The sequence below is a fragment of the Panicum virgatum genome, chromosome 1N (genome assembly GCF_016808335.1).
Source record: "Panicum virgatum strain AP13 chromosome 1N, P.virgatum_v5, whole genome shotgun sequence".
Lineage (NCBI taxonomy): Eukaryota > Viridiplantae > Streptophyta > Magnoliopsida > Poales > Poaceae > Panicum > Panicum virgatum.
In genome coordinates this window covers 45,155,264-45,296,717 of record NC_053145.1, presented here as the reverse complement: position 1 = coordinate 45,296,717, position 141,454 = coordinate 45,155,264, and the positions used below count along the sequence as shown (strand labels likewise).

General features: G+C 45.6%; 8 protein-coding genes, 1 long non-coding RNA gene and 1 pseudogene across 16 annotated transcripts; 5 read left to right on the top strand and 5 right to left on the bottom strand.

The window, feature by feature from the left end:
• Nucleotides 1-701: 701 nt before the first annotated feature.
• On the top strand, nt 702-4,322 carry LOC120656056 (protein disulfide isomerase-like 1-3). The gene is made up of 11 exons (XM_039934049.1): nt 702-977; nt 1,176-1,206; nt 1,310-1,597; nt 1,686-1,874; nt 1,993-2,118; nt 2,376-2,513; nt 2,609-2,725; nt 2,856-2,973; nt 3,126-3,238; nt 3,612-3,862; nt 3,973-4,322. The coding sequence occupies exons 1-10, from the start codon at nt 808-810 to the stop codon at nt 3,855-3,857; spliced, it is 1,536 nt and encodes a 511-aa protein (XP_039789983.1). The 5' UTR covers nt 702-807; the 3' UTR covers nt 3,858-3,862; nt 3,973-4,322.
• Nucleotides 4,323-23,081: 18,759 nt separating this feature from the next.
• Nucleotides 23,082-24,825, bottom strand: LOC120654109. Its single transcript, XR_005666989.1, has 2 exons — nt 24,607-24,825; nt 23,082-23,270 (listed from the first exon to the last, which is right to left on the bottom strand). It is a non-coding gene; the product is annotated as an uncharacterized LOC120654109 (long non-coding RNA).
• A 4,951-nt stretch (nt 24,826-29,776) lies between these two features.
• On the top strand, nt 29,777-46,316 carry LOC120656054 (phosphoinositide phosphatase SAC7-like). Of its 4 annotated transcripts, XM_039934043.1 has the most exons (20): nt 29,882-30,087; nt 30,218-30,460; nt 30,755-31,128; nt 31,208-31,299; nt 31,476-31,533; nt 32,054-32,110; nt 32,268-32,301; nt 32,435-32,515; nt 32,672-32,778; nt 32,915-33,001; nt 33,343-33,420; nt 33,794-33,864; nt 33,948-34,046; nt 34,793-34,892; nt 35,446-35,554; nt 35,657-35,729; nt 44,241-44,334; nt 44,702-44,794; nt 45,051-45,117; nt 45,857-46,316. In XM_039934043.1, exons 2-20 carry the CDS (start codon nt 30,289-30,291, stop codon nt 45,985-45,987), a joined length of 1,977 nt encoding a protein of 658 aa, XP_039789977.1. In that variant the 5' UTR covers nt 29,882-30,087; nt 30,218-30,288; the 3' UTR covers nt 45,988-46,316. The 4 variants fall into 4 exon arrangements, with proteins under 4 accessions (XP_039789979.1, XP_039789980.1, XP_039789977.1 ...); XM_039934045.1 differs by lacking the exon at nt 30,218-30,460 and having other exon boundaries at nt 29,777-29,896; XM_039934046.1 differs by lacking the exon at nt 30,218-30,460 and having other exon boundaries at nt 29,864-30,087.
• A 216-nt stretch (nt 46,317-46,532) lies between these two features.
• Nucleotides 46,533-48,107, top strand: LOC120656055. Its single transcript, XM_039934048.1, has one exon. The coding sequence runs from the start codon at nt 46,654-46,656 to the stop codon at nt 47,605-47,607; it is 954 nt and encodes a 317-aa protein (XP_039789982.1). The 5' UTR covers nt 46,533-46,653; the 3' UTR covers nt 47,608-48,107.
• A 22,625-nt stretch (nt 48,108-70,732) lies between these two features.
• LOC120653573 lies at nt 70,733-83,403 on the bottom strand (annotated as a pseudogene).
• Nucleotides 83,404-87,068: 3,665 nt separating this feature from the next.
• Nucleotides 87,069-100,144, bottom strand: LOC120656052. Its single transcript, XM_039934042.1, has 18 exons — nt 99,962-100,144; nt 95,977-99,842; nt 95,690-95,894; nt 94,219-94,358; nt 94,007-94,086; nt 93,525-93,656; nt 93,326-93,442; nt 93,104-93,196; nt 92,644-92,721; nt 92,312-92,368; nt 91,452-92,118; nt 91,312-91,367; nt 90,445-90,521; nt 90,288-90,370; nt 90,128-90,207; nt 89,630-89,709; nt 89,096-89,141; nt 87,069-88,188 (listed from the first exon to the last, which is right to left on the bottom strand). Exons 2-18 carry the CDS (start codon nt 99,719-99,721, stop codon nt 87,388-87,390), a joined length of 6,537 nt encoding a protein of 2,178 aa, XP_039789976.1. The 5' UTR covers nt 99,722-99,842; nt 99,962-100,144; the 3' UTR covers nt 87,069-87,387.
• A 10,365-nt stretch (nt 100,145-110,509) lies between these two features.
• On the bottom strand, nt 110,510-114,653 carry LOC120653572 (RNA polymerase II transcriptional coactivator SUB1-like). Its single transcript, XM_039931288.1, has 5 exons — nt 114,640-114,653; nt 113,568-113,904; nt 113,358-113,463; nt 111,773-111,795; nt 110,510-110,897 (listed from the first exon to the last, which is right to left on the bottom strand). The coding sequence occupies exons 1-5, from the start codon at nt 114,651-114,653 to the stop codon at nt 110,838-110,840; spliced, it is 540 nt and encodes a 179-aa protein (XP_039787222.1). The 3' UTR covers nt 110,510-110,837.
• LOC120656050 (tetratricopeptide repeat protein 33-like) lies at nt 114,184-117,773 on the bottom strand. 5 transcript variants are annotated; one of them, XM_039934038.1, is made up of 7 exons: nt 117,496-117,773; nt 117,194-117,327; nt 116,431-116,641; nt 115,614-115,752; nt 115,256-115,287; nt 115,004-115,090; nt 114,184-114,896 (listed from the first exon to the last, which is right to left on the bottom strand). In XM_039934038.1, exons 3-7 carry the CDS (start codon nt 116,632-116,634, stop codon nt 114,717-114,719), a joined length of 642 nt encoding a protein of 213 aa, XP_039789972.1. In that variant the 5' UTR covers nt 116,635-116,641; nt 117,194-117,327; nt 117,496-117,773; the 3' UTR covers nt 114,184-114,716. The 5 variants fall into 5 exon arrangements, with proteins under 5 accessions (XP_039789972.1, XP_039789973.1, XP_039789971.1 ...); XM_039934039.1 differs by having other exon boundaries at nt 117,554-117,773; XM_039934037.1 differs by lacking the exon at nt 117,194-117,327.
• Nucleotides 117,774-119,901: 2,128 nt separating this feature from the next.
• On the top strand, nt 119,902-122,889 carry LOC120656049 (N-glycosylase/DNA lyase OGG1-like). The gene is made up of 4 exons (XM_039934035.1): nt 119,902-120,779; nt 121,395-121,605; nt 122,191-122,471; nt 122,550-122,889. The coding sequence occupies exons 1-3, from the start codon at nt 119,965-119,967 to the stop codon at nt 122,437-122,439; spliced, it is 1,275 nt and encodes a 424-aa protein (XP_039789969.1). The 5' UTR covers nt 119,902-119,964; the 3' UTR covers nt 122,440-122,471; nt 122,550-122,889.
• A 360-nt stretch (nt 122,890-123,249) lies between these two features.
• On the top strand, nt 123,250-126,472 carry LOC120656051. Its single transcript, XM_039934041.1, has 3 exons — nt 123,250-123,479; nt 123,571-123,721; nt 126,121-126,472. Exons 1-3 carry the CDS (start codon nt 123,380-123,382, stop codon nt 126,146-126,148), a joined length of 279 nt encoding a protein of 92 aa, XP_039789975.1. The 5' UTR covers nt 123,250-123,379; the 3' UTR covers nt 126,149-126,472.
• Nucleotides 126,473-141,454: the final 14,982 nt, after the last annotated feature.

The window sequence follows — 141,454 nt, the reverse complement described above, 5'->3', positions numbered from 1 at the left end:
CATGGACACTACCGTCCGGGGAGCCCGCTGCGGTGAAGTAGGCACGCGTATGAACGTCTAATAAGCCTATAGTAAATATCGTCTAAGCTAACAGTAAACATATGATGAGCCCAAATTAGAAGTCCAAGAGCATCTATACTTATCATGGTATAAACCATGCCTAGTAGATATCTAAAGATTGGTTTTTTTTGAAAAGATCGACACGATATGACTACTAATACTGCAGCGAATATTTTGGAATTTAACGATGTTGTGCATTCAGTAGTAGGCGAGCGAATATTTTGGAATTTAACGATGTTGTGCATTCAGTGGTAGGCGACGTTACCATCTACAGCGAGGCGTCTGGGGTGATTTCTTCAATCTCGAAAATTTACCGGCTCAGTCTTCGAAGATGTTCATAGGGTAAAATTTGCGTATATGTGTTTATAAGGATGTTAGTGTACGTGCATTGTGAGCGTCTGAGTTGTACCGTGTAATCTAAAAAACAATATCACCGCTGGATGACCACCGAAGAACAAAAAGAGATGCCGATATAACAGGAACGCTGGATGAAAAAAAAGATTGTATTAAAATTTATATCGGTTAATAATATTATAATTGCAAAAAATAGGAATGCTGTGTGTATAGCTTGCGCCCGCACCGGATCCTTCCCGCAGGCTGCAGCTCCACTCGCCGGCACGAGCGCCGCGAGCCCGCGCTTCGGGTCGTCCGGCCCCTCATTAAATGCCCGGCTCCTCGTAGTCGTCGGCCTTGAGGCGACCGCAGGGCTCGATCGGGTTTGCGCGTGCCCCCAAAACAGTCGCAGCCATGGCGACCTGCTCGAGAATCCCCTTCGCCTTCCTCGTGGCGCTGCTGCTGCTTCTGTCGTCGTCGACAGCCCGCGCGGAGGAGGAGGCGGTGCTGACGCTGGACGCCGGCAACTTCTCGGAGGTGGTGGCGGCGCACCAGTTCATCGTCGTCGAGTTCTACGCCCCCTGGTACTAGTCCTTGCCTCTCTCGCTCGCCTCGTCGCCTCCGCCGCGTCGGAAATGCTTGAGAAAAGCCTGGATGCTCAGCTTAAAGCTAAGCGTGTAGTAGTTTCCGGCATTCTTACTATTTCGGTTGCATAATTTTCGTTGGTTTCAAATTTGTACCGGCAAATTTGACCCTACTCTCTTCATCTCTGTAACCTGCAGGTGTGGCCACTGCAAGCAACTAGCCCCAGAGGTAATTCTTTCAGAACCACAACAAATCCTCTGAACTCGTGAAGCATCGTAGTGGAATCTTGACACTTCGTGTTGTTTGCTAACTTGTGCGTGTCATGTTACAGTACGAGACGGCCGCGTCTATCCTGAGCAAACATGACCCACCAGTCGTTCTTGCCAAGGTTGATGCCAGTGACAAGACGAATAAGGATCTCAGCAGCAAGTACGATGTGCAGGGGTTCCCCACCATCATGATCTTGAGGAACCAAGGGGACAATGCGCAAGAGTACAATGGCCCCAGGGACGCAGATGGCATAGTGGAGTACCTGAAGAAGCAGGTCGGTCCAGCGTCTGTTGAGATCAAGTCGGTGGAGGATGCCACAAATCTGATCGGTGACAAGGGTGTGGTCATTGTAAGTACCACCACTGTTTTGCAAGGTGCAGCACGTTCTATCTGAGGATGAAAATTGAAATTTACGATTGCCTTGAAATATGTTTCAGGTTGGAGTTTTCCCAGCATTTGGTGGTAGAGAGTTTGAGGACTTCATGGCCGTGGCTGAGAAAATGAGAAATGACTATGACTTCCTCCACACACTGGATGCCAGTATTCTACCACGTGGTGACAGGGCTGTCAAAGGACCTGCTGTTCGGCTCTTTAAGCCATTCGATGAGCTCTTTGTTGATTCCCAGGTACAGTTTGATGCCTCAAGTTTGATACATTGTTGGGCATCATCTGATGCTGATCTATTTGAAAAAGGCTATAACGTTTTCTCTCCTGGTAACACATGGTCCCTTTTTCTTTTTGCAGGATTTTGACAAAGATGCACTACAAAAGTTTATCGAAGTTTCTGGTTTTCCAACTGTAGTTACCTATGACACCCATCCAACAAATCACAAATACCTCCTCAAATACTTCGAGAATGATGGTACCAAAGTAAGTTAATTCTTTACAAATGCTATATCCTATTTCTTGACTGTTTGCCCTGTCTGTCATGATTTGTTCCTTTAACATGTTGTTTGGGTCTTGATGGTCTATGTACTTGTAAAATATATAGTATCTCTGTCTGTTACTTGCTTACTTCTAGTATCTATCATGTTTTATTTGCTTCTTCTGTTCAACATATTAGCTCTTCCTTGCTTCCCTTGTATTTCAATTGTCTCGTGAACTGCTCTCCTAATCTTGTTGAACAGGCTATGCTTTTCCTGAGCTTCGATGATGACAGGATTGAGGCCTTTAAGAGTCAGTTTTATGAAGCTGCAAAACAATATGGTGAGAAGAACATAAGTTTTCTGATCGGTGATGTTACTGACGCACAGGGTGCTTTACAGGTCATCTTTAATCTTTAGAAACTTGAGCTATTTGCCTTTTGACTTTATAGTTTTTACATTATTCATCTGATCACTTTCTGGTACAAACCCTGCAGTATTTTGGGCTCAAAGAAAGTGAAGTGCCCCTCCTCTTCATACAAGTGTCCACTACAAAATATATCAAACCAACTGTGGAACCTGATCAAATCTTACCCTGGCTGAAAGAGTACACGGTAAGACCTCTGCAGTTTATCATGCTCATTTTCGTTTGGAGTTCTCTTGTATCAGTGTATCAGCTTGAAGTCTATCTCCGTTGACCTCTTTGCTGTTTTCTGGAACTGACTTTGGGTCTGGTTCACGTAGGATGGCACCTTATTACCACATGTTAAGTCAGATCCGATTCCGGTGGTCAACGACCAACCTGTTAAAGTTGTCGTCGCTGATAGTATCGACGATGTGGTTTTCAACTCTGGCAAAAATGGTTTGCTCTTTACACTATGACTTGTTGCTTAAGGAAGCTTTTGTTTACATACCATACCAAGTATTTTACTAGATGTGTGGTGCTTATTTTGTTGCCATTTCAATTTTAAGAATTAATGAGTTGGTTACGAATAACTGATATTTTTGTTGCAGTGCTTCTTGAGTTTTATGCACCGTGGTGTGGCCATTGTCAGAAGCTGGCCCCAACCTTGGACGAAGTTGCAGTTTTGTTGCAGAATGATGAAGATGTGATCATTGCAAAGATGGTAATGTCCAATAGGAACCTGATGGAATCGTCTTTCTTCATTGCCTCACTTCCCATTTGATATATTCACGATCAGCATGCTTGATATGCATACTTTATTTAGTGCGTCTTCTGCAACCATTCTGCTAGGCTGGATAATAAGAAGCTAGTGTGCTAATAAATTGTAAGAGGATATATGATTGAAAATGAATTCAAGCGAATTATAATGGTTAGATTTCATTATAGAGTCTAGAATCTTAGATGAAACTGCTGAACGTCACAGGATCAGTCAGGCATATGTTAAATTAGTGCAGTGTCCAAGTCCCAGATTAACACAATGCTTCGTTAAGCAAAAAAGTTATATTCGTCTACCTCAATTCCATTTTGCTTTGCAGGATGCTACCACCAACGACATACCACCAGATTTTGCAGTCGATGGATATCCAACCATGTATTTCTACTCATCCGCGGGAAACCTCCTACCGTACGAAGGTGGAAGGACAGCTGAGGAGATCATCGATTTCATCAAGAAGAACAAGGGCTCCAAACCTGGTGAAGCTGCTGTAGATGATGTGGCAGCTGAGAATGATGTCATGGAGGAGCAAGAACCTGAACCAGAGTCTGTTAAAGATGAACTGTGATCACTGTGAGTATTAATCGAGATCCTATTTCTCAAAGCCTCCACATTTTGCTGTGCATTGGTTGGTACATGATTAATTGAAGCCTTAAAACTAAAATGCATATATGGTTTTGTAGGAGACTGGCGAGCTTTTCACCGTGAAGAACGCTCAGCATTGTTCGTGCTCAAAGTTTGAGTAGGCGTCTTAAGTAACAAGCCACACCGCACAGTTTCATTACGTTCAAAAAGAAACACAGCAGACAGTTTCAGGACACGGTTCAGTAATTCTGTTTTCAGGTTTCAGGCTTGCAGTAGACTGACAAGAAGATCTACTCACTGGCCCTTTGCATCTTTCGATTAATGTTGTTGTAGCATCACTACTTTACATCAAAGTTCAAGTTAGTTAGTCAGGTGGACATTTAAATTCTGTCTCTGTCGTCAGACTCAAAAGTCAAGAAAATTCTACAGGTGTGCTGGTTTATTGAGAGAGTACTGAGTCAGTGAGCAATCCATTTCGCTGGACCTCTAATAACGGGGTCGTTGGGGTCCCAGCTAATGTGCCTCCTGAATAAGCCCCGGGAATTAAACGCTCAGATCTTCGCGTACGTAAATGGAGATGCTCAGGTTCACTCCCCGCTCATATCTTTTTTTTTCTCTATATACTTCAATTCTCCGTACGCAATACATGGAGACGCCCCTAAGATTTTGGCCCAAAGTGACAACCAAGAACCAACCAAGCCTAGGGTCACATTAATACGGCTAAGACAGGGTTGCTCATGCGTGAAAGAGTAAAATTCTTCACAAAAAGGGTTATATGCAACTTACGTGAAGAATCTTGACACAATTTTTTAAAGAGAACTGTTCCAGAAAAGATTTTAAAACAAACTTGTCGCTTTTAACCTGAGTGACCTAGTATGGACAAGTTCAATATCTTAGCAACTTACATACAGACCGTTTCATTTGTGAAGTACTCCAATTTAAAGTAGATGCTATTTAGAAGAACTTTGCTTCGGTACTCCAAAGTAATTATGGACCTAATAATTAGTATCACATACTAGTCTATCAACCCCGGCCCTGCATGGGCTAATTAGAATTAATATAAAAGTAAAACTTATAACTAATAATTATAATTATCTATCTCACGCCCTCTTTCATCTATTAAATATTTTAACACATACTCTAAAATACATCTTCATGTGTGTTTGATATATATTTAATTAAATCATTTGTTTGTGAATGAGTATTCTTATCTCTTCCATCATACATGAATACATGGTGACACATTGTAACACCCAGGTTTTTACCAATCTAGGATGCTACTAAAACACTTTAAACATTTACCCAAGAGGCAAAGATTTTGACAGCATCTTCCCCAAAATAGAGACTTCGTGGAAGCAACAACACAAGAGATACATAAACAGATAAAGCACACTAGCATGAACGAAGAATCCTAGCATATCCAAACGATTAGAGGCAAGGCTTAACAAATCTGAGACAACCTTATGCAACAAACAACTCTCTTAGAGAAGAACTTAATTATTACGTCATAGGATTGGATAGTTTTGATTTAAGAGAAGTGTGTGACGTGCTGCTACTTCCCAATTCCCCAAGCAAAACATCCATCCATCACGGTAAGATGATAAAAAAGGGGTGAGATATAAAATCTCAGCAAGCAAAGCTCTCATATGTAAATAGAACCAATTCATCGCCAAACATTAGGGAAGATTCACTTCTCACTGTAACGAACATGGCCCCATTTAGGCCATTTCAAGTGATTTTAGTGATCGCGTGACAACGCAATCAATAAGACTAATGAGTTTGCAAGATCATATTTGTAGGATTCTTTAGTTCCCTTGGATGGAGTCCAAATCATATCCGAGACGTCCAATTCACTGTCGAGATGTCCAATTCACCGTTGAGACGTCCAATTCATCGTCGAGATGTCCAATTCACCGTTGAGACGTCCAGACCATCGTTGAGACACTCAAGGCGCAGTGAAAAAGCAGGGATATATTTGGAGTATCCAAATGACTGCTGCGACGAGTTGGGCAAGTGCAAGTAAAAAAACAGAGATTGCAGAAAACTCCGAAGGGATCGGAATATCCGGTGGACCGTCGGACTATCCGAAGACCCTCCCGTCGGAATAACCGGTCGCATAGGACCGGGCTAATTCTGACAGGTTCTGGTTGCATCTAAAGAAGCATAGTGAAACCGGATGATCCGACGAGTGCATACAAGTAGCGTCGGACTAAGCATCGGAACAACGTCCAGAGAGCATGTTTCTCAGGTTGGAAAAACTTCTTTAGAACCGGATAGTCCAACGCCCATTGGACTAATCATCGGAGTAATCACCAGAGAGCATGTTTTGGGATTCCAGGAATTTGCCTTCAGCACCGGATGATCCGACGCCCCCGTCAGACTAATTGCGTCAGCATAACACTTTTCAGAGTGTAACGTCTACCGTTTGGTCTGTGAGAGACCGGATGATCCGACGCCTACGCATAAAAGGGCATAACGGCTCCAAATGGCTAGTTCAACTTGGTGGGCTATTTAAGCGCCTCACCCCAGCCATTTTGGAGTTGCTGGAGTTCAAAGAAGTCCCACACACATCCAAGAACACCTCCAAGCCAACCAAAGTGCTTAATGATCAAATTCTTAGGTTTAGCACAAACTTTGTTAGTGAGAGTGCTAGGCTAGCTCAAGTTTGAGTGTGAGAGTAAGGTTGTGTGCCTTGTGTGTTGTGCTAGAGAGCTGCTCAAACTTGTACTCGGTGTGCCGACCATCCTTGGAGTCTTGGTGGCTCGGTGGCAAACGTCAACGACCCTCCGGCTTGGTGTGGAGCGGCGTCGACATCTTTGTGCGTGGGACGTGGAGACCCCCACCCTTCTTGGTGAAGCTCCTTAGTGGAAAGCGGGATCAAGGTGACTGTGATTGTGTTCACAAAAGAGACTTGATTGCCGAAAGCAATACTCTTTGTGAGTTCTTCAACAACGTGGATGTAGGTGTGCCTTTGTGGCTAACCGTACCACGGGATAAATCCTCGTGTCAAAGAGTTTGCATCCTCTCATCCCTCCCTTAAGCTTCTGAATTTACTTATTGCAATTTTTGTGTGCCTTTATTTTCATAGAGTAGTATCTTGATAGGATTGGCTATATGTTGCATAACTCTTTTTTTATGAGGGTTTTCACACTAGAAAAACACTAGTTGCACATCTAGATAGTATGACTTAATTTAATTTATGTGCAAATTAGTTGGAGCTTGAGGTTAAGGTTTTTAGTTTGCCTAATTCACCCCCTCCCCCTCTTAAGCTACGAGCACCCGATTCCTTTCACTCACCACCATAGTGTAAGCATCTAGGCCCTCAATGTATGTTTCGGTGATTAATGACAACCATTATTGTGACTAATGAGTTTGTGCAGCTTAATAGATCATTATCGCTCATTTGGTCATATGTCAAAAGAGGCCCCTCAATTTCGGTCATTCTAAAAGGCGATCTCGGTTTTCAACTTATATATGTCAAAGCTAAGGATCTTTCTAGTCCTAAGTGTCACAAGGTTGAGAAGGACACTTAGGTTAGTATAGGTTTTATAGTTTTGTAGTGATCGCACTATTAAGAGGGGTTAAGGCTTAGTAACTTGAGCATGGACATGGTCATTTGAAAATGGATGTACACTATGGTCACTCAGTGAAGCGTCCCCTCATAAGAGAAGACTTAAATGTGATACAAAACATCAGTCCCAGGAGGCTGATGCCACATTTATTACATCAGATGGTTCAAAACCTTACAAACCTTGGCGGACACTCGATACAGATGATAATAATAATTAACCAGGTTATGACATAACACCAGACCGCAAACCACATAGGGTCTACTACGGGCTCAGAGTACTGCGACAGCGGAGGCATCTCAACAGGGCCGGTTCCACAGGCAAGGTTGGGTGTAGAACGATAACCCTACTCGGCGTCGTCTGGTACGAAGTCCGGGTCTTCTTCTGTAAAAAGTAAGAGTGGGGTGAGTACAAACGTACTCAGCAAGTCCAACCACACCCACGGAGGGGGTTATAACAGAATAATATGCATAGGTAAATCAAGGATAAGGTTACGGTTTAATTTGCAGAAAAACGACATTTTATGCAGGGGTTTATTTTACGAAAAACCTTTTAGAAATCAGTTTTTGCAGTAACACAGAGTTCAGGTTTTAAACTGCTACCGGACTCCCCGTCCGTCGTAGCACACGGCACAACTGCCGGAACCAATTCCAAAACAACTCACACCAGCCCATCCCAAAGAAACACTAGTTATGTGACCACACCATAACTCGCCCAATACCGTGGGCACGGACTATTCGAATAGATTCTTAACTCTGCAGAGGTGTGCAACTTTACCCACAAGTAGGATACCACAACTCGAACACCGTCGTGTCGGTGTAGATCCCAACATAGCCATTACCCACCATAGTTAAACCTGACTAGCCATCACGGGATGCACCAAGGGGTCATCGACCATTCACTTAGGTATAACCGGGCATAAGTCACTCTGGGCTTATCCCTTCTCCTTAGTCACCCGTTGCTCTCAGCTCTCCTGATGGCTATCACACCAACTAGCGGGATTTATGCTACGCCGTTGCCCATACAACAGTCGAGTGGTTTGCACGATAGTGGAGTTAGGTGAGATGACACACCAACTCGGTCCTTAGACGCGACAAGATGGATATCTCCCTTCTTTGCCCAGCCACACAGGCATAAGCACACCAATCGGCAAATCACACAGAAATGCCGTCCATCTCGCCCATACTCATCTTTCGAAAATCCACATTTTATCCCTTCCCACACGCACACATTTTCTTTATAAATCAAATAGTATTATGAGTAAAGTCCTAAGCATTCTAATATCGATTAACGTCCAAACAAAATCAGACATTAATCTAGGTGGTCAAGGAATGGTCATCACAAATCAAGGGGTGGCTATCCAACCGTGTTTTCATGCAAGTAAGACATATGCAATTTATAAAACAGGCCATTGGGTTGTGTTTATAAAAACTAGGACAGAAACATGCATCAAAGGATGGGATTGAACTTGCCGTCTTCAAAGCCTTCGGGGAAGTCCTGTCCTTCGGGCTCGGGGTCGCGGAACTGGTCTTCGTTCTCCTGCTCACAGTACGGCTTGTTGACGGGCTCTCCTTCGGTTACTCCGTGGTCTACAGCGCACACAAACAAGCACACAATCAAAATAAAGATTTGTCGTCGAGCTCGAAATGGGGACACATGAAATATAGGGCATGAAGTGATATTTTTGGGTGTGCTTCTAATGGCATGGTCAAAACTACATTAAGAGAGACGTGGTAAAGTTTTGGGTAGATCCGAGGTCGTTAGGTGCATGAAATGATATGTTAAGGAGGTGTTTAAGGGCTAAACCGGGGTTCAAGAAGAGATGAAAATAGGATGAATGGATAGTATATGATTTTATAGGAATTTAGAACGAAGAATAAGATGAATCGGAGTTAAATTAATTGAGGCATGGCTGTATAAAGTTTGGACGCTAATTAATTCCGAAAATTAACTTAACAAAAAGGAGGAGTGCTTCTCGGCTTAATGCACCAGGGAAGCACGTGGCTTAAGCTTGTTGTTTTTTTTTCTTTGTTTTTCCTGGGCCGGGTGTACAACGGGACAGCAAGGCCCATAGGCCTTAATTAGTTCACGGGAAGGGATATACATGGAGGGAGGGGTCACGGCTTCATGGAACGGAACAGGGACATCGTCCCTGTCCTCAGCGCCGCCATGGGCACGAGCTCTCTGAGCTCCACCTAAACGGCGCTTCCGGCCTCTATTCACAAAGCCGAGGGCATGGGGAGGTAGAGGAGGGTGAGGGGGTTCCACTTTGGTGGCTCCGGTCATGGGTGAGCGGGTGGAAGGTGGTCGGCCACGGGCGGCCATGGATGGCGGCCTGCGAGCTCGTGGGGAGCTCACTGGTGGAATGGAGAAGGGAGGCTGTGGGTTGGGAATGGTCTAGCAGGGTGTGGAGGTGCTTACCTCAAGAGGAATTGAACCAAGGTGGCCTGGTTGGAGAGATCAAGAGATTGACGAAGAGTCTGTGGCTCTGCTCGTGGAGAAAACAGAGGAGCGAGGAAGAAGGTGAGCAGGACGGCTTTGGCGAGCTCGGGATGGCGATGGAGGGCGGTTTGGGGTGCCTTTTATAGGCGAGCTAGGTCGGTTGAGGGCAGGGCGCGCCGGCGAGCGGCGACACGGGCGCTGTGCAGCACTGGCGGCGCGTCAACGGCGGGGCGCGCTTGCGTGCGGGCGACGAGGTGATGCGACGCCTCGGCGCAGGCGTCAACCGTCGCAGGCGGCGCTGTGCGGAGGTCGCCGGTGCTGTGGGCGAGTACGGGCGAGCGGGACCGGCGGCGTGGTTCGGTCGGCGCCGCGGCGTGGCGTGGGCGCGCGCACGGCTCGGGTCGCGGGGCTGCCTTGTAACGCGTGGGAACAGGGAGTAGGGAGGTGGTGGTGTGAGCACTCACGGGCGGCGGCGTGGCTCGTCTCCGCGGCCGGTGTTGTGGTGAGCCCCGGGCCTGCGTGTGCGCGGGCGTTCGCGTGGGCACGCCCCGGGGGCGGTGTGCGCGGTGAGCAGCGGGCGGCCGGGGCGCGGGACTGCCCCTGCGGGCGCGTGCGGCCGGGGCAGCGTCGAGCTGGTGCGGCCGAGCGGAGCGAGCGCGCGTGCGGAGCAGAGCGACCGGGAGCGGGGAGGGGCAGTGCGGCCGGGCGGCGCACGGGAGCAGAGAGGGAGGGGGCCGAGCGCACGGGGTAGGAGGAAGGAGAGAGAGAAAAGAAAAGAGAAAAAGAAAATGGGGAAAAGAAAAGAAAAAGAGAGAGAGGAAGGGCGGGATTCGCGCCGACGCGATGCGCCCCGGCCTGCCACGCGCGACGGTCGCGTGCGTCGAGTGCAGGCGGGATTCGCGGCGTGGTCTACGGCTGGTCGGCCACGCGCGCGTCGCGCGCAGAGGAGGATGGGACAACGGGTGTTCGGGACAGAGAAATGATCTCGGGATTTGGGGTTTAGGGATTTAGAAGGATTTCGAGCTCAACGACGAAACACAACTTTAGCGCATGATTTATTTTAGTCAATTTTCGGGATGTTACAAACCTACCCCACTTAAAATGAATCTCGTCCTCGAGATTCGACTGGTTCCTAAATAGGTGGGGAAATTCCTTCTTCAGAGCGTCTTCGCGTTCCCACGTAGCTTCTTTTACTCCGTGTCTGCTCCACTGAACTCTGCAAATCCGTACTTCGGAGTTTCTGGTCCTTCTAGTGACGGTGTCTAGAATCTTGACAGGTACTTCTTGATACCGCAAGTCTGGCTGTAGATCTATTGTTTCAACCGGCACATGCTCTGCCTCGGGTACCCTCAAACACCTTCTTAATTGCGAGACATGAAAGACGGGGTGGATGTCCGACATTTCCTCCGGTAGCTCTAGGCGATATGCTACTGTCCCAATTTTCTTTAGAACTTGGTATGGTCCAATGTATCGGGGAGCCAACTTTCCTTGTACCTGGAATCTTCGGGTCCCTCGAATGGGTGATACCTTGAGATACACAAAATCTCCTGGGTTGAAACTTATTTCCCGTCTTTTCTTGTCGGCGTAGCTCTTCTGTCGGGACTGGGCCGCTTTTATCTTTTCTCGAATCTCGGCGACTCTTTCTTCGGCTTCTTTTATGAGTGCGGGGCCGACTAGGGCACGTTCTCCAACTTCTGACCACATCAGAGGGGTTCTGCATTTTCTTCCATAGAGAGCTTCAAACGGTGACATGCCCAAGCTTGCTTGGTACCCGTTGTTGTATGAGAACTCGGCATACGGTAAGCTTTGTTCCCAATCTTTGCCATAAGTGAGAACACACGCTCTCAGCATATCTTCCATAATCTGATTCACCCTTTCCGTCTGACCATCCGTCTGCGGATGATAAGCGGAACTAAAGTCCAGCTTGGTGCCCATGGCTTTATGCAAACTCTTCCAAAATCTTGAGGTGAACTGGGTCCCTCTATCTGAAACGATTCGGCTGGGCACACCATGCAATTTCACTATGTTCTCTATATAGAGCTTAGCTAGCTTCTCCCCGTCATAGTTGGTCCGTACGGGTATGAAGTGAGCTGATTTAGTAAGGCGATCCACTATTACCCATATGGAGTCATGTCCTTTCTGGGTTCTGGGCAAGCCCACTACAAAATCCATTCCTACTTCATCCCATTTCCAAACCGGAATGGGTAGGGGTTGCAACAATCCTGCCGGCTTCTGGTGTTCAGCTTTAATTCTTTGGCAAGTATCGCAATGGGCGACGAATCGTGCAATATCTGCCTTCATCCCATTCCACCAATATTTCTGTTTTAAGTCCATATACATTTTGGTGGATCCTGGGTGGATGGAGTAGGCTGAGTTGTGGGCTTCATCCATGATTATCTGCCTGAAATCTCCTTTCTGGGGCACACAAATTCTGTCTTTATACCACAATGTTCCCTTATTATCAACTCGAAAGTCTGGGGCCTTATTTTCTCCGGTTTGCCTCCGGATTTCCATCAGCCCCTTGTCCGATTTTTGGGCTTTCCTGATTCTTTCTTCTAGAGTGGATTGAACGTTCAGCACTTGGCTGGAACCTCGAGGGACAATGTGCACATTTAATCGTGCCATTTCCTCTCGTAAATGGTCATTCTTGGGCCCGTAGGATTTCCGACTTAGGGCATCGGCTACTACATTGGCTTTACCTGGGTGATAATGAATTTCCAAATTATAATCTTTGACTAATTCCAGCCATCTTCTCTGCCTCAGGTTTAGGTCTGGTTGGGTGAAGATATACTTCAGACTTTTATGATCGGTAAAGATTTCGCACTTATTTCCAATCAAATAGTGCCTCCAGATCTTAAGTGCGTGCACTACGGCTGCAAGCTCCAAATCATGAGTCGGGTAATTTTGCTCATGAGTCCTGAGCTGACGGGAAGCATATGCAACGACTTTCCCATCTTGCATCAGCACACAACCCAATCCTTGTCGGGACGCATCACAATAGATGACAAAATCCCGATGAATATCCGGCAGGGTTAGCACTGGGGCTGTCGTCAATCTTCGCTTCAACTCCTGGAAACTTCTTTCACACGACTCCGTCCAGGTGAATTTCTTCTCTTTCTTGAGCAGCTCTGTCATGGGCCGGGCTATCTTAGAAAATCCCTCAATAAATCTCCGATAGTACCCAGCTAATCCGAGGAAACTCCTGATCTCACTGACATTGGTTGGTTGCTGCCAGTTGGATACTGCTTCGACCTTCTCGGGGTCTACTGCCACTCCTTCTGCGGTCAAAGTATGACCAAGGAAGGCTACTTTCTCCAGCCAGAACTCGCACTTGCTGAATTTGGCGTATAACCTATGCATTCTCAGCTTCTCTAGAACTACCCTCAGGTGTTGCTCGTGCTCCTGAATACTCTTTGAGTAAATAAGTATGTCGTCAATGAAGACTACGACAAACTTATCTAGCTCGTCCATAAACACTTTGTTCATGAGGTTCATGAAATAGGCCGGTGCATTTGTCAGTTCGAAAGACATCACTGTGAACTCAAACTGTCCGTATCGGGTGACAAAGGCTGTCTTCGGGATGTCGCTTTCCCTAATCTTGAGCTGAAAATATCCGGACCTTAGGTCAATCTTGGAAAAGTACTTGGCTCCTTTTAACTGATCAAAGAGATCATCGATCCTGGGAAGGGGGTACTTATTTTTGATAGTGACTTCGTTTAGTGCCCGGTAGTCTACACACAACCTCATACTTCCGTCCTTCTTCTTGACGAATAGAACCGGGGCTCCCCAAGGAGACGAACTTGGCCTGATGAAGCCATTCCGTTGCAACTCCTCTGGTTGTTTCTTTAACTCTGCCAACTCAGAGGCTGTCATCCTATAGGGTCTCTTGGCTATGGGGGCGGTTCCAGGAACAAGATCAATGACAAATTCTATGTCCCTATCTGGTGGCATACCGGGAAGTTCTTCGGGAAAGACATCGGGGTACTCGTTCACTACTGGGACTTCTTCCAAGGACTTGGCTTCCATGCTAAACACCATCGGGTTTGCTCCACTTTCCCGGGTATGGCAGGTCACTCGGACTCCCTCTGGGTTTGTTAGATGGACTACCTTGTCCGTACAACCTATGAGGCCATTATGTTTGCTTAGCCAGTCCATTCCGAGGATCACATCTATCCCTTCTGACTTAAGTACTACTAGGTCTGCTAAAAACTCTACCCCACTTAAATTGATCCTTACCCGTAGACAACCCAGTTGACACCTGATGTCTCCTCCGGGCGTCCGGGTTAATAGGGGTGTTTTTAGTAGTACCATAGGTATTTTATGTTTCTCCACAAAACTCGAAGATATGAATGAGTGTGATGCTCCAGAATCAAACAGTACTGTTGCAAGAGTTGAGCTGACTAGGTACTCACCGAGTACTACGCCCTGGGCTCCTTGAGCTTCCTGTGCGTCGATGTGGTTGACACGGGCTCGTCCAAAAGACTGCTGAGGTTGCCTCTGCTGGTTGTTGTTGTTGTTGCTGTTGCCGCGGAGGGGTACTCGGTTGGCACCGGTCAGCACTGGCTTGGGTCCGTTCACTGTGTTGGAGAAAGCTGAAGTAGCTGGCTTGTTCTTGGCATAAGGGCAGTCGGCGATGAAATGCCCTGTCTCTCGGCAGTTGAAACAGGCCCTCACATTGCTGTTGTTATTGGTGACCTGGCTTGCATTACTCTGAGGGGCCCTCATGGTGTTCTGGCTCCTGGGCTGGGTGTTCGAGGCCCGTGGTCCTATCACTTGAGACTGAGTTTTGTACTGCATTGACGCTTGGGACCTTGGTGCGTTGTAGCTGTAGCTTCTGGGCTTCTGAAAACGATCCTGCTGGCGTGACTTACTCTCCAGAAACTTGCGCTTGTTCTCTTTCCTTTCATCAATCTTAGCCTTCTCGGTGAGGATTGCCTTGTTCATCAAGGTGTTGAAATCAGGATAGATCTGAGGAGTGAGCAGGGTCCTGAGTTCTGGGTTTAGTCCCTTCTTGAACATGTCCTGCTTCTTCTCGTCGTCGTTCACTTCATCTGGCGCATATCGAGACAGCTCCATAAACTGGTGTGTATACTCTTCCACCGTCATATTCCCCTGCTGAAGTGTGCGGAATTCATCCGCCTTGCGCTTCATGGTGGCCGAGGGGATGTGGTAACGGCGGAATTCCCTCACGAATTCATTCCAGGTGATGGTGGAGGCATCTCTGGCGGCAGCGCAGTAATTCTCCCACCAGGCTATGGCAGTCCCGGTGAGTTGATGTGCTGCCAGAAGAACTTTATCACGATCCTGGCACCCAAATGGCTCGAGCTTCCTCTGGATCACGCGGAGCCAGTCATCTGCATCCAAGGGGTTGCTGGATCCGGCAAAAGTGGGTGGTTTGGCCCTCAGAAAAGCTGTCAGCTTGTCATTAAAGGTCTGCTCTCGTGGCTGCCTGTTCACTAGAGCATTGGCCAGTGTCTCCAGTATGAGAGTCTGGTTATGGATTACTTGTGCCAGGTCCACGAAAGGTGGTGGTGGTGGTGGTGGCAGCTGTGCACCATGGTTTTCTCCTCTGCCCTGACTCACTTCTTGTTCCTCCTGGGGATGGTTTTGCCTGTCAGGGTGTATTCCTGCATCAGCGGCTGCAGGGTCCCTGACTCGGGAGGCCCTTGTGATGCTCCGGGAAACCATCTGCAGAACGAGTGGATTGGGACTAAGATTAGGTGATGTTTAAGTTGGTTAAGTCGTATTTTTGAAAAGGCAGTATCTATTTACTGCCGGCAAGCACACAGTCAACAAGCAATCAACACAAACAACAAGCACAAGCAACTTTATTACAGCAAGGGTGGTACAACAAGGGGCAAGGTCAAACGCGTACTACACGACCGGGTACACAACTACAAAAGAAAAGGGGCACTGATCTTCTTCGGACCACACGGCTTCATCCCTTGACGGTCGCTAGCACTTTAGGCTGACTCATTGGCTTGTGTGGGTTCCTCCCTCGGAAAGGAACTCACGTCCTCCGGGGAAAGGAGTGGTCCTGGCTCTCCGTCCTCTAGACCTCCGTTTTCCCGGGGTTGCGTTGCGGCTTCTCTTGCGGCGGTGGCCGTAGACCTTCCAGGGTTCTCGGGTGGGGCTAGTGGGTTTCCAACGAGTGGTCCCCATCCTATGACGGGCGTTCCGAGCAGAACATGGTCTTCTCCTATTGCCGGGACTGGGGTTCCACTACTAGTCCATTCTTGCATATGCCGGTCTCGGGCTTGCCTGAGGCTCTCCTGAGCAACTGCTTCACTGCTGACCGCTGCTGCGGCTCTTGCCTCGGCTTGGACTGCTCGGATCTGCTGCAGTCTTAGTGCGAGCTCTGCTTGCTCGGCTCGATGGGTCTGTTCCCTCAGCAAGTTGGCTTGCTCGTCGAAGAGCTGATCCAAGGAGGCTAGGTAGGTAGCTACTTGGTACAGGAGGACTTCTTCATGGCGGCGCCGTTCCAGGCTTCTCATTCGAGCTTCCCAAACTGGTGTCCTGATGGCTGGTGGGAAGAACCTCATTGGTGTGGGGGTGAGGTGTCCTTCGAAAATCCGGCACAGATAACGAAGTGCTTTCCTGACGGCTAGGGGATAGGTGTCCTGGTGCCTAAACCCTGTAGCAGTCACTCGCCATGACAGGATGTCGGGGTAGCGGTCACTTCTGGCGACGACTAGGATCACCCTGCAGCGGAGAGTGCCATGACGCTCGTACTCTCTGCTGTAGTACCTTGGGCGTTCCGTGACGCCAAGGCTCTCCAGGGCGTTGATCAAGAGGCTGGGGAAGCCAGGTGCAGCTTGGCAGTCGCCCTGGGTCCATCCTTCCTCAGCCATCTGAAAACAAAGATATGGTGAAAAACTTGCACAATTATTTGAGGTACACAAAGGGGTAGATGATTTTTATTTATGGCGTCATGGGGGGGTACAACTTCATGGGTACATGATTGTTATTAGAGCAAAGGTTCTAGCTTGGAGACAACTCCTATCATGGAGACTCTTCCTCGATCCTAAGAGGGCGTTTCTTCAGTGGGAGATGCTGATCCATCATGTCATCCTCGATCTGAGTTCCTTTATCCCAGTGGGTCTCTTCAGGTTCTTCTTCTTCAGTTTGAGTTCCAACATCCCAATGGGTTTCCATGGGCTCTTCCTCTTCGGCCTGAATGCCTACATCCCATTGAGCCTCTTCGGGTTCTTCTTCTGCGTCTTCTTCTATCCATCCGCCTATTCCCCAGCGATCCTCGTACCTCCGCATACGAGCTTGGAGAGCGGCTAGCGAGTCCTCGGCGCGTGTGGCTCTTGCCCGCTGTTCTTCCAGTTCTTCCTCTTTTTCATCCATTTGGACTTGGAGGGCGGCTAGGGAATACTCGGCATGGAAAGTCCTCGACCGTTGTTCCTCCATCCCCTGGGTTGCTTTTTCTGCTCTGTGGACCTGCTGTTTCAGTTGTGCTGCTTGCTCGCGATAGAGGTCATCCAGGCCGGTGAGATAGATGGACAGGTGAGAGACCGTGTCTTCCAGGTCTTCTTCTTCTCTTCCAAGTCTTCTCATCCTGGCAATCCATGTGTGTCCTCTTCCTTCAGTCGGCGGGAAAAATCCCATAGGAGTACGCTGGAGGTGATGCCTGTAGATCACACGCAGACGCCTCAGGGCTTTGCGGGCGGCTTTCCGATAGGTGTCCGGGAAACGAAAACCAGTGGTGGAGATGAACCAAGGGTCCACATCTGGGTAGCGGGTACTCCTTGCCATGAAGATCATCAGGTCACACCGAAGAGTGCCCTTGGAGTCGTACTCCCGGTAAAGAAACTCTGGCGGATCCACAACTCCAATGCGTTCTAGGCTGAGTATCAACAACTTAGGAAGGCCGGGCTCTGCGAAACAGATTCCGCCGATCCATCCATCGTCAGCCATCTGGAACATGGCAAGAACCAAAGGTAAGTGTTTGTGTGAGGAAAGGATTAAGGATAGAAAAGCCCTAAGGTGATAGGTCCTGAAAACGAGTTTCGCTCCTAGGGTCACGTCCTACGGCCAACCTACGGCTCTGATACCACCTGAAGCGTCCCCTCATAAGAGAAGACTTAAATGTGATACAAAACATCAGTCCCAGGAGGCTGATGCCACATTTATTACATCAGATGGTTCAAAACCTTACAAACCTTGGCGGACACTCGATACAGATGATAATAATAATTAACCAGGTTATGACATAACACCAGACCGCGAACCACATAGGGTCTACTACGGGCTCAGAGTACTGCGACAGCGGAGGCATCTCAACAGGGCCGGTTCCACAGGCAAGGTTGGGTGTAGAACGATAACCCTACTCGGCGTCGTCTGGTACGAAGTCCGGGTCTTCTTCTGTAAAAAGTAAGAGTGGGGTGAGTACAAACGTACTCAGCAAGTCCAACCACACCCACGGAGGGGGTTATAACAGAATAATATGCATAGGTAAATCAAGGATAAGGTTACGGTTTAATTTGCAGAAAAACGACATTTTATGCAGGGGTTTATTTTACGAAAAACCTTTTAGAAATCAGTTTTTGCAGTAACACAGAGTTCAGGTTTTAAACTGCTACCGGACTCCCCGTCCGTCGTAGCACACGGCACAACTGCCGGAACCAATTCCAAAACAACTCACACCAGCCCATCCCAAAGAAACACTAGTTATGTGACCACACCATAACTCGCCCAATACCGTGGGCACGGACTATTCGAATAGATTCTTAACTCTGCAGAGGTGTGCAACTTTACCCACAAGTAGGATACCACAACTCGAACACCGTCGTGTCGGTGTAGATCCCAACATAGCCATTACCCACCATAGCTAAACCTGACTAGCCATCACGGGATGCACCAAGGGGTCATCGACCATTCACTTAGGTATAACCGGGCATAAGTCACTCTGGGCTTATCCCTTCTCCTTAGTCACCCGTTGCTCTCAGCTCTCCTGATGGCTATCACACCAACTAGCGGGATTTATGCTACGCCGTTGCCCATACAACGGTCGAGTGGTTTGCACGATAGTGGAGTTAGGTGAGATGACACACCAACTCGGTCCTTAGACGCGACAAGATGGATATCTCCCTTCTTTGCCCAGCCACACAGGCATAAGCACACCAATCGGCAAAACACACAGAAATGCCGTCCATCTCGCCCATACTCATCTTTCGAAAATCCACATTTTATCCCTTCCCACACGCACACATTTTCTTTATAAATCAAATAGTATTATGAGTAAAGTCCTAAGCATTCTAATATCGATTAACGTCCAAACAAAATCAGACATTAATCTAGGTGGTCAAGGAATGGTCATCACAAATCAAGGGGTGGCTATCCAACCGTGTTTTCATGCAAGTAAGACATATGCAATTTATAAAACAGGCCATTGGGTTGTGTTCATAAAAACTAGGACAGAAACATGCATCAAAGGATGGGATTGAACTTGCCGTCTTCAAAGCCTTCGGGGAAGTCCTGTCCTTCGGGCTCGGGGTCGCGGAACTGGTCTTCGTTCTCCTACTCACAGTACGGCTTGTTGACGGGCTCTCCTTCGGTCACTCCGTGGTCTACAGCGCACACAAACAAGCACACAATCAAAATAAAGATTTGTCGTCGAGCTCGAAACGGGGACACATGAAATATAGGGCATGAAGTGATATTTTTGGGTGTGCTTCTAATGGCATGGTCAAAACTACATTAAGAGAGACGTGGTAAAGTTTTGGGTAGATCCGAGGTCGTTAGGTGCATGAAATGATATGTTAAGGAGGTGTTTAAGGGCTAAACCGGGGTTCAAGAAGAGATGAAAATAGGATGAATGGATAGTATATGATTTTATAGGAATTTAGAACGAAGAATAAGATGAATCGGAGTTAAATTAATTGAGGCATGGCTGTATAAAGTTTGGACGCTAATTAATTCCGAAAATTAACTTAACAAAAAGGAGGAGTGCTTCTCGGCTTAATGCACCAGGGAAGCACGTGGCTTAAGCTTGTTGTTTTTTTTTCTTTGTTTTTCCTGGGCCGGGTGTACAACGGGACAGCAAGGCCCATAGGCCTTAATTAGTTCACGGGAAGGGATATACATGGAGGGAGGGGTCACGGCTTCATGGAACGGAACAGGGACATCGTCCCTGTCCTCAGCGCCGCCATGGGCACGAGCTCTCTGAGCTCCACCTAAACGGCGCTTCCGGCCTCTATTCACAAAGCCGAGGGCATGGGGAGGTAGAGGAGGGTGAGGGGGTTCCACTTTGGTGGCTCCGGTCATGGGTGAGCGGGTGGAAGGTGGTCGGCCACGGGCGGCCATGGATGGCGGCCTGCGAGCTCGTGGGGAGCTCACTGGTGGAATGGAGAAGGGAGGCTGTGGGTTGGGGATGGTCTAGCAGGGTGTGGAGGTGCTTACCTCAAGAGGAATTGAACCAAGGTGGCCTGGTTGGAGAGATCAAGAGATCGACGAAGAGTCTGTGGCTCTGCTCGTGGAGAAAACAGAGGAGCGAGGAAGAAGGTGAGCAGGACGGCTTTGGCGAGCTCGGGATGGCGATGGAGGGCGGTTTGGGGTGCCTTTTATAGGCGAGCTAGGTCGGTTGAGGGCAGGGCGCGCCGGCGAGCGGCGACACGGGCGCTGTGCAGCACTGGCGGCGCGTCAACGGCGGGGCGCGCTTGCGTGCGGGCGACGAGGTGATGCGACGCCTCGGCGCAGGCGTCAACCGTCGCAGGCGGCGCTGTGCGGAGGTCGCCGGTGCTGTGGGCGAGTACGGGCGAGCGGGACCGGCGGCGTGGTTCGGTCGGCGCCGCGGCGTGGCGTGGGCGCGCGCACGGCTCGGGTCGCGGGGCTGCCTTGTAACGCGTGGGAACAGGGAGTAGGGAGGTGGTGGTGTGAGCACTCACGGGCGGCGGCGTGGCTCGTCTCCGCGGCCGGTGTTGTGGTGAGCCCCGGGCCTGCGTGTGCGCGGGCGTTCGCGTGGGCACGCCCCGGGGGCGGTGTGCGCGGTGAGCAGCGGGCGGCCGGGGCGCGGGACTGCCCCTGCGGGCGCGTGCGGCCGGGGCAGCGTCGAGCTGGTGCGGCCGAGCGGAGCGAGCGCGCGTGCGGAGCAGAGCGACCGGGAGCGGGGAGGGGCAGTGCGGCCGGGCGGCGCACGGGAGCAGAGAGGGAGGGGGCCGAGCGCACGGGGTAGGAGGAAGGAGAGAGAGAAAAGAGAAGAGAAAAAGAAAATAGGAAAAAGAAAAGAAAAAGAGAGAGAGGAAGGGCGGGATTCGCGCCGACGCGATGCGCCCCGGCCTGCCACGCGCGACGGTCGCGTGCGTCGAGTGCAGGCGGGATTCGCGGCGTGGTCTACGGCTGGTCGGCCACGCGCGCGTCGCGCGCAGAGGAGGATGGGACAACGGGTGTTCGGGACAGAGAAATGATCTCGGGATTTGGGGTTTAGGGATTTAGAAGGATCTCGAGCTCAACGACGAAACACAACTTTAGCGCATGATTTATTTTAGTCAATTTTCGGGATGTTACACTCAGGTTTCTAGAAGTTCAAATAAGTGGTTCTCAAACTATATCTCAAGAATATTTGGATTTCATTCAAGACTCAAATCAGAAAAGACAAAATCAGAAAAAGTCTATACACCGGTTTAATCGACGCTCTCAATTTTCTATACGTCGGTTAAACGAAGTCAGCAGAATCTGGACAAATTCAATACACCGGTTAAACCGACGTGTTTGAATTTAACGTCGGTGCATTAGTCCAGAGTTGGTTTTTCCAGGGCAATTCAAGTTCTATTCACCGGATTAACCGACGCTGTTTGAATCAAGACGTCGGTGCAATTGACCAGTGAGATGGTTTTTCAGTGGATTTCAAAAGTTGTACTCACCGGTTAAACCGACGATAGGTTTGAGTTAACGTCGGTGCAGTTGTCCAGAGACTTGGTTTTTCAGTTGATCAGTGGACAACTACACTCACCGGTTAAACCGATGATACGTCGGTCAATCTGCCCAAGTTGTAACGGCTAGTTTTCAGAAGAGGCAGTTTACATTCACCGGTTAAACCGACGATGACAAATGGAGGGACGTCGGATTAACCGGCGCTACGCAGTTTTCTGGCAGCTTTTCTCCAACGGCTCTATTTGTGTGAGCTGCCTATATATACCCCTCCAATGTGTCATTTCACCTACTCTTGACACCAGGCAACATCCATACACTCATACTATAGTCAAGAGCCACATTGAGCTTCATCATTCACATACTTGTGTTTTCAATCGATCAAGAAGCAAGATTAAGGACTTGAGTAGAGAGAAGCTAGTGTGCATCCGTTCTTGGTGATCGGTTCTTGCTCAAGTGAAGGCCTTAGCTTGTTACTCTTGGTGATTGGCATCACCTAGGCGATCTTGGTGATCGGGGTGTTTCTCGCGGAGCTTGCCAAGGATTGTGGGAGCCCGGAGAAGAAGATTGTACGTGGCTTGAGCTCCACCACGCCGGGATGGTGAACGGAGACTCTTAGTGAGCGCCCAAGTCTCGGTGACATGGGAGGTGACAAGACTCTTAGTGAGTGTCACAACGTGGACTAGGGGTGTGTGCCAACACATCGACACCACGGGAAAAAAATCCGGTCGTCTCTTGTCCACTCTCTTTATTCAAGCATTTTCTTTCATGCAATTTACTCATGTGCTTGACTTAGAGATCATAACTTAGCTCTACCTTGCTAGGCTTTACTTTGTTTTTATCTCTCTTAGCTTGTGTAGGTAGCTTAGTTATCCGGTTGGTGAATTGGTGCCCTACTAGTATTGCATAGGTTAAGGTTGCTTTACCTTGTTTTAGAAATTGAAAAAGGCCCAATTCACCCCCCTCTTGGTCCATCGATCCTTACACATAGCCAATGAATGCCATAGAAAATCCAATAGCACCATAAATGCAAATGCAATGCAAATGTCATGTCTCTTGGCTTTATACTCAACAAAGTATGAAGCTGCGTCATTATGCCCAATAAACGATGTTGTACCCATATGGTTGCGGCTATCAAGCGGCGACATAACTCTGTATGCTATGTATTGTGATGCAATGAAATGCAATGCCAAGACATATTGCATAGAGAGAATATACACCACATATACTAGAGATAAGTATCTGCTCATTTGACAACACAAGCCTCATCCTAATCATGCCAACAAGATCCATTACCAAATTATAGCAAAAAGAACAAGACATTTGTATTAACAACAGTAAGATGTTCATAAATTTATATTGGAGCGAACCATATTTGACAAATTGTCATTCTGAAATTTAAGGTCGAGGTAGAATAAATAGCAAATTAAAGTGTGTAGCAACCGCCGCTACGTTACTTGCCTCCCAATGAAGGAGACAACTGCTCTAGGCATGTTTCAAAATGTTACCACCTGTTTGACACAACAAGATCAGAACACACACTCATTTAACCACATACATACAGTAGGTACCATATTTCCATAAACCAAACAGTCAGACGAGCGATAACGTTGAACATTGACTAGGATAACTGCAGCATTGCTTCTTCACCATTTTGTTTCTTTTAAATTACACGTGGTATGACTGAAAACAAATCCACTTCAGAAAGCCAAGGGAAGGGCCTACAACTCTGTACAGATCCGACTGGTGAGGGTGTGGGGGTACCCAATGGGTACCCGAAATATAATAAATAATCTAGTGAACTCATATAATTTGTAAATTTTATATCCCATTTTCTTGTGATTGTTTGAACTACATAAATGGATAAAATTGTTTGAACTAATAGATGTGAAACTAACATTGACATTTTGCTTATTATTTGTAGTGATATGTATGATCATTGTCACATTTTTTGATAAAATACTTAACAAGAATTGAACACATCTACTTACATACAACTACAAAATAGGTGCTGAATATAAGAAAAAAATGGTGCAAGATGATCCATTTAGTTTTTTTATTTTACTAATGCTTTGTGTTTGGTTGTATGGGCAAAAATTCAAAATATGTTATTCTATACGACCAAATGATAGGTTATTTATGCTATTATTAATAAACTTGATGGATATCCGAAACTGGTGGGTACGGGTACGGGTATAAAATTTTACCCACTAGACTTCGCGGGTACGGGTATGCCTTATAGTCTCGGGTATTGTTGCGGATGGGTATTTACTCTATCCGGACCTTTACCCGACCAGTTGCCATCCCTAGATCTTACATTTTTAACATGACACCAAGAGGGGTAAAAACCGCACTTGAATGTGAAGTACAGAAGCTGTCTGAAATTCCAGGCAGCAGCATACAAAAATCCATGTCTCCCAAATCCGTTGTCCAAATATTCTCAATTTTTTACACATGTACATCGTTGGGAAATCTACAACTTTGTTATTATGTGTTTCCTCGATTTCCATGGTTAAGGTCAGCTAACACATGTCGCTACTATCCAAATCTGGACATCAAAATCAGCGCCCAAACAATATTCAATAACTGACGATATACTCCACCAAAACATGTGAAATGACAGCAGCTAGATCCCATAAACCTCTACAACTTTTGTATTATCCAGCTTTGAGGAAAAAGTGTTTAGGTTGCCAACTATAAGGACAGCAGCACTGCCCGAGCTACAAGGCAGCAGACTGCAGATCATCCTTCAAACCGTATCCCCCCCACACCCCCCCCCCCAAAATCCACTTGACCAAGAGCCATATAAAAATATTAATTAGCAGGACTAAAATGGATTCACCTCACCTTGGTCATTCCCAAAATCTAGGGCAGTGGGATTGAGGTGGGGAGGAGCAAGTCTACTCCAAAGATGCACCACATCTTGATCCTCTCTCCTCCTCAATCCATTTTTCTCCTTTTCCCTTGCTTATTGCTGTTGTGGATGAGGTTATAGAGAGGGGAAGAATGTTGTGGAGAGGAGGAGAGATGTTCAACGGAGAGGGGCTCGAACAGAAGAGGAGGGACAGTGATGGAAAGTGGGGCTCGGTTCCCTTAGGGTTTAGACTTGGGTCAAGGAATGGGTTGGTTGGATGGCTCTTGGCCCACTTTGGCTTGGACATCTACTAAAGTTTTTTTCTCAACTATAAAATTATTTTGGTATTACACACATATCGTAGGTAGTATTTTCATATAGTGACCCAAAAAATAGTATTTTCATATAAAAAATAATATAAATAATATATTAGTAATGATAAATAGTAATTTAAAATTTTATACTGATGCACTTTAATATTTTTGTTATAATTATGTAATTCAGATTTATGGGTTACTTTAACTTTTAATAATAATATAATTGGGTAATTTATATGCAAATTTAGAGGGTTATTTGTATCATTTTTGTAATGGCATAGGCGGGCAGTTTACATGAAGATTAAGGGTTGCTTTAGATTTTTTTGATAATAGCAGATGTGCGTAATTTAGATGTATGTTTAAAGAGTTACTTTAGTCTATTTTCATAATGACAGATGTGAGTAATTTATTAGAAAAATAACAGATTCAATGATTATTATGATTAGAGTTGTTGGATTGATGGTAGGATTTTTCTGAATTTTGTAAAAATAACAATTTTCTATTTATTTTTAAAATATCCACCTACAATTCTACGTGGCATCCCCTCTCCCCCGTTGCGTACGACGTCTGTAATGACTGTGTATACTGGTAGCTTGGGTGTGTATTTGATTGTTAGGTCTAGCTTAATGGTCGTACATGTATAAGATGTAGGTGGGTGTCGTGTTTGTGGGTGAGTTCAGAATATTTTTTTTCATAAAAATGCCAAGGCTAAGATTTATTTTAAATCTCACCTCACAAAATCCCCTCAATTCATTCCAATTCCAACCTCCTTTGGAGGGGATTGACCGAATAAGATCTATTTGGGATTTGTGGATTAACGATAAAACGCGCTTATAAGGCACTAGATGCTAGTCCCATGTTGCTCCAATACAAGACGCTTGAAGGGCCTAAAGATGAAAAGAAAGACGGCCCCTAATTGGGATGTGTTGATTCTTGATTGGATGCTCAATTGCTTTCCAAAGTACGTACTGTATCTTATGAGAGACAGGCCAGCCTAAACGTATACAAAATAGGTTTCAGAGCATCTTTCGGGCGCTCTCTCTCCATGCATGTATCTGAACTTTCCGCCTGTGGTAACTCTTCTGGAAATTTACTGGCGAATTTTACCGGCACTGATGAATTTCATAGCGGTAATAGATATACAGTAGTAGTAGTAGTAGACGACTACCACTCCGATCCGTACACGGTAACTCTACTGTCTCCCCCAACATCTGGTCGTATCGTACGTCCGCTCCCACGACACGTACGGCGTGGATAAACCATTCACTCGTCAAGCTGTCCTCAGCTAGCTAGCTGCTTCCATGTTAGTAATTATGTAGCAATGTAGCACACCACTTTGACTGGCCGCAGCAAAGCCGCCATCGCCGATCCCACTAGCTAATCAACGCGCGCTGGCTGGCCCCGCGCGGCGCGTCTCGTCGCCGGCCGGCCGGCCGGGCGGCGCGGCCCACCGGCTTGGCGGCTTTGCCGGGAAGGAGATCGAATCATTCGGACGCTTTGGCTGGCGGGTGAAGGTGAAGCCGCCGCCGCCCGTAGGATCAAAACGTGCAGCTCCGCCGTCGCGATCAGGCCGGTCGTTGGCTGTCGCCGTCGTTCCACTACTCTCCAGTGCATGGGAATCATTCACACTAGCTAGCTAGCTAGGTGACACACAGGACGCATTGTTTTTTTTGGCTTTTTGAGAATGTGGATCTCTTTCTTGGTCCTTAGTTGAGCTACCACTACTTGTTGCGCTGCCAGGGACGAAATTCAGTTGAAAAAAGGAGGCATGCACTTTGTAGTTATTAATTACTAGCTCCGTTCTAAGATGGCAGATCAATAACGCTATTAGCTTTTGTTTTGGGCCATGCATGACAAAGAACAATTAGCGATGTGATGATGCTCTCTTTCCCTTTAATCACATAGCATGCTGGCACACACATGCATGTGCCTTGCCAGCACCTCAAAAAACAGGAGGATCGGACAAAAGGATCTTGATCTTCATTCCCCTGCAGATTCTCTGTAGATATATATTTACTCAAATCTAGTTGTTCATGGCTACATGGACTCGTGCAAGTACTTACTTGGTTAACTCGTGACCTAGCTAGCGAATTTAATTTCCAGCTTTTTCTTGACCAAGAAAAGAAACCTGTAATTGCCGTACGTAAAATTCTCTGCAAATTGGATGGTACCATATGCATCAGTACACACAGTAGGAGCATCATGGTCATGGCACTAGATAGTGGCGCGGGTGCGGGGCGCCGTGGTGGCCTTGTCGACGGCGAAGAGCCTCCGGAAGAGCCTGAGCAGCAGCGCCCACCCGGCCGCGCCCCCGCGGCGCCGCCCGCCGCGGGGGCTGCCGCAGAACTGGCCCGCCCCGCCGGCGCGCGATGCCGCGCGCAGCATCGTGGGCGCGCACGCGAACCCGCGCCGCTCCGCGGGGGACGACGCCGACGTGTCCTCGGAGTCCCCGGCGTCGTCGTCCGACGGCGGGTAGCTGCAGAGGTACCAGTCCTTGTTACCGCCGGGGCGATCGGCGGCGGACTTGGTGCGGCCGCGCCGCAGCAGGAGGAGCTCCTCGTTGAAGCTCTCCCACAGCTTGTCCATCCTTTCCGCGTCGGCCACGGCCGCGGCGCGCTGCTTGTCGTCCCCGTCCGCCGCCCCGGCCCGGCGCGGCTCCGGAGTCGGCACCATCGGCTTCGGCGGCTGTGGCTCTGCATGCCCGGCGCAGCTCCCAGCTGGCTGTGGCGCCGGCGCTGTGGCGTCGGTGGTGGCGGCGCCCTCCCAAAGCAGGTCCATCCTCTCCTCGTCATCGGCGGCACCGCGCTCCTCCCGGTCGACGCCACGAGCCGCGGCACGGCGGCCGTCTCCGTCCGCGGTCACCGTCCCCTTCGGAGAGCCCGCGAACGGCCAGAGCGGGGACGACGCCGCGGCGAGCTCGCGGAGCGGGACCACGTGCGCCGCGGCCCGTTCGCCGTCCCCGCCGCCGACGCCGAGCCCCCCGCCCGGCGCGGGCGCCGCGGCGGCGACGGTGGGGAAGGTGAAGTCGTCGTCGTCGTCCTCCATCATCGCCTCGCTGCGCTCTCGCGGTGTCGCTGGCGCGACGCGACGCGTCCTTAGCTTTCCCCGCTCTGACGATAAGGCTACCGATCAGCCGAGTGAGGCAGCGGCGATCGCGACCGGGGGCGTGGTGGCGACACCAGCGCCGTTGCGCTTGCGCTGCACTGCTGAGGCCGGGGTTGGGTCGGTAGTTATCAGGATGGATGGATGGACGGACGCACAGCGTACGGCGGCGGTGCGTCATGCGGGCCGACGGCCGGGACCCAGGTGGAGGGAGGGAGCCGTGCGCCTGTGCGCGACACGCACGGCGGCCCGCGCGTGTCGCGGCGTGCGCGCTCGTGTGGGCGACGGCGCGAGCGCTCCGGAGGTTTGCTTTGCAGCTGCCGCGTAGCCAGCTCACGGAAGCTTCGATCTCCTCTATGGCTCTATCCACCTGGCAGGACCGGGTATCGTCAGCCGCTGATGCAGCAGAGACTGACAGGCGCATCCTGATGCCAGGCCACCGGGGCCCACCAGGCTGAGAAGTTGGGCCTTGGGAAATCTGTTCGGCACGGTGGATTTCCAGCCCTTCGGCCTAAATCTCACTTCCACACAAGGCAAAAATGAAGGCATCAGACTAACTTCAACAATGCGTCGGTACAGTATTTTTTGGGCATTTTTGCCTTGGAGGCCAACCACGGCGAAAAAATGCTTCTCCTCTTTCCTCCGACACAAATTTCTAGTGGACCCGCGAACAACGACGGCTCCTGCTATCCAATTTGCGTTAGCTTGTTGGAGACGATCAAAAATGCGTGGGCAATGCATCTATTGTGGAGGATGCAAACGAAGGAATGCATGTCCCATTTTGGCTTGGCTTGTTGAAGTCAGTCTGACAAGCGTTGACTTGGGTTCGTCGAGGGGAGACAAGGGCCGAATACAAAAAGGTGGAGTTGAATCCTACGGCAGAAGAGCTATTCTAGAGAAAAACGAAAGCGAGCGGAAGAGAATTAAACTTGCTTTGAACTTTACTTTGTCGCTGGAGTTAAAGGAATAGTGGACGCAGAGTCGAGAAGGGGAACGATGAACATACTTTGTCGTCACTTGGGCCAGCTGAGAAAGAATGAGGCCGTCCCATTACCAGAGAGGATGCTGGGTTGCTACATCGGGTTATTTGGCATATTTGGTTTTAAAGTACAATACAACTTACTGAAATAAAAGAGTATATAACAGTATTTGATTGACTAAAGCGATTTTTTACCCAAATTTTTGGGTGTATGTCTATGCGTCCGCACCTCATTCCTAGGGGTAGGCACAAGACTCGAATCCCGAATCCAAAAATTTTGACCCTGAATCTAAAATATCCAAAAAATTTAGAACCCGAAACTATCTTGAGTTCCGATCTCGGAACATAAATATTAAGATTCACACATGTGATTGGCAGTCAAACCATCACATAAGGCGGAACATTTCTTCGTATCCAACTTTTTTAAAAAATTATTCCATGTTCAAAAAATTGTTCCGTACAAAAAATCAATCCAACTGTGATCTTGCTTTGAAAATTTCATCGGAAGTAACACAGTAGTGCAGTCAAATTTTGATTTGGATAACGGTTTTAGAGAATATGACTGTGTGAAATCTTGACTGCCAGTGATATGTGTGACTCGCACCTCAGAACACGGATTTTTTATAGGAAATTCGGATACTAAATCCCGTTAGCCGAATTACCCCCCTCCCCCAAAAAAAAAAACCCGAATTAAGCCAAGCCCAGCTACAATTACCCAGGTTCTTGCAATTCAGCCCAACACACCATCTCTTTACAGGCCAAGCCCACCACCGTAGCTATGTATGCAGCCCAATACCTCTTCCAGCATCTCTCTCCTCTATCTCAATTCTCACGTACCTTCTCTCCCGTGGAGACCGAGACCCAACGGCCGGCCAGACTTTCGGGGTGATCTCCTCTCTCCCGTTCCGATCTGCATCCCTTCTCTGTTCTCTCTCGCCTTGACGCGTACACAGGCTTGGGGTGAGGATGGCCCCGCGCCCCCGCCCGTGGCCGCCGGCTTGCTGTTGCTGATGTGCGCGAGAAGGTCGATGCGGCGTAGGTCCGGCTCCGGCGAGGCGAGCGACGTGCGGCCTGAGGTGAGGCGGCCATTGGGACCGGGGACCACTACCCTGCTGCTGCGACAGACCGCCAGCAGCTCGGCATCTAGCGATACCTTTATTCTCAGCTCAGCGGACTCTGATCTGTCTCCTCCAACAACCTATATAGGATATAAGACAAGCATTCAGATTCCTCGTGGCTCGAGATCTCCCCGATGCTAGATATCTGGCTATGGGCCAATGGCCAGCGGTGCTGCTCTAGTTACAGGATGCGTTCTTCCAGCCAGCCCGCCTCGCGCGAATCATGTCCATAGCAGGACACGGGGCTGTAGATCTCTTCGATTTCATCACACACGCCGCTTGTTCGGCTGTGCGCCTGCTCGTGGCCATCTTAAACTTGCCCGTGCTGAAGGTTCGAGTTGTCCATTTATTTTTCCGTTGCGGGTGGTGGTTGGAGCCATAATACTCATGTTTGTGTCGCAAAATTCCGGTAGGCCTTTGCTCGGATGATTGACAGCACAGCACTGGCATTTCAGTTGTTACTGTTTAATTAAGAGGAATTCCAGTTCATAGTCTCCCTGGCAACCTGCTCTGTGCTAATTACCTCCCCACAAGTGTTTTTTCAAATAAATTTGACTAGTACTCTGAATGAAAATCTGCATGTGATTGTTACTCTTACCACCATCAGTAACACCAATTGTTTCAGGTTATCCCGCCATGGATGGGACAAATGATGGAAGCCCTTCATCTAAACTTCATACAAGACTGAGGCTTTGGGAGTTTCCTGACTGTTATATATTGGAACCAATTGATGGCCTTGCTGACTTGTTCTTGTCAGTTAGCCGAGCCAATGGAACAATGAATCTGGTTGAAGCGCTGCCACCATGTGGATCATCAACACCTAAAGTTCAAACAGTTTATGGTGTGATAGGAGTGCTCAAGCTTGCAGTTGGATCATTTTTTCTGGTGATCACAGATCGTGATTGTGTGGGATCCTACTTGGGACACGCTATTTTTAAAGTCACAGGACTAAAAGTTCTTCCCTGCAACAATGCACTTAACACAACTTCTGCTGAACAGGTGCAAAATTGCTTCTTCTGTACCCTGTTAAGTTGTCGCTATCAATATTCCCTTTGACATTCAAATATTTTGTTGGCAGAAAAAAATGGAAAGTGAATTCTCGGAACTCCTGGATGCTGCAGAGAGGACTATCGGCCTTCACTTCTCCTATGATATCAACCTTACACTCTCGTGAGTTCTTATTAAACATTTCAGTTACATTCAAGAGTTCCATCCTTGAAGCATTTAGATTTTGAATGCAGAGAGAAAGTTATTGTGGAATAGGCATGGTTGATAATTTAGTACTATGAACTTCCCTGTATTATTTGTTGTAACCCACAGGCTTATCTTTGTCTGTTCGAATCCAGTGCACAGAGGCTACATGATCTTGGTGATGAGTATAAATCACTTCCCCTTTGGAGACAGGTTTTGCTTCCTTCTCCATTTCTAACTCCACATTTTGCTTATAGATGGGGAGTCATTATCTATGTCCACTATATCTTGTCATATGCTAGCCTCTGCTGCTAACCCTTACTGGTACATGTAGTACCAGGTTGCCTTTGCTAGTTGCTACTTTTAGTATTACATAGTATGCCATATAATCTGACCATTTTATGCAACAGTGTTTGCACTGTCTGTTTGCACTTAGTCTCAAAGTTTGCCATTCTGCTGTTGGTAATGGCTAGTGACTTCTGTTGCACGCTGCAAATTTACAAGATAATTCTAAGTAATCGCATCCTTCAACATGGAAAATGTGCAAGTTAATGTTTGGTAGAACTTTTATAGTGTGAGAACAGAAAAAACAGTCTTGCTTGAGTTAAACTTGGTAAAATAAGTTTTAAGCATTTTCACAGTAGCTTTTCAGCACCAGAGCTTAGTAGTACTATCTTGTGCAGTTGTGCTTTGCTAACTACTATTACTGATTGAATGACATAACTCTTTTCAGGCTGAACCAAGATTTCTATGGAACAGTTACTTGTTGGAACCTCTAATTGAGAACAAGGTAAGATTAATATATGTTTAGGTGGACTTTTTGGATAGCAGGGATTGGTAAAATTCCTAAATTATCTTCCCTTTCCAAACAGGCCCTTAGTTCATTTCAATTTGGATTTCAAGGCAGCTGAACCAGTATTCTGATTGCTTCCTTTCTCCCTTAACAGCTGAACCAGTACTTATTGCCAGTAATTCAAGGCAGTATCCTTCGCATATCATGACATTTCAACTAGGGCACTACTAGAGATATAAGATGTGTTCTATTAAATTGTTGATTCAACTTTCCTTTGGGTCATGTTTTATTGTGAATTTATGGAACTTAACTAAATATCAGGTTTTCAAAACATGCATGCAGAAGTTGGGTCAGAAAAGTTAAATGTGACCCTGATTGCACGTAGGTGCACGCGGAGGATAGGTGAGTGTTCTTAGGCATCAAAATAAGTTTTTCACATTTCTTACTTTCATTTAGTTAAATATGTTATTACTGTGCATGGTCAGTTTTAACTGCACCATGTCTTCTCATTTTTGTGAAACTCAATGTTTTATGATTTCTTCATGAATTTTTCTAAAGGTACGCGGATGTGGAGACGAGGGGCTGATGCAGAGGGTTATGCTGCAAACTTTGTTGAAACAGAGCAGATAATGCAGTCAAAAGGATTTACAGCATCGTATGTACAAGTAGGTTTCTTCTCACAATTTGAAATCAACACTTAATATTGTTTTTTGGTTGCCTCATTTTTATGTTGTGCTTCAGTCTTAATTAGTTTGTCAATATAAATATTCCAAATACCTTGACAAATTATATGTTTTGCAGGTTCGAGGTTCTATGCCATTCATGTGGGAGCAGATTGTTGATTTGACATATAAACCTAGCTTTGACATTGTTAGACAAGAGGACGCGGTGAGCTTTCTTATATCATTCCTTGTTTTGTTCTTACCTTTTTGCTGTAATGTCACTATATCTTGTCATGAAATTGTATGATATCCTTACTTACATTTAACTAGTAGATACTCCCTCCATCCCAAATTATTAATCGTTTTGGCTTTTCTAGGTGCATAGTGTTTGTTATGCATCTAGATAGACATATGTTGTATCTAGGTGCATAGCAAAATCTATGTATCTAGAAAATCCAAAACGACTAATATTTTGGGACAGAGGGAGTAATCTAGAATGCAAGTATGCAAACTGTGCTGATTATTTTATTTTATTTTTATAACTCTATCTTGGTTTCTGTTGTTCAGCCTCGTGTGCTTGAGCGGCACTTTCATGATTTGCAAAAGAAATATGGAGCTGTCTTGGCTGTAGATCTTGTCAATACAGTAAGTACACTGCACTTGAACTTCAAACTAACACTAGTGCTATAAGTTTCCAAAATTAAGAAAATCAGGAGTACTTGCTCCATATAAAATCATACAATTCTTCATATTTAGTATTAACTTCAGATATGGATCCTGCATACTTGCATTATTTTCTCCCTAGTGGACATATTTCCATATGTACTACAGTTATTCCTTCCTGCTTATGTTTCATGTAGTAGTATAATGATTTGTTCAAGCAGTGAAGCACTAACAGATACTTTTCTTGAAAGCTAAGAAACAGATTGGCCATTTTGATTGAACCTTATAGTTCTTGCTTATTGGCTTTCTTCTATCTTCCATGTGATGTTCACCTTGTTTGTTTTCTGATATTGAGGGTGGCGGCGAAGGTCGCCTCCGTGAAAGATATGCAAAATCTATTGAACCTATTCTCAGCGAAGATGTAAGGTAACAATTCCTTTCTCCCCTATGGACTGCTCAGTGCTCCTATCATGTAATATTGTGGCTAAGCATGTATGCATGTCTTGCAGATATGTGCACTTTGACTTCCACCGAGTTTGTGGTCATATTCACTTTGAACGCCTTTCTCAGTTGTATGAGCAGATCAAAGATTATCTTAAGCAACATAGGTATGTTTAGCTGATGTAGTATTACTCCATGTCATACCGTTTATTATTTTGTACGATCTTGATATTTCTTAAAGGAGCATTGTTATATGGGGGCCAAATCAGCCACCAAATATACTTTGGTCTAACAAACAACCACCAGTCGCACATCAAATCTGCATGCAAAACCAACTGCATATGACTTGGCTTGAGGGGATCATTAGTTCTTTAATCTAGTGGTCTATGGATCAATTCGTGCTAATCAGCCTGATACAGAATGAACTTTTGTACTTGAAGCCAAAGCTATCAAATCTTGCATGTTGTCACTTCAGATATTGCCTTGAACCTTGAGGAGTGCTAGTACAGATGTGTTAATTACCAACAGCATAGATTTTATTTTTGGTATTTGAGTTCCTGTCTGAAGCGTGGGCCTGGCACAGTGATAGTATCTCCACTTGTGCCCTGGAGGTCCTGGGTTTGAATGCACCTCCTTGAAAAATGAGGGTAAGGCTGCCTACGAATTCCTCTTCCCAGATCCCACTTTATGTGGGAGTTTTCATCACTGGGTATGCCATTTTTATTCGAGATCCTGACTAATCAGGAAAACTGAAGTGCATTCAGTCACAATATGTTAGTCATTCTATTTTTGGCTTATTATCATCATCTGCAGTGAGGTTTTCTGTATATCTTAGTGATATATTCATTTATATTATGTCTCCAAAGACTCATGTATCCTTACAACTTGGTTTTCTAATACAGTTGTCTGATAGGTACTTCCTTATAAATGATAAAGGCGAGAAAATTGAGGAGCAGACTGGCACCGTCAGAACAAATTGTATAGACTGTTTGGACCGTACCAATGTGACTCAGGTACATACTTTCCAAGCTTTGTTGCATTCACATGTACTTCAACAGTTATTGATAAGCAAATAATATGTCTATGCAATACCATTTTAGTCATCCAGTTACCTAGCGGCTTCCCCTTTTTGTTTTCCAAACCAACTTGAGAAAGATTTGCTGTTTGGCTAAGGGCATTTGTCATCCTTTTATTGTAGTATTGCAATATAGATGTACTATGTAACAGATGCGGAACTTGCAAAAAATGTCTCATTTGAACTGTTAATCATTTTCCAAACTTGTATACTGGGATAATTGAAGTACTTTTAGGACAGCATGTTTGATACTAATTATATGTTTAAGTTGTACTCTTGTTTGGTTTCAGATTATTTGTTCTCAAACAGAACATATGATGCAGTAAGAATATCCCATGCCTTGAGTTCATAGACTCATAGTAGCTAATCATTGTGCTATTGTTGATACATCCTTCTATGATGGACAATTACTATTGGTCTTTTTTGGGTTTTAGTTCTCTTTTGGTTCTTCAACTCACTTATATCTCTGAATTTTGACAATCTCTAAACAGAGCATGATTGGAAGAAAAATTCTGGAGAGCCAACTCCAACGTATAGGAGTTCTTGGTGTTGATGGTACAATAAGCAACCATCCAGCCTTTGATACAAATTACAAAGTTTGTGAGTATTATCTTTACCATTTAATTAATCTGGGTTCTTAGTTGCATTTTCCATTCCTTTTTATAAGCAATGATGCTGGAGTAAATTGAGTCCTTTTTTCAGTGTGGGCAAATCATGGAGATGCAATAAGCATTCAGTACTCTGGAACTCCTGCTCTGAAGGGAGATTTTGTTCGGTAATTTCTGTATTTGTAGCCCCCCCTATTTTTCTTAACAAGAACAGGACCCACTTCCAATTTTCACGTTAAATAAGAACAGTAGTCACATTTATCACCTCAAAATCTATTCAGAGCTAAGAACTTGTAGTTATGAGATGCTTAGGGAGTTAGGGTTATGAAGAATTGGAGATCACATGACCACTATTGCAGTGAATCTCTATACTAGCATGACCCAGATAATGTGCTACTGTAAAGTTATATGTGTTTGACTACTTATCGGGTGAAAAGCCTACATCATACAAGTAAGGCCCCCTTTGGCAGTGATAGAATGTATAGCTGTGTGCGTATACTTGAGGCCCATATTGGGCGTGTAGGCCCATATTGGACATGTACACCTTCTTGTATTGCAAGCCACATTGGCTATATAATGAGAGGTCACCCCCCCCCCCCCGCATAGGGTGTGCGGTGTTTCCCTATTCCCTCTACCTTTCTACATGGTATCCAGAAAAGGCAACGATCGGCCTTCCGCTTCCGCTCCCTCCCTCCGCTATTTTTCTTAACAAGAACAGGACCCACTTCCAATTTTCACGTTAAATAAGAACAGTAGTCACATTTATCACCTCAAAATCTATTCAGAGCTAAGAACTTGTAGTTATGAGATGCTTAGGGAGTTAGGGTTATGAAGAATTGGAGATCACATGACCACTATTGCAGTGAATCTCTATACTAGCATGACCCAGATAATGTGCTACTGTAAAGTTATATGTGTTTGACTACTTATCGGGTGAAAAGCCTACATCATACAAGTAAGGCCCCCTTTGGCAGTGATAGAATGTATAGCTGTGTGCGTATACTTGAGGCCCATATTGGGCGTGTAGGCCCATATTGAGCGGCCCATATTGGGCGTGTAGGCCCATATTGGGCATGTACACCTTCTTGTATTGCAAGCCACATTGGCTATATAATGAGAGGTCCCCCCCGCATAGGGTGTGCGGTGTTTCCCTATTCCCTCTACTTTTCTACATGGTATCCAGAAAAGACAACGATCGGCCTTCCGCTTCCGCTCCCTCCCTCCGCTAGGGTTCCCCCCTTGCGCCCTACCTCTCTGCCCTAGGGCGCCATCTCCTGGCGCCGCCCCTCCCTCCTCTCTACGCCCCTAACCTAGGGCGCAGCCCTCTCCCTTCCCTGCGCGCCCTCCCCTAGGGCGCAGACCCCCTCTCGTGCCGCGTCCATCAGCAGGCCGCCGCTCTTGGATCAATCTGATCCAGTGCCGCCGCCATGAGCTCCTCCTCCGGCGCCGCCGGAACAGATGGTTCCTTGCCTGTGCTTCCTGCCGCACCAACACAGGCCATCATTGTCCACCCCTACACCACCGTCAACGTCAAGGCTCACGTTCCCGTGACCCTGGACATGAAGAGCGCCAACTACTCCAAGTGGGCTTCGTTCTTCACGGCGTTGTGCGGCAAGTTCAGCCTCCGCCGCCACATCGATGGCACCGCACCGCAGCCCGACAACCCAGATTGGGACGTGGCGGAGTGCTGCGGCGCAGCTGGATCTTCGGCACCGTCGACGACTCCGTCCTCGACCTCGCCATCACCGACGAGAACCAGACCGCGTGCCAACTCTGGGTCGCGATCGAGGCCCTGTTCCGCACCAACACGGCCTCACGCGCCGTCTTCCTGCTCGAGGAATTCCACACCCTCAAGCAGGGCGACTCCACCATCGACGAGTACTGCCAGCGCCTCAAGTCGAAGGCTGCCGCCCTTCGACAGGTCGGCAACCCCATTACCGACTCCCAGCTCGTACTCAGCCTCCTGCGCGGCCTCAACCCTCGCTTCGACTCCACCGCCGACGACATCGCCAACGCCATGGATCTTCCGTCCTTCACGCGTGCCCACGAGCTGCTCTCCCTCAAAGAGCTGCGCCTCGCCAACGACACGAAGACCACGGCGGCCACTGCCCTAATCGCCTCCACCATCGCTTGCTGTACCAGCCCCTGCTGCCGCTCCTCCTTCGCGGGAGTCGCTACGGGCGTCAGCAGCAAGGGCGGGGACAGCGGAGGCAGCGGCGCGCCCAAGCAGAAGGGCGGCAAGGGTCGCCGTTCCGGTGGCCAAGGAGGCAAGGGCAACGGCGGCCCGCAGACCGGCCCGCAGGAGGGCCAGTTTCGCCCCATGGTCCCTCGGGTCAGCAGGCCGGCGGCTCCTGGCAAGGCGGCCAGGGCGGGTGGTCCAGCGGCCACGGTGGGTGGCTGGGCGGGCGCATGCCTAGCCTCCTCGGCGCCAACCCCCAGGCACACACCGCGTTCGCCTCGGCGCAGGTCTCCGCTCCTCAGATGTGGGATCAGGCCGGCTTCATTGCTGCCCTGAACCAGATGGCGCTCCAGAACTCCAACTCCTGGGTCATGGACTCTGGCACGGCCTTCCACATGCACTCGTCGGATGGTATACTTCTTTCCCGCCACCCCCCTCCCATCCTTTCATCACCGTGGGCAATGGTCAAACCATCCCAGTTTCCAGTCATGGCAGCTCATACCTACCCACCCACGCGTCAAATTTTTCTCTTCATAATGTTCTTGTTGTCCCTTCCCTAATGCGCAGCTTACTTTCAGTTCGCCAGTTCACCAAAGACAACAATTGCACTATTGAATTTGACGCCTTTGGTTTTTCTGTTAAGGATATCCCGACCAGTCACGTGATTCTTCGCTGCAATAGCTCCGACGGCCTGTACACCGTCCCCCCCAGCCCTGCAGCTCCACACGCCAGCCTCGCCATCTCCACCAGTCTCTGGCATCAGCGTCTTGGTCATCCTGGGGCTGCCACCATAGAGTTGCTTAGAAATAATGCCTCCATCCAGTGTAATAAATCTAGGCATACTCTTTGTCATTCATGTCAACTTGGCAAGCATGTGCGTCTGCCAATTAGTACCTCTAGTTCTATCAGCACTATGCCTTTTGAACTAGTTTACTGTGATGTATGGACCTCTCCTGTAGCGAGTATTTCGGGTGCTCAGTATTACCTCGTCATTCTTGATGATTTTACACATTTTTGCTGGACTTTTCCTCTTGTCCACAAGTCCGAGGTTGCTGGTCATCTAACCAATTTCTGCAGCTTTGCCCAGACACAATTCGGCCTTCCCATTAGAGCTGTTCAGGCTGATAACGGCACTGAGTTTGTTAATAATTCTCTCGCCGCCTTCTTTGCATCTCGAGGCATTCACCTATGTCTCTCGTGCCCTTACACCTCCTAGCAGAATGGCAAAGCCGAGCGCGTTCTTCGGACCCTCAACAATAGCATTCGCACCCTGCTTATTCATGCTGGCATGCCGCCCAAGTATTGGGCCGAGGCCCTCGCTACGGCGACCTACCTCCTAAACCGGCGCCCCTCCTCTGCTGTTCAGAACAGCGTTCCCTATGAGCTGCTACACCGCCAGCCACCTGACTACGCTCATCTTCGCGTTTTCGGCTGTCTGTGCTATCCCAACATGACTGCCACTGCCAAACACAAGCTTGCTCCCCGCTCTACAGCTTGTCTTTCTCGGTTATCCCTCCTCTCACAAGGGGTACCGCTGTCTCGACCTCACCACTCGGCGGATCATCATCTCTCGCCATGTTGTGTTCGACGAGACCTGTTTTCCGTTCAGTGCTGACCCATCCAGTGCGCCTCCGAGCTCTCTGGATTTTCTTCTTTCATGTCACGCCGTGCCGGTGCCTCGCACTGCAGCAGCGGCCCCTACTGCGGCCGCTCCATCGCTTGTCGATGTCGAGCAGCCGCACCCCCGTGCTTACCTGGAGGAGCTCTTCGAGGACCCTGCTATCCTCCAGGTTGGGCCGGTTGTCGGCCTCGCATCGGCTGCAGCTCCGGCCGGCCCTTCTCCACTCTGGGTTTACACTCGGCGTCGGCCTCCGAGGGCTCCTGTGGCTCCACCGGCACCTGGGCCTGCTGCTGCTGGACGGTCCAGCAGCTGCCCCACCGGCACCTGCGCCTGCTGCTGTCGGTCCAGCAGCTGTGCCTCCTCCGCCGGCCCCTCCACCGCCGCCTCCTCCGCCGCCTCCACCGCCAGATTCGGTCAGCCGGCCTGTGACGCGGTCTCAGACAGGCTCCCTGCGGCCTGTTGAGCGCTACGGCTTCCCTCCACCACCACCACCTCCAGCGCCTACGGCTCAGATGGCTTTCGCCGCTACTGCCATCTCCCCGATCCCGGGGAACTACATGACTGCCCTGGTGGATCCACAGTGGTGGGCTGCCATGGCTGAGTACCAGTCGCTCGTCGACAATGACACTTGGCGGCTCGTTCCCAAGCCTCCTGGTGCCAATATTGTGACGGGCAAGTGGATTTATAAACATAAATACCACTCCGACGGCACACTTGCCCATCACAAGGCTCGCTGGGTTGTTCACATGTAAGGATCACCGGGGTGTCCGACCCTAGAGGGGGAGGGGGTGAATAGGGTCGCTAATCGCTTTTCTATTCTAGGGCTCAATCTAATTGCTTAAGATAAACCTAACACGTCCTACACATGCTAGTTATGACTAAGGTTTATCTATGCTACCCTCTACTTACCCCAAAAGACTTGCCACCTATAGCCAATCCTAATCAAACTAACTAGGAAAGTAAAGGTAAGCAAGAAAGAGTAAATGCGGAAACGTAATGCGGTAAGTAAAGCGGTAAGGGAGAGGATATGCAAACTCCCGTGAAGACACCAAGACACACGATTTAACGTGGTTCGGTTAGGACACCAAAGTCCCTCCCTACGTCCACGACCACTTGCTCACAAAGAACAAGTGTGATACCGAGTCTCTTCGCTTGATCACCGTCTTGCCACGCCTCCAAGGCTCCCGACAAGCAAAGGCTAAGTGACACCAAGTCACAAAGACGAGGTCACCGCCACCGTCTATCTCGAAGCGTCACCACGGCACCGTCTTCACTATCTTGGAGCTTTAACACCAAGTAGGGGCCTCCTTCCCCGCACAAAGTGTCGTTGCCACTCCACACCAAGTCGGAGGGTCACACGACGAGTACAAGTGTTTGCTTGCCGCAGCAAGACTTCTCTCAAGGGAGCTCTCGCAAGAACTAATCCCTAATCAAGCACTAAGCACTCTAACAAGTGTGCTTAAGCCTATATGATGTACAATGAAGCTCTATGGTGGTTGGAGATGATCTTTAGCTCTAGTATACTTCTTTGAACTCCAGCACACTCAAATGGTGCGGCCTTGGGGGTATATATAGGCAGCACAAGCAAATATAGCCGTTGGAGAAAAGCTGCCAGAAATGTGCTTAACACCGGTTAATCCGATGCTCCCCAAATCGCCATCGTCGGTTTAACCGGTGATACTAAACTGCCCACTGAAAACTAGCCGTTACGTGTACGGGCAATCAACCGACGCAATCGACCGGTGTATGTAATGTTAGCGTCGGTTTAACCGGTGAGTGCAACTGTCCTCTGATCCTTGAAAAACAAACTCTCTGGACAACTGCACCGACGCCATTAACCGGTGCATCATCGGTTCATCCGATGTATGCATTTTCCTTGGTCTGCTTCTGCCATTGCACCGACGTATTCAAACTTCCTATCGTCGGTTCATCCGGTGCCAAACCCTAGCCCGCAGGCCATCTCTGTCATTGCACCGATGAGTACATTTTGCCTTACGTCGGTTTAACCGGTGATACTAAAACTCCCAGACGTGCTCAAGTCAATGCACCGACGTGTGTAATTTGCTTGGCGTCGGTTCAACCCTAAGGGCGGAACCCCCGTAGGGGCGGCCCTTCGGGCCTAGCTTCGCCTCTCTTCTCTTTGTCATCACTTGAACCTAAAAGGCTGAGTATATCATCTAAGCAAACACATTAGTTCAAGTGTTGCGTGTGTCATCAATCGCCAAAACATTATAATGAAATATGGCATAAAAGGCCATTTTCGCTACATCACAGCTTCACCCAGCGACACGGCGTCGACTACGGCGAGACGTTCAGCCCCGTCGTCAAGCCTGCCACGATCCGGGTTGTCCTCAGCATCGCTTCTTCACGTCACTGGCCGATCCACCAGTTCGATGTGAAGAATGCCTTCCTTCACGGACGCCTGGAGGAGATCGTCTACAGTCAGCAACCTCCTGGCTTTGTCGACCCTGCTCATCCTGACCATGTTTGCTTGCTGCAGCGCTCTCTCTATGGTCTGAAGCAGGCTCCGCGGGCGTGGTACCAGCGTTTCGCCACCTACCTTCGCCAGCTGGGTTTCGTCGCCTCGGCCACCGACACCTCCCTCTTTGTTCTTCAGGAGGGAGGCGCCACTGCCTACCTGCTGGTGTACGTCGACGACATCATCCTCACGGCTTCCTCGTCGGACCTGCTCCGACGAATCACAACTCGTCTTCACTCTGAGTTCGCCATGACGGACCTCGGAGAGCTGCACCACTTCCTCGGGATCTCCGTCACGCGCTCCTCCGACGGGCTATTCCTCAGCCAGCGCCAGTACGCGCTAGATCTTCTCCAGCGGGCAGGCATGGCCGAGTGTCACTCGACGTCGACACCTGTTGACACTCGCGCCAAGCTCTCGGCTACAGAGGGTCCTCCTGTCGCCGACCCCTCTGAGTACCGGAGCCTCGCCGGCGCTCTCCAGTACCTGACCCTGACGCGTCCGGATCTCGCATATGCAGTACAACAAGTCTGTCTGTTCATGCACAACCCTTGGGAGCCTCACCTTGCGCTGATCAAGCGCATCCTTCGCTATGTGAAGGGCTCCCTATCAGCTGGCCTCCACATCGGCACTGGGCCGGTTGACAAGCTGGTCGCCTACTCCGACGCTGACTGGGCAGGCTGCCCCGACTCCCGCCGCTCCACATCAGGCTTCTGCGTCTTCCTCGGAGACAGCTTGGTGTCTTGGTCGTCCAAACGGCAAACCACGGTGTCCCGGTCCAGTGCGGAGGCCGAGTACCGGGCTGTCGCTCATGTGGTCGCCGAATGTTGCTGGCTGCGCCAACTCCTTCAGGAACTTCGTGTCCCGTTGAAGGTGGGCTACCGTGGTCTACTGCGACAATGTCAGCACTGTTTACATGACTGCCAACCCGGTCCACCACCGCCGTACCAAGCACATTGAGATTGACATCCACTTCGTTCGCGAGAAGGTGGCTCTCGGCGAAGTTCGTGTTCTTCATGTGCCGTCACAATATCAGTTCGCTGATATCATGACGAAGGGGCTTCCTCTGCAGCTGTTTCAGGATTTTCGGTCCAGCCTTTGCATCCGGAATCCTGATGCTTCGACTGAGGGCGGGTGATAGAATGTATAGCTGTGTGCGTATACTTGAGGCCCATATTGGGCGTGTAGGCCCATATTGGGTGGCCCATGTTGGGCATGTACACCTTCTTGTATTGCAAGCCACATTGGCTATATAATGAGAGGTCACCCTCCGCATAGGGTGTGCGGTGTTTCCCTATTCCCTCTACCTTTCTACAGGCAGGGCTTCGGCTCCGGCTCCAAAACCGGCTCCACGTGAAGCCCTGCCAAAGAGGGTGAAAGGGGCCGCTCCACGACCGGCTCCGGCTCCAAATCCCGGGAAACCCAGTGACTGGAGCTGTTTTGGTGAGGCGGAGCCACAAAACCGTGGCTCCGTCCGGCTCCGCCTCACCCATTCCAGCCTTGCCCCGGGTGGACGGCGCCTGCGTCAGCAGCGAGAGTAGAGGGCGGAGGCAGTGCGGCGGCCGGCGGCGGGAGGGAGGGCAAGGAGCAGGCGGCCGGGGCAGGGCGGAGGCCAGCGACGGCACAGAGGTGCCTGCGGCGACGCGGGGCAGGGAACAGGGGCAGGTGCGGGCCCGACGGTGGCGCGAGCAACGACGGCGGGAGCGAGGCAGGGCAGGAGGCCGGGCGGCGGCTGTGGGAGCCCGGGGCTCGGTGAGAGGCCGGCGGCGGAGGCAGCCCGAGGCGCGGCGCGCCAAGGCCGGGCGGCGACGGCGGGAGCCCGTGGCGCGGTGGGAGGCCGGCATCGGAGGGGCTTGGCGGCGGCGAGAGGGGAGGTGGGGCGGCGGAGGTAGGAGACGGTGACGGGGATGTGGGGCGAATGGATAAGGAGGAGAGGGGAAAAAAGAAAAAGAGAGAGGAAAAAAGAAAAAGAGAGGAAAAAAGAAAAAGAAAGAAAAGGAAAAAAAAGAAAAAAATAAAAAAATAATAAAAAAGGGCAATTTAGATATTTTACAATCTCAATCCAACAGGGGGAAGCTGTTTTGGCAAACGTTTTAGAAAACGGCTCCAGCTCCACCAGAGAAGCCGCTCCACCAGAGGAGCCGGAGCCGGAGCCGTTTTTGGAGGAGCCAGAGCAGGCTCTAAATGTCAGTGCAGGACATAAGATGGTCCCAGAATAATAATTAGACTGACCGAGTGCGTATTAAGTACTATAGTTTCTTCTGTATATATCATAGATTACTGGTGGTTAATTTACATTCATTCTGTTTTGTGGTTGTGTATTTTAAAATGAAATACAGAAGCGATATTATATTATTTATTCTAGCTACTGTCTCCACATTTACATTTTTTTTTCATCTCAGGTATGGGAAGCGAACTACTCAGGGTATTGTGAATGATTTGTGGAATGCACTTGCTAGATACTACTTAAATAACTTTGTTGATGGGACTAAGCAGGTAAGCATTGATTTTGCGATGATGCCCCCAATGCCAACTCTCTATGACTTCGCTTAGTAGATGTGTCATGTTAATGATATATTAGTACCAGTGCAATTCTTGAAGAGGGGCCTAAGCCTAAGAATTAAATTACTGAAATTTATGCTGAGTTATGGCAGCTTACATGTTGTTGTATAATTGATTTGTGTGGTAACAGACAATGCATTCTCTATAAAACTTCTTGTTAATGCCTCCACTGCCCACAATCTAACAAACATCATGCAAGCTACTTATTTGAACTCAATTTGTTCCAATTTACCTTCAACTAAAATATGTGCCCCAGGTATTTTGTAGGCAGGCCTTAATATTTATTTATTATCATACATAGGATGCCATGGACCTTCTTCAAGGACATTACACGACATCTGTTAGTCGAGACATGGCAGTGCCAAGAAAAGGAGGACTTCTAGAGAATTATGCGGTGGGTACAATTCGTTATAGCTTAAACTCTCTTTACATCACAAAGTTATCGCATTTTGAACTGCTAATGGGAATTCCTTCAAAATCATTCACATTTTGTATGTTTTCTGTGTGTATTTTGACTAAGCACATGTACATACACAACCTTTGACACTCACTTGGTACTCTTTATTTACGGGAAATAGCTGGATCAACTACTGGAATGTGTTTCTTATATATTCCAACAGAACGAAACTTATGCATATTTTCCTTTACAGTCCTTCCGCCTTGCTTTTGCATTGATTATGGGAGCTCTGATGTTCATGATGATGTCACTAAGACATGGTAAGGAATCTGGTTCTGCTGAAAGAGATATTTTCTAGTGTTCTGCTATAAATTTATGCTGATCAATGCTCTCCTGTAATTTTACAGAAAGCAGCATTTGCTGTCTGTTTCCTACCACGTTAAATCCATGCATTAAATAAAGGAACAATTTCATAAAGTCTTCCATTTAGGCTCATTCCTTTGGAAAAGAGCTTTACTGCTCGATGTGCTATGTTGATATTTTGTTTATGCAGTGAATTGATTATTAAATCTAAATGCAACCAATGGGACAAAAAAAAATACTTGCACATATTTATTCTTTCATTTTTTCATGGATTAATGGGTGCTACCATTCAACTTAATGGGTGTATGGTCAAGTTGATGACGTGCCAGACTGCCAGTTAACGTGACAGAATTGATTGTATTTGCTACACCACACAATAGCGCCCATGATATCTGGCCTTGAGATGTGATTTGCGCTGCTTTTGGCATTTTGGGGATGTTAAGTAAATGGCTGAAGTTGAGGATGAAAAATTAGACTGAATCAATATTCTAAGGGCCAACATGGCATTTTTATTTTATTTTGTATTATACTATAATTAATGTTTGAAAAATTGAAATTTGGTCAAAATCTATCAATGTTGTTAAAGTTCTAGCTATCCTATTATGTATTGACCTGTAAGTACTGATCCAGACAATTCAGGTTGAGCGAAATTGTAATTCCATGTACACTGCTAACTATCTTCGATTACCTTTGCAGCCCGGGATGATGTTCGCCACTTCTTCTTGTCACTTCTATGGGCTGGTCTTTGTATTGGTATCACACATTTTGTCAGAGCCAATGGTCGAACATTCACTAATCGGCCTCGGTTTCACCAGTCACACCATTGATAGGTGCAAGGCAACCATTTGGCTCGTCAAGTGAGTTGCCTCTTAGATTGTCATCATTCATCGAATTTGTCGACGCATTGGTTTGTAAAGATTATGTCTTGCAATTTTTGCACGCAAACCCGTTGTAATAAGTTTTCTTCCCATTTGTAACAAGCTTCTGTTTCCTTCTCTCAAACTTTTAATTCCTGTAGTCTCGGCTGTTATGATCTGCTTGATAGAATCCATTTGTAGAAAACCAAGTGAACATGCCTTTTGCAATTATCATTGTATTTACGATTTGACACACTTGAGTGACAGTTTCACCAGCAATGGCAATTTTCCTTATCATACGAAGAATTGTATTCTAATTGTTCCCTTGGGTTTAGACTGAGGGAGCTGTACCTACACTCACTTTAATAAAGTATTCAGACTAAACTGCTGCTCATACATGGCTAGTCAGTTATGCTGTCAGTTCATCACCTGAACCTTTCTGTTCTATAACAGTTTCAGCCGTGCAAATGCGTTATCTGTTTATGCATTCAACCCCTGCAAACAGTCATGTTTTTTTAAATGAAAACAGTCATAAATTTCGTTGGCTTTCTTTCTTGAAGTCCTGCCGAAGCATTTGTTAGAGTGGTTGCTGTCTAAAAGATTTTTATCTGCCAAACTCTGAGTGTCTGGTCGAGTATGCCAACTGCATTTCTACTGTGCCTTGTCAGCTCTTTCTGCCCCAGCAACTTGTCCGGCCTGCACTTGTATAAAGCTCGTGTGCCTTTGGTAGCAAGTCCCCTTCTTCCCCTCTACCGGTTTTTACTTGACCATGACACAAGGCCTGTATTCTGCTGCTGCCGCTCCTGGTTGGTGTTTGAAGTAGAAGCCAAGACAAAGCCCGGGAACCATGTCTACTTCAACACCCTTTGCAATGGGTTCCCATCACTGATCTCATCCTCACCTGCAGTGGCAGCACCCTCACTCATGGTCGTCATGGAGGCAACCGCTGCGAGCCGCGCCGAGGTCGACACCTCCCGGCCGTTCTGGTCGGTCCGGCAGGCCGTCGAGGTCTTCGGAGAGAGGTACGCCGGTGGTGGCAACGGCGGCAGCTCCAATGCGAGCAGCGAGTCCAGCGTCAAGCTCAGCGCGCCTCCGGCAGCCTCGTCGTCCATGGTGCTGGAGCTGGACTGCCTGAAGAAGCTGGAGGAAGACCTGGCGGAGGCCAAGGGCGAGCTGGTGGAGCTGAGGCAGAGGCAGGCCCAGATGGAGGTGGCCATGTCCAGCCTGAGCGCGCAGTTCAGCAGGGGCCTGGCCGTCTTCTCCAGCCTCGGCAAGGGGAAGGAGGTGGCCGTCGTCGGCGCGGCGGCGGCGGCCGTCGGAGAAGATGAGTACAGCGGCCACGGCCGGGTCCGCAGCGATCGGTGGGACGAGAGCCGGGCCGAGGAGTGGATGGCGAGCCTCGAGTACCTGCCGAGCCTGTCGGAGGCGCTGGCCATCAAGATGATCGAGGACGACCTGGGGGGAGACGGGAAGGGGAGGAAGGCCAAGAACGCCAAGAACAAGGCCGCCAGAAAGAAGCACAAGAAGCAGAGGAGTGGGATCTCACTGGTCGGGGGCATGTTCTGCTCCAAGAAAGCCAAGTCCAGGTGATCTAAAAAGCCAGGCCGGGACAACACATACTTATACCAGAGATGTTTCTTTTTATATTTGTGTTGACAGCAACTTTTTTTTTCCTACCTTAACTTCTGCTGAAGAATACAGTCTGCCTCATAAGCTGCACTGCGCAGCAGTTGCCGATCTGGAACATGGGGAATTTCGCAAGGATTTTATGGTAGCAATGCTGCATGGAGCGATTTGTTTGGCTCCTGAAATCCTGCGAAACTCCTGGTTGTTCTTGATGGGGAGCTAGGAGTTCTGTTTTTTTGAAGAAAGTAAGCCTCATGGAGTTTTGAAGTTGATGATGCCTTGTAATACCAAATTGATGTTTGTGCTTAGTAGTTGGTAGGAGAGGTATGTCCTCCAGCCAAACTATCTAACGAGCCGCGTATAGAGTCGGCGAGATAAACTATCGCTACTTGTATTTCAGACAGTAAGAATGACCCGACACGAATGATGTGTCATGCAGTAGTGAACATACAAAATTTGGTTGAGTTGGCCAAGTCTGATAATTGAAGATGTTCACTTTTTATATTTGGTTCAATATAGAGGAGTTAGAGAGAGCTGTTGCGAGGGATCTATGTGGAGATCTTGTGGAAGAAATTTTTGATGAAGTTGATATAGTGCCAAGAAGGGAGAGAAAAGTGGGGAGGAGATCAAACTTGAGGAGTTAATCTCTTTAAGAAATCTTTTAATGTTGAAAAATGAAAGAATTTTTTTAGAATAACAGAGGTCTTAGAGACTTGGCTAAAACAAGAATTTTTACTGATATTTCTAAGGAGCAGAAGCTAGACTTTATTGCTCTTTTAGAAACAGGGAAGAAGGAATCCACTCAAGCAAAGCTTAATGGCATGTGTGGTGGGAGGAATTTCATTTGGCATTGGACTGAATCTCATGGTAGGTCAGGAGGAATTCTTTTGGGAGTCAACTTTGATGGAATAGAAGTGGGAAGCATAGTTGATGGGGATTTATTCTATCAAGTTCAGGTTAAGGAATAAAATGGATAACTTCCAATGAGTACTAGTAGCGGTGTATGGGGCAGCACAACCAACCTTTAAAGATAAGTTCCTGACTCAATTAGTCGAGAATTTCAGTAAGGAAAATCTTCCCATACTATTTGGGGGAGACTTCAATATTATTAGAAATCCTAAGGAAAAGAACAATGATAAATATGATGATAGGTGGCCTTTCTTGTTTAATGCCATTATTGATAGCCTGAATCTTAGAGAGCTGAAGACATTTGGCAGAAAATTCACTTGGGCTAACTCTCTACCCATCCCAACTTATGAGAGGCTGGAGAGGGTGCTAGTTAACCCTAAATGGGAACAACAATCTCCCCTGGGCACAGTAGCTGCTCTAACTAGAGAGATCTCTTATCATACCCCTGCTGTTAAACATAGGGAAGAGGGAAACCCCCCAAGCAAGCAACTCTTGTTTAAATTTGAACTGAGTTTTTTTTTTGGTTTTGGTGGCTGAAATGTGGAGGAAGGAAACAAAAGGAGATACATCTATGCAAAGATGGCAAAATAAGATAAGAAAACTAAGACAATTTTTAAGAGGATGGGTAGCAAACATGGGTGGTGCTTACAAGAAAGAAGAATATGAATTACTAAGGAGGCTGACGAGCTTGATGAAATGGAAGAGAATCTATTAAACAAGCAAGAATTGGATCTTAAGCAATGCATAAAAGACAGATTAGCACAACTGTTGAGGGAAGAGGAAATTAAGTGGTTCCAGAGAGCTAAGACTAAAGAACTGCTTGAAGGAGATTGTAATACCAAATATTTCCAGCTGGTAGCTAATGAAAAGAGAAGGAAAACCAGGATATACAAGTTAGAACAAGAGGAAGGAGTAATAGATGGTGAGGAAAACCAATTCTGCGTCAATAATATGCTTGGTCGTCTGCATACTGCATTTGTCTGTTGGCTGTAGACATTTGATTGAGAATGTTCAAGGCCAGGATTTTCCTTATTCGAAAAAAAATAATGCTGAAGTGATCTTGAAGCTAAAGCAGCCATCAAATAAAAACTACTGAAGGTATCGTCGCCTGGAACTCTGAAAAGAATGGGATGTTCTCTGTCAGTAGTGCCTGTCGGCAGGCAAAACAACTGCAGGATATAGAAAAGGAGGAGCACACATCATTTTCAACTAATGGCGTCTCTAGGCCGATGTGGATATCCTTTTAGAAGATGCCCATTCTGCACAAGGTATGTATCTTTGGCTGGAAAGTACTGAATGATGGGCTGGCCACATGAATACACAACCGAAATGATTGGTACATGCAAAATATGTGGGATAGAAGCGGAGTCCGTTGTACATGCTCTCTTACAATGCCCCGCATGCCAAAGCGCTCAGTGAGGCCATGAGATCCTATTGGAGTCAGGATGAGGAACAGCTACATGGTTTACATCCGGAGGGGCTATGCGATTTTTTCATAAGATTAAGATTAAGCTGTTTCTTAAGATTAAGCGATTTGGGTGTTGACGCGAGTTTGGTCAATACACAAACGCTAGAACGCGCGGATTACAATGATCCCAACACCAGCGATGGCCGCCGGCGACCGGTCAGACCGGTCGCGGCAACCAGTTAAACCGGTTGGACGCAGAGAGCAACGCGAAATCTAAAACCTCTCGGGAGGGACCCCATCGGAGCTTGAAGATATATGTAGTCGGAAGACCACCCAAGACACCCTTGAACACCGTAAAGACGAGCAAAGAATATCACGAGGTTGTAAATGTTAGGGTTTGAGGAAAATAGGAAAAAAGTAGATTGATTGATTCGATTGGGTAGAAAGACCTCAATTGGCCGTGACTTTTATATTTATAGGCCGGGGAGGACGTACCCCTTCCAAATCGGGTTACAAACGGACTCCAAATTACAGATCTAACTCGACTCGGACTGTACAGCCTCAGACCGGTCTGACCAGTCGGCCCAACCGGTCTGACCGGTCAGCCTCGGTATTTGCCAATTTTAGCTGCCAACATATGCCCCCTGCCTTTTTGGTGAGTTTTGCAAGCCAAAAAAATAAGTACCAGGAACTAGCCTAGATGCATGATTTATACAGAAAATACAAGGCTTAAAATAATGCTAAGGGTGATACTCTATACCAGCCGTCTTCGTCTTCAAGCGTCTTGCCACACGCTGGGATAATATTTCTTCAAGTATCTTCCATTAAGAGCCCTTGGAGGACGTTCTCCTTGCATCGTCTTCACCATATAAGAATTGCCGAAGATAACCTTGGCGATCTTGTACGGTCCCTCCCAACTTGGCGACCACTTGCCGAACTTATTGCTCTTCATCCCAAGAGGCAATATTGTCTTCCAAACCAGCTCACCAACCTGAAAAGATTTTGCTCTTACCTTCTTGTTGTAAGCTCTAGACACTCGAATCTTGTCTTTCTCAATTTCCTTCAAAGTTTGCAACCGCTTGTCACTCACTTCATCAATATTGTCCATCATCAAGTCATAGTAATCAACAGTGTTAAGATCATTTTGCTTAGCCAATCTATAAGCGTCTAGATTCACCTCAACGGGCAAAATGGCCTCTTGACCATATACAAGCTCAAAATGAGTAACTTTAGTAGCACCATGTCAAGATATACGATGAGCCCACAATGCTTCAGATAAAACCTCATGCCATCTCCTAGGATTCTCCTCTATCTTCTTTTTGATGAGCTTTATCAATATCTTATTACTAGACTCGGTCTGACCATTGGCCTAAGCATAGTAATGAGATGAATTGAGTATCTTGATCTTATAAGATTCGGCAAAATCACGTACCTCTTTTGAAATAAATGATGAATCTTGATCTGTTATCAAAGTTTGAGGAATACCGAATCTATGAATAATATGCTCTGTAATAAACTCAGTTACCTCCCGATGTGTCATATTCTTCAAAGGAACCGCTTCGGTCTTGTTGTCGGTCAAAACCCACCGGCGAGTAGCGACAGGCAAAACGAAGAGCCGGGAGGCTGCCGGGGCACTGGCTGGCACTGGTCCCTTGGTCAACGGCCCAGATCCTGGCACACGTCGACGCTTCCGGAGATGCAGGGCGTGCCACCTGACCTATACCCGATCAGGAAGGTGCAAACGTGCTTTCGATGGTTTGCCTGCATGCACAAACACATGTAAACATTAGTCCGAGCCGTGGTCGGCTCCCCGGGATGACTCTTGCATCGGCTTTAAAGAGCTGATCGAGTCCCGGTGTGAGATCAGATCTGCATAACTGGATGTTAATAGATAAAGCAAATAACTGCAAAAAACTGCTTCAATTAGATCTAGTTAATCCAATCCACAATGGTAAAAGCTTCACTGCTAGATCGGAACATCCTACACGTAATTAGGCATAACGAGCGTAATAGATAACCAAACTTTAACCAGAAAAGAGGCCTAAGAATAAGCGAAAGCCGATTCCCGGATCAATCCCTATTAAAATCAGAGCAAATCATCTAATACGTCGCCGGATCATCCAACTCGTTTGTAAGGCCTAACCTAGCAGATATTAAGCCGATTCTTAAGTATAAGAACAAACCATAACATATTAGATCTACTAGATAAAAAAGAAGCAGGGTGTTATCTCTACGCGACTAATTCCTATGCAACGAGAAATAGCGTAAGATTAATACATGATCACGCAGAGATAACATGATATTCATAGATGATAAACAACAAGAGCATGATAGATCTACTAAAGGTCATGCTACGAACATCGGGATAACTTGCATTACTCGCCATAAAAAATGCTTCAGTACGAGTAATACCAAGGTAAAAGCAAGAACAATGTTGCCGTGATCACAAGAAGTGATCAGGGCAGCATGACGCTTACTTGGATGAAACCCTAGGATTAGGGGTGGCGGTGCGCCGAGAATTGTTGTTGCGAGACGTGATGACGTTCTCTCTCCTTTACGAATATCATAGGGTACATATTTATAGTCCGGAGACTTGGAAAACAATCTAAACTAACGCGTCCAAATCAGACTCTATCCCTAACCCAAACTGAACTAAATCTAAAGATACATGGCCCACACGGCCCAAACAATCAAGCAAAAGCCGATTCACAAGCCTTCTTTAGTTCCTACTTTAAGCCCAACTTGCTCGCGGCCCATTAATTAACCCTGTTAATTTATGGCGATAACACATGCCCCTCTAGTTTTGGCAATAATAATTCCAAAACCATCTCATTGCTTCATCTTCCTGTTGATGCTCATTAAAAACGCACTACAACCACCACGGAAGACGCAACATCTCTGCAGCCGGCTCCTCGCAGAATGTGAAAATGCCGATCCATCTTCCATTCTTTATTATTTAATCTCACCCTGAATCGACTCCTTTCACCACAAACTCACATTCCTCCCATAGCCCACATCAGCCATGGCGATGTCCTCCTCCTCTGGCTCCAACTCCAGTGGCTCCCCTCTCTCCCCCTCTTCCTCGAGTTCCTCCGCCTCCTCCCTCGACTCCATCTCCGAAAGCCGAGAGCCGACGCCAGAGTACAACCCGACGGCAGCGCACGAGGCGCTCGCTCCTTCACATTGGGATGCAGAAGAGTTCGACTTCGGGGTTGTCTCTGAGGACGACGAGCCCAAGACCGAGGGCGAGGACCTCCGGCTCCTATCCCAGGAGGAGCTAGAGAGCGACAGCGACGACGACTTCTCCTGGGATGGAGCCGATTCCTCCTCGGAAGAGGAGATCGACTCCTCCTCCAGCGGCGATGACTCGATGGCCGGAAACGCCTTCCGGTTCCTCAGGTCCCTCGAGGGGGACAACGAAGAAGAAAGCAACAGCGGCGGTGGCCGCTGGAGCAGCGACGACGACGGCGACGATGGAGACGTGCCGGCGCGAAGCCCCAAGTGCCGTAGGTACCCAGGTACCTATGGGTGGTAGATGTAGGTAGTACTGTAAGGTAGACTGAGCCGAAGGATTCGCCCCTTTGTCAAATCGGCTCTTCCTCTTGTAAAAAACTTTATCTTTAATGAATAAAGCTTCCTATCACTTAATTGCTTGCTCGGACAACCCTTCAAAAGTCGATGGCACCGCATCAGGCTTTACCAAATTGGAAGCAACCAGCATAAGAATAGAACATCACCTCCACTCTGAATCCAACTCGAAATATTCCAAATCCGAGCACAATTCGAGAATCCCGCTCCATAAGTTCGAGCGAAAACTCACATAGTATCCAAAACTTGAACCAGAGCCCGCAAAACAACCAAACCCTAAGTTAGCAGATCTGAACCATGGCAGACTCCGAAGCTCAAACAGCGAGATCTCCAATCACCGATATGACAATCTATGGCCTGAAGGTAATATTCATCCTATCCTTTTAACTTTCTTCAGCTCACCAAACCTCCAAATGAATTAAATTCTGAAATATGACACCATATATAAATTTCTGAATTTCTGAACTCCAGGTGTCAGACATCCTTTTGTCGCATCCTTCCAATCCCAAATCCTTTTGTCTTGGCCCAAGAGTTTATGAAAATCCCACAGATTTAATCTCCTGTGAAGCGAATAGAATCCCTTTCGTAAGTCAAGACATTAATTTAAATTCCTGGGCCGACTGCTTAAGAGCCTGGCCTAATCCACCCGAGAGCTGGATTGCATGGTATAGCAGTGTAGCAAAAACCTATATGCCCTTGTGGCAAGAATTGAACATAGCTGATGCACTCAGTTTATCATTATCCCCCCTTGATAAAGATTAAAACCTTCTGAAAACCATCGGCTATTTCTGGTCCGACGCTCTGAACTGTTTCCTCTTTAGTCATGGACCCATGACCCCTACTCTGCTAGATGTTACCATGATTACTGGCCTAGACATTAGTTCCCTTGATCCTGCAGCCCACAGAATGGTAGAAGCCCCCTTCAAACTTTCATCCAAGGCAGACTGCACAAACTAGAGTCTTACATGAACCAGCACATGAAGACAAAAGGTCCGGTAACTAAAAAGGAACACACAACCTTTTTAAATCTTTGGTTAGAACATTTTATTTTCTGTGGTCCTTCCTTAGCTCCAACTAAGAATTACCGTCCTTTGGCTTACCATCTGGCCCATGGCAACCGCACTAGCCTAGGCAAACTTTTTCTCGGAGAAACATACAGATGTCTCCATCTGATGACAACTAATTTGCTCAACCAAAGGAAACTCAGAACTAGAGGCCCTTGGTGGTTTATTCAGTTATGGGCAAAACTCTACTTTCAGCATCAGATTCCAAACTTTCAAAGCCTAGCCAAGAATTCCTTCCCCGACGAGAATGGCAAGCCAATTAGATGCACTAGCTATGGCCAAGCCCTATTCAGCCTCCCTGGCAGCAAACTGGTTTAGAGTCTTCTACAAAGGTCTAGACAATCCCCTCTACTTTCCATTCACTGAATCTGAAGCCTTTGAGAACCCAACTACCTTCAGGCTGGATAGCTTTGCCGATGATGACAGCACTCGGCATCTATATTCCCTGATGATCCGACCTGGCTTCCTCCCTGTTGGCATAAGTACTTCCAACAGAATCATCAAACTAGGTTATAAAACCTATCAACCAGTCGTAGCAGCTCGGCAATTTGGCTTAGGACAAGTCCCTCCCCACTTCCATATTCACCACTTGGTGGAGAGTAGAGCCGATTTACCCGATGGTCTTACCAGCTCAAGATGCTACAACATGTTTGACAACCTCCACATTCCAATACCAGCCGATCTGTCCTTTACTCCCTCGTCAATCGACTTTAACACATGGTGGGGAATGTGGAAAACTCATGTATTCAGAAGAGCTTTAGGCCCTCTACAGCAGCAAATTGATCCTGAATACGCAATCCCCGAGGAAGAGGTACTGAATCCGTGCACCTATTTTTTCTAAGTCCTCCACCACTTTACTTGGCTAACCCTGCTCACCTTGCTTACAGCAACAAGATGATCCAGAACCCATGACCAGTGACGGGGAGCCATTCTACTTCCTTCCAACCGCCCCTGATGTTTTTTTTGCAAGGAGTCACCGCCAATGAAGAAAGTAATAATGACTGCTTAGCCAGACTCACCCCAGTCGGCTTCTAAGCGGAGACAAACCTCTGGAAGTGCTGCCCCCCGAGTCCCGACTAAGAAAAGGAAGATCATCGCAAGACGAGTCATCAAGAAAACAGTACAACCTTCCCCGAATCTATTAGAATCCAACACCAACCAGGTAATTCATCTCTCCGAAACTTCTTTCTTACGCATATATATTTTGGTTGACTGTAATCCTATTTTCAGGACGCAGCTGGAGACACCCTCAGTACTAGAAGCCCAGCACGACAGGGAACCACCGTTCATGAAGCCGACACTAGAACAAGTGAAGTCCAAGAATAGCAAGGATCAACCATCGTCTCAGCAGAAATTCGCAGCTAAGGAACTGCAACAGCTGATGTACTGATGGAAGCTCAACCCGGAACTCCCGATGCTCCGATGGAGGTGCGTGACGAACAGGCTGACATATCCGATGCCCCTGTTGTTGCCTCAAACCCAACTGAGCCGATCACACACGGACCGACCATCGCTTCTTCCTCAGAACAGGTAACACTACAAGAGCTGATTCTAAATCAGCCGATAATTCCATTGATGCACCTTGTTCCCAAAACTAACTCCACTATCTCCACAGGGCTTCAATATTTCAGCTTTGCTCTCCTTTGACCTAGCATCAATGGGACTGATCGCCCCTGGAGCGAAAGTACCATCATCACGGCAGCCGATTGACCTCGTGAATCAGCTACAACATATCAAAGGTATGCTATCTGCTCCAATCAGTACCCTGGTTGACGATTCCAGCGAAATAAAGAAAATCCTCGAGCAGATAGAATCCCAACTCCCAGAGTCACTTCAGGTCAAGCTTTGGCCAGCCGGCCATCTTCCCTTCTTTCAGGCAGAGGTGAAAGCAGCACAACAGAGAATAGAACTATGTCATTCTCAAATTCCTCTGAAAGCTGACATCGCTCAAAGGTGCAAGATGCTCAACCAGAAGAAAGCAACTCTAGACGCCAAAGCCGATATCTCTGTGAGTACAAGGTGACTCAATCTCTTGGAGAAAGAACTGGTGGAGCTCGAAGAAAAGGTCCGCACCATCCAGAGACTGATCCAAGAGGAGAAAGCCTCGATTGCAAACTCCAAGCAAGAAGCCCAAGAAATGACCGAGCAGATACATGCAGAGTTTGCAGAGATAAGCACCTTGAGTCAACAGATAGTAACAGGCGATGACAAAGATGACGAAGCGATCATAGCAAGAGCCGACGCCATACGCGCAGAAGCCATCCATGCAATAGAAGGGTTCCTAAACTAGTAGAACAATTCAGAGAACATTTAATGTCGCATGTTAAATCTGAAACTCGTACCTATTAATAACATCTTAAGTCGATGGTTACACATCGGTTGCCTTGCTTCTCATCTATATATTTTTTTACTGGCCAACTCAACGTGTTGGCCTCTCTCACTTTTTATTATTTTTTTACTGACAAACTCAACGAGTTGGCCTTTTATAATACAGCCAGATGGATTTCATCGGCTCTTGTTATTCGTCTTCCCACATGCTCGGGAAATATTTCTTGAGGTGTTGGCAATTGACGGCTACAGGAAACTTGACACCGTCCAATTCTTCAAGCATGTACGCATTTCCAGGCAGGACCAGATCAACCTTGTACGGCCCATGCCAAGTTGGAGACCATTTACCATACTTCCTATATTTAGTTCCCAATGGTAGCACTGCCTCCCAAACCAAGTCTCCAACCTGGAAATCTTTTGGCTTGACCTTTTTGTTGTATGCACGAGCGACTTTGGCCTTGTCTTCCTTGATCTTCTCAAGTGACCAAAGTCTTCGGTCTGTGAGATCCTCCACATTGTCGCTCATCAAGGCTGCATACTACTCAGCCGACAAATCATTCTGAAACTCAACACGCCTCGATCCGACCGTGATTTCCCATGGCAACACAGCGTCTTGACCGTAGACCAGATGGTATGGAGACGTCTTGATGGATCCGTGACACGAAATACGATATGCCCACAAAGCCTCTGGCAACACCTCATGCCAGCGCCTAGGATATTCATCGATCTTCCTTCTGATTAGCTTGATAAGGCTCTGGTTGGATGCTTCAGCCTGTCCATTAGCCTGGGCATAATATGGGGATGATCTGATCAGCTTGAACCCCGTGTCATCGGCGAACTTCCTAAATTCCTCCGATATAAAGACCGATCCTCCATCGGTCGTAATGGTCTGGGGAATCCCGAACCTATGAATGATGTGCTCTTTAACGAAACTGATCATATCTTTTGATGCCACCGACCTCATGGGTACCGCCTCCACCCATTTCGTGAAATAATCCGTGACAGCCAACACCCATTGGTGACCCTTGCTGGATGGCGGGTTGATCTGGCCAATCATATCCATGGCCCAACCCCTGAACGGCCATGGCTTAATGATAGGATTCATTACTGATGCCCGCACCATCTGAATCTTGCCGAATCTCTGACATGCCTGACATCCCTTGTAATATTTAAAGCAGTCCTCAAGCATGGTAGGCCTGTAATATCCCGATCGCCTAATCAGCCACTTCATCTTATGGGCCAGTTGATGAGTACCGCAGGCTCCCTCAGGAACCTCATGCAAAAGCCGATTCAACTCTGAAGGCCCCAGACATTTAAGCAACAGTCCTTCCAAAGTCCTGTAGAAAATATCGTCCCCTATCAGAACATACTTCATAGCTTTGAGTCTTATCCTTCTGGGTGCCCCCCGAGCCGAATCCTTCAAATAATTGAAGATATCGGCTCTCCAATCTCTAGGTTCTAGAAACTGAAGCTCTACATCGACCCCATTGGCTGTTTCCTTGTATCCAGAAGCCATATGTGCCAAGTCATTGGCTTCCTTGTTCAAAGTCCTGCGTACCCAATGGAAATTAATATACCTGAATTGTGACATCAACTCACGGCACTGCATCCATATCAGAAAAAGAGCCTCTCTCTCACATCTATAATCTTCTGTGAGCTGAGAAATCACCAGTTTCGAATCCCCAAATATTTCCACCGCTTCTGCGCCAGCTTCCAGGAGTAATTCCATCCCCTTGCGAACGACCTCATACTCTACTAAATTATTGGTGCATGGAGTAGTCACCCTCATGGAAAAGGAATAAGTCGTCCCTCGAGGCGATACCAAAAGAATTCCCACGCCGCACCCATCATCACACGCCGATCCGTCGAAAAACATGGCCCAAGCACGTATGAAAAGTGCGGCCACATCAGTGTTGACCCTGTCTGCGATGAGATCCGCCAGTGCCTGTCCCTTAACTGCCTTTGCAGGTTGATATCAGATATCGAACTCCGATAACGCAAACATCCATTTTCCTAGTCGGCCTTTTAGAAAAGGAGCCGACAGCATGTGCCTTATGACATCCGACTTGCAGATAACGATTGTTTCCGCCGAGAGCAAAATATGACGAAGCTTTGTGGATGTAAAGAATAAACAAAGGCAAAGCTTCTCAATTTCAGGATACCTGGTCTCAGCGTCCAACATATGTCTGCTGAGGTTGAAAACAACCCTCTCCTGATCGTCATGCTTCTGAACTAGCACTGAGGCGATGGAAGTGTCTCCCACAGACAGGTACACGAAGAAAGGCATGTCTTGCTGAGGAGTAGCCAATACTGGGGGCTTCGACAAGTATCCCTTGATTTCGTCGAAAGCCTGCTGCTGTTCTACCCCCCAGTGAAATTCATCCTCAGACTTGATCTTCACTGGACCCATGAACGGCTCGATACGCCCAGACAGATTGGAGATAAATCGTCTGACAAAGTTGATTTTGCCGATGAGCTTCTGCAACTCCTTCTTCGTAGTAGGCGGCCTCATCGTCCTTACAGCTTCTTGACTTTTTAAGCCGATCTCGATCCCTCGCTCATGTACCAGGAATCCTAAGAACTGACTAGCCGATACACCAAAGGCGCATTTCTTCGGGTTCATTCTGAGCCCAAACCTCCAAGTCCGCTCCAAGACCTGACACAAATCTTCCAGATGTCCCCTAGCCGATGTGGACTTGACCACGACATCATCAATGTAGATTTCTACCAGTTTGTCGATGAGATCATGAAAAATGTAATTCATGGCGCGTTGATATGTTGCACCGGCATTTTTCAATCGAAAGGTCATAACCAAGTACTCGAACAAGCCGACCGCTCCTGGTACTCTGAACGCGGTCTTACTTATATCCTCTGGGGCCATGAAGATCTGGTTGTAGTCGGCATTACCATCCATAAAGCTCAGCATTTTGTGACCGTCATCTGTGTTGATCAATGTTTCCGCGACGGGCATCGGATACTCGTCTTTTGGCGTTGCTCTGTTGAGGTCTCTGAAATCCACGCAGACTCACCATCGGCCATCCTTCTTTTGTACAGGGACCACGCTGGAGATCCATTTTGCATACTGACATGGCCTGATGAACCCTGCATCCAACATCTTTTGCACCTCTTTCTTGACCACCTCTAGGATTTCGGCCTTCATCTGTCGTGCTCGTTGTTGAAACGGCCGAAATCCTTTCTTAAGCGGGAGCCGATGTTCGACGATGCTTCTATCCAGACCGGGCATTTCAATATAATCCCACACGAAACAGTCTCGGTATTCTCTCAATAGTGCTATCATCGGCTCACGCAGGCTCGGGTCTAACTTTTCTCCTTGGGCTTCTCAAAGATGATCGGCTGTGGGCCAAGATCCAGCTGTGCGACGGCCAGCTCCTCCGGATGAGGCGCTCGAAATTCCGACGGGATCACAAATACCATATTCACATCAGCCGATGGTTTCTCATCGGCTTTCAAATGTTTGGGATGCCACTCCCTCCTTGGAGGGTGCCTTGCCACTCTTTGCGGGCGCCTGACTTGCCCCGCGAGATCCGGGCGCGCCTTCCTCAACACGTCGAGGTACCTTGCTTCCGCTTCTTCGAGATTGCGCAAGCACTACACTCTGCGCTTCTGCGAGCGACTGAGTCCGCCAGGACACCATCGTGGATGACGATACTTATCCTCCCCTTCGAGCTCAAGATCATCCCTGGGTGGCCGCTCAACATGCTCGTCGTGACGTGGTTTGGGCCCCAAGCGTCGAAACACTGACGTCTCGCCTGACTGGCATCCCCGAGGCCAACACTCCAGGCAATCATCGATAGTAGGCAATCGGCTCATGCCGGAATTCCAACAGTACCTGAAGAACGGGCAATGCTAGTGGTCGCGTACAGCCTGGCGCCTCCCCAGCGTTCTTCCCGTGCGGTGCTCGTACTCCTCCTCTTCCGATTCATACCGGCGACGCAGCTTGTTCTAATACTTGTATTTTTCAAGAAGCCAATTAGAAGCTGGGAGTTGATTGCGGATGTGACGCACTTGTTCTTCAGTAATATGTTGGTGCTCCGACTCATCTTCATCTTGGGGCCGTTTGCCAGAATCGGCCTCTTTCCTCTACTCATCACGGCGGCGTACGGATCCCACCATGTTAATCCGGAACGCAAAATTCTGGCCCTCAGATCTAAGATCTGACAGCCCCACCATGTTAGCATGTGGGAACGGTTGACTGTCAACCTTCATCGTGTGTTGGGCCAGAGTTAATCGGCCTTGCTCAATAGCCGATTGGATCTGCCGACACAGCTCCTTACAGTCATTCGTGGTATGGGTGAACGAGTGGTGCCACTTGCAGTACGGCCTCCCCTGCAGCTCTTGCGCCGTTGGCAACTTGTGATTCTCTGGGAGCTTCAACTGCTTTTCCTTGAGCAGTAGATCGATTATATGCTCTGACTTGGCCACGTCAAAGTCAAAGCCCATCACAAGCCCCTTCTGTTTGACCCACTTGCACGGGACGGGGTTTGCCCCCCGGGTCCACTCTGCCACAGCCACTTCTTGCTCCCCGCTAGAATCATCAGAATCATCTGCTTGGGCCATATTCACATGGCGCTTAAATTTTATCTGGTACAGCTCAGGGTGATAGTGTTCATACATCGTGAGCTTCTGCACCATGTGCGCCAGAGAGGTGAAATCCAACTGAAAAACCAGATCCTTGATCGGCTTAGCGAGCCCCAGAACTACCAAATCGACTGCCTCCTTTTCTGTGATGTGCGATGAGTAGTATCGATTCTTAACTTCTCTGAAGCGCTGCACATACTCCGACACACTTTCCCCTCGTTTCTGCTTGACTTGGGCGAGGTCGGCAATCCCAGCTTTAGCAGCCTCTGAGTGATACTGGGTGTGGAACTGATCTTCCAGCTGCCTCCAAGTGCGGATCGAATATGGGGCCAATGACATGTGAGAACCTTCGGGTGAGAACCCCTTCCACCTGATGCCGTGGCTGCGGGTCCTCTCGAAAGAGCCGATGAGATTGGCTTCGAACTGAGCTTTGACCTCATCATACTTCTGCTGGTGTTCGGGGGTCAGCTCTTCATACGTGACAGGGTTGGTGACCGGCGGAACCGGCACTTGGTTCTGAGGTCCAGCCATCCCGGCAGTGGACGTTGTTGCTAATGAAGGTCCCACCGGGCGTGCCAGAATGTGTTGTCGGTCAAAACCCACCGGCGAGTAGCGACAGGCAACACGAAGAGCCGGGAGGCTGCCGGGGCACTGGCTGGCACTGGTCCCTCGGTCAACGGCCCAGATCCTGGCACACGCCGACGCTTCCGGTGATGCAGGGCGTGCCACCTGACCTATACCCGATCAGAAAGGTGCAAACATGCTTTCGATGATTTGCCTGCATGCACAAACACATGTAAACATTAGTCCGAGCCGTGGTCGGCTCCCCGGGACGACTCTTGCATCGGCTTTAAAGAGCCGATCGAGTCCCGGTGTCAGATCAGATCTGCATATCTGGATGTTAATAGATAAAGCAAATAACTGCAAAAAACTGCTTCAATTAGATCTAGTTAATCCAATCCACAACGGTAAAAGCTTCACTGGTAGATCGGAACATCCTACACGTAATTAGGCCTAACGAGCGTAATAGATAACCAAACTTTAACCAGAAAAGAGGCCTAAGAATAAGCGAAAGCCGATTCCTGGATCAATCCCTATTAAGATCAGAGCAAAGAATCTAATACGTCGCCGGATCATCCAACCCGTTTGCAAGGCCTAATCTAACAGATATTAAGCCAATTTTAAGTATAAGAACAAACCATAACAGATTAGATCTACTAGATAAAAAAGAAGTAGGGTGTTATCTCTACGCGACTAATTCCTATGCAACGAGAAATAACGTAAGATTAATACATGATCACGCAGAGATAACATGATATTCGTAGATGATAAACAACAAGAGCATGATAGATCTACTAAAGGTCATGCTACGAACATCGGGATAACTAGCATTATTCGCCATCAAAAATGCTTCAGTACGAGTAATACCAAGGTAAAAGTAAGAACAATGCTGCCCTGATCACAAGAAGTGATCAGGGCAGCATGGCGCTTACTTGGATGAAACCCTAGGATTAGGGGTGGCGGTGCGCCGAGATATCACAGGGTACATATTTATAGTCCGGAGACTTGGAAAACAATCTAAACTAACGCGTCCAAATCGGACTCTTTCCCTAACCCAAACTTAACTAAATCTAAAGATACATGGCAAAAGCCAATTCACAAGCCTTCTTTAGTTCCTGCTTTAAGCCCAACTTGCTCGCGGCCCATTAATTAACCCTGTTAATTTTTGGCGATAACAGCTCCACTTAGTAAAGTAATCCGTAGCAACCAACATGAAGCGATGTCCTTTTTTAGAAGGGAGATTAATCTGACCAATGAAATCCAACCCCCAACCTCTGAACGTCCATGACTTAATGATAGGATGTAATAACACAGCACGCACCAACTGAATATCACCGAACCGCTGACATTCTTCACACCCCTTATAATATCTGAAACAATCCGCCATCATAGTTGGCCAATAAAAACCGGCTCTCCTAAGCAGCCACTTCATTTTAGGAGCTGATTGATGTGCAATACAGATGCCTTCATGAACTTCTCCCATAGTAACACGGGCCAGATCGGAATCCAAACATTTGAGAAGTACATCATCGGCAGTCCGACGATAAAGCTCATCGTCGATCAAATTATATTTAAGGCCAAACGCCGAATATTTCTCTCTGCACCATGACCAGGATCATTTAAATACTTCAAAATAGGCACCCTCCAATCAGCAACCTCGGCCTTCCCTTTGGAATTGGATGCAATGGCCGACTCGCTGTCCTCAGCAGTCTGACCGGTCTGGGCGGTCAGACCGATCGGAGCATCCGGTCTGACCGGTTCGTCCAGAACCAGTAACTCGGTTGTTACTCGCATCGGCTTTCTCATGTTAAAATATTTTTTAGTAACATTGTAGCCAGATGCTTGCTGAGCCAGAACATGTGTCTTTTTATTATCTTCTCTTGGAATATGTCAAATCACAAATTCATCAAAGCAAGAGATAATATCAAGGCATCTATCAAGATATATATTCAAAGATCCATTATAGCATCGGCATACCTTATATACTTGCTGCACCACCAGAAGTGAATCTCCATAAGCTTCCACATGTTTAACACCCATTGATTCCAAGAATTCTAAGCCAAATAGAAGTGCTTCATATTCAACTTGATTATTCGTGCGTTCTTCTTCCAATCTGCTTGAGAACTCAAAAATAGTACCAGTCAGAGAAATAAGAACGACACCAATTCCTTGACCATCATCACAAGCTGATCCATCAAAGAACAACTTCCATGATGTGCAAGTAACATAACTTTCAAATCATGCTCATGATTAATCCGATGTTCAACAATGAAATCTGCTATAATTGGCCTCTAACAACTCTCAAAGACTCATATGCTAAATCATATTCAAAAAGTGCATAATCCCGCTTTCCGATTCTACCACTCAAAATCGGATTTTGTAGCATATGCTTACTAACATCGGCTTGACAAGTAACTATGCAAGCACTAGATAAAAGATAATGACTCAACTTGGTACAAGCATAATATAATGATAAGCAAAATTTCTCAATAAATGTATACCTTGTTTCCGCATCAATAAGCCGTCAGCCCACATATGTAATAATATACTCCTTTTCTTCGGTCTTTTGAGTCAAAACAGCACCAACAACTTTATCTTCCGCAGCCACATAAAAGTCTAAAAGGAATACCTCTCTTAGACGCCTTGAGAACCAGTGGTGAAGATAAATATTTCTTGATCTTCTCAAAAGCTTCTTGCTATTCTGCCCCCAAGTAAAGTTAGTTTCATCTTTCAACTGAAGAATAGGAGTAAACACATCTATTTTTTCGGACAAATTAAATATAAATCTTCTAAAAAATTTCACTTTGCCCAGAAACTTTTGCAACTCTTTCTTGCAAGCAGGAGCCTCCAGTTTCTTCATGGCTTCAATTCTCTTTGGATCAATCTCTATGCCTTTCTCATGAATAATGAAGTCCAAGAACTTTCCAGCCGATACACCAAAAGCATATTTAAGCGGGTTCATCTTCAATCCATACGACGCATCTTCTCAAGAGCAAGTCTCAAATCAGTCAAATGGTGACTCAAGCCGGCTGATTTATTCACAATATTATCAATATAAACTTCCAATATAATAACAAGTAAATCATGGAAGATCAAGCTATGATAAGTAGCACCACCATTTTTCAAACCAAAGTCATGACAACCCACTCAAACAAACCAACAAAACCAGGACATCTAATGGCCGTTTTAGACGTATCCTCTTTGGCCATAAATATTTGATTTTAACCCACATTACCATCAAGAAAACTGATAACACGATGTCCAGAAGCCTCATTGATCAACATATCGGCTATAGGCATAGAATATTCATCTTTAGGAGTAACTTTATTAAGATCTCTGAAATCAATACAAACTCTAATCTTGCCCGAATCTTTCTTTTCAACGGGCACAATATTAGAGATCCACTCCACATAACGACAAGACCGAATAAATCCAGCATTCAGCAAACGATTAATTTCTTCTTTTATTCGGTCGTACATAACAAGATTAAAATGCCTAGCAGGTTGTTTGTAAGGTCTAAAACCGGCTTTGATTGGCAGCCAATGCTCAACCAAATCACGACTCAAACCAGGCATCTCAGAGTATTCCCATGCGAAGCAATCAACATATTCTTTCAATAACTTCATTAAATCGGCTTTACAATCATCCCATAAGTTTGCATTTACAAAAGTCGTCCTAGGAATAGATCCATCTCCAATGTCTACTTTTTCTAATGGATCAACCGACGTAAAATCTTGGTCTAATTTATCAAAATCACCGAAGTCTTCAATGGCCTCGCACATATCGTTCGTCCTCGCCCGATAGTGCCCAATGTGCTGCTGCAACCACTCTGTGTTGGACCGGTCTGACCGGTCTGGTGCACCGGTCTGACCGGTCGGCTGGTCTGACCGGTAAGAGCCAGCGGTCTGATCGGTCGGCTCTGTGTTGCCACCTTGATGCATCATAGAAGTAAATATAGCTGATTCTCCATAGGCTTTAGGACAGCAGATACAAAACTCTTCTTGGTGCAACTGATCAAGTCGTAATCGGTCAAGTCCAGGCCCGATAAGCACTTGATGTTGTCATGTGCACCAACGAACTCGGAATCGACGGTTGCAATGAAAGAAGAGGCATCACCATGCACCACCTCAATTTCATTGCCGATCCACTAAATAAGAAACTGATGCAAGGAAGATGGCACACATTGATTGGCATGAATCCAATCACGTCCAAGTATAAGGCTAAAGTTACCTTAAACCTCAGAGACGAAGAACGCTGTTGGGATCGTCTTGCTCCCAATGGTCAACTCCATTGAAGCAACTCCCTTGGCACCAATGGGATCACCTCCTCCAACGCCGCTGACCGTTATGTTGGTTTTGATCAACTCTTCATCCGTCCCTCCGAGCTTCTTGTAAAGTGAATAGGGCATCAAATTCACAATTGCCCAGCTATCCACGAGCATACGAGAAACCGGCTTACCGTTGATGTGCCCCCTCATGTAGAGAGCCTTCTAATGATTATCTAAATCTTTGGGCTTCTGAAACATAGCTTCACGTGGCCTAAAATCCAGATGAGCGGTCTCTTCCTCCGAAATCACCAAATAATCATCGGAGAATGTCACAACATTAATCTCCATGTTAGTATCCTCAGGAGACGCTTCATAATCCACCAACTCCTCGTCTTCTGTTGTTGAAGGAGCCACTGGAACCTCTGTTGTGCTAGGGGCCAAAGTGGAAGCACTTTCTTCGGATTTCTGCTCAAGCTAAGGTTCGACCGGTCTGACCGGTCGCTCTGAGCGGTCAGACTGGTTCGGGACACTAATCAGACCGATCGGCTGGAGCGGTCCGACAGGTCCTGCTGACTGGTCAGCTGCTTTGACCTGCCACACTTTGCCTTGAGGGATCCTTGGTCTGTACTTTTCGAAGTGCTCATCCCTCAACTTCTCCGCCTCCTTTTCCTTCTGTTCTTGATGGTGAAGATGCTGCAACCTCCTCTTCTGAGTATGTCTCAACCCCAGTGGGCACCACCTAGGCTGAAAATACTTTTCCTTGTCTTGGTCCTTGGAGTTGCTACTGCTGGCCTCATGATCATTGGCCAACACAAGTTTCTGAAAGGCATCGACCGATTTCTCAACGATCATCGGTCCCTTTTGTACATCTTGGATTCTGCCTTTGCCATCCTCAACTTGCACAACATCAGCAACTGGAGCCTTCCCAGAATCCATTTGCATTGGCTCAGGTTCGCCCTTCTTCTCCTTGACGCAATATATTCTTGGCACTGAGGACGAACTTGTGCCGGTCTCTGCTGAGACCAGTTTGACCAGTCGTAGTAGACTGGTCTGAGCGGTTCGGAGTTTTGCCCCTGACCAGATTGGTGTTGTCCCAATCGGCCATGAATCGGCTGTTGCAACCTATCAAATACAGGTCCTCTGGAGTTTCCCTCTCCCTGGAAGTGTGGCGGATACGGCATCGGGTAGCATTGCATCCAAAATCCCTCATGCTCCCATGCAGGAAACTGAGAATCCGATGCTGGCGGAGCCCATGGCATGGTAGCGTACATCAGCTGCATATGCTGTTGAGGGAACAAAGTAACCACATCACCCCTGCGCTTGCTTGATTCTTTCCTAGGAGATGAAGGTGCGCCTTGTCGCGGAGGTGACCTAGGTCTCTTTTTTAGCTACCGATCGTTTTGAATGACCTTTGAGTACTTGTTCAGCAACTGACCAAAGGTGGGCTTCTGATTTACAAGCTTACCCTGCACCTTTGGCAAGTTTGTCTTCCATGTACCCACTTCCGGACGTTTAGGCTTAAATGTCCGGGGCTGACTGCCAGGGTGGTCTGACCGGCCACCAGGACCGGTCTGAACGGTCTCGACTGATCAGCAGACCAATCTTCTGAGGAAGAACCTCCTTGCCCCCTGGGCACACGAGGCTTAAGTATTATTCTCAGGTTCTTCTTCCCATCAGGAGATTTCTCCCGAACAACCTCCCTGGCCAGAATCTTGTTATCAACGGTCAACAGTCTTTCATCACCAATGATCACGTTCTTGCCCTTCGCCCCTTCGGGTTGATCCAGCTGAATGAGTACCTTGGTGTTGTTGAGATCAATGGTATGCACAGGGAACAGAGCTTTATCTATTTTCATCTCCGGAAAGGTCAATCATCCTTCATTTATGGCCGATTGTACCTGTCGACAAAACATATTACAGTCGTTAGTTGCATGAGATGAAGAATTATGAAATTTGCAATAAACGCGCCACTTTAGCTCCTCAAGCGGCGGTATAACATGAGTAATCTTTGAATGCCCAAGTCTTAACAATTCATCAAAAATGTGATCACACTTGGACACGTCAAAAGTAAATTTCAACTCTTCTTGCCGATTCCTTTGAGTCGGCTTAAGAGACGCGCAAGAACATGGTTTGGCCGAGGCCGGCCAAACAAACTCAGTGGCATATACCTCTTTATTCTCATCGTTCGATGAATCGGAATCATATTCAACAAATGCGTGTTTGAACGATGGAACTTGTAGATATCCTTTTCTTTTTTGAATTTCGCCTCTTGGCCTAAAGCTCTTACCTGAAGCTGATTTAAAAAATAGTGATCTGAACCATCAAGTTTCTCTCTATAGCTAGAACATAAACCTGCAAGAGCTAAATCGGCCAAATCTTTTTCAGAAAGAGTCGAATTGTAACATCGGTTTTTAATATCTTTAAATCTTTTAAAGTACTCATGGATAGATTCATCTCTACCCTTCTTAACCGATGTCAAGTCTGTCAGTTTAGTTTCATTATCCCCACTATAAAAATGATCATGAAACTTTTGCTCTAACTCATCCCAAGAACGAATCGAGTTCGGGGCTAACGATGAAAACTAAGAAAAAGCCATCCCAGTTAAAGATAAAGAGAATAAACAAACGCGCAAAGTTTTAGTAGAACCAGCTTCCTCAAGTTGAGCGATATATTGACTGATATGCTCCTAAGTAGATCGATTATCATCACCGCTAAATTTGGTAAAATCGGGAACACGCCAACCAGCAGGGTAAGGAATCAAATCGAAAGCATCAACATTCGACTCCTACCCATGTCCAAACCGAGTTTAGACTTAAACATGCTAGCCAGATCTTCTCTCATCCTAGCAAGATTGGCCTCGTAGTTACCCGTAGATATTTGGCCTAAACGATGCGTCATAGGATCCGTAGTGGACATCATTTGTGTAGCATATTGAGGTTTTGACTTGCGCCAATGATCCCAAACATCTTTGGGCATCGGTGGAGGAAACAGGGGTTCACCGTATGACTTTGTAGTATACAGCGACACAAAATTCGCCAATTTATCTTCTTGGCCAGAGGCAGCCGAAGTTGGAAGAGGCGCAAGTTGTGGCTATGACGCGAACCGGGCACCATGGCACGGGTCTGAGTGACCGGTTGGACCTGTCCAACTACCGAGGCACCGGTCTGACCGGTCGGCTGGACCAATCTGACCGGTTCGGCCATAGAGGGCCGAACTGTGCCTGGTGGTGGTGTTTGCCCTACGAAGTAATTCGGCGGCATACCATACTGATAATTCTCTGTTGGCGCAGCCAAAAGACTAGCATTAGGGGTTTGATTAGAATAATCATTAGCAACTCTTTTACCCCTATTTTGCAGATTCAAATCAATGAGCAGATCTTGTGTAAGCTTCTGCGATTGTTCAAATCTACCCAAAAAGGCTTCTGCAAACTGCTTAATAGATTCGAATGAAAAACTTACATCGCTTGTAGTGGAAGTAGATGGTGCAGTAGCTGTAGCTGTAGTAGATGGGTTCGGCGGTGGCGGCGGCATGAATGTAGGCATGACGAACTTCTCCTTCTCTATGACGCCTTGCCGAGTCTTCCCATAACATGCAAGCAATCTCTTCGTGGCCTCCTCCTGCTCTTTCTTGAGCTGAGCCTCGAATTGCTTGCAGGACTCCTCAGGTATGTCATCATACTTGACATCAACGGATGGAATCTACCTTGGAGGGGTTAGCCTTTTCACCAGCCATTGTAACCGATGGATGCAGATCTGTCCCCAGCGGAGTCGCCAAAAAGTATGTTGACACGAGTTTGGTCAACACACAAGCGCTAGAACGCGCGGATCGCAACACCAGCGATGGCCGCCGGCGATCGGTCAGACCGGTTGGACGCAGAGAGCACCGCGAAATCTAAAACTTCAAGCTCGGGAGGGACTCCGTCGGAGCTTGAAGATCTAGGGTTGTCTTGGAGTCGGCAGGCCACCCAAGACGCCTTTGAACGCCATAGAGACGAGCAAATAATAGCACGAGGTTGGAAAAGTTAGGATTTGAGGAAAATAGGAAAAAAAGTAGATTGATTGATTCGATTGGGTAGAAGGACCTCAATCGGCCGTGATCTTTATATTTATAGGCCGAGGAGGACGAACTCCTTCCAAATCGAGTTACAAACAGACTCCAAAGTACAGATCTAACTCGACTCGGACTGTACAGGCTCAGACCGGTCTAACCGGTCGGCCCAACCAGTCAGACCGGTCAGCCTCGATATTTGCCAATTTTGGCTGCCAACATTGGGTAAGGGGGAAAACAACCACATGCGAAACTACTGAATAAAGTGCAGATGATAACATTCGCACGAATGCACACCATTCCAATTAATTGGTTCAGGTTTTGCAATTGTTCTGAATTTGAAAAGAGACACATCTCTGAAACTTCGCATCCAGCCACAATAAAGCGTAAAAGATCATAACAAATTTCATCCAAACATCATCATTCTATTTGCAACATATATAGCTTGTATATATTTTCCTGCCCTTATTATTTTTCCCGTGTGCATGCTTTTGATTGTTGATCACCCGTTGATAGTTGCCAAACCTCAAAAGACACGCGCAAGCGCCACTACCGCGACACCGTGGAGAACAAGGCCGCTGTATCCAAGCGTCGGCACCACTCGCCACGACGACGACCATACTCGTCCGCCGCCGACAGACGCCGCATCTGTTCCCACTGATTCCACGCTGCATATATACAGTTGAATGAAAGCACAAAATGGAACGATCAACGACACACACACACACACTATCGCAAAAAAAAAAACCACACACACACACACATTTATTTGAAAATTAGAATAGCTAACCTGGTTGTGCTTGGGCAGAAGGTGATGGAGTACGATACACCGCCGCCGCCGCAAGTGAAGGTGGAGGTGGCGTCGTCGTACGCGTAGCTGTAGGCCCGCGGGCACGACTTCTTGAAGACCTGCGAGTACGCCGTCGGCCAGCACGTGTTGGGGTTCCCGTGCTCCCCATGGCAGCAGTGCTCCGCCGATCCGAACGCCTCGCACGCGCTCCTGCACGCCACGGCGCGGCCGCCGTCGTCGGATCCCACCCGCAGCTCGGCGGGGCACGCGGCGTTCAGGTCCATCACGCACCCCGTCGGCGCGCAGTTTGCCCCCGCGGCCGCGCCGCCGTGAGCGTGGTGCGGCACCACGAGCATCGGCAGGTTGTACCCGTCCACGAGGCTCACGTCGTAGAAGTCCATGCCGCCGTGGCCGTCGAACGTGAACTCCGCCAGGGTGGCCGGCGCAGTCCAGCCGCCCGGAGCCGCAGTTGCCGGTGGCGCAGGCGAACTTGCTGGCCGAGTCGACCGCGCAGTGCGTGCGGCCCCAGAGGCGTCCCGACCATCCGTGCGGCGCCGGCAGCGACCGGGACTGGCCCGGCTCGAGGGCGAAGCCGGTGGTTTCTAGCGGCGGCGAGCCCGAGCTGGACAGGATCCCTGGCCACACGGTGTTCCCGCAATGGTTCGCAATGGTCAATGTTCTCGAGTAAACACCTGATGATCAATTTATTAACATGCAAAAAGATCATTAGTTCGCGCAAGGAAACATCAAGAAATTAATGGATATGGACTGGCAGCAGCTCACCGCTAACGGAGACCATGAGGATGAGGAGTAGGACAATGGGAGGTCAGTGTTCTTGTCCCAACATTGCAATGCAACTAATTGCTGACCAGATTCCTACGATGTTAATGAGAGGCAAATGAGAAGGATGTGATGAACTTCTTGACTATTGTTGGCAACGGCGAGTGCTGAGCTACTGAGCAATAATGGCACCCCCCTACTTATATACTCAGTGCCTACGTTGTGACTTGTGACTGGCAGCAAAGCCTCGCGCCAAGTGCTGTGGCTTTTCCGTGTTTTTTATTAGACGCCTTCCCTATTTTCATGTGCTGCTACTTTAATAATTTGTTAACAAAAGCAAACCAAAGTTTAGTGTGAGACGATATGCATGCGGTATATTATACTATTTGCGCAATACACACCTCGTGATTTCAGGATTCGGTAATCGGTACCATGCATGGCTGATGAACTTTGTCGTGTCGGTCCCTTTTCCCTGTCACCAGGAAACATATTAAAATTCATAATTAAAATAAGCAATAATCAGCTCTACTTTCAAGAAAACTAAAACTGCATATAAAAGTTGAACTAGCTGTGCACATGTTCGCATGTTTGTCCACAAAATACTTGCCATGTTTTTCAGTATCAACGTTTTCTCAACATGGTCTATAGGCCAGGAAAACAATTGTCGAGTTCACTTTTTATTCATTCTTCAAAAATAACAACGCAGACAGTTTAACACCCTTACCACAATATGTTACGGTGCTACAACAAAAGCCCACAATCATTTTACATCTACTACAAAAACGAGTTTTAGGGCGTGTAAAACACTATTTGTAGGGGCTAGTACGTTACCCTCTTGCAGCTACAAATACTCCCTCATGTGCGGATGAGCAAAATCAGCTTTTCTACATGTAAAAGGTGCAGCCTCGGAACAGACTCGGTCACCCAGCAGCCCCTCTCCTCAGTAACCCACATAATTAAGCGGAGGACCTTGCATGCCCAATAGAGATGAGATTCAAGGGGCGCTGCATGCCTTCATGCAAATCTCGTGCACCGTGGCATAGCCGCATAGGACGGGAGTAAATGCTAAGCTCATGACCCAGCTTCTGCCTTGGTCTCTGGTGTAGGAGCTCATCCGCCCTACAAATGTGGAAGGAGCGAGTAGTTGTTTGCGGGAGACCAGGAGTGGTTAATGTGCCTACCTCTGTAAATCAATTTTTAGGGGCAGATCACACCGTCACTCACCCTCGAAACGTATTTCTAGAGGCCAATGACGGCTATCAATTTCTAGAAAATAAAAAAATGAAAACATCAAACTAGAAAAAGAAATAAATATCCTAGCCTTTTTGTGAGGAAAATAAATATCCTAGCCAGCCACCACCACAAGAATAATATTTTGTTGATATAATAGCACAATTACATCAACCGAGGTTCGAACCACTTACCTCAAGCCTTGTACGTACTTTTCTCTCCACCACATTGTAAAGTCACTTGTGACTCTATAAAGTATGGTATGCCATTCTTTTATATTTACTCTGGAATTGATTCGTATGCCCACCCTTTGAAATCCATTACAAGTGACCGATGAGGCCCCACCCACCTTTAAAAATATTATTCTATTTGATTAGAAAAATTTATTTAAATATTTAAATATAGAATAAATAAAAAAGTGAAACTTTTATGCCATGGTTATTGTGAACTACTGATTAGATAAAATGTGCTAAGTATATTTTAGTGTATATAAATATTAAGATAGTGGAAACCTCAAAGTATGATTGATTTGTATAAGATCCTACATAATCGTAGCCATGTATAGGGCACAACAATTAAATGATCTTGTGATTCTAGATGGTCTTAAATGAATAACGTGCAAACTATAAAATTTCATGTCTTACCACCACAACTATGATAATGAGCTATTGTACATCTGATGTTGTTTGAAAAATCAAAACTTCTAGATTTTAAAATTAGTCAACTTATAATAATTTTTGGGACTATTAAATAACCTTAAATTAAAAGTTATCAACTAAAAAAATTTATCTTGTTAACATCTACAATTTTGATATAAATTTTGAATTCATCTGAGATAATATGAATTTTTTTGAAATTATTTGCGTGAGACCATTTGTTGGGGTGTGTCATGCCATCACCTGTCTCTAAAAATTATTTTTAGAAGCGGATCATGCCATCATCTGCTTCTAAAAATATATTTTTAGGGGTGGATGGCCACCATTTTCGAGTGGCGTGTGATACCGTCACGCACCCCTGAAAATGGAGGTCATTTCTAGGGGTGGTGCTAAGAATATATTTTTCAGGAGCGGATCGGATGCTATAGTAACCCTACTCTTTTTTAGAAGCATGTGACCTTTTGGACCGCCCAAAGGGACGACGCTCCTTTTGAATCTGCGTCAGAAATAAGGCCGATTATAGTGAGAAGCCAAATTATCCAATAATCGGTATCTGAACGTCCAAAAATTACATAGTCGGAGAAAGCACTCCTAGCTAGCTAGTTACACTTCATGTATGTTTAGTGTAACATACACGTGCGTGAGGTTCTTACTGACTCAAACCCGTTATCTTGGGTGATGCTTCTCCTTGCTAAATCTTACCTATAATTATTGTAGAAACAATTATATTTTTTTCATTATATTTGACCTGGGCATCTTATATTCTTAATAATGACTTTAATTGGAAAAGTCTGCAGTTTTACCGATCTCACCAAGAGTTACCAGTTTTAAATAAAAACTTTCGAATATTTCGTGAAATGTAAAGGGAGTTACCAAACATCATGTGCAAGAATTTTTTGCTTTCTTCCATTGACGTAGCAGATGTTAATCGGACCACACCCTTACTCTTTCGTCCCACCACAGTTATGCTTTAATTTCAACCTCTTCTCTTTCAACTGTTCGTTTCTCACTAGCTGTTTGTCTCCATCTCTCGCTCGTACCATCCATGAATTGGGGCCTCCAACCATTTTGCCTTCTTCCCAACGATCAACCACCAGCCACCGACGACCGGCCCCCTCCATCATTGCACACCTGGTACTGTGGCCTGTGGGTAATGCCATGACGGATTCCAGCTGATCCGCAAAAACAAACCTCTGGGGCCACTACCGATCTACAAATCACCACTATTATATAAATGGTTTTGATCTTTGATATTAGTCACTGCTGGGTCTGGGACTAACCAAGGCTTTAGTTCCGGATTCAACGACTAGAGGATGATGGGGAGCTATAGTCCCAGCTAGTGGCTCCAACTAGACTAAAAGTTCTGAACATTTAGTTCCAGATGGTAACAATGATCGAGACTGAATAACCTTTTAGTCCTGATTGGTGGCTACAATCGGGGCTAAAGTGTCCTTCACTGGTTAATTTAAAAGAAATACATCCAATTCAAAGTCAGCAGTACTATGTAAGTAGGATGGTGAAGAAGCTATGCGCGAGGCAAGAGATTTTGGATTTGAGTTCTAGGTGGGGAGTAAATTTTTTGCCTTGCCAATAACTGAAGAAACATAAAAAAAATAGTGGTCATCTGAGATCAAGAAATGTGATTAATAAATGCTTCACAATCTACAAACTTACTTCCCCCTTTTAAGTTATAGTTTGTTTTAGCTTTTGTAAATACATAGTCTTTTCTGTGTATCTAGTTATAGGTTCGAGTCCTAGGTGTGGTCGTGTGGAGTAATTTTTTTGCCTTGCCAATAACAGGAGAAACGTGAAAAAATAGTGGTCATATTAGATCAAGAAATGTGATTAATAAATGCTTCACAATCTACAAACTTACTTCCCCTTTTTAAATTATAGTTTGTTTTAGCTTTTGTAAATGCATAGCCTTTTCTGTGTATCTAGATATAGTATATGTAGGTCCACAACAAATGCTACGTATCTATAAAAGTCAAAACGACTTACAATCCTATCAAATTCTTGGTGTGGAGCGGCGACGATAACCGTGTCAGAGGACAAACCCCTCCTTCGTGGGAAGCTCCACTGTGAAAGACACGTGAAGATGACCAGTGCAAGCAGTAGTGAGCATTGCCTTCATGGCAAGGTCCTCATCTACTTGGCGAGTCCAAGCCCTTGATCAGAAAAGACTAGGTGTCTGGGTGTATATCCTGGGTGGAGCTCCAACGTGGACTAAGGGTGCCTTTAGCCCACCGATACCAAGGTATAAAATCGATGTGCTAAGTTTGCATTCCTCTGACCCACTCCTTTATGTTTCCCCTAAAAAAATATTTTCGTTGCAGAATACCTTTTATTACATGGTATAGGTGACGAACCGATTTTCGTCATGCAAGTGTCACAGATTATAAAACATAACGAAAATATCACTTTCAGTGACATAAATAGAACGTCATAGAAGCTCATATGTGTTGTAGTGCTTGCAACTTGTGTGTCTTTACTTACGTACTGTAGTATCTTGCTAGGATTGACTCTAGATTGCAAAACTCTTGTTTGGGTGGGGTTATATTACTAGACAAACCCTAGTTACACATCTGGATTGCATTATTTAGTTTATATCTTTTGCAATTTAGATGAAGACCATAGGTCAAGATTCTAAATTGACTAATTCATTTTCTCCCCCTTGTAGATTGTTAGCACCAATTCCTTTTAGTGTACCTCAGTGCATGTTGAGGTAGGGCGATCTTTAAATGAATAATTATCAAAAGAAAGCTATGCAACCAGAATATATAATTAATTATTACTGAAACCCACTACTACGAAAATGGTTTTTAGGGGCGTGTAAAAACCTATTTTACAGGTAATTAAATATTAGTGAAACCCACTACTACTGACCCGCCCTTGTAATATCCTTCCCACCAAAAAAAGTATACCATTTTCATGCTAAATTTTTAAAATGGGGTTCTCAGTTAACCCATTCAGATCCAACATTTAAATAACAATGTATATTCAATCAAATTATATAACTACTTTTGTACATCAGTGCTCTAGGTCTTAAGTTCGTACATCGATCAATACTTATGCTTATATAAGCTGTTCAAATCCATAAGAAAAGGGTAGGGGTACATCCATACATATTGCAAATTTCATGCTACTTCGGCCTGCTTCGGTAGATATGGAAGATAGTTAAGGTTTTCCAACTTCATCAAAATAAGCTAGAGTACAACTTGCAGAGTTAACCTCTTTTAGAAATATTTTAATGTGGAAAAATGAAGGGAGCTTTTTGGAATATCAGAGATCTTAGAGACTCGTTTAAAACAAGATTCTTGATTGATACTTCTAAAGAGCATATGCTAGACTTTATTTTTCTTTTAGACACAAAAAAAAAGAGAGAAGGATTTCACTCAAGCAGAGCTTCATGGCCTGTGTGGAGGAAGGAATTTCATTTGGGACTGAACTTCATGGAAGGTCAGGAGGGATTCTTTTAGGAGTTAACTTGGATGAATTAGAAGTAGGAAGCACAGTTCATGGGTGTTGGCGCTCCTTAAGTATCCATTTTATCCCCTGTTTAACTTTGATAATGGCATGAATTTAATATCAAAATCACTAACCATCCTAACATCGGCCCAATTATTGGTCGTTTTCGCGTTTGCACATATATTTTGGAGGTACTTCATTTTTTCAGGTTTTTGACCAATTTTGGAGCATGAAATGACGAGGCCCATGATCACGTGATGACACGAAGAAAGACAAAGGCCAAAGCCCGAACAAAGGATCGAAGGCCATGATGATTAGAGGACCGTTCATGCACATCCACCCTCCAATGAAGCTCAAAGGACAAAGCCCACAAGATAAGATCAAGATACTTCGGGGCTAAGCAAAGCAAAGAGATATTTTAGAAAGGATTTTCCATCCTATCCTTTTCCTCGAAGAAATCTCGAAGATAACGACGTCTAATGGGGTGCAATCGTGAAAGGCATAAACTCTAGAAGATTCCATGAGACTTGGGGAGAAAGAAGGACACGAGACGGCAAAGGAATGAGCCAGGCCGGCCAGCCTAGGCCCATTGGGCCGGCCGACCCTGCCCTTTTTTAGGTCAGTTCGGTCTCCCCTTTGACCTAGGGTTCCCTGAGACTATTTAAAGACCCCTCCCCAAGGTTCACGCAGAGAACAATTCGGGAGACGACGCCAAGGAGCAGAGAAGATAGAGGGACACCTCTCGGAGAGCCGAGGGTCGTGCTAGTTGTCTAGGGGCTTCCCTAGCCGACGTGGGAACCTTGCAAGGAAGACCATGTCGGAGTTCTGGAGCTAGGATCATCAAGATCAAGGTAGGGCCCCGGTTGTGATCTTGTGATGTACAATCATTCATGGTGAAGTTATTTGTGATTCCGAATGTTTAGCGACCATGTTCTCTCTTTCGATTTCGTTCTTTTCTTTGGGTTTGCTTCATCCTAGATCTATTATCGAGATAGATCGCTTAGCATGATTTTGTAGTCATGGTGGCTAGAGGTTCATGGCGGAACTACCAAAGGGGGTTCGACTTGCTTCAGGGTACTTTTGTCGAAAGGGGTGGCGTCGTGACAGGCTGTTGCCACTAAGTAGGTGGGGTATCGAGGGATCAGATTGGAGATTTTGAGTTTAAAGATGCTTTTCATTGAGATTCACATCTATCTTACTTCACTACATCTAAATGGAACTACAACATATGCATGATCTAGGTGATCTAGATTGGTTATCTCTAACTTTCTCTTGCTACCTTCGGTGTTTGTCATTTTTAGTAGATTAGATTCGTTTTCACCATCTCAACACAAAGGAATCTCTATGCTAGTAGCTTGTTTCTTGTATTTTTGGTTCCGTAGATTGATAAACCTTGGGGGAATGCTCTAAGGGAAAAGCTACACGAACCGTGCGCTTGCGGTATACAAATCAGGGGCGCTAAGGAGCATCAACAATGGGTATTTTTTTATCAAGTTCAGCTTAAGGAACAAAAGTGACAACTTCCATTGGGTCCCGGTAGATATGTATGGGGTAGCACAACCAGCCTTTAAAGATAAGTTACTGACTAAATTAGTCCGGGCTTGTAGTAAGGAAAATCTTCCCCTACTAGTTGGGGGAGATTTCTATTGACAACCAAAATTGGCATAGTCAGCGGTCGACCGGTCGGGCCGACCGATCAGATCGGTCTTCCCAGTTGTAATCCGAGTAGGATTTGTTTTCTTTTTACAATCCTCATGTAAACTGACTTTGAAGGGGTACGTCTTCCCCGGCCTATATATAGGCTGCTTCCATTTTCTTTACTCTCATTTTTTCACTACTCCCTTTTACAAACCAAATAATAGAGCCAGGCAAAATATAAGAGAAGACTACAACCAACAAAAAATCAAGTATCATGTTGCTCCTAGGAAAACGCGTATAGTAATCTCATTGGCCTTCGTCGATGGGACAAACGCGGAAGTTGTATGTGTTACAAGGCAACTAGCATTTTGTTTTGTCATGGAATGAAAGAATGTTCTTGTTCTTCCTCATTCTGATTTTGGTTCGTTATACATGAAGGCTAAGGCCGATTGAGAAAATTCCCAATCGAATCAATACAATTTACATTACTTCTATTTCTCTCAAACCCTAGCCCTTTTCCAAATCCTAATTATTGTTCTTCCTGCGTCTCAACGGTGTTTGAAGGTGTTCTGAGTAGCCTGACCGATCTCAGAGCAACCCTAATTCCTTAAGCTCCGACGGGTCCCTCCCGATCTCGAGGTGGTAGGTTCGGCACAAGGTTCTGCATAATCGGTCTGACTGGTTCGCCCCACCAGTCTGACCGGTCGGCACAGGATCTTGCCAATGTTGATGATTGTTTTGACGATCGTTCACGCGTGCTAGCGCATTCAAGCATGATGATAGGTGGCCTTTCTTATTTAATGTCATTATTGATGGCGTGAATCTTAGAGAATTGGAGATGTATGGTAGAAAATTCACTTAGGCTAACTCCCTACTGAAAGGATCTCAGATGTCGTCTAGAGGGGGAGGGCGAATAGGTGTTTCTACAAGTTCTGCAATTTACAAAACTCAAATAGGCTTGTCACCACACTGACCGGTCAAAACGTTCTAACACTTATGCGTTAAATAAACTTACCCACTGGTCAGGCCGGTCTCCTGCAGAACCTGCCCAACTATTAGAGTATTCCCCTCCTCGAGCTCTAGCACAAAAATAACTTGGTGTAGTGCTTCTGCAGGTGATATCAAGTATATTTCAATTCCCTGCACACACAGAAACAACACACCAAAGTAAATCGAAGCGGAAGACAAAATAAAGCTAGAGCAACAAGTACTGAGGCAAACCACAAAGGAGACACAAGAATTTGTTCCCGAAATTAAAATTCACCGCCGTGAATCATACATCTCCATTGAGGAACTCGTTGGGCATGAGTCTCTTTCAACTCGATCCATTGAGCTAGGTCTCTTCCAACCTTGCATCATTTCCACTATCTTGATCCTTTCCACCAAGGGGGCAAGATCATGCCTGCACAAACTTACCACTGCTCACCACACTGTTAGGATCTAGCTGGCAACTCTTAGCTGTCTAGGAGACAAACCTCCAAGAGTTACATATGCTTCATGAGTTGCCTTGACGTAACCAAGAGTGCTCAAGCTAAAATTTCCCTCTGCAGCACAAATCTGAGCTCTCACAATGCTAACACATGCTCAATCTCTCAACCCAACTAAAGGAATGCAATCTAGTTAGCATAACTCACAAAGAGTGTTGTGGAGAGCTTGCTGGTCAAAGAAAAGCTTTAGGAAGCTCAACAAAAACCTAGGGAACCACAACCCATGAAAGATAGGGCTGAGGGGTATAAATACCCCACACAAAGAAACTAGCCATTTGAACTGTCAGTGCAAAATGATCAGACCGATCTTGGCCAAAACTAGCCATTAGCCCTGGGATTGGTCAGACCAGTTAAGGATAGAAACCTAATGTAACACCCTGGACCGGTCAGACTGGTCCCTCAAACCGATCAGATTGGTCAGGGCCAGGAGAACCCCAGACCCGAGTTAGAGAGCTTCACTTGTTCCACCAAGTCAAGACTTGGTCAACAAGGTAGCTCAAAGTTAGTTCATAGGGTTTTCTCTCAAGGATCCTCACTTAGGTGACCTATGACTCTGAGCACTTTTGACCATTGTAAAACAACCAACGTTGCATCCCTCTTGATAGTACGGCGTACCTAAACTCAAGATTAAATGTAAATCTTCATTCAACCACTTGAGCTCTGAAACACTTCAGCTTTGCCATACTTTGACTATGTCAACCTTGGGACCTCAACATTGCATCTTCTTCTTTTGAGCAAATCCATACTTTTAGTGACTTAGGATTCCAATCACATTTGCAAATTTGTCCTTGGAACCTTAAGTCACTTCCAAAAAAAGTATTTGATGCATTGCATTGCTTCTCCCAACAAGATTTAGATATGGTACTTTGAACATCCCACAGATACTAACCACTTCACCCTAGCAATTTGCCCATGGTAAGTCGTCGCTTCACAAAGCTTGCTTAGTCCCTCGTACTAGTCATCTCAGTTGGTTTCTTCACCACTTACCTTCACCTCATTGATTAAGCTTTACATATCAACAATGAATTCCATTTGTTATTCTCAAATGTTCATATATTTGTCTTCCATTGTAATCATAATTTTTTTTGGAAGGGGTGGTTATACTACATTACATGAGATCAGGAGAAAAAGAAAACAAAATGAGGTGGTCCTAAAATTAGATTTTGAGAAGGTGTATGACAAAGTTAATTGCGACTTCTTGCAACAAACCTTAAGAATGAAGGGCTTCTCACCTCTTTGGTGTAGTTGGATTGAAAGCATTGTGAGTGTAGGTAGTGTAGGACAAAAGTGAATGATGACTCAGGTGATTTATTGCAAACCAAGAAAGGCCTTAGGCAGGGAGACCCTATATCCCCAGTGCTTTTTCAATGTGGTAGCTAACATGTTAGCAGTTTTGGTGTCAAGGGCCAGAGGGAGTGAGCATATAAGAGGAGTAGTACCACAGTTGATATAGGAGGGGTTGTCAGTGCTGCAATATGCAGATGACACAATGCTCTTATTAGAAGATGACTTGACATAGGCTAAGAACTTAAAGCTAGTGCTTTATGTTCTCGAGAAAATCTTTGGTCTTAAAACAAATTATCATAAAAGTGAGCTTTATTGCTTGGGTAAAGCTGGTAATAGGGTGTAAAGTTATATTCAACTTTTTTTGTTGTGTGGGATCTTTTGCATTCAAATACTTGGGCATACCAATGAGCCAATAAAAAATTGCTAAGAAGGATTGGGGGCAGCTGGAGACAAGGTTCCAAAAGAAACTGAGCAGCTGGAAAAGAAAGTTACTTTCAATAGGAGGAAGGCTAGTTTTATTAAATTCGATCCTGACCAGTTTGCCAATGCTCATGCTTTCTTTCTTCAAAATTCCTAAAGGAGTTCTTAAGAAACTGGACTATTATAGATCCAGGTTTTTTTTTTGGCAGAATGACGGACATAAAAAAGTATAGGCCGGTAAGATGGAATATTTTGTGCTCTCCAAAATGTGTTGGAGGACTAGGAATCATAGACTTAGATGTACAGAATGTTTGTCTCTTAAGTAAATAGTTGCTCAAACTCATTGACGAGGATGGTGTATGGCAGTAGAAGTTTAAGAGGAAATATTTGGAAAAAAAACTTCTTACAAGTAGTTAAGCAACCAGGAGACTCCCATTTCTGGTCAGGTTTAATGGAAGTGAAAGACTACTTCTTCACTACGGAAAAATTTGTGGTACAAAATGGCAAACAGGTAAGATTTTGGGAGGACTGGTGGGTGGGAAGGGAACGTCTGATGAATCAGTTTCCTATATTGTATAGGATTGTGGGGCAGAAAAACCAGCCTGTGGCAAATGTGCTGAGTTCCCAACCATTAAACATTTCTTACAAAAGAGCACTTGTGGATGAGAAGGCTAGAATGTGGACTGACTTGGTCGCCTTGGTTCTGAATGTTAATTTGGTTCTGAATGGAACTTGGGTAAAAACCATATGTTTACAATTAAGTAAATGTACATAGATTTAATGCGGGCATGTAAAGTACCTGATAATGGCGTTTTGTGGAAGATAAGAATTCTAAAAATTAAGATTTTTTAATGATACTTAAAGAAAGGGGTAATTCTCACAAAGGATAATTAAGAGAAGGGAAATTTGTCTACAGGACACTCTCAAAACGTGATTTTGTACGCTGCACACTCCACTCTCTGAATTAGTCTGCAGCACATCTTGAATGTTTGTTTTTTGTGCGCTGCACATTGCCCCCCTTAAACAATTCTTTTTCAGTCTAGGAGGTGAGAGAAGGCCGAGTAAAAGGACCAAAATGCCCCTAGCTATATTACAAGGCCCCCCCAATGCACGCCCGCTGCCCCCCAGCATGGGTCTGCCGCCCCTCGTGCGCATCTGGCCTGCGACCGCACCATTCCGCCGCCGCCCCAGTGTGCGCCCCGGCGCAGATGAGCTCGCGGCGGGGCGCCGCCATCGCGGGTCCGGGGTAGGGGGGCGGACGCGCTCACCGCAGGGCGCCGCCGTCGTGAGGCGGCCGGGGGGCCGGATGCGCTCCCTCACGGGCGCGGGGGGCGGGGGGATGGATAGAGTGAGGAGATAAGGCTCTGGGGGTATTTTGGTCCTTTTACTCGGCCTTCTCTCACCTCATAGATTGAAAAAGAATTGTTTAAGGGCGGCAATGTGCAGCGCACAAAAATACAAATTCAAAGTGTGCTGCAGACTAATTCAGAGAGTGGAGTGTGCAGCGCACAAAATCACGTTTTGAGAGTGTCATGTAGACAAATTTCCCTTAAGAGAAAGTGGCGTGGAGATAGTAGTTGTTGCTTCTGTACTTGTAAAGACTTGTAAAGAGACTATACAACATCACTTTTTTGGGTGTCATGTAGCAAAATTTGTGTGGCGTTCAGTATGGCTGGTCTTTGGGCTACAAGCTCCTTCTAATGTGGCAGATATGCTGAGCTCTTAGATCAAAAGTTTTTCTGTTAAGCTAAGAAAACAGGTGCTAGTTGGGATGGTAGCTTTTTGTTGGGCCGTTTGTTTGTGCCGAAACGATACAATTTTCTGTCAAACATTTCCTAACTCCTATTTGCAAGTAATCTTCAAAGGGACTTTGTGGGCAAGGAAATGGTCACAGTTATCCAAAAGAGGAAGAGAAGAATCTTATAGTGAAAAACTGCTGCATAATGGAAGGAGCAACGCTAGAGCTTTTTGCCAAGAATGGCTGGAACTTCAGAATGTCCGTTTGTGAATGTTTAGGCTGGGATTTTTCTTATTCTAAAAAAATAAAAAAAGAAGCTCCACGGAGTGCCTGAGATGTATAGTATCTTATCTGTCTGATACTACTTTTGTACTCTCTCTGTTCCAAATTGTAGGTTGTTTTTAGCAAATCTAGATGCATAACTTTTTAACAAAGACAAATATGGCTGAGTACCTTATTAACGAAAATGAACATGGCCGAGTCGGATTATTTCGTGGAGAAATGAGCCCTTGGTCGTTAATTCCTTAAGTCGAAATTCTCTAACTTTGACAAAGTTTAATATATATCCACAAATGATATATTTATCGGTTCTTTTTATTAACTTGGTCACGAAATGTAACAAATAAATTAAATGGAAGTAAAATTTGAAAACAGTTGCAACACACCTTCAAATAATACGGAGGGAATAAATCAGGAGACAGACAGGCTTTAACGATCCGGGAAAAGGAATCCAAGAGAGAACACAACATGCTTCTAGGGCAGCAATCTGCTACCATGTTTGCGTTGTTACAATAGAAATCTATACTATACTATAAAAGTTAAAACAATTGAAATATTTTCTCACCATGATTAGGTCCACCATACCCCTCACAGAGTCCATTTGTCATATTAAAAGGTTTGACAAAAGAGGGTGGAGATCCATTTTTTATAGAAGTAAAATGTTTCTACCAAAATGCTAATACTTTTTACACCAGCAATTTTCTATACCTACGTATTACTTTCCTTTAGCACACACTTTACTTTCCTTTGCACATGCTTTCACACACAATTCACGTCATTATTTGTTTTTAAAGAATAATAATTGACATCATTGTTTTATGGAAGGGAAATAAAGACATGTATTATTTTTGGAAAAATAGAGGTCATCGCTGCTTGATGAAAGGAAAATTAAATGTGTACATGTGGTACATACATCTTCACTAGTAACGATAAAAAAAATAGCAAGAAAAATGCTGTATCCAGACATAACCCAGACATCAAGTAAAAGTCATCTCACCAAGCTATAAGCACTTCCAAGAACCAACACGAGGGAGGTGTCACCATTCACATAACCAACCATATATCCCAGGTAACAATTGTCCGAATTCTTTAGCATAGCTGTTTAAAATTCCAACACTACAACATGAGAAATTAGCAAATTTGGGCAGATATCACCAAATAACACCTAGAAATCATGCACGAGGAATATTTTTCTTTTTGAAGGTAGCCAGGAGCACTAGCTTGTCATGTAAGATTTTGAACACCCACTAGTTTTTCATGTAAGATTTTGAACACCCACGTTGATTGCACACACATCGAGACTTACGCACACTGCCACACACATGCACACACATTATGTAAGATTTTGGGCACACACGTTTATCGGACTCAACGTAGACAAGACTACTTGATGTAGACGTGACTGCCTGAGGAGTCTCAAGACGATTCATACCGAGGCTTAGGCCCTGTTTAGTTTCCAAAAAAATTTCTACAGTACCTGACACATCGAATCTTCAAACACATGCATGAAACATTAAATACAGTTGAAAAAATAACTAATTGCACAGTTCAACTGTAAATGATGAGACGATTCTTTTAAGTCTAATTAGTTCATAATTGGACATTAATTGCCAAATAACAACGAAAGTGCTACAGTACTCAAATCCAAAAAAAATCACGAACTAAGCACGGTCTTACGCACACAGCCACACACACGGACACACGTCATGTAAAATTTTGGGTACCCATATTTACACATGTCATATAAGATTTCAGGAACCCATATTTATCAAACTCAACGTAAACAAGACTGCCTGAAGAGTCTCAGACCAGTCATACTAACTCACACCACCACACACGCATGCACCTCACTACCCAGGTGCGGGATGCCCCCCCCCCCCCCCCCCCCCCCCCCAGGCAGATTCAGCGACGCACTGATGTGTGGGACCATCCCCCGTGGGGCCCACACGTTACCTAATCTCGCCCCCCCCCCCCCCCACCCCCACCCCACACACACAGCAGGAGGAGGTGGAGTTAGAGCCTGTTTAGTTACAAAAAATTTTCACCCAAAAATTTTCACCTCCCCTTTAAACACATGTATAAAACACTAAATGTAATTAAATAATAAAACTAATTACACAGTTTGGATGTACACGACGAGACAAATTTTTTGAGCCTAATTAGTATATGATTAGCCATAAGTGCTACAGTATACCACATGTGCTAATGATGCGGTCAAAAGCCTCAAAAGATTCGTCTCGCGGTTTCCAAGTGAGTTCTAAAATTATTTTTTTAATTAGTGTTCGAAAAGTTCTCCCGACATCTGGTCAAACATTGATATGACACCCAAAAAAATTTTTGTTTGGAAACTAAACACCCCCTTACCAGTTACCACTGGGCCAGAGGCCAATCCGCGTACACCAGGAATATATAACACAACTGTGAGTTTAACAAATATAAATGTATTTTTTAAGAATGAAATCAGATTTAGATTCGGGACTTCTTACCTGCCATACCCCAATTTATGCTAGTTCATGTATACTTGACAGCACAATAATGCAGGATTGAGGGTCAGCTCTAGCTACAGCAGCAAAAGGACCAAGTGTTGTAAACTTGTAATGTAGAAGCAGCAGGCAGCCTCAAAATTAGTACCACTCCAAGAGATTGGACAGCTCAAAACGCTGACACTCCATGTACTGTGTACAAGATCCAAAAGAAAAAAAAGGACCTGCTTCCTATTCAGATGTAGGTCAACGGCAAAGGAAACAAACTACAACATAAACGTTTATACAGCCAACAGGGAACCTTACAGCAGAACTGCAATCGCAATGCTTAAAATACAAGGTGCAGCAGACAAATGAACAGGAAAAAATAAAGGGAGGAGACCAGATACAACAAAGAGATTTGTCGGTAAAATCAGTTCGCCTTTTCACCTGTAAAAAGATTAAATTAAATCAATTATTCCTATTGAGATTACACATTGGGAGAAGGAAACCAATGATAAAATTAATTAGTGACAAAGCTGCAATGGCAATGACCTATGTGCAGCATCTGCTCTACACCTACACAACGGACAGTTACACTCCCTGTTAAATAAACATCGTTAAAGGCTGAAACAGTTTCTGTTACACTTTGAGCAGGAGTCACCATGTATACGACGACTACTGGAGGTTTGAAAACTGTAGGACTGGGCCAATCGTTGCCCTGAATCCTAAATCACCGCTATTGAGATCTTGGAGGCTCAATTCTTTCAAATCTATGATGGTTGTTCGAAAATTTCCTTCCTTGATGATGGTATGGCCATTTTGGTCTTGGCCCATGCCGCCACGCCCTATGCACTCTTCCATCTCGGCCTGCTGTCCTTCCACAATTTCCAGAACTACTATGGTTTGCTGGGGATGTTCCATCAGGCTGAAACATATGTGATGATGAAGTGGAGGGACAAGGACTCCCCCGTGGGTAAGTAGGAAATGGTGGAAAAGGACTAAAAGGCACACCAGGTGCAACTTTCCATTTTTGGTGGCATTGGCCTCCTTCAGATTCAGGGGTTCCAAAGTGCTGACCAACAGGAACCACATGTGAAACACTCAAGCTAGGTTGGTTCCCCTCCATGCAAAGTCCTGGAGCAACCTCGCTGCCTATGGAAAGTTGTGAAGGCTGACACTCCTGTTTGGGCCCAAACCCGGGAGGCACATCATCATCTGCACCCTCTGTTGAACTCTCCATGTGATGGACATCATTATAACAGTTGTTTGTTCCCTGGTTCCTCTGCAACTTGTTTCTCACATCATATTTACCATGGCCAGAAAAAAACTTTTGGATTTTTAGTCCCACCATCTTATAGTGCTCATCAGGTTGATAATCCCAACGGCTCTTGCGTTTCCTCCTAGCAGAACTCCAGACCATATTAGTTCCCTGGATATCTTGTGCAAATGTGGATGTATGTGGATATTCTGTTGGTTCACTCCTTGCAGTATTATGAAGGATCCATCTATCACGAAATCTCCGAGCATTCTGTTGAACCTGTCGCAAGGAGTTATGCCAATTCATGAATTAATGATTGCAAAGCAGACAAAACTCGCATGAAATTCTTACAAGAAAACCAATAAAAAAATGTATATAGGGGCTACAAGAAACTGATGGATATGAGACGTAAACAGCAATTCTCACATAACTCCTGAGGGGGCCAAAACTTCTAAACCATAGACATGCTATTTCATGAAAGAACAGTGCTTCATACGTTATCACTGAATGTGAAACTATTTTAGGAATACAAACGTATAATCAGGTTTAAATCTGACTGCCCATGCCAATTGCCAATTATGGTAATCTGCCCATTTACACTATCCTCTTATAATGACTCTTTCATTTTGAAAATATCTCCAATGGTTGCCCATTTTTCCATGCATTTGTACAAAAATAACCATGCATTAAACTACCGAGAAGCAATATATAATTTTATATATACCAGGACTGAAGTGAAAACAAAAAAAAATCATTTACAGCTTAACAAAGAAGTAATATAACACCAATAGTTCCACAACAGAAGTTCAAAATGCGCATCCCTGTAATTCAGGCTATTAGTCTACATTGGCATTTCCACATTTAGTGGATGTTAAGTTTTCAGGTGCACTTAACTTCATCATAACTAACTTTTGCTCAAAATCGTGACTAACCACACTTGTATTCTTGACACACTTTCCTAGGTACTTGTTTGGTTTATTGCAAGAATTTTGGTATCTCACATGTTCAACCTACAGATCAAGACCCACTCTTTCTAGCTTGTCACAAAAGTGTGGTGGCTATTTTGGTTGTCAAAAGATATCTAGTTTCCACGCATAAGCTTTGCATTTGAAATCTAGCAAAGAAGTACACTACAAATGTATTTCCACAAAGCTGAAGGAATGCATTAGCATGGTATGTCCATTACCTGAAAGTCCTTATGTCTGACTAAGCTCAGCATCGAGTCTCTGAAGCTGCAGTGCAAGTTTCAAATGAAAGTTATAGAAAATGGAATCTCTTGATTAAATATTCAAAAGGATCAAAAGTAGGGGCTATTTCTAAAGCGCTGTTAAATTTCACTAAGCATGTCACTACACTGACAAAGGCTTAGTTTAGTAAGCAGTGAATAGGTAAAATCAACACAAAAAATTTAAAAATTGTCTCCCTATTGCATAAGAATAGAAAGTATTGACAAGGAAATTCTTTTTTTCTCCAAGGGAAGGATTGCATTTCATTTCTTTAATGAAACCCAATGCTGGTTCATGTCAAAAAGACATAACACAAACAAAACAGACAAAAAGGGAAGTTCATTTCGTTTATTTGAGGAAACCCAATGCTGGTTCAGGTCAAAAAGAAATAACAGAAACAGAACACAAAAGAAAATAATGGGACCTAGAAAACAAGTTGAATATGAAACTCTTCAATCAGTACCAAATACATAAGCAAGTTTAAATAACCTAACCTTTCGACTCCAGCACATCGAGGACCTCCATTTATGTGCTCAGATGTCAAAATTCCTTCCTGAGCTAGAAACTCCAGTACCTGAAGGCAGATGCCAATAATCATACACAAAGTACCACCAGGTTCTAGGGATATAGCCCTTATTATATTGTACTACCTCCAGTCAAAAATAAGTGCCAGTTTAGTTTACATACACTTAACCTGATTAAACTATGACCTTCTCTTCAGTTTCAGGGAACTTTTGAAAATGGTATCTCAAGATTTGTCTCCAAAAGTAAATTCAAAATATTACCTCGCTATGTTTTGCATTTATTTTATACTTAGTAATTCGTAGTGAATGTAGTGTCTTTGTAAGCATGTCATGTCACTATCAAAAACTACAATTATTTGAGAACGTAGGGAATAATGGAAAAATAATATGTCAACTGGAAACCATGCAACATGTGGATGCCACAGCTGATGATATGAGCACGGAAATTGTATGAGAAGAAGTGCAGACCTTGAGAAGCTTCCGTATAATAGGTATCCGGTAGAAGTCGATTCTATTCTGCTTCAATATATTATGAAGCATTTGGAATCCTTCCATAAAACAAAACAAAAGATTCTTAGTTGGTGACTTGATAACTTCCATAAAGCGAGTTGAAGGCAAGGAAATATACCATTCTTGTTGATGATATCCAACAGGACCGAACGTGATTTTGTTTTTAAAAGTGCATCGAGAATCAATGAAAGATCCCTCACACTGAAAGAGATTAAAAAAATTAGCATATTTAGGTGAGAGAAAAACTTGATACACGAGTCATCTGGTGAACAAACCTTTTAGATGTGCCCCCAGCACTGTCACCTTCTGCTGCAGTCACAACGAGAAGCTTCAAGTATCCTTTTGTAGCATCCTGCTCAAAATAAATACTATTTAGAACATAAAAATATAGAATAATAACTAATGTTTGCACTGCTGGATTAAATGATGCAACAAGAAATTCCATATTAGTGCTAGCATAAAACACGAGCCAATAAGAGACAGCCAAGTTAGTATACGCAGCTTTCATTTCATTAAGGGTGAGTTAGGCATTTGGGTAACACTAAAAAATTCTATCTACTGGAGGCAAACTCGCCTGCAGCGGCAAGAAAGTGCTCACCCAGCTGGGCGAGCTGAACACTCTCTCCCTTGATAGCAAGCTAGCAATTGATCAGAGAATGTGACCTTGACATACATTTACACCCAGGAACCAAACAAGAAAGCTTGCTAGGTTAGCGTAGCTAGGCAAGGTACATGAGGGATCCAAACAAACCCCTAGAGCAATCAAGATGCATTTCAAACCTAAGGACGTCTGGTTTTGCTAGAAATTCAAGTCCAAGTTGTTAAATAAATTATGTTCCTGAGCTTCTGTACACAAAAAAAAAGTATGAAACAATACAACTTGTGCACTATGTTCTTGAGCCATTGTACTCCACATATATGAGCACCACTAATCAAAGTCCTAATCTTAGAATAGCAGGCTAGTCCAAACTTTCATGACATGGTGTCAGATCTAACTGTATAGTTTTTTTTTTTTTTTGTCCAGCATATGGAGATTGCATCGTAATTAGAATTGCCAACAAAACTTTTAACTAAAATATCATTTGCTAAAAGCAGGTAAAATAGATTATGTACAATTTATGGGTATAATCATGGTTTCATACCTTTCGTTTGCTGATACCTCCGTTCTCATCCAGAAGGTTGTTCAGTCTCCCTTCAACTAACATATATCAAGGAGAGAACATTAAGACTCACATTTTTAGCCAGAGTAGGGAGAGAAAAGCATGGGGCAGAATAGTATTACCTCCCAAGATGTGCTCATTGTCAATTGGAGTTGATGATTGTGGTTTCACATTTCTATGTTGTTTTAAGTTGTTTCTCTTATTAGTATTGAAACCAGGTACCAGATTGCTCCTGAAATCAGAACTAGGTGTCGATCCATCTGTCACATTTGGAGCCTTTGATCCTTCAACTGAATTTGCAGTCTTTTGCAAAAGATCTGATGACAGAGGACCATGTACTGGGAACTGCTGCAAAGAACTTTCAAATGTTCGTGACACATGCACAGGTGTGCGGATGACATCTTCGTCTTCCTGGGGGCTCCATGCTTCCAAGGAATTTTGGGGCTCGCAAGTTTCAGTTACTGTTCCTCCAGTTTGCTCAAGGGGTTCTAACTCTGCTTTTGCAGCTGAGCAATCATGTAAATCTTCCCCTTGAATAGAAAATTCAGGTTCTGCAATATTTTGAAGACTGCCATCAGAATCAGACCCATTTGCTCCCATCAACTCCTCAGGATCTTTGTCAGGAACCATTTGTTCAAAATGTCCTGCTTCTGCATCATCTTGGGTGACAGTATCAACTGATATGTCTCCACCAATGTAACCCCGACATTTGGCAGTACCGCAAAAGCATTTTTGAGGAGCAGCACCAGATACACGAACATAGTTGTAATCAAATGTCAATTCTTCACCCTATATGAAAAAAAAAAAACATACCCATTACATGCTGTGACAGCTGCCAAGCAATATACTCACTACGACCATTCACTGATTCAAATTCGATATTAAATAAAGCAAACCAACCCACACTCTTTCCACTATATGAACTAGGTCAAATACGAACAAAATGTCCAGTTTATGGGAATGTGATGATTTCTAGCCTTACCTTCTTGATGTTCCTCATAGCAAATATTCCAATGCAGACTTCTCCATTGACCATCCACTATCAAAAAAAAAAGAACACAACTTAGCAAACTCAGAGTGAGACTCTTGATAACCATCAACAACCGAGTATATTTTTATTTTGGTCCAAAGTTTCAGCCAATAAGGGCAGTGTTTAGAAGTGCAGCTGCAGCAGCCAAGCACTCTATTTTTCAGGGCAGAGCAGGAAATGTGCAGCTGCAGCCACAAGAAGCTGTTCCGAACAGGCTTAAGGATTAAATGGCAAGAATCATAGTAAACTATACAGATACAAAAATCAGTGAAATAGAAGTCAACCTTTTCTGTGCGACAGTTAGGGCTGCAACTATGATTGATGAATCGGCCCAAGTTCCCCTTAGTGCAAGCATCTATTACCTGGAAGAATTCAAACGACAAGGTTAAAAGAAAAAAAGGCCAACAGAATTCATCCGGGCGTATCAACATCAAAATGGATGGCTCAAGAAAAGTGGGTGCCACATAAAGTAAACACCATATACTAGAGAAAGTGGGTGCCACATAAAGTAAACACCATATACTAGAGAAAGTGGGTGCCACATAAAGTAAACACCATATACTAGAGAAAGTGGGTGACACATAAAGTAAACACCATACACTAGAAAAGTATACAAATTTTAGACCAAAATAGGACTTGCAGTAAGAAATGCAGGTAGTAAAACTTAAAGCAATATTGAATAAAACAGTAAATCTGAAGAAAATAAGAAATAGCTAATGGACAAAATGTAAAATCAGAAAGTACCTCGCCACCATTTAAGGCCATGAAGTAGAAATGTTTCTGGCCTTTGGAAGCATAATATCTTTGGCGGGATTCATGAGACATTATGTCAAGGACCTGAGAGAACATTACAGTACAGAGTCAAAAGAACTCATAGTCATGATTAACTATCATCGCACTAACAATGATAAAGCTTTTGAAAGTCGGATTGTGTAAACAGGGGAAAATAACAGACAGCAATATTACCTCTCCAACATATTCAATAAGAAACCTTCCTTCAGTAACATCTTCCTGCAACTGCAGTCCATAACCTTTCTTGCCAGAATGGAACCATCGCAGTTTTGCATAGCTGCGTCGCTGAAACTGTTTTCAAAGATTTTACTGTCAAAACCAATGTAGCATGGAAAACATAAAATTTATTAAGTGCAGCCAAGAAAGCAATAACCTTCTGATTAGAACATTGTTCTCCACATGGACATGTACGCTTGACACATTCAATGTTGAGCATCCTGTTCAAGCAACCATCTCCACAACCCAGTCGACCATCTTGAGGAGGCTTGCAATTGCACACCATGCTCTGATCATAATAATTAATGAAAAACATAAGTTTGATTTGACACGGTTCACAAAAATGAGATTAGGATTTGCTGGTAGTGGATGGTTAAAATATTCCTGCAACTATAAAGTGTGTGAGACACATTCAAATTGTCAACAGTACAAATATTTGTGTTTTATGCACTTTGTAAGTAAATTTTCCCAATCTATCCTGCAAATGGGCATATGAACAAGAATCTATAGTAACCTTTTAAACTACTAACTGTCCTAAATCCCGCAATCTATGATTAAAGGAAGCTACATGTCCATAACAGAAAAAAAAAGCTGAAAAATAAGTTAAATCAAGGGGGCAAATAGATGGACAGCACCAACCTCATCAATGGATTGTGTCCTGCGTTGCCGACGCAGAAACCAGTTTGACCTAATAGACGTCCAGGATGGTGCTTTGCAAGCTACTCAACAACAACATGCAAAAGTTTGTAACAAAATCAGATATGATTGATAACAAATAAGGAATTATCATACATTGTACTAAACAAAAAATTATACCGAACAAAATAAAAAGAATGCGGAGGTTTCAAAACCTTTGGAGTTGGATCTGTCATCATCTGCTTCATCAGCCGAAGCATCCGAAAGGTCGAGTTCTGCATTGATCTCAGCATTTGTCTTTTCTTGTGGAATAGAACAGTTAGCAAATGCCTTGTCTTCATTGTCCTTACAAGTCCTTCATAGTAAAAACAAAAAAAGGGGGTGTCAATCAGATGTATAAAATAATCAACGGATGAGCAGCAATATATTATATATACAAAATGAGTGTCCAGCACATGAATGAATGGAATAAATCAAGATACAAGAATAGAAGGAACTTGCGGAAGATCTAAAGTAGAGATTTGCACAGAGTGGTAGTAACACATATTAGGTTGTGGGATTTCCAAATCCTTACACTAGTAGTTTTCCTTGCTACAAAAGATGAATGCAAATCCATACTTGAATCAAGCAAGCTGTGGGATTAATATCTCAAATATATGTCTGAAGATGCAGTAGGCACGCAGCAAAAGCGAGAACATAGATGATGAAGACACGGAGGTGAACATGGTGCAACTTCCAAGAAAATTACAAAGCTACGATCGCCAATGACTATCCTTGACATGTGTATCATACACACTCTAGTCAAGAAACAGATGATGTATGCAACTTGACCTGGTTGGGCCAGCCCATCAACCTATCCTAGTTCTTTTGCTTTACCAGATGTTTACAAAGTGAACAACCTATTGATAAAGCTGATGGCATGTTTTCTAAAGGCGCATCTGTAATAAAACCGAACTGCTGAGAAAATGGAACATATTCAGACTAATGTCTACACCAAACTTGTAAAACTAAAACCACCTAGGACAGTTCTCATACTGAATCATCTAATCAAGAGAAGGACGTGTTTGACAGAGAGTCAAAGACAATGGCACATCTTATGATGATGTGCCAGTAAGAATTATAAAAAATTAGTAAAATGCAGGTTCCAGGCTTATTTCTTTGGATTGACCCATCTGAAACCAAACCGAAACCAGGAGGGTGTAGCTCTCTTTGGAACAGGTTTTATGATTGAGATGGCATTATCCGCTCCGCGGCTGGGATAGAACCCACAAGTACACAAAGTGTAGTATCTACATGGAGCAACAATTGAATTGTTCAAGAAGTGTAGAGCCTATGTGGAATAACAATTTGAATAAAAGTATACCCGACATACAAGGAGCAATTTTGCTTCTCCAGAAAATGCAGTCAGATGTTACTGAGCAAAAGTTGACACAACTTGAAAGGTCAAATTGGCATGTCCACATTGTAAAACAGAAAAAAAAATGTAGTGATCCGTGTGGTTAGGATTAGTTTTCCTATTTTTAGTCAGTAATTTTGGATTATCCTCCCAGAAACCAAAATAATATAAGAGAACTTTTTTCCCAAATGGACCACAACGACCGAATGAAGAGTGCACCCAATTAGAATAGCAGGCTAGTACAACCATTAAGAGTTGATAGCTAAGATAACAGGAAGGAAAGTTATTACCATCTTGTTTCTCCAATGACATCAACAAGTTCAGCAGGTATGCAGCGCCACTTTTGGCAATCATCACAACACACCCATGCAGCACGTGGTGGTGGTGGTGGTGGTACAGATGCACCATCCGTTTTGCATGCAACATTTCCAGGTAAATCAGTAGATATGGCACTACAGTTCTTGGGTGCAAATTCGGTGGCAGGACCAAGATTACCTATGTAGAATGAGAATATAAATTACATGATATATGTTATGGAAAAGAAAAAAATGATAATCACAAAGAAAATGAGACGCACTCTGTTCATTCATACAGGATGCTGCCAGATCAGATGAAGGCAAATTTAAAATACCATGATCAAAGGAAGTGTCATCTGCTATATTTTTCTTGTTGCTTTTTTCTTTCTTATGTGGATCCTGAACCTTTCCCTTCTTCTTTCCTGCATTAGCATCTTTTTTCTTGCGTCTTGGTGATTTCATACTGTCAAATACACTCCCTCTGCCACCATTCATTACAGAGTGACTTCCAATGCTATCATGTTCATAAATAGCATGATCCTGTGTGCCAGAAGTTAGGGCTTCAAAACAAGAACTAAACTCTGGAGGCCTTGTGCAGAGAATCGACTCGGATGGATCAGGAGAAATTGAATCGCTAGAAAATGGCCTATGTTTTGAAGCTTCAGATGGAGAAATTTTGGTGGAACTTATACCATTCTTTCTTTTCCCTTTAGATCCATCTTTATTTTTGCAACCTGGCTTTCTGACAATTCTGATTTTCCTCACTGCATTAGACTTCTGTAAAGCTTGCGCTTTTCCTTCACCAACATCATTGTTAACCATGGTATGAGATGGATCGATCTCTTCCTTTCTGGTGTCTTCATGCAAAGTGATTTCAGCTTGCTGCTCCAAGTTCATCAATGATAATAAAGCTTGTTCATTTCCAAAGTTGGAAGTAGATGAAACGGATGGATGATAGCCACCAACATTCAGTGCACCAGTATTGGTTGAGTTTTCATGTAACATAACATCATGGCTTGCAGATGCATTACCTTCACATGTAACAGAAGCCACCTCCAAAACAGAATCCGGTGAAAATTCAACATGCAGCATGGCACTGCCATTGGCATTGGTCAAAGAAGGTTCAGAAGTTGAAAGCTTAGCACACTCTCCATGGACATTTGCAGCACATGTTTCTTTAATAGAACTCACCAAGGCCCTTTCCAACTGCTGCGCATCAATCTGGATACATGTTGATTTCACTGTACAATAACTGTCAGTAGACTCTGTAGTATTGCTTGTACTATCAAAAATATTGATTGATGTATCAGAAGACAACTTTGGAATGTTTTGTCTGTGACTTTGCAAAGAGACATCAGTATCAGCCACAGTTGAACAGGCTGGTTGCTTGTTCAATTCACTAGCTGCATGCCCTATATCCACCACAGTTGATAAGGTCGATTGCCCATTCAATTCACTAGCTGCATACCCTGCAGCAGACATTGAAGAGAATTTACTCTTTGAAGATCTTGAACTTCGACTTCTCCGAATACTTGGCTGACTTTTCTGATCAGATCTGTTATCTGATCTTCCTTTATCCAAGCAAGTTGGATGAGGATTAGAAGTCGACAGCCGACAGCTTTGGCAGAAACCATCTAATAGCTCTTTTAGACTGCCCCAAGTAGATGGTTTTGGTGGCCTTTTCATGCCACTTCTTCCCTTAGAGATTTTGTTTGGGAACAGACTCGTGGTGCTTTGCTGCAATGAGCTCGCAACATCAACCTTTTTAGGTTTGCACGTGCTGCTGCTTGCTTGGTTCATTTGATTAGGCCTCCCAGAATCTCTTCTTGCTGAAGCTGCTCTTTTTGGATTCCTACGTCTGAACACGTTTAATGCTGTCAGCTTTTGACTTTGTAATTCTCCATCATTAGCATTGCTGACAAAATCAACGGAACAGTCATCAGCACAATTACTGGCATTTAGCCCTTGGTCCAAATGGCCAGATCTACCAACAGCAGAATCTTGATGACCCAGGCATAGAGCAGATGATTCCTTGCCACTACAACAAGGTTCATCATCACAGGGTTGGTTATATGAAGAAACACACGGGTTTCCCTCTGGGGATAGTCCAGAGGTTCCATATTTCAGAGGGGTATGTTGCAACTCTTTATCAGCATGAGGGCCAGAATGCTGATTCTCATCACCGTATTCACACAACGACATGTCCCCTCCAAGTGAATCACAAACCAATTTTCCAAAGCCTGCACTATTTTCAGATGTATCAACAGCCTGGCCAGCCTCCCCATCTAAAGGAACATCAATGGAGCTCCCATAAACAGAAGGAACTGATGTTTCATCAACTTGGCAGGAGGCTACTGAATTGATATTTGGCAAGAAGCCAGCCTTTTCCAGCTCATGATTAGCACCAGTCATCAATGGCAGGCCATCAGCACCACATTGCAATTTCTCAGAGTGATGTTTCCCCAGATCTGACAAGTCACCATTGTCATGGGCCGCTTCCATACAATCTGTAGGCATATCCTCTTCACTTGTGTTTACCTTCCTTCTGGAAAACCGGCGCTCATCTTCAGGAGCCTCCTTGTGAAATGCACTCTCACAAGAAAATGTACCACATAATTCTGCACTGCAAGCCATTTTTACCATGCACCTATGTTCAGGTAATTCACTAATCCGACCAGTATTGCCATCTAAAGAAACAGCAGGACTATGCCCTGAAATTGAAGGAACTGAATCTTCGTGCAAGGTCCAAGAGCTATTTGACAAAACATCCTTTTCGAGATCACGGTTAGCATTTCTCTTCAAACATACGGCACCCATGCTGCATGGCAAAATGTCACGATTTACCAAATCTGGCAAGCCCTCATTACCACAATGTGGTTCCTCGTAACATGTTTGTGAATCAACCACAACACCACACAAAACACCTCTCCCACCTGCCAAAACGCCCTGCTGACATGGACTTCCCGCTGTTGCCATGTCCACCGTGTCATACATGCATCTAGAATCAATGAACTGAGATCCTTTACCTCCAGTAGCACATAAACCGTTATTCCACATCCCTCCATCGGACACGTGGCACATCATTGAATCACCAGATACTCCACCAAACTGACCTGTCTTTCTATCTAAAGGAAGATTAATGCCACCTGAAATAGAAGGAACTGAATCTTCATGCGCTGTCCTGGAGACCATGGCTTCATTATCTGGCATCAAAGCATCCGGTTGTAGCTCATCATTAGCATCCGTGATGACTCCTATGCCATTAACAGCACATGGCTCTTGCTCACTACCACGATTCGTTGATGGCTTGGAGACCACAGCTTCATTATCTGGCATCAAAGCATCATGTTGTAGTTCATCATTAGCATCCGTGATGGATACTGAGCCATCAACGGCACATGGCTGTAGCTCGCTACCACGACTCGTTGAACCCAACAAGCCAGCATGATCGCATTCTGCTTCATCGCAAGCAATCCGTAAATCTTCTAGAGTTGCATTTACTCCCTGCACCTCACCAACCCAGTCACCTCCGTTACCCACGAAACCCTCCTGCTCAAACTGGCTCCCCTCTGTCGTTTCCTCCGACATGCCATACACGCATCCGGTATCCTTGGGGGCACATAACGTCTTATGCGGCAACCTGCCATTGGCCTCATGACACGTCTGCAAACCGCCAGGTTCAGCGGAACTCTGCGACGCGGGAGCCAAACTACCTCCCTTCTCTACCTCCACGTCCACGTCCTTCTGTTCCAAACTAGAACCCTTCCCCTGGCCTATCTGAAGCTTTCTCCCTTCAATCGAGGCAGGAACAGCCTCGACAGGAGCCACCAATCCAACAGCAAAATGGCCCCCTATCTCCTGGTCTGCCTCCGCGGGCAATCTAGCCTCCGGGGCGCCGCATACCTCCGCGGCGGTGGCTGGTTCAGGCGCGGCTGCCGCAGACAGAGCGTCCTCCGCTCCCAGCAGCCGCGCGGCGTCAGCAGCATGATCCTCCGGCCCGCGCGCACCCGCGCCGGACTCCTCCATTGCGGCAGGAGGTCAGCGGGGGGCCGTACGGATCGAGACCATCCAATGCCCGCGCGCGCGCCCCTCCTCCTCCCGCCGCCGCCGCGCCCGATCACGCCGAGGCCAAGGGCCCTCCAAAACCCTAGAATTCCAGCCGCCGGGGGCCGAGAGCACGGGCACAAAAGTCAATCAGAATTCCGCGAACAAACGGGCACCGCCCCCCAACCCTTACCAACGGAAAAAAAAAACAGAGACACGAACCTCGGGGACCCGCGTGGCGGCGGTCGAATGCCTGCCGAGCGGCGGCCGTCGGCGGCGGCTCCCGTCGGGCTCCGGCGGCTGGCGGGGCGCGGGAGGAGGCCGCGGCGCCGGGGTCGGGGTCGCCGCGGGTCGGCGGTCGTCTCGTCGACCGCGTTGGGAAGAGGGGCGGGCGACGGAGGCGGATAGGGGAGGGAGAGGAGAGGAGGCGAAGTATATATTATTATTTCTGGGGGAGAGAAAATAATGAGGGGAAAATAAATAAATAAAACAGGGAAGGAGGAAGCGAGTGGAAAAGGTCTCGCCTCCTCCGTTTGGTTTCGCTTCGAGTTCGTGTTTGCGAGGCAGGAAGTGGACGATGATGATGAGACGGCGCTGCCAAGGCGTTGGAAACCCGGGTTTTGTTCGATTTTCTTTGAGCAAAAAAAAAGATGACATCCGCGTGGGTATCTATGGGTTTCAGCGCGACAGAAAAAGGCTAGAGATATTATTATCCTAATCCGGGGCCTCGGATTTAAAAGCACGTGACCGTTGTTTGTACTAGTACTTGCATGTTTTTTTTTACTTTCTCGAGATTAAAAAAAACTCTAGCGACGGTCACAGCGGTGATGATGGTGCGACGGTTGTTGCACGGTGAAAGTTGCACCAGTGTGCAGGAGTATTTTCAATGGAGTTGCACGTGACCGCCGTACGCAGATGCGGCTGTATGTAACGGTATTCATTGATTCTGAATTTGAACAGCCTTCGCATTCGTTCAGATTTCAGAACTGTGCAGCAGTTTGTATTCCGAAGCGATTTGAAGTGTGAAAGGGAAGTTGGCAAGAAACGTGACGAATCGTCGCGCGGCAGTTGCGAGCCTAGCGGCCGGTAGTAGCCATGGGAGACACGGAGTGCTAGACCGGAGGGGGGGCGGTTGGTGGCAATCATCCCGGCTCATCCCCGACTTGATCTGCGGTTCTGCCATGTCGGGACGAACGGGCCGCACCCTCGCTCCGGATAGGTGCCAAGGAGACGTCACGTCGTGAAGCCCTTAATTTATTCGCGAAAAAGAAACCTTTAATTATCATCCACTACCAAGCAACAAAAAGAGCAAAGAAAAAATGTCCCCAACTGAAACTGGCAAACTGCGTCATCGGCCCGTCACCGTAGGGGAGGGCGGAAGGGCCCACCGCAACACGCTCGCGCCGTGTCAGACTGTGACGGATTTCTTAATGGAAAACGGTAAACGGGTGCAAGTTCTTTATCCCAACTGCTGCACGGTACACACTACACACCCGTTGGGAGCGAACGGCGCGTTCGTAGACTGTAACAACGTGGAACCGGAGGGACGGTACTGCAAAAAGGGGCATCAGAGCAACTCTAACAGATTAATCTCCCCTTTCTCCTTTTCACTTTTTCTCAATATAGGGATTGATGTTGAAAAAATCTACTCCAGCAGGTTGATTTTTTATCTCTCTTTCTTTTTATTTTTTCTCAATCTCCAATAATTTCTCTCCAATCCCCAATAGAAATGGGAGAAATCACATCTCCTTTTTCCATATAGAAAGGGGGGAAATCAATCTGCTGGAGCACTTCTTTCATATATGTTGAAATTGAAAAAAAATTACCTATACCGTGAAAAAGAGGAAAAATGAAGATCAACTATTGGAGTTGCACCGCCGCCGAAATATCTCCTGCGCCACGCGCACGGCACCCGCGACGGCGACGCCGGCTGACAGGTGGAGGAGGCGTGGGCGGCGATGGCACACGGGGCCCGGAAGTCAGTTACCATGCGGGGGGCCACTGGGCCAGGCCGGCCTGCGTGGGTCCCTTCATCTGGTGGGGGGAGGAAGACTGGAAGAGGACTGACCGGGGGGCAGCGACCGGCGAGCCGGAAGGAGAGGAACGCGGCGTCGCGCGACGTGACGTTTTCCCCCCTGCGCGGATGCGGGGTTGGTTCGTGCTCTTTTTCTTTTTTTACCTTTTCGTTTTCTATTGACGTGATGCCGTGCGCCGCGTGGAGGTGCGGGCAGAAATGGTTCGAGGCATCCATCCTGTCACGTCGCGAAGAAATTTGTACTGCAACGGCATGACTAACGGAGCACTAGGCTCTAGAGGTGCTCTCCTCCGTCCTCCCTGTTTAGATGTTAGTATTACTTCTTTTGACTAATCCTAGGGACTAGTATTTTGATCACGTCCTCCTCTCAGTGTACCGTACCGCAGATAGTCAAACTGTCGCCACCTCCACTGGATTACTCCCAAAGTTTGTTTTACACGTACTCCCTCCGGTTGATAAAACGAGATGTTTTGGATAGAAAAAAAAAAACATCTAGCTTTTCTGCTTGTTTTGCTTATCTGAACGACAACTAATATTCACCGGAGGTAGCTGTTATTTTAAAGATCCAAACACTGAATTTTTGAATTTTAAAATTAGTCTGAAATGGTATAGATCTTATTATATAAAAGGAAAAAGTCTGAATTATACCTTCGAATTATCACAAAAGTTCGATTTTCAACCTTCAACTACAAAAAATAATAACATAGGACATCCAACTATCAAGACCCGGCAAATTTGACCATTACGTAGTTTCCAAGGTGATTTTGTATTTTCTTAAAAATAAAAAAATAATTAGATCTAAAACTCAAATCTAATTCATTTTATATCAGAAAAATATGAAACTAGTATAAATTTTTTTCTTAACATATAACCTTTAATCCACAGAACTGAACTCTACAATCCATGAAAAACAATATACATTTTTAAACTTTTAATAGAACTAGTCCATACAATCCATAAACAATAATATATATTTTTAAAATACTCTAGAGTTGTGATACCTTAACCACTATCCGTACCCAAATCCATACCCTATTTGGGGAGGGTATAGGTTTACATATATCTATGGGTATGGACCCATTTAACTATATTCTCGTTCAGATGCCAGAGAGGCTTGTGATGATCTTAAGCTCTTGGCATCTGCGAGTTTGCACCTAATGAAGTTGAGTTGAGGGAGTTTTGCGGTGATTGAGTGGTGCCTAGTGTTGGAGGCTTCGAGCAACGTCTTGGTATTTTATCACGTGTTAAGTGGTGCGGTGCTTGTTTTATTGATGAGTTGCTTGATGTTGAGTTGTCGTTTTTTCTCTTTTGTTGAATTGCTCAATTTGAGATTCCATCTTCTTTTTAATATAATCAGCATCTCTACTACCTGGTTCATTAAAAAAAACATCAATGCCAGAAGTGATCTCCTTGCGCTCCACTGCGAGCATGGCCGAGGGCCACCTTCTCGCACTTGCCTGGTCACTAGCCATGCTGCTACTCCGTTAATTCTTGATTATTGTGGAAGCAGTCTGATATGTTTACCCATTGGTTACCCATACCGACTTTGGCGTTACCTTTGTGATTTGAGGATGGATAATTTGGATACGGGTGATTACTTTGCATGTTACGGTGTACGGGTGACCCTGTTTGCTACCCAACGGCATCATTTATCTAGCTGGTTAAGCTCACCATCTCACTCCCTCTGTCACAAAAAATAAGTGTACTTCTAGAATTTACATACAAAGATGAATGCTAGTGGAAAATTAGATGTATACCCAATAAGATGTGATCATGACATCTTGGGAGCAGAGAAAGTAGAAAAAATAACTAGAATTAGGTTGTTCCATTCAAATATGTACATTTATGTTAGAATAATTTTAAACTTTAGAATAATTTTAAACATGAATTCATTTTATAATTTTAAACTTTGGACGTAGGGAGTACGTTGAGAAAGCCCGTGGCAGTCCTGTCCAGCAAGTCAAATAAACGGGGGCTCCCTTTCTTATCGACCGCTGTGCCGTCCAGTCCGGATGCAGCCGCTCCACCTCCACTGAGGCACTGTTTAGTTACCACCTCGTAAATGCAAAAACATAAAATTTTACGAAGGAATTTTGCTAATTTGAAGTATTAAATGAAGTCTATTTACAAAACTTTTTACATGGATGGGCTGTAAATCACGAGACGAATCTAACGAACCTACTTAATCCATAATTGCAACAGTAATGCTACAATGATTATCCGCTAATTATTGCTTAATCATAGATTAATTAGCATCATTAGATTCGTCTCGCGATTTACAATCCATCTGTGCAAAAAAATTTATAAATAGATTTCATTTAGTACTTCAAATTAGCAAGATTCCTTCGGAAAAAAATTTGCGTTTACACTCACGATGAACTAAACACGGCCTGAAAGGGAAGGTCAAAGCGACTGACCGAGTAAGCTAACAACACTTGCCCCGTTGACCCGCGCAGTCGGCAGTCACCGCGCACGCACCAATTTCGGCCCGTTCGGTTGGCTGGTTTTGCCAGCCAGCGCTGGCTGAATTCCACCGTTTGCCAATGCTTCCGGTCATCGGTGTCTTCTCGCGAGCATCGTGTGCCAATGCGGATGCTCTGCCATGCCGCTCTGCCAGTGCGGCAGTGTGTGTCGGCGCGTCATTCCGCGCTGGCTGAATTCCACCGTTTGCCAATGCTTCCGGTCATCGGTGTCTTCTCGCGAGCATCGTGTGCCAATGCGGATGCTCTGCCATGCCGCTCTGCCAGTGCGGCAGTGTGTGTCGGCGCGTCATTCCGCTTTGCTTGGTCTTATTTGGCATGCTAGGCCAAGGTAGGAATAGTAATATTTGACCGCTAATTACGGTGTCAAATAAAATCAGTTTACAAAATCAATTTCAGAACCCCCGCGTTAGCAACCCTGAAGAATCTAATGAGGTCTTCGCATGCGCGATTAGAGAATAGTTACTGTAGCATCACTATAACAAATCATCGATTAATTACCGTTACTAGATTTTTCGTTAAAAATTACGCCCATTTCTGAAAAAAATTTGCAAATAGATTTTATTTAGTACACCATGCATGTGAATTTTTTTTTCAGAAAGCGTGCGCACTAGAATTTGTAAAATGACAAAAAGACCACATCGCAATGAAGGCTGAGGGCAGAGACCAGAGTGGCAGCAGCAGCCTCCCAACAAGCCAGTTTTTTTTTTTTTTTTGACTCGCCAACAAGCCAGTTTTGCCGCTTCCTGATTCGTCGGATTGGGGAAGGATGGGAGGACCCGACCATCGGAGTGCATAGCCCCAGCCCGGATTTGCCCTACTGGGCTCGAAATTGGGGAATGGGCTTACACGTTGCATGTTGCCACTCGGTCGACGCAGGCGGTTTTTTTATTTTTATATTTTTTATTTTCGTTTTTTTCAAAAATATATTTTCATTTTCGAAATTTACAGAAATATACCCCGGCCGCCCCGCTGCCGGGTGGCCGGGCCGGCCGGCAGCGGGGCGGCAGGGGCATTTCTGAAAAAAAAATTCGCGGAGAAAATTGCGTTCCGGTCCCTGGGGCCGGTCACCCGGCAGTGGGGCGGCCGGCCCTGGCCGCCCGGCTGCAGGGCGACCGGCTCTCCCACCCTTATATAAGGGTTGGCTGGCCCCCCCACCCCTCATTTGCATCACTAAAATTCCAAAAACCTAGAAAAAAAAAGGGAGGGAAGGAGAGGCGAAATCCTGCCGGATTTTCGAGCCGGCGACTGCAGATAACCAAAATTCTTCTACGCTTTACAAATATATTATGTTGTAATTATTTTTGTTGAAACAGTAGATTAGCAATCAATTTAATATCATAATTGTGTGTCCAAATATATCGAGCAAGCTTCGTTTTCAAGTTCATTATGGTGACTACTATATTTCTCATGATGCGTATGGAGTAGATCTATCAGGTTTTGAACGAAGAGAGTGCGGAATAGATAAACCCTTAGAGAGGAGTTTTGGTTCCATACACAAATGGCTTCACGAGATATTCAATGTGAATCCAAAGACTCATTTCCTAACCGTTCAGACTGTGACGAATTAGGGAACTGAAGGGAATTTCTAGGAGTTGATACTTATAGCAAACACCGAAGAATGGCAGACTTACATGCAAGCAGCTCTTGACCGCGGGTAGCCTCTTGCAATGCTAATTCAGATTCACCAGAAGGCAGCCCATTTCGGTGAAGGGTCAACAAGTACATCATCTCATATGAACCAAGCAGTGGAACAAGAAAATGAAGATCAGAACATGCATGTCACAGAACCTGAGCCGTAAGGTATAGCTGATCAGGTAGGAGAAAAAGAAGATCAGAACGTGCATGTCATTCAACCTGAGCCGCAAGGTTTAGCTGATGAGGGGGAGCGAATACTTGGAATAGTGGAAGTTGTACAGAATGAAGACCAGGAGGCTCGAATGATGGAAGAATGTGGGGACTCATCAGAAATGAGGACTACCCGTTGCTAGGTGAATGGTGAGAAAAGGGTTTTGGAAATCTAGTGATACAGGATATTAGGAGTAATGAGTACGAATACAGAGAGAATGAGGTTGTGCAGGGGGCAAAGTATCCTAACATTGAAGCTGTGAAAAATGCTGTGAAGCTTTGGGCTATATCGTTGAGAAAGGAATTCAAAGTTGTGAAGTCTAGCAGCAAAAATATGAGGTGAAGTGTGTCAATGGCGATTGTACATGGCGAGTACATGACTACAAGGGCAAGTACAAGACACACTGGGAGTGTTCAATTGTTACACCACATACATGTAGATTAACTGCTATTGCGCAAACTCACCGTAACAACACATCCACTTTCGTGGCCAAGAAGATGTATGGGGTGATTCTGGACAAAATTGATTATGAGCCAAAATTAATAATTAGGGACATCGACGACCGTTTTCAATACAAAATTAGCTATGCAAAGTCTTGGCGGGCAAAACAAAAGGTGTTTGAGATGAGATTCGGCACATATGAGACATCATATGATAACCTGCCTCACATGCTGTCAGCAATTGTGCAGATAAATCCTGAAAGCGCGGCTGATACCTACATTGTACCGAGTTTAGATGGGGGACCTGGGTTTCTGCTTCGTGCTTTCTTCTGCCTTGGTGCATGTGTGAGGGCATTTATGTATTGTCTTTCTGTTCTATGTATTGACGGCACATTCTTGACAGAACATATAAGGGGACAATACTGACAGCGATTGGAGTTGATTGCAACAAGCAGGTGGTTCCCATCGCCTTTGCTTTTGTTGAGAATAAGAACACAGAGAGCTGGTACTGGTTCCTTAAACGTGTGAAGATTCACGTTGTTTATGGAAAGGCCTGATATTTGCCTCATCAGTGACAGACATGCAGGTCTTCTATCAGCAATAAGGCAACTACAAGAAGGAAATCGAGGACAACCTCCACTATGGCCAGATGTTGTGAGTAGGTGGTGCATAAGGCATATGGGTGCAAATTTTTATGAGCGCTTCAAGAATAAGGAACTTATGAATTTGTTCAAGAGGTTGTGCACTCAGAATCAGCAGCGAAAGTTTGATGCATTGTGGCAGGTGCTAGATAACATGTGCGCCGAGTTGCTAAAGGAACAGGCCTCAACCTCCAGCCAGAGACGTTCCGGCGGCGGACCTTTCACACAGTGGATTAAGGATGCACCTAAGGAGAAGTGGTCAATTCTATACGACACTGGTGGTCGTCGATATGGGATCGAGACAACCAACCACGCAGAGTGTTACAATATGGTAATGCGTCATGTTCGTGGATTTCCTCTTGTTGGCATAGTTGAGTTCATCATGTACGGATGCACAAGGTACTTTAGAGAGCGGTACCAGGCAGCTGCTGTCTTACTTAATGATCCAGGAGTGATTTTTTGTAATAGGGTCACTGACTACATGAAAAAAAAGATTGAAAAGGATCACAGAGTGGTCTCCATGGGCACAAAGGATCAAATGTTTGAGGTTTCATGCAAGGACAGGACATGGCAGGGTGTCTGCAGACAAAGGGTCGTTCAGAATTGATTAATAACGCCGGAAGGCAAGGTTTTTTCAGATGCAAGAAGCCACAACTTCTTCACTTACCATGCTCCCATGTCATTGCGGCATGTTCAGAATCTGGGTTTGATTCTGGGATTTTTGTTTCACAATATTACAGAAAAGAAACCGCTGTGCACACTTGGGGCCATGAGATATATGGCATAGGCAGTCTGGGATCATTCACTACACCAAATATCTCTCCAATGTACATTCACAATCCAGATGCTAGGAGAGGGGTAGGTCGACGGCAGACATTTCTTATCCGTAACGGAATGGATGAGTCTGAGGCAGTAAAGAAGAAAAAATGATGCAACCTGTGTGGAGCAGAAGGTCACACTTAAAAGAAGTGCCCTAAAATGTAAGAAAATAATGCTGGTGCTGAGGTTGGACCTTCTGGAAATCCCACCGATGGATTGCCTCCGGATTTTGGAGCCCGTCGCGTCTAGATTTCGTTATGTGTGCATATGTATTTGAACCAGATGTATTGATATGTATTCCGACCTGTATATGATAATTACATTTCGTTATGTATGGATATGTATTTGCACCAGATTATAGCATGTAATATTACGAAGGTATTTGTGTAGTAAGATTTCTTGATTACAGTTCTAAATGTGTAGGTTGGTTCAATTAGATTGCTCACTGAATGTAGTGTACTGAAAATACAAGGGTAGTTACGAATCATAAATTTTCGGTTTGCAATACAGTTTTGTAAACAATGCTACGATTACAAAGCAGAGGCCTAAGGCGTTCGTACTGCTAGGTACTTGAACAATGAAAAGCATGACATGTGCAACACGATAACCTCGTATTGTGAGTAAACCTAACATGTCTTAGGAAATATAAAATGCCGGGATTACATGGTGGTGCTTTACTGAGTGCATCGGGGATATTTTCCCTTCCTAATAGCTTCAGACCCTGCTTCCTTAGCACGGTGGGCCCTCTCTCGCTTTCTCTTCCTATCAGCTTCACGTTCCTCTGCCTTCTGACGTTCCACTTCTGCAATCCTCTTCTGAATCTCTTCCTGATTTTTCTTGCGCTTCTCCTCCATCTGTTCTTCATGCAGCATTCGTTGCCACCTTTGTGCAGCCCACCTTTCTTGACGCTCCACATGGTCCTTATCCTGCTGAGATTGCTCAGTGTCTAACCACTGCACGAAATCACATAGAGGCGGTAGAGTCTTTCCCCAAATCATGTTAGAAGTCATTACTAGATCTGAAAGTGACAAACTCTGATAGTGTTTTGTAGTACCTTTGCTTGGTCCTTGGCTTAATGCTTGGGCGGGTCGTACTCGTAATTCTCGCACATGATGAACCTCTTGCCAAAGTCGTCCTCCAAAACCCTTGATTTCATTAGTTTGCACAAGGATCCGCAAAAGCACATAGGCACCTGGACTCCTTGGGGGACTGTTTCTGTCACCTTACTCCATGGAATGTAGGTGGATCCTGAGGATGCCATGGTGTTAAGCCCTGGCAATCACAAGTGAGCAATCGGATTGCTAATATACTATATCAACGCTAATCATTATCAGTAACTACACCTAAATGTACCACTAATCACTCCTAATAATAATTAATCTGATTGCTAAACTACTGTTTCAACAAAATACTTTCTACAATTTTCTAACATTTTCTAAATTTTTTAATATTATCTTCCAATTTTTAAGACTTTCTAATACTTCTCTAACAATTTTCTAGTACTTTCTCATACTTAATCTAACACTAAATATACTATATCAACACTAATCATTACAAGTAACTGCACATAAATGTACCACTAATCACTCCTAACAATAATTAAATTGATTGCTAATCTATTGTTTCAACAAAAATAATTACAATATAATCTATTTGTAAAGCGTAGAAAAATTTTAGTTACCTGCAATTGCCGGCTCGAAAATCCGATAGAGCTTCGCCTCTCTCCCTCCCTCTTTTTTCTTAGTCTCTGGAATTTTAGTGATGCAAATGAGTAGTGGGAGACCAACCAACCCTTATATAAGGGTGGGAGAGCCGGACGGCCAGGGCCGGCCGCCCCGCTGCCGGCCGCCCGGCTCCCAGAGACCTGCGCGAAATTTTCTCCGCGAAATTTTTTTCAGAAATGCCCCTGCCACCCCGCTGCCGGGCGGCCAGGGTATATTCCTGTAAATTTACAAATCGAAAATATATTTTTATAAAAAAACGAAAATAAAAAATAAAAAAACCGCGTCGTCGCAGTGACCTCTTGGCGACTTGCCCGTGATTATCACTTCCCTCAGGTGCCTGTGGGGGCGCCTGCGCCTCCCTCAAACCGGAAGAAATAAAGGCAAATCCACTAGTGTGCGCTGATCCACGCTTGCCACACCCATCAGCCCCAAACAGAAGTGAGATTACTACTTGTAACGAAGTCACTGACCGACTTGGGAACACCAAGTCAGCTCACTAAGGCCTTGTTTGGCTCCAGGACTTTTTTCAGAAGTCTCTATCACATCAAAAGAAATCTTACTATTTTATAGTATTAAATAAAATCTGTTTATAAATGTTTTTTGACAGCTGAGTGCTTTTTCGCGAGACGAATCTAATGAGCCTAATTAATTCATAACTTGCTACAGTGATGCTACAATAACCATTCGCTAATCATAGATTAAAATACCTCATTAGATTCGTCTCGCAATTTAGCCCCATGGTTCTGCAGTTAGTTTTATAATTAATATTTATTTAATACTTCTAAATACTAAAAAGTCCCTGTTTCTAAACACCCCCTAAATCATTCATTAGGGCTACATGTCATCTGGATGCCCAGAGCACAGACTACATAGCTGCCATGTGGCCACCTGAAATAACAACAGGTGATAAAGCGGTACAAGCGCAACACTGCAGCATAGGGGATGGGTGGCAACAAAAAAACCAGCCTGAGGGCCTACTAGCGTACATCAGGGGTCTGAAGAGAATACGCAAAAGATTGCCCCTATGATCCTGGGGGCCTACTAGCGTACATCAGGGGTCTGAAGAGTACGCAAAAGGTTGCCCCTATCTGATCCAGCTCAAGGCTCCTGTCATGCATTTTCCTTGATGGCCTCATCTATAGCTTTAATATTGTCCCTCAGTATCTTCCACTGCAGATGTAAAACACAAATTATTAAACCAAAAAATTAACATGGAGAAAAGGTCAGAGCGCTTTGTTAGCATAGGAATGATTGTAAATTTGCCAATAGCCCAACAGCAGCTAAGGCCTTCTGTAATGGTGGGTTCGATACGTGGCACCGAATCCTATTTGAGCATCGATTCCTATCTGAAGCACAGGGTGTGTTTGTCTCCAGTGGTGAGGGTTCGGTTGGAGGTCTGACACCTCATTCCAGGGTGCAGTTTCCACCCACCACTGGAGAAGGCCTAATAGTGACAATTATGGCATATTTGAGTGGTAAGATATTGGCACATGGCTGCAAAGTTAACAGGAAAGCTAGACACCTAATATGAATATTGGAATTAAGATTATTCAGACTAAAAAGAACTATTTCTTTGAAAGACCAAAAAAAAAATTTACTACAGAATTGCATAGCTAGTGCCCTCATGCGTGGAGGATATTTCCATATCCATAAAAGAATGATAATGCTCGTCAAATAAACTTTCCAAGGGCTATTTGATAATCTGACCATGGCATTTTTTTTTAAACAACATGGCATACTAACTTCAAATACACTCCCTCCATCCATTTTTATAAGGCATGGTATAACATGGCACGGTCTTCCAAATACACTTTGACCATTCATTTATCATATATTATATCACTTATGTTTATATTATAAAAATGAAAAATTAATAGTCAAATTATTGGTCAAAGATTGCAAAGTTTGAATCTTAATATGTGTGTGCGCCTTATAAAAGTAGATGGATGGAGTATAAGATTTAAGTTTTCCATGAAAGCAAGCTTAATGTTTGTATGTAGATTCTAAAGATCTTAGCAGATGTAGAGAGTTGAAATGCAACTCACCTGATCCAGTTGTAGTGATATACCTGATAATAAAAAAAAGAAATATTATTACTAAGCATAGAAGTTATGCATCACATTGAGCAAAGATTACAGATGGCACATATTTTGAATGGGGAAAACAATTGCTGTACCCTACGGATGGCCAAATGGAGCGCAACCAGAAGATAACCAACCATCTTTAATCTTCCTATGCAGTTAAATATTCAGACTTTGAAGCCATCTGAGCTTAAAATAGTACTCCCTCTATTACTATCTTAAAAAATTGACCAAGCTTATACAAAAAAAAAGTATAAATGCATATTATACAAAATAATTATCATTAGATTCATCACGAAATATATTTTCATAGTATACCTATTTGATAAAAGGGCGGCCTGGTGCAAGTGGTAGTGCTTGTCGCCTGTGAACCGAGAGGTCACAGGTTCGAGCGGTGGCCTCTACACATTGCACGGTGTGTGGGAAAGACCTCCCGCTAATAACCTCCCCCAGACCCCGCACAGTGCGGGAGCCTATGGCACTGGGTACGTCCTTTTTAGTATACCTATTTGATATCATTAATTCTGGTATTCTTCTCCAATAAACTTTGGTCAAATTTAAGACAACGCTGGAATGACACTCTTTTTGGGACAGAGGGAGTATATGCCATCTCCAAAGGTAATAATTTGCATATAAATATTTCACGATAAAAATAACATTTGACCGCATAACTTATTAATAACTATCAATAAAAAAAACATTCATATCTGTGTTTGGTAAAATTCGCTGCTTCATCACTTGCCTGAAAAGTACATTGTCTCAATTTCAAGTGATACAGCCAACAGCTTTACCATCGCATAATTATATGAAAGCAGCAGAAAATGTTTGTGAGGACGAAAAGGGTACATGATACCTCGATAAGTTTACTACTACCGTTTATTTCCCTCGCAGATGCCATGACCATTCTATAGATGGTTAGATAACTCGCTTGAGTTTGGAACATTAATTTATTGAGATTACTTCAAGAGGTATAATTTGTAGCAACAAACTCAAATGAGAATGGGCAGGACCATCACGAGCAACAAGCATACATGTTTAGATTCATTAACAGTTTCAAGATAATAACATCATTCTATAGAAAGGCCAGTGGAATTGGAAGTAGTTGCTCTGAGCGACCGATTCATCTAACAAATGGCTGTTAGTGCTGAAACTCATCCTGCTTAACATGATAAATATACCTGGTTTGATGTACTTTGAATGCCTCTCACAAGACCATCATTGCACACTAACTAGGCAAATATTAGAACTGCATATGTTAAAGATTCACATGTGGTTCAAATAAAAATTGCATCAATCCATTAACACTAAAATGGTCCTTTACCGCGGGGGAGGTAGTTAACAAAGCCATTCATCCCATTTTATTGATTTCTACAATAAACCCACCATCGTCCTTTGTCGAGACCTAGAGCAAATCCATCTAAGACAACAAATCGTGCAAGACCCATGGCCTTGGAGCGCTCTACTCGGACATGCGAGGCGCTGCTAGGAAACAGTCCAGTCGACAGGAATAACAGAATAGCAATGCGGGGGGAGAAGGCGCTGGCGGTACCTTTGCGGGTAGGGAGGGTCTTGCCGTCCTTGACGTAGAACTCGCGCATGTCGACGTAGACCTTGCCCTTCCAGCTCCTCACGGACACCTTCTTGTTCTTCGATATCTGCGAGAACCCACCCGAAAAGGGACCCCCCGAGTTAGGTTAGGGTTCTAGGGTTTCGCGTTGTTAACAGGGATTTGGATGGGCACGGAGCGTGGAACCCGTACCTCGGCCACGACGGTGCCGTCTTCGGCGGATTCAGAGGGCCCCTCGTCCCCGGCGGCCTGGCGCTTGGCCGCCGGCTCGCCCCCGCCTCCGCCGCCGAAGCGCTTCTTGATTTGTGATTTTCGCGAGCGTTCGAACCGGTTTCCGATTCCAGCCTTCCAGGTGCCGCGTCTTCGAGGGGGCCGAGAGGTGGACTGGGGTGGGGGCCCGCTGGAAGCCTGGAAGTGGATGAAGCAACCAAAGGTGTGGGCCCAGCGCAAATGGATGTGGCAGAAAAAAAAGGGGGATTGTGATGCGTGTGCATCATGTTTCACAGAAAATGTTTCAACCAAAGTTTTTCTTAAAAGGTTTATATTTGAGTTTCAAACCGTTTCAGTCACGTTTCGTGCGAATTTCGTTCAACTTTCAAGCGGACATGAGGACATGCTGCAAGTGCCAGGGTGTGGAGAGAAACGAACTGTGGATGGAGAAACTGACACAAGGACCAGAGAGTGCGCCAATCCTTTGGTCAAGATGAGAGACGGAGAAGGTTTCATTATCATTATATAAGTACATTGGTCTATCTAATAATTTAATACAGTCTCATATATTATCACATCATCTTAAGACGATGCAACATGCAATACATATAATAAGTTATCTTATAAGGTGTCTATAGTAAATACATAATTCCATAATTTATACATAGAAAAGGAAAAATTGTGAGTTGCATGCAACATCAATATAAACATGCACTAACATCACACACGCATACCACACTAACATCACACACGTCCAAATAAAGCGAGTAGAAACCGCGGCCTTCCTTAGATCACCGGATGACTTCGTAGACGACGGTCGCATTGCAATCCTTTTATACCCAGGTGAGAGAAGCGAGTGCAATTTGGAATCGAACATTCGAAGTCTCGCCGTACACGACCTACCCGTATATTCACAATCAACCACAGAGCTTCATAACAATAATCGTCTACCTACAGCGGCACAAACTTCCACAGAGCGGCACAAAACTTCGACAGAACCCAACTTAGAATCCTGACATGCGAAAAATATGCGCCGGAAGCCAGAAATCCTTACATGTTAACCCTCATTTTAGCCAGTTCTACTCTAAAGCACTAGCCCCAGGATGAAAGAAAGCCAACATATGTGGCAGGCTAACCAGACGGTACCGCTGTTTCATCCGCCTTTTCTTCACCCTCTGCGCCCTTAACTGAGTTCTCTCCAACCGTGAACCTCCTTTTGTTGGTGCTTAGACCTGATGAGTGCAACTGCCCTCGTTTCTTGACAAGACGGACTGCAGTTTCACGGTCAGCTTTCGCACCATCATGGTCGTGCTGTGCAAAGCATCCAGCAGATCAGTTAGGCAAAAATGGGTGGCTCGCATATGATGGCTAATGGATGCAGACACGGCAATCTCTGCGCATCACCAAAATGGAAATACCTTGATTACTAGTGCCTTGTCAAATGATAGTATAGCTGAATCTGGTTCCCCAAAATTTAACTGCGCTCTACCAAGTGTGACCCAAGCCTGTAAAATCATCAGATGACCATATCATTCATGAGATAACCACATCAGGAATTATCAACATGATCAAATGAAAATATTAAGTGATGCTGTCTTTGTCCCAGGGACCAAATCAGGGGCAGAAACAGAATAATTGAGGGCAAGGGAGATGATGGAAGACTAACTAACCTCGGGCCATAGAGGATCCAGTTCTGTTGCTCCTGCAAGTATACCCCAAAAGATCTTTTATTGGTTTGTTCACAGTAGAAAACAGGTTTGTCACAGCTGGTGTAGCTGGACCTTGCTATTCGCTTAAAGACAAAAGAAATTATGTGTAACTACCATATTCATTTGTATGGCAGAAGACAAAGTAATATTGCCACATATTCTCACTTTTTTCGGGAAAAGAATACAGCTGAGTAAATTCTATACAACAGGTAATCAACAGTTCAATAATAATCTGTTGAACAATTGGTATTATTCCCAACACATGTCCTTTTCTACAGCACAACAGGGTAGATATTACAGGGAGAGAACAAGAGTATACTGGTTGCTGCTGTCAGTGCATGCCATGCATCTCCCACTTCAAGTAAAACCTGAGCTTTCTGTTCGTGAAGTATTGCATTGTCAGGTGCCAAGGTAAGTGCAGCCTCCCACCTACAAAGTGCTTCATGGTACTTTCCTTCCTAAAATGATAGCAGCGAGAATAAATTTTTCCCCTTCTTTGTTAATTTAGAAACAGAACATGCCTAGCCTGAAGTCCTGAACAAGTGCAAACAAAAGCTATTACAGAAACAATTTGGTGTGAAATAGAAAACAGAACCCAATTACTACATACATGCACCTCCATTTATCTTTTTTTTTTCTTTCTTTGTTTACTAAATGTTGCTGTGTATTTCCCTTATTTTTACTTTATATCAATATATAACTAGTAGGGGCGTGCCCCTCCTGTTTCATAAAAAAGAAAATGACCTGCACATGCTATGCATTCAAGGGAACTTGTTACAATTACAAGCATTATGTTGCTCTGTTATTCTTGTGTAAAGACAAAGAAGCATTGCCTCCTGTAGTCCTAGAGGCAAATAGAAATATATATCGATTGCCAAAGCTGGAGATATCAGCAGTAGTCATGTGCATTCCTGAGACAGTTCAATTGGTTCTGTGCTAGTGCTCTTTATTTCAAACTATTCTTTGGCCATGGGGACCATGAGAAAACTGTCGAAGCAGTGTGAGATAGGATTTTTTTTTTTTGAAGGGGAAGTGTGAGATAGGTTAGCACATAAGCCCACAAAAAATATGTCAGCCCTTCAACTACAACAATCAAATCAATCTGTAGGGCCTTGATCTACTAGACACTAAGATACCTCAGCTAGCTTGTCTCCTAGATGCTGGAGTGATTCAGCTGTGTCAAGTGGCTTTGTTCCAGGACAGTTTGTGTTTGCCCCTGCTGTTTCCTCCTTTTCAGCCTCATCGGTATCGCTGTCCACTCCAAATGGTAGCCCTGGTTTAGTTGACACTACCACTGGCTGCCTCTTCATTTTGGCATTCTTACCCCAGGCTATCTTCATTGTGGATCTGTTTCAGACAAGGCAGAATCAGGTTTTCGAGCCAGAAATTCAAAGCTGGATTTTTGTATACTCAAAGCTACAGAAAAGCACAACCACAACGAATCTGGCTTGCAACAATTTCAATATCCCTAAAGAAAATGTCTTATCTCTTCACTTGCAAAACAAAATAGACTTTAATTAAAGACCTGAAACATGTTCTATTTTACAAAATATCCTGAATCAGAAAGGCCCTCACACCGACCCACGAACATGTAAAACACATACTACGTATACATAACTTTAAAGACAGTTGCAAACAAGTACGGACAGAATGCCTGTCTTTGATCTTGCAAAACAAAAAAGACCTTAATTTGAAGACCTCAACAAGTTCCACTTACATATTTTCCCCACTTGGGCATTAATAGCGCAAGCTACTAATATAGGGACAGAAGACCCAAACTGAAGCCAAGCAAAGGCTTCATTACTTTATTTTTCCCCTAAAACTAATGAGGCGCACTTTGGAGCTGAATGTTTTCATTTCCTCTCACGCAGTCATCACTCCTAAGGCACAGCACCACACCTAAGCAACAAATCATCGAACAGGTTGCGAGCGCACTGGCACCACCCCACCACGCGCGTCACCGGCCGGTCTTTTCTCGATAAACTCCGGATCCCGAGAAGTTTTGAAGATGGTGCTCCTGTATAGCTGCATGACTGAAGCGGGCGATGGAGCAAATTGAGAGGCAAAGAACGGAATAACTGCATGGAAGAAGAATCGGGTCGAGAAGTTGAATATCGCAACTCGCCCCCCCCCCCCCCCCCCCCCCTCAGCCGCTCGGTACGCTCGAGTAGTAACCAAGGGAAAAAAAAAGGAAAGCTAACCTCTGGGATTCCAAGATGAAGTAGCAATCGAGTGATAAAATTTTGTTCAGGAACTCACGGACTGGAGTAGGAGAACGGAGTGTATGGCTAGCGCCGGCGATTTCCCAAACTGATCGTTCCGCTCGAAGCAGCAGGTTCCGCCTTGCCGGTTGGGACGAGTCAGGATCAGGATTCAGGACTCCAGGGCTCGGGCGAAAGCAAACGAGCCACCGAGGAAAGGCGACCGACCATGGCAGATGGCACCGTCTCGACTACGTGTCCGTTATGATTTGTATGCTCGTTTGTTCTGTAACAGCGTTCCCCTCCCCTCTACTTCTTTGAGCAAAGGGCTATTTTTTTTGACAAGTCATGTTTATATTTTGTGGTAAATTCATATCTTATATGTGTGTCAACTTATATTTTATATGTGTGACAAGTTATGTGTATAACAACGTAAGAAATAGCGGGCTATGAAGTTTAGCCACAGCTTTCTCTAAAAACTATAGAAAGCTGTAGCGAGCTATAGTAGAATAATAAAATAATCAATAATTACATACAAAATTAGAAGCATCATCAGTCTAACACTCTAAAATAGCATCAACATGTCTTAACTGCCCCTATGCACATGCTCCATTGTCTATGGTCCACCCAAGTTACATTGGTTCTTTTGACTACATCTTTGAGGGAATGACACTACGGAAATATACTCACAACTTGACATTTGCATTGCTAAATATAGTAAAAAAATTTAGTGGACATTTATTACCGCTAAATCCTGTAAAAATCCTTTAGCGGATGTAGTGGATAAATATTGTATAGCATAGCCTTAGATCTCCTAAAGAGCTAATAGCGGACTACAGCGGGCTCTTTTGTACATTGGTGTGTAATAGATTATGTTTTATGGCAGTATTTTGTAATACATATGTGACAAATTTATTTTATAAATAATATTTTATATAAACTTATGAGTATGACAACCTATTACTTTTTTACTACTTGGTGATTTTTTTTTGCAACTTATGGGTATGATTGATTTTATTTGTGACAACTTATATTTATAATAGATAATATTTTTTGTGGTAACTTTATTTGTATGACAATAAATAAAAAATATTTTGTGGTGACTTTTATCTTATATGTGTAGCAACTTATGTATATGAACTTTTCATTTTTATGCAATTTATGTGTATAACAAATAGCAACTTGTTATCACCGTAAAATATTTTCAAAACATATGCAAATAGATCTAGTTTTGTTCGTCTACAACAGTATAATCAGTATTTAAAAAGGAGATAGTACGAAGGAGATAAAATATTTTTTATGAAAAAAGTTCATACTAAAAAGACCTGCGCAGGCAAGCCAGCTGTACATGGGCTAGAAAGCAAAGCGGAAAAAAGGTAGGGCTCGCACTATATTCTTGTCCTTGGAGGAATTCGATGGGAATATTTAATTATTTTTATCATCCTTACGAACTGCCAGCATTCAAATGTAATCTTTAGAAATGTCCTTACATATTTACCACTGGATAGAGAAATTTCATCATCTTTTGCTAAAGTCGCCAACGTGGCGCTCCACGTCGGCCAGCTAGTGTGGACATCCCGCTTGAAATGACCCCTCTACCCATCATATCCTTTTACTAAGCCAAAATATAAACAAACCATGAATCTATTTTTTTTAGCTTCACTGGCTTTTGGAGAAGCCCTCGCAAACGACCCCTATGTTCTCGGCTACTGGGAAAATGTGCCCCTGGTAATTTCCATGGGCTGCATGATATGGTTGACCAGATAACAACTTTGTCACATGAGTAAAATTTTGAAACTTACTAATTTCTAGAACCGCAAAAGAAAAAGTAGCTCTCACAATAATGGAGGCAAACAGAATTGTAGATGGTTATAACGTTGTCATCTTTTGATGGTAAATACCTTAAATTGAATCTTTTGATGATATTTATATATCTAAATATGGATTCTTTTAGTGGTATGATCCAATACTCCCAACTTTGTAATATACGACTAATGTGAAGTTTTCTGTGGCATCTGTGAACATAGTTGGAGGTTCGGTTATCTTTATGTACTTTATTCTTCTTATGTAGCATTTGGTTCAGTTTTGCCCGCTCCAATGGTAAACATATCAAATGTAAAGGAGAACATTAGGAACATTATTTGTAGTCTTTTTTTGTTACCATTGTTTGCAAAATTGGACATAGGCTCCGTACTCATCATCAGTATTGCTAAAAACATTGATTCATTTTTTTTAAAAAAAACATCGACTCATTAGAGAATTATGATGACATGATACTCTCAAGTATACCATGTAATAATTCAAGTAAAACTGTGCAGCTCCGTTTTGGTTTTCAAAGTTGCAATTTGCAGATGAACGTTAAAATTCCCCAAACTGCTGAAGGACATGCCACTCTCCAGTCTCCAGGGGGCATTTGTATTTTGCAAAGCAAATACGTTTCCGCCTTCGAGGCTAGTTGACGTAAATACCATGCGCCTCCCGCTTCTTCCACGGTCCCCTCCACTCGCCGCCGCTGTCGCCGCCATGCCTCCTCGCCGCCGCCGCGTCGTCAGATCACCGCCGCTCACGCCTTCCCCTCCAAAACTCTCCTCTACACCGCCCCTGGCCCCTCCCCTAGAGGCCTCCAAGCCCGGAACCCCCGACCACGACGACCCCCCTCACTCCGCCCGTCGCCGCCTCCTTCCCCTCGCCGCCACTGCCGTTGAGGCGCAGGAGGAGTGGCACCCGCTCCCGCTCTCCGCCGCCGACCTCTCCCTCCCGCTCACGCTCCCCACCGGTCAGACCTTCCTCTGGCGCCGCACCTCCCTCTCCCCGCTCCGCTTCACCGGCGCCGTGGGGCCGCACCTCGTCTCCCTCTCCCACCTCCCCGACGCCGAAGACGGCCGCCTCGCCTTCCTCCTCCACAGTGACGGTGTCTGCCCCGCATCCTCCTCCTCCGTGCCGGCCGCCCGCGCCGCGTTGTGCGACTACCTCAACGCGGCCGTCCCGCTCGCCGACCTCTGGCGCCAGTTCGCAGCCGCCGACGAGCGCTTCGCCGAGGTCGCGGCGCGGCTCGGGGGCGGCGGAGCGCGGGTGCTCAGGCAGGACCCCCTCGAGTGCGTCTTCCAGTTCCTCTGCTCCTCCAACAACAACATCAAGCGGATCGAGAAGATGGTGTGGACGCTGGCGGGATACGGGGAGCGGCTTGGCGAGGTCGGTGGGTTCGTGTTCCACCGGTTCCCCACGATCGAGCAGCTCGCGCGCGTGTCGGAGCAGGAGCTTCGGGAGGCCGGGTTTGGTTACAGGTCAGGGTCAGCTATTGGTGCCTCGCAAGTATCGTTATGCATGTTCTATTCAGCACAACTCGTCAAATATATTTTAGCCAAATCTGCTTTATATGATTAAAAATCCCTAGATTGTGGGCTCGAGCTCAAACACTTACTTTACATTAGTACTTCTTACAACCGTACCTGTTATTTCATCTGCAGCATAGCATTGACAGGTTGTTCTAGGCATGGTTAAGTATCACATACGCTTTAGTTGAGAAATGAAGCCACGAATGTGCAGTGCTCTGGTTATTGAACAAATCAGGCAATCTGGAAATGAAGCCTACTATTGATGTGAAAAATGTGCAAAAACTCAATTTTCGAGTTTATAGATCTGTAGCCTACTGAGATTACTCATGAGTATATGTTGTGCATTGTTGCTGTATTGCATAGGGAAACATCTTTTATCTGGTGGAAAAAATATGATTGTCATATGAATTGGAACTGTACGACAGTGCGAATCATACATTACTCACGAGTATCTGTTGTGTATACAGTGTTGCTAGATAGTCTCGTAATATACTGATTTGGGCAACTCTCTCTCTCTCTCTCTCTCTCTATCCGCTTGTGTTCCTTTTCATGACAAGTAAGCAGGGCAAAGTACATTGTTGGCACTGCTAAAGAACTGCAGGCCAAACCTGGTGGAGGTGAAAAATGGCTTGCCTCATTGCGTGAGAAGGAACTTCCGGAGGTGATTGAGGCTCTGTGCACTCTGCCAGGTGTTGGTCCGAAGGTTGCTGCGTGCATTGCTCTGTTCTCACTTGATCAAAATCATGCTATTCCTGTCGATACACATGTCTGGAAGGTATACTATATCTCTCTTTTGTGTTAGTGTTGTAATAGTACCTTCTACATCTGTTGTTCCATTTGGGCATATGTCGATGCTGGTTCATTGTAAACACTTAAACGACTGTAGCATATTTTCCCTTTGAGTTATGATCATCATTATCTGTTAGACCAAAAGGTTAAGGCTTTTCATAGCTGAGGTATTGACTATTTGGACATGCTCACCTGCGTTGCAGTTCCTTCGGCTGTATTTGAATTGCAGATGACACCTTTGTACTTGAATATTAAACAAGTTTCTTCATTGCTAGGTTTGCTTTTCGCTAATACGAAACAAAAGAAAACTATGTTTGTTCTTATTTTTGGGGTTATTTTTTTTCGTTATTTGACATGCAAGATCATCATTTTTAGATGCACTTTCCTTCTGCATTCACAAATGATCCTTCTCAGGTAAATGTTGTAATGATCAATGCGTAAAAATAAAATAAAATAAAATCTTGACCTTGAGGATGCTGCCTGAAGAAGGAAGATTTGCTGCACATATTTTACATGACTCGTGTCTAATTTATTGGAGTATTAACCCCCTGATTATATGGATTCAATGCAGGTTGCCACACAATATCTATTGCCGGAGCTAGCCGGCAAGAGTCTGACTCCGAAACTTAGCGTTGTTGTCGCCGATGCATTTGTAACTAGATTTGGAAGCTATGCTGGCTGGGCACAGAATGTGCTCTTCATTGGCCAGCTACCTTCTCAAAAGATTGTGGTGGCAGAAGTTACCAGTGATGGATTAACCACCAAATCTCCTACTAAAAGGAAGCGCGGAGGAATCCGAGACCATGTGGAGAACAAGTAACCATGAGGGAGCATGAAACCAGCGATAGCAAGGTTTGTCATTTCTGTTCTCATTCACATTCAGTAGCCACGATGTCATTTGATCATGATAAGCGATCTTCCGCTGAACAGGGAGGTACTGGGCAGCTGCTTCATTGGCACATGGGTTCCTCGAAATCCAGATGGGCAATGCGGTTCGCAGAACTCAACGGAAATTGCAACTGCCAGTCCTCTGCCTGTAGGAACTCATGAGAAGGTATTTAGAATCCTGATTACACTAAACAGATTAGCCGTCAGCTTCTGACATAGGAATGGCTGACTCATTGATTATCCTGATCTTGTTACATTGCGAATCATAATTTTTTATTGGCCCTGTTTGTGTGGATCTTCCACAAAAATGTCAAATGGAAGGTACATGCTATTGTATTGTTATCCAAACAGCAATGAAATCAGTTGAACATTCTTTCTGTAATTGAACCCATCCATACCAATACCATGCTGTGGGCCTGTGGCAATGTTGGCTTGGATCGGGCCAGCATTGTCTGATGAGCGTTTGGGCACCTGAAATTTCAGTTGCGAATGTCCTGGATAGGTGATTGACTCGCGGCCGGTTACAAACATGTATCGGTAGCCTCTATTAGCAGCTAATTTTACACAAACATTCCTTTCAATTATTTTTGAGATGCCTTTCAAAAAAAGTTTTTACACAAATATTATTGTCTTCGATTTGAAAAAAAAACTCTTTTCTTTTTCGAAACCGGCTACGCATCGATTCCGATTACTTGCATTGCCAGCAAAGTCGAGTCAAGACGGCGTCGCAACGAGGATTTTGCCTTTTGCTTGCGCCAACGAGCGTTCCAACCTCTCCTGACGCGGGCCCCGCGTGTCATAGGCTCGATAGCTTCCCGAGCGGATCCCCTCCGTTGCAAGGCCGCGGAACCGAAGCTGCCGCCGCCGGCGCCATGGCGGGCGGCGGCCTCGCGGGGGCGCTGGAGCTCGCCGTCGTCTTCCTCGTCCGACCCCTCCTCGCCGTGATCTTCGTCTTCACCCTTATCCTCCTCAGTACGCCCCCGCCCCCCTTCCCGTCCTTTCCTTTGCCTTCGTTGGCTACTCGCTAAAGTTCACCCCCACCCTGATCCGGTCGTCTCCCCAGGCTGGTACGTGGCGTGGAGGACGGTGCTGGTGCACGTGTCGCTGGTGCAGGAGATCGCCGGGCTGCGCCCGAAGAAGGCCGCTAAACCCAAGCCGGCCAACCGCGGCCGCTTCGCCAGGTTCTACCAGTCCCAGGCTGAGGCCGCCCAAAGGTGAAAGCTTTTACCCCCGCACTACTCACACTAGTGACTAGTCTCCTCCTTTTGTTCATCCGGATATATAGCTGTTCATTACTGTGTAATGTAAATCGACCGACCATCTTTGTTCAGTTCGACCCACATTGAGTGCTCCAGTGTTGTTGAGTTCTGGCTCCGCTGAAGCAGTTTTATGCGGTAGGTTAAATTGTACTAGATGGTAAAGCTGCTTAAGCTATGTATTTCATCGTTTCTCACTTGTCTCAAGTCTCAACTTAATGTGCAGTATGGTACAATGGCTAAAGGTTTGGTGCGCTTTTCCGATAAAACTGACCATAAGGCATCGTTGCTCGTGTTTTTCTGCTCTCTGTGCGTTGGATGTATATTGCAAATTCCTTCGTATCTACTATTGGTGCTCAAGTAAAACTCTTTGTCACAACTCACAATAAAGAAAAGACAACCTAGGCGGTTCAAACTTTACTCCATACCATAGTCACATAGTTCCCGGGTCGATCGGGTCGTGGATCGGGGTCGAGGATCGAGGGTCGAATGTGTATAAAAATGCGGGTCGAAGGGAGTAGTTTGGAACCAATGACCCCGGGACCAATGACCCCGGGGTCGACCCTCCGGGTCGATGACACAAGTCACGTAGATCTCATATGTCCTACAATTAGAGATGTGTAGTCTGGCAAAGATATAAAAGCAAAAAAGGAGAGAAAAGAAACTTGGGCTGCCCATGTTGGCCCAAATAGCCCATTACTCATCTAACGTAACCCTATCTTTGAGTCGCTGGCTGCTACACGTCGCATGCTGCAGCCGCCGCCATCTCTTTCCTCCCTGTTCTGCCTCTGCTCTGCACTGCTTTCACCAATATGGTAGCTGACTGCAGCATCTGGCACCATCCGAGAACAAAATTAGTAGTCCATGGCTCTCTCATGCCTCCGCAGTCCGCACTCCACCAGCGAGACCCGCCGGCATGGTCCGTCATCTGCGCTCTACTGGGAGGCCGGCCGTGTGCGCTCCGGTGGTAAATCGGGACGTGAACCAGCTAAAATTGGGTCGACGACCCTGGTCGTCCCCGATCCTCGATTTGGGACGACGTTCCCGGGTCGAGGAACGTGAGGTCGACCCCGAATCTGGTGACTATGCTCCATACAAATTGATATATTGGCACCTGAGGGCTCCTTCATTTTGTATGCTGTGCTTGGAGTCAGGACAGTAGTTTCAACAACTTCCTGGAGTTCAACGCTCTAACTGGTTCACCGCGAGAGGCTTGGGTACTTGTTACTTAGGGAAACACAAGTTCTTTAACACCTTGTACTATGAATATCTCCAGTCGTATTTTCTCTGAATTACTTAGCCACTTAGGCATAGTTGGGAAAACTGGATAGCGATGGCACAAAAATGAAGCCAATAATTATGTGGTTCATATATAGTACAAACGAGTTGTGAATAATGTGGCTATCTGTAAATTCCTATAATGTAGTATTTGATTTATCCTGTTATCTCTTAAGTCCTTAAAGTTTTCATATTTTACCTTGACCTGCAATGCCATTACTACAAGAAAGTACCTGTCTCCTGTTTTTGTTTATCACATTATTTCACTTGCACCTTAATATCATTTCTTCTTTCAGTGATCGGCAATTACATAGAACAAAAGAATGACAGTAGATGTTACCAAATCCGTTACTGCTAAGTTACTGATAGCTGTTTGTTGCTTGTCTGCTGTGGCAACATTTGGTACCAGTGTCATGCACCAGTAGTTGAGAGCTTCAACTTGGCCAGGAATGGTGTCATGCTTTCGTGAACTTCTTGGTTATTCACTCATTCTGATGATTGCACTTGTTTTTCTTATTCCATCCTATAACTTTATATTGTATCATGCTTACAGGCAAATTTTATCTGGAATTCCGTCAAGATAGATAACAGTAACAGTAATGTATTTTGGGTGGTCAGAAAACCCTGTTATTTAGATTGCTGCTTTCACTTTGAGATATACCCCAATGTTTCAACCATAACACACTTGCCCACAAAAAATGCATTATGATTGCAAATACAAGTTATATTAGCTTTAGGCGCATATAGGGATGTAAACGGATTGAATACGGACGGATATTACTGATATCGTATTTGTTTTCATATTTTTGTTCGAATACGGAGTCGGATACAGATAGTGTTAGTTATTGCCAGATAAGGTTGTAACGGATATTGACATCATAAAAATGTAACTTTTAGTATCTGGATATGGATCAGTTACGGACGGATAAAAACCCTTCCAAACCGGATCGAATTCGAATACGGTCGGAAAATATCCGTTCCATTTACATCCCTAGGCGCATAGATTATTAAGCAACGAAAATGACAGTACTCTTTCATCTGCACCCACATGTCACTAACCTGCTGTTATCTGTTCACAGGCACAGCATATCAGAAGGGACATCTTAAGGGAAAACCTTTAGCACTTGCAATAAGTACCTGCTGCAGACTGTAGTATACGAATTACCTAGATCCATTTATGATGCAATACTGCATATTGAGGATTTTTAGGAGAGAATGGATATCAGCATCCGATGGAAGCTTCCTCCTTCTTGGCAGCTGTCTATACATCAAGCTTCCACACTGCAAAAATAACACCAATGCATAAGCTGTATATTGCACGACCTTGTAAAGTTGAGGATGTTGTACATAGATCTGTACAAGAATAAAGAGAACTGCTTGTCCTTTGGAACATCAATGTACCTTCTCTTGTGCAAAGTTTTTCTTTGTTAAGTTCAGCTCTCATCATTGGCTCATGATGGCATTTCTAAAGATCAAAACTGCTTTATATGATGCCAATCTGCTGGGATGATGCACTCATTCTATTACGCTTTGCTGAACAATGATCATCCATTCAATCAACCAATCATTTGGTGACTGATTCCCTCTGGGAAGGATGAGTATCTGGACTCACCTGGCAAGAGAGAGGCCATACAAGACCGAACCACCTGCTCAAAAGCCGCTTCCTTTGCAACAAAGCAGGTTTCCCCCCCTGATTGCAATCCATATTTATTCAAAACAACTGAACTTGTGTTCATCTTAAACAGTATGAGTAGTCACAATTACGCAACAGAATAGTTCGACATAAACAAATGCACATCTGAATGATCTGATCCTCTTTTTCTTTCTGTTCTCCTTTCCCTCCAAAAGGCCTGAAAAGAGTGATGCAAAACGCCTCCAGCTTAAGAAATGCAAGAGTTGAATGGTGGCTGATTCGACCTCATGTAACTGTGGAAGGAACCGGCAGTGCTCTGCTCCCCTCCAACGGCACAAAGTGAGGAGGCCACTCTTACAGCAGGATCTCCCCCCTGACCATCTCCAATCTTACCGAAAAGCGCATCGATGGCGACCGCCTTGCGGGGTCGTGTCGCCATCGTTGAAAACCCTCTCGACGCCGTTTTCAGGGGGCCACGGCAGAAATGCTGTGGATGCCATGATTAGGGGCTTGGAGCATCATTGTACCTTCCCAACCTTGAAGATTCCAAGCTAATCATCATCATGCATCAGTGGTGACGGTGGTGGATTCGGCTGCTCTAGATTTCGGTAAGATTTCAAGGTGCCCAAAGCAAAAGCCAAGGGAAGGAAAGCAAAATTAGTTGAGTTGTGAGCGGCCTATCATGCAAAAAGCGCCAAAGAAAAGGGCACAGTTCAAGGTGCAGAGCCAATCTTTTGTTAGAATGTTCCTTGTAGGCGATAAAGAGAAGGTCATTTGTGAGAGTGCACATGACACAGCTATGGCTTTGTTAGTTAACACACGCTAATGAATTCATAATTGTTCCTAACAGGGCATCCTTGACCTATCTATCTAAGCTAGAGGTTGCGCACGCAAGAGCTAGAAAAGACTCTTAACCGTCATGCTCGTCTTCAACAATATGTGGGATAAAAACTCACACGAGGCCAAACACTTGGCAGTGTTTGCCATTGGAAGTTTGGTGTTTTCACTGCGCCAACTCAGGATCCAAACGTGACAACAGTGTGTACTAGAATACCACTGAAATTTGGTGTGCGCGCCATTGGCCTCCCAGTAGTTTTCGGATATGTGGTGCGCACACAAATTCACGTGCTATAAACATGGCAGTGAAATTTGTGTGTTAGTGTGTGGCACCGGCCTCCCAACTTTGGATGTGTGTGCTACACACAATTGTAATTATTGCTAGAATTAGAGGCAAATTACAGTTCATTTTAATCCAAGATATTAAATAAAACAATACATAAACAGAAGCATGATCCATGATGCTTACAGTATGGAATAAAAAGCATGTAATCACTACTACTCCATTCGTTCCAAATTATAAGTCATTCCAAGAATCTTGGAGAGTCAAAAGTTTTCAAGTTTGACCAAATTTATACAACAAGATAATAACATTTACGATACGAATTAAGTATCATTAGATTCTTTGTTAGTTATATTTTCATAGTATACCTATTTGATGTCATAATCTTTGTATTTCTCTCTATAATTTTGGTCAAACTTTGAGATGGTTTGACTCTTCAAGATTCTTAATTAGGCTTAAAAGATTCATCTCGTATGAAATAGTTAAGCTGTGTAATTAGTTATTTTTTATAACTGCATTTAATGGTCCATGTATGTGTCCGAAGATTTGATATGACGGCTACTGTAGAATTTTTTTTAGAAACTAAACAAGGCCTGGTCTGCGTAGTAGAGCCCAATCTTCTACCACAAGCTTTGACCTGACTTATTGTACTTGATTCACCCACATAAATAGATAACTAGGGTAAGGGCTTTCATCCCATAAAATTGGTTATCCATAAATAAAATAAAGAAAGCTTTATTTTTGTTCTGCTTCTTGCTCTAAGCAGAAAGATTCGTCGGAAATCGCCGATTGGGTTGGTCCGACCAAGAAAGCCATGAGAGTGGAGAGGCGGAAGTGAAAGATTCAACTTTATGAAGTTAACACACAACCGCCGACTTGCCATTCTTTTTAATCACTGGTTTAATAAATCAAATACGAATGATTCGAGATTTCCAAATCCATTGAGATAAAGGGGAAGATCAAAAGAAGCGACGCGGATGCTTGCTCTTCCGGTGAAACTATGCGCCCATATCACCAAAACAGGGGTGGCAGAAACACACCAAAGCAATGAAGACGTTGTGTGTGCCATACATGAAATTAGAGGAATAGGCCTTTCATAGGCGTCTTGCTGACTAATGGCATCAGTTACTTATCATTTGTCACCAGCTATTAACGCGTCATTTACTAGCCGTGATCAAGGACTACAAAATACGAACAAGCTCATCCCACATATAACGTCCGTACTTTCATTCGCAACACGGCACGGCACGGGGCGGCATAGCTCGATGAACCAGCGCGAGTGCGTGTGGCACCCTCCTATTCCATCTTTTGAATGCGTATGGTACGCACACAATTGGTATCTCCATACATAATTATTGTGAGTCATTAATCTTAAAAAAAATGATTCACAAATAATGATAGTTCCAAAATTTTTTCCTAGAGTACCAATCACATCGAATCTTCGGACACATGCACGAAGCATTAAATACAGTTGAAAAAATAACTAATTATACAGTTTAACTGTAAATGACGAGACAAATTTTTTAAATATAATTAGTCTATAATTAGACATTAATTGACAAATAACAACGAAAGTACTACAGTACCAGTGGTACCAAAATAATTTAGGACGGAGGAGGTATTTATATGTGTGTGGGCCATACATAGGCCTTTTTTTTTGGGAATTAGCTTCTTCATTCATTCATCATGGTGATTACAATCATCTTGCAAAACTTGCAAGAGGAAGATAGGGGGGGTACTTGCCCAAACTTCAAACTCACTATGCTCAGCAAAGCTAGCACAGAGATGAGCTGCTTTGTTTGCTGAGCGCCTAGCATGAATTACATTAAAGGAAGAGAAAGAAGATGACAGCTCCTGTATGTCCCGGAATATAGGCGTAAACTGTGATCTCTGAGTCTCCCTGTTATTCCATAGGCCCGCTAGTTCTAGCGAGTCAGTCTCCATAATCACCGATCCCTGGGTCACCGTATGGATCATGTGCACACCTGCACGTAGTGCTTCTGCTTCTGCTGCCAAAGCCGACGCCACAACAGGAAGACGCCTTGATACGGCCATCAAAAACACCCCGGCATCATCCCTTGCCACAGCTCCAATTGCCCCTGAATTATTATCTGCAGCAAATGCCCCATCGACGTTCACCTTGAGTGTATTACACGGAGGTCGCTTCCAACGCTGAATCTGCTGGTTAGAATTTGTTGTGCGAGAATCTTTCGTCCCAGAGATCAGGTGGTAACACACATCAAGAGCCCAACTGATTGCAGCACCCATGTCAATCGGAATCTTGCCATGGCGACGATCATTCCTAGACCGCCAGATCGACCACATACCACAAAAGATGATTGCTCGCTCTTTCTCCCCACAAGTTCCATCAGCTAGCAACTCCACTGCCCACGAGTCCGGTGTCAAGTTTGGAAGCTTTATACCAGTGAGTTCACGGAGCCTGAGCCAGAATTGCCTTGCATATGTGCACTCCGTGAGTGCATGAAACGTAGTCTCTTCACAAGCCCCACAAGTATCACAAGTGCTTAGCTGGTCAATATGTCTCCGATGTAGGTTAGCTCTTCTGGGAATATAATCATGCATGACGCGCCACCAGAACACACGCACCTTTGGAGGGACTTTACATTTCCACAGTTTCTTCCATCGGGGATCATCAGAGTTGTTTGAGTGGGATGCCCTTCCTCGGTCAAAATCTCTTTTCTGAGCTTCAGCCGTTGCCAGCAGCCGATAGCCTGATCTGACTGAGTAAAGACCGTGCCGCTCCCCTGACCACGCCCAAAAGTCCTCCGTCAAACGTCCAAGCGGGATCTGACGTGCTGCTGCCGCATCCAAGGGAATCAGATTTTGCTCCAAAGCAGCTTCATCCCACGAGTGACCATCCGAACTAATCAGCTCACTAACTTGTTCCGCCATCGCTCCTTCCTTGCGGCACAGAGGTTTTAGGTTTACACCTCCTGGTAACCATTGATCACGCCAGATGTTGGTAGTAGACCCGTCACCGATGCGCCTAATCATTCCCATCTGTAGAACTTTCCTTCCCGTCTGAATCGCACGCCAGGTATGGGAAGCATTCTTTTTCCGGCGTATTCAACTTCCCTAACGTCGGTTCAACCGGTGAAACCAAAATTCCTGGTGTGCTCCAAGTCAATGCACCGACGTATGTGATTTTCTCAGCGTCGGTTCAACCGGTGATACTAAAGTATCTCTGTCTTGATTTCTTTGACTTGGTTTCTTCATGGTCTCTTCAATTCTTTGTCATCATTTGAACCTAAAAGCCTGAGAATGATCATCTTAACAATCATATTAGTCCAAGTGTTGTGTGTGTCATCAATCGCCAAAACATTATATTGAAATATGGCATGAGAGGCCATTTTCGCTACAAGTAGGTCCCTGCCTAATTTCCGAAATAGCTCGAACCTTTTCCAAAATTCTATTCAAGTCCTGTCACTCGCAAAAATAATTACAAATAGGCCTCGGATCCTTATTTAGCCCCTAAACCCCTCTTCGGCCTATCATTTCATGCGCCAAAAATCCTATGTTCACCCCGAAACTATACCACGCCATTTCTAACATAATTTCGGCCGTGCCATTAGAAAACCACCTGAAATATTACTCCTACCTCCATATCTTAATTTCTTCCGATTCGAGCTCAACGATAAAATGTTTATTTCTTTTTATTTATTGTGTGTTTATTTGTGTGCGCCGTAGATCACGGAGTGACCGAGGAAGAACCCGTCGACGAGTAGTATCGCGAGCAGGTGTGCGAGGACCAGTACCGCGACCCCGAACCCGAAGGACGGTACCTCGATCAGGACCTCCCGGAAGGCTTTGAAGACGGCAAGTTCAATCTCATCCTTTGATTGCATATTTCAACCCAGTTTTATAAACACGACCTATTGGCCTATTTTTACAAAATTGCATATGCTTTTACTACTGAAACATGGTTGGATAGCCAACCCTTGATTTGTTATGACCATTCCTTGACCACCTAGATTAACGTCTATATATGATTTATTCTTTATGGATGTTAATCGCTGCTACAGCGCCGCTTAGGACCCGGTACTCATTTTATTACACTCAAAATGGGTACAACATGCTTTATAAAAGGGAAAATGCGTGAGTATTGAGAAAAGGGAAGTTGGGTTATAAAAGCATAGAATGTTAAGATGAGATGGACGAATGGCATTTCTGTGTGAATTGTCGTATTGGAGGCTCGTACCGTTGTGGTAGAGCAAGGAGGTTGCGAGATATCCATCTCGTCATCTTGCCTAACTCAACTATCGTGCAAACCACTCGACCGTTGTGTGTGGCAACGGCTTAGCATAAACCCCACTAGTTAGTCTGATAGCCATCAGGAGAGCTGAGAGCAACGGGTGACCAAGGAGAAGGGATAAGGTCGTGGTGACTTATGCCCCGGTTAAACCTCAGTGTTAGGTCAATGGCCCCTTGGTGGAGTCCGTGTTGGCTAGCCAGGTCTAGGTAAGGTGGGTAATGGCTTTGATGGGATCTGCACCGACACTAAGGTGATCGTGTTGTGGTACCCCACTTGTGGGTAAAGTTGCACACCTCTGCAAAGTGTAAAACCTATTCGAATAGCCGTGCTCACGGTATTGAGCGGGTTACGGTTTGGTCACATAACTAGCTTCTGGGATGGATGGTTCCATGGTATGAGTTGTTTTTGGAAAGTGTCCGGCAGATGTGCCGCGAGCTACGGCGGATGAGGAGTCCGGTAGCATTTAAAACTTAGATCCTTCGTGTAGGATCGACCCCACTGATTACTCGATTACTAAAGAATTGCTTTGGGAAAAACTCTTTTTAAAAATAAACCCTTGCATGTGTAAAATCTAGCTTTACTGCAAATAAACCTCAGCCTTATCCTTGATTTATCCTGTGCATATCTGTGTTACCCCCCCCCCTCCGTGGATGGGGTTGGACTTGTTGAGTACTTTTGTACTCACCCGATAAATATTTGTGGTTTTCTTCAGAGGAAGATTCGGACTTCGTTGTTGAAGACGTCGAGTAGAGGTTGCGTCCGCACCCAACTTTGCCTGTGGTGTTGGCCCTCTGCAAGATGCTTCTGCTGGCGCGATACTCTGAGCCCGAGCTGGATCCCATGTGGGTCGTGCTTTGGTGTATCACCGTAGCCTTTTTACTTCTTATTATCGTTTGTATCGAGTGTCCGCCTCCTCGGAGGTTTGTACGGTGATGTACCATCTGATGTATTAAATGTGTATCAGCCTCCTGGGACTGATATTTGTATCACATTTGAGTCACCTCTCATGAGGGAACGCTTCATGTACCATCTTTTGAAAAGTGAGTCCGTAAATTTTCTATAAGCATAAGGAATAAGTTTTGGAGCTCCTAAGTTAAAGAAGTTCATTTGATATGAGGTGATGTATTATAGCAACTGGGTTCAATGGTATGTGTATGATTCACCATTGTAATCCTTTTGTCTTGGTGCGTTATTTTGTTGAAAAATGGACTTTTAAATTTAGCCTGATGATCAAGGGGGAGAATGTTGGTGTGAACGGTGATCACCAGTCTAAACTGGTGAGCCATTATTTTTTACCAGTATTTAATGATGGGATTGATTGGAGCCCCTCCTAGAACACACCAGGAGTGTCCCCCCAGTGTGCTGTGCTCATGGATATAAGGGGATGAACCCCAGGGGCAGAGGAGAGTGTGTGTGACTACCCTAAGCCTCTGCCCTCCCAAAGAACCCAATCATCTGAGCACTAGAAACACTGGGAAGGGCTCTCCCGTGTCCTAAGATGGCTAGAAGAAGGAAGAGAAGAAGAACAGAGGAGAAGTGACACTAGAAGCTCAAGATCAAAGGTACTAAATCCTAATTCGAGCCCCTGTTTGTGGTTCTCTCTTAACCTAGTGATCCTATACATATCTATCAAATCCTTCTCTCTCTCTCTCTCTCTCTCAGGTAGTAGAACCGTTGAAAATACACCTACCGACGCTTTTTACTGTCTGATATTTTCAATTGGCAAAACATGCATCTTAGGGGCTGCTTGGTTTATCACCACATCTCGCCACGCCACACTTCTGTGGCGCCGATTCCCACCGCCACACTCGCCATGGCACTGTAGCGTGGCGAGCTGTGGTGGGGACCAAGCAGCCTCTTAGTCCCTCAACTTTGCTCTGAAGATCAAGTTGGTCCCTCAATTTTTAAATTGGCTAATCTAATCCCTCAACTTTTATTTTAGGGTCAAACTTATCCTTGTGATGATGTGGCTCTTCCTACTAACATGAGACTGATGTGAAAAATTATTTTTACCCTTGGCTCGTTCTCCTCATACTTAATTTCCACTATTGTATTGCTATAATTAACTAATGATACGGCATAATAGGTCTATTGTTGTTTCTCCTAGCTTGTTGTATCTCGTATTTATTAAAGTGCCCTTTCATACTTAGTGTAATCTTGATCATATAAGAATATTATGCACATGTTGATCAACTTTCCGTAGCACTGCTCAGCATGCAAATTATGAAGGAGAGGAAATAGCCAAGGGTAAAGAGGACTTTTCGTGTTAGTCTCATGGTATTATGGAGCATCACATTAATATAAGGATGAATTTGACCTAAATATAATAGTTGAAGGACTAAATTGATCTTTTTTTAAAGTTGAGGGATGAACTTGATCCTTGGAGTAAAGTTGAACCAGAGCCATCTAGAGCTAAGTTTGAACCCTCTAAGTTTTCGGTTTTGTGTCAAAAGCCCATATTCATGCCGTTTTTGCCTCTGTTAAGATCAAGATCACGCCCAAAATTATGTTAAACTGTACTAGGGTTTGAATTAAGCATACAGAAGGAGGGGAATTGAACCAATTAAGCACTAATCCTAAGAAATTCCCCAAATCCTCAAATCGGGAACCCTAGCTACAGTGCTATCCCTAATTTCCCCCCAAATTCCCGAAACCCTAACCCTAAGATCTAAGAGAAGGGCGAGGGGACATACCTAAGGGGCCGCCGTGGTCGTGGTGTCTCGGCGCCGCCACGGCAGGTGCATCAGTGGCAGTCGCCCCGAGTTTTGGCCCCGAGCGGCTCTGCCGTCCCTGCTGCAACGGCGAGACGCCGGATCCCTCCGTGAGCCGCGTGCCGCCGGAAGGCCGGCCGCAGGCCGGACATGGCCCCCTCGCCGTCACCGCCGCGGATCCCGCGGGTCACGCCCGCGCGGGAGGCCGGGCCATTAGGGCACCGACGAGTAGTGCTCGATGGAGCTGCGCGCCAGCCACGGCCGCGCACACCTCCGACGAGCTGAGCTCGGCGGCGCCGCCCCCCTCCTCCGGCATGGGGCCGCCTTGCCGGTGCCGTCGCCCTCTCGCTCGCCTTCGCCGTCGGGTGGGGAGAAGAGAAAGAAGGGGAGGGAGCAAAATGAGCTAGGGTTTCGGGCGGGGGGCGGCCGAGAGGCCCTTTTGTACCGGCGCGGGCGCAGCGTTGTCCGTCGGATTTAATCCGACGGTGCGCGCGCGTCGGGCGCCGCTTGGGCCGTGGCAGGCCGGCGGGGGCGGCTGCTTTCCCGGCCCAGGCCCAGGTTGTCGGGCCTAGAGCCCGGGAGGGAGGCGGTGCGGCCTTGTTGGGCCAGGCCAAAATCGGCCCGACTCAGAATAGGCTGTTATGGGCCGAATTTTGTTAATATTTTTCTCTGAAAATTAAGAAATGACTAATGGGCTGCATAATAATGGGCCAAATAATGATGGGCTGAATTAAATGAAGGGCTGAAAATAATGTCAAAAATTTTAGAATGTTTTTCTCCTACTTTAGTTCATGATTAAATTTTAAAGACCTTTTCTTATACTTTAGCAAATAATAATAAGGATTATTTCTTGACTTGTTAAGTGATGAAATTTTCTTATGTTTATTTAAATTTTGTGATGATTACATTATGGCTATTACTTGAAGTTATTTGTCGGTACCCCAGGACTGGGGTACCCCCTCTTGCTGTGTCTAGGCAAGGGCCTTTGTAGTTATCCTTGACTACATCCAAACAGCTGGACCCCTGCGGTCCGAAGTCCTGTTCCCCCGACAACAATCTGGAACTGTTCCACGACTGGGGAAGGTCCGGAGACGCCACGTGTCCCGGGAGAGGGAGGCACTCAAACGCAAGTAGCTGGGGCTCCGGACCTCCTGAGGAGTCCGGACCCCCGCGGAGTCCCGGACCCCTCATGGGGTCCTGGACCACCTGTATAGTGACCGGACCCCTCTCTGAGGGAAGAAGTCGACGCCCTGCCTCGGGACGGTCCGGAGCCGACATGTGTCTACAGGCACAAGGCCGCTTACTAAGCCTCACCCACCGCTGCATTCATTGTGGTAGATGGACGTCCGCATTGTTGTAGCAGAAGGCGAGGCGTTTCATTGACCAGGGGACACTATTGATCGCGTATTACCAAGGTAGTGGAGCCGCTGGCGCCGCCCACGCCACGCCTGCCAGTCTGCCATAGCAGATGGATACGATGGCTCGGTTTCGCCCATTATGACGCCTACATAATAGCCTCAGCAGGCCACGCCGCAAGCTACGCTACTCCAACGGGCACCTAGCTGACGGGACAAGGGAAGACCCCCCTGGGTCAGAAGAGTAGCAGTACGCATATCGGAGGAAAAGATTCGTAACCACTGTTGTCTTTTAAGTACTCTGCGCAGTATGCTGCACAGCACGTTGGGCCCACTTGTCGGGGCCCAACGTCCAATGTATCCGCTCCCCCTTGATCTATAAAAGGAGGGGGCGCCGCTAGAAGACCTCAGGCTGGGTGAGTGCCAAGGCCAGCAGAGGATAGGTTCATACACACCACCAAGAACAAAACATCTCCCAGTGGACGTAGGGTATTACGCTCCGGCGGCCCGAACCACTCTAAATCGTGTGTTCTTGAGTCCTTGTCTCAGCATAGATTCAGCCCCATCGCCTAGTACTTCCCCGAGTACTCCCTCACAGGGGAATAGGCGGGTGTGCTCCGCCACCCGGCTGTGGGTACCCCTAGAAACCCCACGACATTTTGGCGCCGTCCGTGGGGAGGAATAGGCGCTGGCTGGATCTTCAGGCTTCTGGGGCCGTGTTCATCCTCGGCAACGACGGACAAGAAGATGAAGAGGGGCATGGTGGCACCCACGCCGCATGCTGTGGCACTGGGGCGCCAGCGCCCTCGGTCCGACGGTGCACGGCAGCTGCGCCTGCTGTGCGTCGCCACTGCGACGCCTCAGAGCCGGCACGGTGGTGCGCGGGGGCGACGCCTGTCGCGTGCTGCCCCGCGCCATCCCAGTGTCGGCTCAAGGTTTTCTCTCAAGCAACGGCCATCCTTCCTCTCCGACGGCATGACGTCGGCTCAAGGCTTTCTCTCAATATGGAGCCCGGAGCCGACGGCCATCCCGGAGGATGTTGGCCGTGTCGTCCGGCTGTCGCCAGCACCGGAGATCCGCCTCAGCGTAGCTCGGTGCTGCTGCAGACAAGGCCCCGTCGCCAGGCGCGGGGACCCCTGGCGCTAGCACCAAGGACAAGCCGGCGAACGACCGCACCTCTCCGCGCTCCACGTCCGGTCCATCTGCTGCGCAAGGGCGTCTGGTTTCCATCGGCAGACGACGACGACGGCTGGGGGCCTCTCCCACTCAAAGCCAAAGAATTTGTCTCATGCCATATAAGCATGTGACAGCTCTTAGGCAAGGAGGGATCCCCCGAGCTCCCGAGGTGATGCTGGATGATGCGATTCAGGCACATCCAGGGCGCCTTCGCCTCCGACGACTATGAAGAATTCGGGAGTGGTCGCACCACTTCCAACCGGAGAAGGACACGCTGTATAGCATGCAGCCGTAGGTTACTCCTAAGAAAAGACTAAGAGAGAATTCCTCCTTTGTAAAAACGTGGTGCCTACGTGTGTGTCTAGAGCGGTCAAGGTCCGACCTTGTAAACCCGACCTCTGGCCCTATCACACAAACAGGCAAAAAGCGGTCCGGAGCGGTGGAGGTCCGACCTCGTAATCCCGACCTCTGATGTATACCGTGACAACCACAATAATAAAGGAGATTTTCTTCCTCAATTTTACCTAGGCTCCATCCTGATTACATTTATTCGCCTTGGTTTAACTATTCTTTCCTCTTGAACGGAGTTTCCCTTGTTGCTAACAATCCAAGTTAAGTTGCTGGCTTGTGGTCAGGTGAAGACACCCCTTCTAGCTGGAAGGCAGTCCGGACCCCTAAGGACCTGCTCTGGAGAAGTGGTATTTGTATCCTGGGGTAGAGAAGATCCGTGTAGCTTAGCCTGGTAATGTACCCTAAGTTTACGTACTTCGCTACCCTGATACAAGTGCTCTAGTATCCGAGTCTGCTGTCTTTAGGAGTCCCGGGCTCCCATCTAGTATAAGGCTTGGTTTCTTTGCATCTTACCATGAGGTCCGGTAACATGCTTCATCGGATCGTCAGCAACGACCCAAGTCCACTCCGGTGGCCCGCTCCGGCGGAGACCGCTCGCCACGGTTGCTCCAAGTCCACTCCGGTGGCCCGCTCCGGCGGAGACCGCTCGCCACGGTCGCTCCAAGTCCACTCCGGTGGCCCGCTCTGGCGGAGACCGCTCGCCACGGTCGCCCCAAGTCCACTCCGGTGGCCCGCTCCGGCGGAGACCGCTCGCCACGGTCGCTCCAAGTCCACTCCGGTGGCCCGCTCCGGCGGAGACCGCTCGCCACGGTCGCTCCAAGTCCACTCCGGTGGCCCGCTCCGGCGGAGACCGCTCGCCACGGTCGCTCCAAGTCCACTCCGGTGGCCCGCTCCGGCGGAGACCGCTCGCCACGGTCGCCCCAAGTCCACTCCGGTGGCCCGCTCCGGCGGAGACCGCTCGCCACGGTCGCTCCAAGTCCACTCCGGTGGCCCGCTCCGGCGGAGACCGCTCGCCACGGTCGCTCCAAGTGCCGGGTCCGGAAAGTGGTGCTTGCTCCCTGAGCGATCCGAGGGCTGTGTAGCCGCTTAGCTTGGTTCCGTACCCTAAGCCTACACCCTCGTCGCCCTGAGGAGAGCGCTCTAGTACCTGAACCTGGCAACAGGTGTACCAACCTCAGGGGTCCGGAGCACCCGCTCTCTGCATGAGCACACCAACGCAATCGAGCTTGCGTGGAAACACATCACGATAGTGGCCCACCCGCGGGTTCGTACCTCTCCCTAGGTGGGCCCAGGGGCCACTGTCGGTACCCCAGGACTGGGGTACCCCCTCTTGCTGTGTCTAGGCAAGGGCCTTTGTAGCTATCCTTGACTACATCCAAACAGCTGGACCCCTGCGGTCCGAAGTCCTGTTCCCCCGACAACAATCCGGAACTGTTCCACGACTGGGGAAGGTCCGGAGACGCCACGTGTCCCGGGAGAGGGAGGCACTCAAACGCAAGTAGCTGGGGCTCCGGACCTCCCGAGGAGTCCGGACCCCCGCGGAGTCCCGGACCCCTCATGGGGTCCTGGACCACCTGTATAGTGACCGGACCCCTCTCTGAGGGAAGAAGTCGACGCCCTGCCTCGGGGCGGTCCGGAGCCGACACGTGTCTACAGGCACAAGGCCGCTTACTAAGCCTCACCCACCGCTGCATTCATTGTGGTAGATGGACGTCCGCATTGTTGTAGCAGAAGGCGAGGCGTTTCAATGACCTGGGGACACTATTGATCGCGTATTACCAAGGTAGTGGAGCCGCTGGCGCCGCCCACGCCACGCCTGCCAGTCTGCCATAGCAGATGGATACGACGGCTCGGTTTCGCCCATTATGACGCCTACATAATAGCCTCAGCAGGCCACACCGCAAGCTACGCTACTCCAACGGGCACCTAGCTGACGGGACAAGGGAAGACCCCCCTGGGTCAGAAGAGCAGCAGTACGCATATCGGAGGAAAAGATTCGTAACCACTGTTGTCTTTTAAGTACTCTGCGCAGTATGCTGCACAGCATGTTGGGCCCACTTGTCAGGGCCCAACGTCCAATGTATCCGCTCCCCCTTGATCTATAAAAGGAGGGGGCGCCGCTAGAAGACCTCAGGCTGGGTGAGTGCCAAGGCCAGCAGAGGATAGGTTCATACACACCACCAAGAACAAAACATCTCCCAGTGGACGTAGGGTATTACGCTCCGGCGGCCCGAACCACTCTAAATCGTGTGTTCTTGAGTCCTTGTCTCAGCATAGATTCAGCCCCATCGCCTAGTATTTCCCTGAGTACTCCCTCACAGGGGAATAGGCGGGTGCGCTCCGCCACCCGGCTGTGGGTACCCCTAGAAACCCCACGACATTATTATTTTATGTTTTTATAAGTAATTCTCTTTTTAAGTAAGGCCAAAATTAAGCAAAATTATGGTAAATTTATGTAGTCATGGATAATTGGCTTTTAGCTTAAATAATATTTTTGGGCCAAACCTTATGGGAATTTTCTCCATTTATGATTAAGTATTCCTTCTTATGATTATGGTTAAGCGTTCTCATTATGTCTTAATACTTCACTTTATTTCTAAGGCATTTTATGTTTATGTTTTGCCTTAGTGCAATTTATGTTATCACTAAAAATTAAGAAATAGTCTCCATTTAAAATTGGGATTATTTTCAATGAAGTTTAGATTCAGTTTTAAGTCTGTTTGAAGCATTATTTGTAATGTTCATAGCCCAATCATGATAATGAATTACTTTCATTATGAAATTAAGTTATCTGCCACGTACTTATGTGCCACTTGAATTGAGGCTTAAAAATGAAGCATCTTATGACCCATAAGTATTATCAATTATGTGAGCATGTTTTACTCACAAGAATTGATATGCCCATAAGTTAAGCATGAAGCTTAAGATCCATTTTTGGAAAATCAAATAATGACATCTTCTAATGGCCAGTCCTCTAAGAAATTAAATAATGGGCCATATTTATTTGATGTCATTAATACTTTTGCTTACGTTTGTAAAAAATGTGCATCCCATAGATAAGACCATTAAGGAATCATTTATTACAAAGATTGGGTGCACAAATTCTAATGATTAAGTGGTTTTTGCTTATAATTGTCCCAGATTGGAATCAATCCAATGGATATTTTTTATTCAAGATCAGAATTTCAATGGTGATTCGTGGTTGTATTCTGACCAAAGTTGTTTACAATCATGGATTATCATGATTTAATTTATTAATAAAGTATATTATTCTTAAGCCATGTATACTTAGCGAGTCCAATTTTGGACATAAATCTTAAAGCTGGCTTTTGAATATTTTCTTTATAGTGCCCCAAAAAATGTTGATAAGAATGCAGGGAAACACTAAGTTTTCTCTGATAAGTGAGAATTTGCTCAAAAGAGTATTGGCATAACATAACCGATTATATGACTTGTGACTACATACAGAACAAAGTTGTTTGTAGCCACATGTCATTCTTAGCCTGAACATTATGATTAATTTTTTGACTCATGACTATATACTGACCAAAGTTGTTTATGGTCATGTGTCGCTAAGATTGATTGAATAACTAAGTTGCCAACTCTTGAGCAATATTGGGCATAACCATAAACTGAGTTTTATCAGATTAAACTAATGCTGACTGATATGAATAATGAGAAATTATGTCAATGCATATGGGTCATTTTCAATAAAAATTTCTGCTGCAAAAGGTATAACACTCTGATTAAATGTAGCATACATTCATCATTCTGGCCAAAGCTGATTGATGAGT

What these genes read in the sequence shown, in the direction of transcription:
- LOC120656051 (XM_039934041.1), top strand. Translation starts at nt 123,380, where the DNA reads ATGGCGGGCGGCGGCCTCGCGGGGGCGCTGGAGCTCGCCGTCGTCTTC. An exon ending in CTTCACCCTTATCCTCCTCA is followed by an intron (nt 123,480 to 123,570) that starts GTACGCCCCCGC and finishes TCGTCTCCCCAG; the next exon opens with GCTGGTACGTGGCGTGGAGG. An exon ending in CAGGCTGAGGCCGCCCAAAG is followed by an intron (nt 123,722 to 126,120) that starts GTGAAAGCTTTT and finishes ATCTGTTCACAG; the next exon opens with GCACAGCATATCAGAAGGGA.
- LOC120656050 (XM_039934038.1), bottom strand. Translation starts at nt 116,634, where the DNA reads ATGAAGATAGCCTGGGGTAAGAATGCCAAAATGAAGAGGCAGCCAGTG. An exon ending in TAGGAGACAAGCTAGCTGAG is followed by an intron (nt 115,753 to 116,430) that starts GTATCTTAGTGT and finishes CTATCATTTTAG; the next exon opens with GAAGGAAAGTACCATGAAGC. An exon ending in ACAAGGCACTAGTAATCAAG is followed by an intron (nt 114,897 to 115,003) that starts GTATTTCCATTT and finishes TGCTTTGCACAG; the next exon opens with CACGACCATGATGGTGCGAA.
- LOC120653572 (XM_039931288.1), bottom strand. An exon ending in ACGGCACCGTCGTGGCCGAG is followed by an intron (nt 113,464 to 113,567) that starts GTACGGGTTCCA and finishes GGGTTCTCGCAG; the next exon opens with ATATCGAAGAACAAGAAGGT. An exon ending in GACCCTCCCTACCCGCAAAG is followed by an intron (nt 111,796 to 113,357) that starts GTACCGCCAGCG and finishes TTTTATTATCAG; the next exon opens with GTATATCACTACAACTGGAT.
- LOC120656052 (XM_039934042.1), bottom strand. Translation starts at nt 99,721, where the DNA reads ATGGAGGAGTCCGGCGCGGGTGCGCGCGGGCCGGAGGATCATGCTGCT. An exon ending in CAATGAGCACATCTTGGGAG is followed by an intron (nt 91,368 to 91,451) that starts GTAATACTATTC and finishes GATATATGTTAG; the next exon opens with TTGAAGGGAGACTGAACAAC. An exon ending in GAGGTATCAGCAAACGAAAG is followed by an intron (nt 90,522 to 91,311) that starts GTATGAAACCAT and finishes TATTTTGAGCAG; the next exon opens with GATGCTACAAAAGGATACTT.
- LOC120656054 (XM_039934043.1), top strand. Translation starts at nt 30,289, where the DNA reads ATGGCCAGCGGTGCTGCTCTAGTTACAGGATGCGTTCTTCCAGCCAGC. An exon ending in ATTCTCAGCGAAGATGTAAG is followed by an intron (nt 33,865 to 33,947) that starts GTAACAATTCCT and finishes CATGTCTTGCAG; the next exon opens with ATATGTGCACTTTGACTTCC. An exon ending in GATGATGTCACTAAGACATG is followed by an intron (nt 45,118 to 45,856) that starts GTAAGGAATCTG and finishes TTACCTTTGCAG; the next exon opens with CCCGGGATGATGTTCGCCAC.
- LOC120656056 (XM_039934049.1), top strand. Translation starts at nt 808, where the DNA reads ATGGCGACCTGCTCGAGAATCCCCTTCGCCTTCCTCGTGGCGCTGCTG. An exon ending in GTCGAGTTCTACGCCCCCTG is followed by an intron (nt 978 to 1,175) that starts GTACTAGTCCTT and finishes TGTAACCTGCAG; the next exon opens with GTGTGGCCACTGCAAGCAAC. An exon ending in TTTCAACTCTGGCAAAAATG is followed by an intron (nt 2,974 to 3,125) that starts GTTTGCTCTTTA and finishes TTTTTGTTGCAG; the next exon opens with TGCTTCTTGAGTTTTATGCA.
- LOC120656055 (XM_039934048.1), top strand. Translation starts at nt 46,654, where the DNA reads ATGCCAACTGCATTTCTACTGTGCCTTGTCAGCTCTTTCTGCCCCAGC.
- LOC120656049 (XM_039934035.1), top strand. Translation starts at nt 119,965, where the DNA reads ATGCGCCTCCCGCTTCTTCCACGGTCCCCTCCACTCGCCGCCGCTGTC. An exon ending in GAGGCCGGGTTTGGTTACAG is followed by an intron (nt 120,780 to 121,394) that starts GTCAGGGTCAGC and finishes ACAAGTAAGCAG; the next exon opens with GGCAAAGTACATTGTTGGCA. An exon ending in TCGATACACATGTCTGGAAG is followed by an intron (nt 121,606 to 122,190) that starts GTATACTATATC and finishes GATTCAATGCAG; the next exon opens with GTTGCCACACAATATCTATT.